We start from the raw sequence: 144,179 nt of genomic DNA, 5'->3' as shown, positions 1-144,179 counted from the left end.
TCTTTCCAGATCCTTGAGAACCTGATCTCTATTTCCAGCATCTTTGGTTTCTATTCAGATTTCTGGAATGCATTGCCCGAACAGGTGGGGGAAACAAATTCAACAGTAACTTTCAAAAGAGATTCAATAACTAGAGAAGCAAGGGATTGCTTTCCCTACAGCAGAAAAAGGCTGAAAGGAGATTTAATAGACTTGTTAAAAATTATGGAGGGTATGGATAGTTACTGTTTCCACCGGCAGAAGGATCGATAAGCAGATGACACAGATTTAAGATAATTGGCAATGAGGAGGTGAGTTTTTGTTTACTCTCGACAATCATTCCAGATGATGCCTGTGTGAGTAGTGGAAACAGATTCAGTAGTAACTTTCAAAAGGGAACTGGGTAACTTGTAAAGGAAAAATCTGCAGAGCTATGGACAAAGAGCAGGGGAGTGGGATTAATCAGATTGCTCTCCCAAAGATTGCGAACAAGCACAATGGGCCAAATTGCCTCCTTCTGTGCTGTAAGACTCTACAACTGAGAGATTTGCAGGGATCCCTTTTTGTAAGTTATACAGATCGGCCACTCCAGGGAGTTGGGAATCCCCTCCCTGTTGAAAAGAAATGCGAGCAGTAAAAGCTTTGATTCATTGCACTGCCGGGTTTAACCAACTGCCAAAATGTTTACCACCCCAACCCCCCAAACCCTGCAAATAATGAAAGGTGACAACGGGAGCTGAAGAAATTGTGCAGACTTCCACCATTTCAAGCACAGTGAGAAAGATGAACCTCTTGAGTATATCCCCAGGCATGGAATAGAAGGCATTTGGAAAAGACAGAGAACAGGGCTGCTGTTTTGAATGAGTTAGCGGTTAAAAAAAAAGAGCCCTTGATTTTCAAATGCCGACTGACCTATGGGGATTTGTCTCTTTTAGTTGCTGCACTTCTCTGTTCAACCAAACAATTCACTTCACAAAAAACACCCAGGCAAATTTCCAGTAGTTTGCCACCAGTCCATTTAATGCAGCCTTTCAGTCATGTTTTTGCTACGTGTTGTGTCTTTTCCAGCATTTTCTGATTTTATTTCCAGTGTTTGTGGAGGCTTTGTGTTTTTTTTAAAATCATTACTAAAGCTTTGATTACCCACTTATCTGCTTTTTAAATATATAAAACAAAATGTCTGTATCTAGGGATTCACTGTGTTGTTTAAAAGAATTAAGGTTCCCAAAAAAGCCTAAATACTGACTTTTAAAGGGTTTTTTTCAAATGAGTAAAGAAGTTACCTCCAACATTTTACAACACATTTTTTATTTAAAAATGCTGTGAATCCTTCATAAGAGTTCCTGGCTGATCCAGATCCCTCCAAACCCGTGGGACGAGGCAACATCAGTAACGAGTTGGAAACTTTTTTAAACCAACACACACAATGTCGCTGCTAAACGCGTGTTAAAAAGGCAGGGTTACAAATCATCGCCCTCATACCCCACTTCCAGCAGTGAGAACTTTGCCGAGGCGTTTACTCACAGCTCTTGTAGATTACAGGCACTGGCTTCTGCCCAACTGGTTAAAACCTTGATATTTCTCTTTAATCCAGATTCAGTACGGCAGCAGGAAAGGCTGTGCCTAATATTGACGCACCAGGAGTGGAGGGGAAAGTAACAAAGCTCTCCAATTTTTCATTCACTTTTTGACCAAAAGCCTCCCACCACGTGCTCAGAAAGGACAAAGGAAAGTATCATTCTTCCCGCCCCTTTAGGGCTCGTCTCTAAAGCGCTGTTCTCAATCCAAGCGTAGAACTAGGCAGAGCCCATCCAACTCTTTTAGTTAGCTTGCACTGATGATTAAAACATAATCCATAAGTAAACCATCTGTGCTCTGTTTTTTAGGCACAAACACCAGTTTCAAATGATGACCAAATTCACTTTAAAAAAAACACATCAAATTATGATTTTTTTTCCCCCCCTTATCAACAATGTACTTCAATCTGCGCCGTGTCCAGTTTTCGCTGAAAGCATCAAGTGCACCAGCGGACACGACATGCTCCCTCTCCAGGACATGCAGGCACAGGCATTACCGTGCAAGAGAAGCAGGCAGCCTGAATGCGCACTCTCTTGGGCCGCAAGCGGCCTGGACCTGCTAATGGTCAGGCTACAGGAACAGAGCTGAGCTGAGCTCCTCCGATCTGCCCGTTCCCCATCCACCAGGTGGCTAAAGATCAGCAGAGTGGGACTGAAGTGCAGCCATAAATAAAGGAACAGCCTCCTCAAATAATGGAAGAGGGGCTGCAGCCTTTCACACTATGTATGAATATGAAACACAGCCTTGCAGGGTGAGATTTTAATTCATTTAAAACCCAAAAAATTGCACTGTTAAAATCAAGCCCATACAGAGTGGCAAGAATGACACGGCCTGGGAGTTCATGAATAAAACTTTAAAACACATTGGACTGGATTGCTCCATGCAGCACTCTCCATGTCAGATTCCCAATGGAACAGAAGAGGACTCTCACGAAGAGAACCTCCCACTTGGGACCACTGCCTCTGCCAGAATGCAGGATGAAACAGCAGGGCATGCCCAGATGGAAATGAGGGTGCGGTGGTAGACAGTGCAGGAGCAGCCTGTGCAGGAAACCCCTTGCACAGAGAGGAATGGCAGGGCAATTTCATCCTCACTTTTTTTTTTCTCTTGGGGAAGAGGTAAGGAATGAGTTATAAAATATCCCAAATACCCTGTGGCTGCTCCCAGTAACCCCCTCCTCCCATCGCAATCCCACAATGATCTGCTGTTAAGGACTCAAATACATTATCCAACCTCTTATGAGTCTTTCTTACTTCAGTGCCATGGAAGTAACTCCAAAACACTAAAATTCATGCCAATTCTGCCACCTTGGAGACGTGTAGATATGGCACCATGCCACTGTTGATGTCACTTATTTTCCAATCGCAGAACAATCAATGAAGTACTTTTTGACATACGGTCACTGTTATAATGCAGGAAACATGACAGCCAATATGCACACAGCAAGCTTCCTGTAATAAACTTGGTGTACCAGACAGGTTTTTGACTTGAAACAGTTAACTTTATTTACAGAGCTCTTGAAGAAGCTACATGCTTGAACCAGGTCCGTGACTAGAAAGCTCTGCCCCTAAGATTACCCACGCTTAGGGCTGATTTGTCAGTACAATCATGTGACCCCTAAAACAGTAGGAAAGGGTTTACTGAAAATCACTAGATTCCACCCCCTTTAATTTATTTTACATTTCTTATTTACAAGAATATCTTAATCCATAACATACATATATACACAGGTCATGCGATTATAGATGAAGTCTCTGAGGTGGTTTGTCTAATTTGGTTACAGCGATGTAGCTCTACAACTTGTGCTTCTCCCACTGGATCGACATGATCAGGAACTGCAGCATCAGGGACATCCTTAGACAAAGGATTTTAGGGGACTTAGGGGAATTGATAGCATCCTTTGTAAGCAGGGCCGAGAGTCCCACATGGTATGTTGCCTGCCCGGTGCCAGGGTGAGGGACAGCTCTGACCGGCTTGAAAGGATATTGGAGAGGGAGGGGGAGGATCCAGTTGTTGTGGTCCATGTCGGGACAAATAACATAGGTAAGACTAGGAAAGAAGACCTGTTTGGGGATTATCAGGAACTCGGAACTAAATTAAAGAACAGGTCCTCAAGGGTTATAATCTCCGGATTACTACCCAAGCAACGTGCAAATTGGCATAGGGACGCGAGAATAAGCGAAGTAAACACGTGGCTAAAGGAGTGGTGCGGGAAAGAGGGGTTCCATTTCGTGGGGCACTGGCATCAGTATTGGAACAGGAGGGATCTGTACCGTTGGGACGGTCTCCACCTGAACCGATTTGGGACCAATGCTCTAGCGAAAAGGGTAAATAGGGTGGTCAGCAGGACTTTAAACTAGAAAGTGGGGGGGGGGGGGGGGGGTGGGGAAGGGTAAAACTCCAAGAAGTATGGCTAATGGGAAACAAAGCAGCAGGTTAGCGTGTGGGGGGGGTGGATTCAACTTCATGGAAAGGAGAGCCCAGGAGAGGCCATTAAAGTCTCCAGAACACAAAATAGGACAGAGTGTTTGGAAAGGGCTAGGAATCTAACTTCAAGCACATCAGATAAAGGGACGACAATGAGAAAAGGGGTGGGAAATGCAGGACTGAAGGTGTTGTATCTGAATGCACGCAGTATACGAAATAAGGTAAATAAGCTTGTGGCGCAGATTGAAATTGGCAGGTATGATGTGGTGGGCATCACGGAGACATGGCTGCAAGGGGATCAGGACTGGGAGCTAAATATCCAAGGATATACATCCTATCGAAAAGATAGGCAGGTTGGCAGAGAGGGTGGGGTTGCTTTGTTAGTAAGAAATGAAATTAAATCGATAGCAAGGAATGACGTAGGGTCAGATGATGTAGAATCTGTGTGGGTAGAGTTGAGGAACCGCAAAGGTAAAAAAACCATAATGGGAGTTATGTACAGGCCTCCGAACAGTAGTCAGGATGTGGGGCACAAGATACACCAGGAGATAGAAAAGGTGTTTAAGAAAGGCAAGGTTACAGTGATCATGGGGGATTTCAATATGCAGGTAGACTGGGAAAATCAGGTTGGTAGTGGATCCCAAGAAAAGGAATTTGTGGAATATCTACGAGATGGCTTTTTGGAGCAGCTTGTGGTGGAGCCCACTAGGGAACAGGCAATTCTAGATTTAGTGATGTGTAATGAGGCAGATTTGATAAGGGAGCTTAAGGTGAAGGAATCCTTAGGAGGAAGTGACCATAATATGATAGAATTTACCCTGCAATTTGAGAGGAAAAAGCTGGAATCAGATGTAACGGTATTACAGTTGAATAAAGGCAAATACAGAGGCATGAGAGGAGCTGGCCAGGATTGACCGGGAGGTGAGCCTAGCAGGAAAGACAGTGGAACAGCAATGGCAGGAGTTTCTGGGAGTAATTTGGGAGACACAGCAAAAATTCATCCCTAGGAAGAAGAAGCATACTAAAAGGGAGGACGAGGCAACCATGGCTGACAAGGGAAGTCGGGGACAGCATAAAAGCTAAAGAGAAAGCATACAATGCGGCGAAGAGCAGTGGGAAACCAGATGATTGGGAAGCCTACAAAGACCAACAGAGGACAACTAAAAAAGAAATAAGGAGGGAGAAGATTAAATATGAGGGTAAACTAGCCACTAATATAAAAGAAGATTGCAAGAGTTTTTTTAGATATATAAAGGGTAAGAGGGAGGCAAAAGTGGACATTGGGCCGCTGGGAAATGACGCTGGAGAAGTAGTAGTGGGGAACAAAGAAATGGCGGAGGAACTGAATAGGTACTTTGCGTCAGTCTTCACGGTGGAAGACACGAGTAACATTCCCAAAGTTCAAGAGAGTCGGGGAGCAGAGGTGAGTATGGTGGCCATTACCAAGGAGAAGGTGCCAGGAAAACTGAAAGGTCTGAAGGTGGATAAATCACCTGGACCAGATGGATTACACCCCAGAGTTCTGAAGGAGATAGCTAAAGAGATAGTGGAGGCGTTAGTGGTGATCTTTCAGGAATCACTGGAGTCAGGGAGGGTCCCAGAGGACTGGAAAATCGCTAATGTAACCACCCTGTTTAAGAAGGGAGTGAGGCAAAAGACGGGAAATTACAGGCCGATTAGCCTGACCTCGGTCTTTGGTAAGATTTTAGAGTCCATTATTAAGGATGAGATTTCAGAATACTTGGAAGTGCATGGTAAAATAGGGCAAAGTCAGCATGGTTTCATCAAGGGGAGGTCATGCCTGACAAATCTGTTAGAATTCTTTGAGGAGGTAATGAGTAGGTTAGACAAAGGAGAGCCAATGGATGTTATCTACTTGGACTTCCAGAAGGCCTTTGACAATGTGCCGTACAGGAGGCTGCTCAGTAAATTAGAGCCCATGGCGTTAGAGGCAAGGTAGTAGCGTGGATAGAAGATTGGCTGTCTGGCAGGAGGCAGAGAGTGGGGATAAGGGGGTCCTTCTCAGGATGGCGGCCAGTGGAGTTCCACAGGGGTCAGTGTTGGGACCACAACTTTTCACTTTATACATTAATAGATGAAGGAACTGAGGGCATCCTGGCTAAGTTTGCAGATGATACAAAGATAGGTGGAGGGACAGGTAGTATTGAGGAGGCGGGGAGGCTGCAGAAGGATTTGGATAGGTTAGGAGAATGGGCAAAGAAGTGGCAGATAAATACAATGTGGGGAAGTGTGAGGTCGTGCACTTTGGTAGGAAGAATAGAGGCGTAGGCTATTTTCTAAATGGGGAGAGAATTCAGAAATCTGGAGTGCAAAGGGACTTGGGAGTCCTAGTCCAGGATTCTCTTAAGGTTAACTTGCAGGTTGAGTCGGTAGTTAAGAAGGCAAATGCAATGTTGGCATTTATTTTGAGAGAACTAGAATATAAAAGCAGGGATGTGCTGCTGAGGCTTTATAAGGCTCTGGTCAGACCACATTTAGAATATTGTGAGCAATTTTGAGCCCTGTATCTCAGGAAGGACGTTCTGGCCCTGGAGAGGGTCCAGAGGAGGTTCACAAGAACGATCCCAGGAATGAAAGGTTTAACATATGAGGAACGTTTGAGGACTCTGGGTCTATACTTGATGGAGTTTAGAAGGATGAGGGGGGATCTGATTGAAATTTACAGAATACTGAAAGGCCTGGATAGAGTGGACGTGGGGAAGATGTTTCCATTAGTAGGAGAGACTAGGACCCGAGGGCACAGCCTCAGAGTAAAGGGAAGACCTTTTAGAACAGAGATGAGGAGAAACTTCTTTAGCCAGAGAGTGGTGAATCTATGGAATTCATTGCCACAGAAGGCTGTAGAGGCCAGGTCATTGAGTGTATTTAAGACCGAGATAGATAGGTTCTTGATTGGTAAGGGGATCAAAGGTTACGGGTTGAAAGCGGGAGAATGGGGTTGAGAAACTTATCAGCCATGATTGAATGGCGGAGCAGACCCGATGGGCCAAATGGCCTAATTTCTGCTCCTAATAACTTCCCCACAACTCGGGTTGCCAATTGTGATTAAATGTATTCCTGGAGGTTTCATCACTCTCTCCAATGAGAGAATTCAACCATCTCCCCTTGACACTCAATGGCATTACCATCACTAAATTCCCCACTACTGACATCCTGGGAATTATCATTGACCACAAACTGAACTGGAGTAGTCATATAAATACTATGGCTACAAGAGCAGGTCAGAAGCTGGAAATTCTGCGGACAGTATCTGATCTTCTGACTCCCCAAAGCCTGTCCACCATCTACAAGGCACAAGTCAGGAGTATGGTGGAATAATCTCCACTTGCCTGGATGAGTGCACCTCCAACAACAGTCAAGAAACTCGACACCATCCAGGACAAAGCAGCCACAGAAAGGCAGCAGCGTGTACTGGCTACAAGGTGCACTGCAGGAATTCACCAAGGCTCCTTTGACAGCAACTTCCAAACCCATGACCTCTACCACCTACAAGGACAAGGGCAGCAGATGTATGGGAACACCACCATTTGCAAGTTCCCTTCCAAGCCACACACCATCCTGTCTTAGAGTTATACCACTGTTCCTTCACTGTCACTGGAACTCCCTCCCTAACAAGCACAGTGGACTGTGGTTCAAGGAAGCAGCTCACCACCACCTTCTCAAGGACAATGCCTAGCCAGCGTTTATTCCCATGAAAGAATGAAAAAAATGATTTGCTCCCACACTCTAGCAATGAGCTCCAGCCACTCATTGGCCAACACAGCCATCCTTGTGACATCCTATCTGCCTACGCCAATTGGAAAGCAAAAAGGCTCATTACTTAATTGGATGATTGTTGACTGTCAGCCAAACAGCCTTTTTTTAAACCCCATTTTCAATATTTTTATGTCTGGTAAAGAGAAATATTCAAAGAAATTAAAAAAAAAACGAAATGCACCGATGATATTTACCTAGGGTTGCCCATAGCAGTGCCCTGGAGATTGATCGTCAATTCGTGGAGACTCCAGGCCAACTGTGGAGAGTTGGGAACCCTACCCATAACTGATGTCAGACTGACAGTCATATGGTTCCCTCTCTCCCACCCTTCCTAAATAATCGAGTGACATTTGCAATTTTCCGATCCAAATTGCAGTGGAGTTGAAATGGCAACTTCTGTCATTGCTGACACTGGAGACAGTGTTTAACCATTTTTTCTATACTTGTCTATACCTGGCCACAAGACGTAGGTGTGTGCAAGCATCTTCATCTCCGAAACACCTGGATGCGCACTGTGAAGCTCGGTCAAGAGTGGTTCTCTTCCTTGTGAAGAGAAAACTACTCTTGATCCCCACAACAAGATTCTATCTTGACAAATTAATTCGGTTTTACAGGTATAGAATGTTTTTATCTCTTCAGAGACTGGTGCATTTAACCATCCTGGCAGTACCTGATCTCAGACTTTTGATAAAATTGGATCCCAGTTTGTCCAATTCTTTATTTGCTTTGTACAGACTGGCGAAGAGTCCAGGAAATTCAACACAAGTACAACTTCTTGTGCCACTGGAGCATGTGTAATGCTATCTGCCAATGGAAAATGACTGAGTGTGTCTGCATTTGTAATATGCACACCCGGACGGTGCATAAAGGTATACTCATATGCTGACAAAATCAAGGCCCATTGTTCAATTCTGGCAGAGGCTATCGGCGGAATTGCTTTATCTTCACTAAATAAACCTATCAGTGGCTTGTGATCTGACACTACGGTGAAATGTTAACCATGAAAATATTGATGGAATTTCTTTACTCCAAACATTACAGATAAACCTTTTTCAAGTTGTGAATAACCCTTCTCGGCTGCAGAGAGGGTTCTGGAGACATAGCCAATTGGCCTTTTGGAACCATCTTCCATCCTGTGTGACAATGCTGCTCCCACTCTGTAGGGAGATGCATCACAAGTTAATATTAATTATTTTGATGGGTCATAATGTACAAGTAGACATGATGAGTGTAAAAGCTTCTTGACTTTTACGAAGGCTTCTTCCTGTTGCACCTTCCATGACTATCTATGGTTCTTCTTCAATAATTAAAGTAAAGGGGCTAATACTGTTGATAAGTTTGGCAAGAAGTGATTATAGTAACTTATCATGCCCAAAAGGGATTGTTCAGTGACACTGGTAGGAGAGGGTGCCTCCTTGATTGCCCTGACTTTCTCCTCTACTGGATGCAACCCTTGGGTATCCACTTGGTGACCCAAGTAAGTGACTTCAGTCGCCTGGAAAGTACACTTCTCTTTCTTCAACCGTATGCCAGCTTCCAAAAGTCTCCTTCAAGTTTCTTCTAGGTTGGCCAAATGTTTGGTTTCCATTGATCCTGTGATCAGGACATCATCCAGGTACACTACTGCTCGAGACGTGCTATCCAGCTCTAGCTGTTGGTATGTATGGCTCATGTCCAATTTGGTGTAAGATTTTCCCCCAGCAAGCTTAATGTATAGGTCTTCAATCCTCGGGATTGGGTATTTATCTAATTTAGCAGCCTTGTTCACAATTAATTTGTTGTCTCCGCAAATGCGAATAGTTTGATCTGGTTTCATCACAGGGACTATGGGCGCTGTCCATTCTGAAAATTGGACTGGCTGGATGATGCCCAGCTTCTCTAAGCAGCACAATTCTGCCTTCTCTTTTAGGGCATAAGGCACAGGTCTGGCCTTAAAGGATCGGGGTGTTGCCTCTGAATCTACATATATATTTGCTTTTAGACCTTTTATCTTTCCCAATTCATCACAAAATACGCTGTCGTACTTCTTTAACAGTTCAGGAATTCCTCCTGTTCTAACTTGAAAAAATTCTCATCAATTAAGCTTAACTTCTTTTAACCAATCCCAGCCCAGAAGATTAGGTCCTTCACCTGTTACAGTGATCATTGGAAGTGGGGCTGTCTGTTGTCTGTAGGATACAGGTACAGAGGTAATGTCTTTTACCTGCATTGACTCTCCAGTGTATGTCTTCAGCTGAGCTGTGGTTTGCTCCAGATTCAATGACTAGGTACCTTCACTCAGGTATTTAAATGCGTGTTCTCCTGCCTCTGTTCTCGATGTTCCTGTGTCAGCCTCCATGACTAGAGGTTTTCCATTCACTTGAAGGGTGACAGTGATTGGTTCAGTTTTTACTGCTTTGACATTGTATAAGGAATAGATATTAGTATCAGCAGCTTCTGGTTCAGTTATATTGTGCACTTCAATCATCTTGGCCTGCTGTCTGATTGGCTGTCTTGATTTTGTCCTGCATTGCTTTATAACATGCCCTTTTTAGTGACAGTAGTGGCATTCTGCCTCCTTAAATCTGCAGGTTTTTGGTGCATGGTTATCTCCACATCAGTAACAAATTAATTTCTGAATTGCTGGTGAGATGCTTCCACAATGCCTTTTCATTTTTTGAGCAATAGGGACAGTTTCCCGTTTCGCGGCTGTCCCTCTGGTTTTCTCACCATGCCCAGTGGTAGGCTCCTGCCCCAACTGAAGAACGGCGCCATGTTACACACTCTGTAAAGCCTGCAAGTTCCTCCCAGCACTCTCCATTGCCATTTCCATGGTGCGCTCCAAATCGATGTTAACTTCTGCAAGTAAACATCGCTGAATGACACCGTCGTAAATGCCACAAACTAACCTGTTCTGCAACATGTCATCTCCGAAGTCGCAGTGCTCAGTCACCTGCTTCAAATTCATGATATAAGTTGCGAATGACTCACCCGGGGCCCTTACTCTGGAGTTGAACTTAAATCTTTGCATAATCACCGATAGCTTCGGCTCAAAATGTGTCTTCATGAGATCTACCAGTTCATTAAAAGATTTAGAATTGGGTGCGTTCGGGGTTGTCAGACGATGGATGAGGTTATATGTCTTGCTACCACAGACACTTAAAAGAATTGCTTTCTGCTTCTCCTCTGCTGTTATTTCATTCACCACAAAATAAAAACCTAGGCGCTCTATGTACTGGCTCCAGCCTTCCATGGACGAGTCATAAGGGTCGATTCTGCCGAAGAGTGGTATGACTGGTCAGTATACTTTTTCTTTCTTTCCTGAAGAATTGCTGTACTCAGGTTCAGGAGGCGAGGTACAGCGTTGGAGCTGTTTATTCTCATCGCCAATTGTAGTAAACTTAGTGTACCAAACAGGTTTCTTACTTGAAACAGTTAACTTTATTTACAGAGCTCTAGAGAACTTACATGCTTGAACCAGGTACACAACTAGAAAGCTCCACCTCTAAGATTACCCACGCTTAGGGCTGATTCGTCAGTATAATCATGTGACCCCTAAAACAGTAGGAAAGGGTTTAACTTACAATCACCACACTCCCACAAACAGCAATGTGATAATGAACAGATCATCTGTTTTTGTGATGGTAATTGAGGGATAAATGTTCGTCAGTTCACTGGGGTAACTCCCCTGCTCCTCTTCAAAGTATAGTGCCATGGGATTTTTTACATCCACTCAACGAGCTGATGGAGCCTCAGTTTAATGTCTCACCTGAAAGATGATACCTCCAACAATGCAGCACTCCCTGAACACTGTGTCAGCCTTGATTTTTGCACTCCAGTCCTGGAGTGGGACTTTAACCTGGAACTTTGTGATTCAGAGGTGAGATTGCTATCAACTGAGCCACAACTGACAACAATGGCTGCAATTGTATCATGTCTGCATAGAGTAAACTTGTTAGTTCTAACTATTCTTTACCACAGAACCATAAAAGTTTACAGCGGAGAAAGGAAGCTATTTGACCCATCATGTCTGCGCTGACTCTTTGGTAGAGCAATAGAGGGCAGAATTTTTAGGTAGGTCTGTGGGCGCTCGCACGACCCGATTGGATGCGAAATCATCAGGGATGACGTCAGGCAAGTGTCCCAACCTCATCCCACGCTCGCACAATATTTCAGTCGGCGGGTGCGCGCAAAAGTCGGAAGCACGCCTGCCAACAATTAAGAGGCCAATTAGTGTAATTAAAGTTGCAATTGTCTCCGATTTTTCATTTTTTGTCCAACCTTACAGTCGGCAGATGGGCGAACTGGCTAGGCAGACTTTGCATTTTTCATGAAACTTCATCCAAGGGCGGGATGAGGTTTCCGACACTAAATTTTAAAAAATCTATGGACAACACTTTTATCTTGTATCTGTTCAGGTGACTGATTGTAACGCATAGACATTTTTTTCCTGATTTTGAAAACTTTGTTTATTGGTTTTAAAGTCTTCAGCTCCCTGAGGCAGCTCTCTGCCTTCAGGGAGCTTCCATTCAGTGCTCACCTGCGCTCACGCTTACACCAGTGCCCGCCCTCCTCCCATCCCCACCCCAGCAGCACTGAGCGCGTACTTCACCCTGGCTGGCCATTAATTGGCCATCCAACGCGAAATTACGGTCGGGAGCCGATCATTGTCGGCAAGCCGTTCCCCAGCCTATCTCGGGCCCACTGATAGCGCCCGCCTGCCAACCTAAAAATCCTGCCCATAAAGTTAAGTATTGCCATTGTGCCATGCACTATTGTCCTCTATTGCTTTGAATGCCTATTTACTCTTCCGTTAAAGGGCACAACTGTTGTGCAGTCATTGTTTCCTCCATTACAGTAGTGTCTGCAAATTAAAAGTAAATTAATTGGCTGTCAAGCACTCTGGGCCATCATAAGGTCATAACATTCATTTTTTTCTCAATGGTCTTTGCCTCAACTATTCCCTGCCGCAAAGCATTCCTAGTGCCACCAACTTCGACATTAAGGAGTTTCTCCTAAACTCTCTCAGTGGCAATTTTAAATTGATGACTGCTCACAGAAAGTAGTCTTTCCCTACCCAGCCTGCAGAAACACTCCCTAATTATTAATCAGGAAGGATCCGGGCATAAGAGGAGTGACGATCCCAGGCAGAGGAGGCACCCAGGTCAAAGTCTCCCTGTACATGGACGAGGTCAACGTCTTCTGCTGGGATCCACTGTGTGCAGACTGATCAACATCTGCTACCAGTTCGAACCGGCCTTGGGAGCCAAGGTAAATCGTGGCAAGAGCGAGGCCATGTTCTTTGAGAACTGGGCTGACCGATCCTTTGTCCCCTTCGCCGTCTGGTCAGTTGGCTTGAAAGTGCTGGGGCTATGGTTCAGAGGGACCGAGGCATGCATTAGAAACTGGAAGGAGCAAGTGGCTATGGTGAAAAGAAAACTGTGGGTAAGAACCTGGTCATCAAGTGTGAGGCACTTTCGGTGTTGCTGTAATGTTCATTGATTGTATTGAAACACTTCGTGATCTATGTGTAAAAGTTGAATATGATTGCACTTTTTGTGATGGCCATTTAGAAATGTTTTGTAATGTTCTCTCAGATATTTTATGAATAAAGTATATTTTTCCAAAAAAAACACTTCCTAATTATTAAATAACTGCCTATTAATTCTCCTCTCATCTGCTCCAGTCTCAATATTTCAATCTTTTTATATAATTATGCTTTCTCATTGCTCATGTCCTCCAAGTATCCAGCATCTCTTGAAGGCTTTCTAAGCATTCAATGTCCTTTCTACAATGGGGTGCCCAGAACTGCACATAATACTCGTTAAGTGCGATCTAATCAAACTTATCTTGATCATTACCTTCTTCCCCTGGTAGACTTTGTCTGTAAATACTGTGGCCCTTTTTTCTGGTTTTACTTGTTTGCAATCACATTTTCAAATAGTTCTGTGTTTCCCTGACTTTTCTTCCAGTACGTTTGCTGGTCTCTAAGCTACAAAAGTAAAAAAGTCGATTAGTGTTCAGCTTCTAATCACCATCCACTGACCCTTGCTGGCCAAGGAGAGCGTGGATTATGCTTGGCCATGATTCCCTCCACAGCCTATAGGCTCACGCGTGAATGCTGAGGGCTCGTGTGTGGGATGTTGATGCCCGTGGAACTGGTCCCAATTGGTAACAAAAACAGAATTACCTGGAAAAACTCAGCAGGTCTGGCCTATTCCTCACTCCTGCATGGTGGCGATCACCCAAGCCATCTTTTGCTTTATCTGGAGGTCCAAAATGGATCATGTTCACAGGGACGCGATGTACAAGCCTCTAGATAAAGCATGAAAAAATGTGCCCAACATCGCCCTCATCCTGATGGCCACCTTTGTGTGCAGCTGCATCAAACTGTGCATAGACCCTCAGTACGCAAACACCAAGTGTCACTACGTGCTGAGGTTCTACCTGTCCCCGGTGTTGTGAAAAATGGGTCTGGCCACGCTGCCACTGAATGCTCCAAGTAGTTGGACCGAGCCGTACCACCTGTCCCTCGTGGAAAAAATTATGCAGAGAAACACCTTTGACCGCAAGTCCATCAGGCAGTGGCCAGCATATAATGTCCTAGAGGTCCTGAGGGAAAAGGAGATGGTAGATCCTGTCGGATGGTTCCCCGAGCAGACTGTCAAAGTCATTTGGCAGAATGTCTCATCGCCAGAACTTTCCAACAAGCACCAAGATGTAGCTTGGCTGGTGGTGAGAAAGGCCCTCCCCATCAGATCCTTCCTACACACAACGAGTCGCACCCCCTCTGCACGTTGCCCTCGAGGTGGCTGTGGTGGGGAAGAGACCGTTGTTCACCTCCTTGTGGAATGTGCCTTTTCAAAGAAGGTCTGGAGAGAGATGGTTTCTGTTGAGGTTCATCCCTAGCAGTGCTGTGACACAGGACTCTGTGCTCTATGGGCTGTTCCCAGGGGGACACACACCGAGACAAACATCAACTGCAGCTGGAGGGCCATCAACTCGGTGAAAGATGCTCTTTGGTCTGCCTGAAACCTGTTGGTCTTCCAGTGCAAAGAGTTGTCCCTGACCGAGTGTTGCAGACTGACACATTCCAAGGTCCAGGACTACACGCTGAGGGATGCACTAAAGCTTGGGGCAGCTGCTGCAAAGGTGCAATGGGGAAAGGTCACAGCCTAAGACCTTTCTGCCATGGTGCACTGAGGGGCTGGGATTTGTATGGACCCTTCAGGCTGTACGACTCACAATTAATGTATGCAGTGAACACGAAATGTATCATAATTGTATTGAAACTCCTCAGAGTGCAACATGATGTATGTCGATAACGCCAATACCATTGCACTGTCGGACTATCTGTAATGACCATATTGAAATTGCTGTAATGTTCATTGATTGTATTGAAACACCTCGTGATCTATGTGTAAAAGTTGAATATGATTGCACTTTTTGTGATGGCCATTTAGAAATGTTTTGTAATGTTCTCTCAGATATTTTATGAATAAAGTATATTTTTCCAAAAAAAACACTTCCTAATTATTAAATAACTGCCTATTAATTCTCCTCTCATCTGCTCCAGTCTCAATATTTCAATCTTTTTATATAATTATGCTTTCTCATTGCTCATGTCCTCCAAGTATCCAGCATCTCTTGAAGGCTTTCTAAGCCTTCAATGTCCTTTCTACAATGGGGTGCCCAGAACTGCACATAATACTTGTTAAGTGCGATCTAATCAAACTTATCTTGATCATTACATTCTTCCACTGGTAGACTTTGTCTGTAAATACTGTGGCCCTTTTTTATGGTTTTACTTGTTTGCAATCACATTTTCAAGGAGTTCTGTGTTTCCCTGACTTTTCTTCCAGTACGTTTGCTGGTCTCTAAGCTACAAAAGTAAAAAAGTCGATTAGTGTTCAGCTTCTAATCACCATCCACTGACCCTTGCTGGCCAAGGAGAGCGTGGATTATGCTTGGCCATGATGCCCTCCACAGCCTATAGGCTCACGCGTGAATGCTGAGGGCTTCTGTGTGGGACGTTGATGCCCGTGGAACTGGTCCCAATTGGTAACAAAAACAGAATTACCTGGAAAAACTCAGCAGGTCTGGCAGCATCGGTGGAGAAGAAAAGAGTCGACGTTTCGAGTCCACATGACCCTTCAACAGAACTGAAGTATAGTTAGGAGAGGGGTGAAATATAAGCTGGTTTAAGGTGGGGGGCGGGGGGAGAGAAGTTGAGGGTGGGGTCTTCCGACTAGGCACTTTACAGCCTTCCGGGCTGAATATTGAATTCAACAACTTTAGATCTTAAACTCCCCCCTCCCCCCATCCCCACCCCGTTTCCTCCCCCTCCCTTTTGTTTTTTTTTCAATAATTTATATAGATTTTTCTTTTCCAACCTATTTCCATTATTTTTAAATCTACAACTAATACCTTGTCAGTCTTTCCACCCCACCCCAACTAGAGCTGTACCTTGAGTGTCCTGCCATCCATTCTTAATTAACACTTTTCTTAGATAATATCACCACCTTCAACACCTCTTTGATCCTTTTGTCTGTGACATCTTTTGATTATCTGCTCCTATCACTGCTTGCTTATCCCCACAATCACCCCACCCTCAACTTCTCTCCCCCCGCCCCCCACCTTAAACCAGCTTATATTTCACCCCTCTCCTAACTATACTTCAGTTCTGTTGAAGGGTCATGTGGACCCAAAACGTCGACTCTTTTCTTCTCCACCGATGCTGCCAGACCTGCTGAGTTTTTCCAGGTAATTCTGTTTTTGTTTTGGATTTCCAGCATCCAGTAATTTTTTGTTTTTAACCCAATTGGTGCCTGGCACTAAACTGGGAAAAGTGAATTGCTAGAAGGAGACAGTTCTGCGATCTGGCATTCCCTGGGGCAAGAGGAGCTCTCCTATGACCAGCATTGCGCTGCAAGACCACGCCTGTCAGTTTATAGCTAAGTGGAAGCTAGATAAATGCGTGAGGGAGAACGGAACATGCTAATGAGGAGAAGCGGGTGGGAGGAGACTCGTACTGAGCATACAGCATGGACCCGTTTCTGTGCTGTGAAATCCATGTAATATCTTCATTAAAACTATCGACACCAAACTGAAAACTTCCTCTTTACTCTCCAGTGCTGCTGCCCCAGTGACTTAGTCTGAAGGAACGTCAGAGACCTTTATTGATCTCAAAAAGGGTCAGTTTCCCCACTCCAGGCTGGCAAGACACTTCAGTTCAGAGCTCCGGTGTTGCATTGAGAAGCACAAGTGGTGGCTGTTATAGATGGTGACCCCTCTCCCTGACCCCAGAGCTCCTGAATCCTCAGTGTTTCTCAGGAACAAAGGGTCCCATTGTGGGGACATAAGCAACAGATCACTGCACTTATGTCTTTGCTGCGGACATGCCCCCAAATAAATTCTAATTTATGCACTGATGTGAAGTAAATCCGTTCAGGGTCAGAAGGGCACCAGTATATCATTTAACTCTGTTCTGGCTATATCGAGCTGTGTAAATCTTTTCCTAACTTTTGTGAGATTTCGGTCTTTTGTCCTACAACGGTGGAGAAGCTGCAATGCAGCCAATGCAGTGCGATTTTGCTTATTTTTTGCCCACTATCAGTTTCAGGAGCTCTCAGGTTTTGCTGGAGGTCAGACACAAGCTCACAATTTCATCTGTATGGTCAGTCCTTAGAGGCTGCTGTGTGCTTCCAGTTTTGGATCCAGCTCGTTTTGGGTACAGGCAGCCTCGGCAAGGTTCTGTTCAATTTCCTGAGGGGATCACAGAGGGATTTTTCCACAGTATTTTTTTCCCTTATTGACATGGGTAAATTCTCTGCTTCCTTTTAGCTTCTCACAAGGAGATTACATGGCTGGGTGGGGTATGGGTGGGAGGGTGTGTTCAGTCTTGATGTTCCAGCCATCCTGAGCATGCTCGGCTGACCCACTGAGCCCTTCCGGCCCATCAATTTTGGATGCTCTGGCCATGCTGTCCCATCACACACTCCCAAGTCTTAACAGGTCGCGGCTCAGATACAGGGTGACGTGCACCCAATTCTAACTCACCCAGCACTCTCAAATGAAAATGTCATGGGCTGAATTTTCGGGTGCCCCCGCCCCCCCCACCCCCCCGAGGTCAGGAATGGAGGCTGGGGTGGGGGGGGTTGCCTGGAGGGGTGCTGGTGTCCTTAATATGCTGGTTCCAACCAGCATGTCAGCTTCACAACGTCATTCCCAGTGTCGGCAATGTTAACCAGGCAGGGGGTGGGCAGAACTGGGATCCTGCTCTCCTCTCCACTAAGGCCTATTTAAAAAGCTCATCAAGAACTTGTTGGAGGGGAAGGAGGGAATTTTGAAGAGGGCACAGGATGTATTTTTGCAATTTTGCTGAAGGGAGGTGGGGACAGAGTGGAGGGCTAGGCATGGCTGCTCCAGGGCATTACCCCAGCCCCATAAGATGGTCAATGGAAAAAGAGGGTCTCGGCGCTGAGTAAGGAAGTGCCTTTGCCACTGCGCAGGCAGTGGAGAGATTAGACACTCAATACTAGGCCATTGAACTGGGTCATCATGGGTATTGCAGGGGCAGAACAGCAGGGGTCTAAGCTGCCAGGGACATTTGAGATCCAGTACCGCAGAAGCTGTGACGCTCCAAGTAGATAGTCACAGTCATCAGTGATCTCTCCACCCAAGACCACGCACCTTACAGCACTGGTCACCATCCCCCGCAGTGGCAGACTACAAATGCGATTCTGGTGCCTGGACCAGTTAGGTGATGCCCTGCAATATGCTCCTGCAGGGTCCCGGTCATGGTGGTGTGTTCTCCATAGGGTGCCCTCCAGAGAGGTGTGGCCCTTGAGGATGGAAAGGCCCTGGAAGGAGACAACTCATTGGATGAGGAGCAGAATCAGGAGACAAGAGAGGAGGAATTGGAGGCGGGGGAAAGTAATGCTAAATTGAGAGTTGGCTCTGTTGCATGTCAGAGTGTTTTCCTCCTGCCATCCTCCACAATGTGGATCACCCTCCCCTCCCTCATGACCTCCAGCTATAGACCCAGCTTGGTGTCAATGAAAAGAGGGGCAGCCGTTCCTTGGGTGCCAGGCCTCTTGCTTCCCACTGGTGCAGTGGAAGATTTTGGCACAAACTGTGGATTTCTCCCTTAGAGCAACCAGCAATGATGGCTACAATGGGGAATCTAATCCAGTTCTACACTTCATCCGGCCCACCTCCATTCCTGTACTCTCTGTTTCCCACGGAAAACCTTAGCTTAAATCAGTTTACCCCTGAAGTTGGTTTCTGACCCAAAAGCGAATCTGTTTCTTCTTCCCCACCTTCATGGCGAAGATTCAACCCTATGAACCCTATTAAGGGGAGAGCTCTGACTACATTATACTATCAAGCACCCTCAATGCAAAACGGAATAAATTGGGTGCAAAAACTCAGTCTCAAAGGAATGCTGCTTCATTCATCAATGTAATATTTGCAAATTATCACCCTTACCACCTCTTTCAGTTTAATTCTGCCTCTTCAAATTCTTTTCCTTTGGGCTGGATTTTAACTTAGCTGACCCACCAGGGGTGGGGAATGGGGGTTGGGTAAAACATGAGGAATCCAGAAGTTGGGCTCACAGCTGAATTATTATTTATATATCATTATACTATTTAAATTTATATATTATTATAATATTTAAAGCTGCATGTGCTGACACTGCCAACTGCAGAAGGTGCAATTCCTGCCCTTGTGCAGTTGCAGGCCCTGTATTAATGATTATAGCCCAGATATCTGAATATACCACATACTACAGACTATGCTAATCTCCAAATATAGTCTTTCAGCACTTCATTTACTATGTTTAATCCTCATTAATTAATATTCCACTATACCATAACATACAATGTTTCATACTTTCCATTATATTGTTACATTTTATCCTCAATCCTCAAAAAAACTATAATGAAAAATATTCATTTCATATTGTTTTTCCTCCTCAATTTCCTGTTATAAAAGTTACTTTGGGTGGAATTGTGCCCTCCGGCCATCAGCGGGATTCACAAAGGGTGGGGCCAGAAGATATGGCGGGAGTGAAAAATCGGTTTCCTGATGCCGGGAGACCCGGCCGGGATAGTCCTCGCTCAGCGTTCATGGTGGGTTGAAGGCAGGTCAGCTTTCCCACTGAAGCTCAGCAGGAAGTTTTGCATCTCGAGCATGCTCATTAAAACCCCATTTTGACAAGAGTATTGAGGGCAGTGGAGGCAAATGGAATCATGTGAGTCGGAAGCCTCTTGCACATGGCAGTCATCACCCTTGTCAAAGGGCAATGTCTCCATGTGTAGCCATGTATTAGGGAAAGGAAGACCCATCCTTGCTCCCTCCTTGGAAGGGGTGGGGTCTGCGCGACCATTAAAACTATTAGCAGCAAACTTGAAAACAGGAGGCTTGCAAACAGTGCAACATAACATATATTTGGGAGTGCAAGAACTATTCACAATGATTGAACACCCATAATACCAGTGCTCATTCAATACTTAATTTTCCTTGCTGTACCGCTACGTCTAGGTGCTTCCCTGACATCCGCAGTAGAGCCTGCTGACTGCCAGCCATGCCCTGTTGTCTGTGATGATTTCAGTGGGCGTCCTCTGGAGGGCTGAGGCCTGGAGGGCCCCGGCCTGCTTTGGGTCTCCGGCTCAGGGGCATGTGCGTCCTTCTCAGCTTGAGCAGCTGCAGCTGGTGAGCTCACAAGCAGAGGGGTTGGGAATATCTGGACACTCTTGGAGATTTCTGGGTGAACGTTCCCGGGGTGTCCAGCTGACGCTCCTCCTCCCTTTGGGTGCCCGAGGGCCCCTCCCTGACTCCTTAAGGAGAAGGGGCACCTGGAGAGAGGTCAAGGTACCCTGCCCCCATCTTGCATAGCCACAGTGAAAGTTGACCCATGGCTACAGCGATGGAATGCAGGTCTGTGCGCATCTCCGACAGAAGCTGGGTGTTCTGCTGGGCCAGAGTTTCCATGGCATCCGCCACCCTCCCAGTGGAGACCTCGATGCACTCACATGTCAGAGATACTACATCAGATTCCGTGCGTATGGATTCCTCTGCCTTGTGTGCCTCTCTGTTGAGGGACTCTGACACCTCAGTCTGATGTTCCCCTGTGTCTCGCTGATACTCCAGCATCATCTCCATGATCTCCCCCAGAGGCTCATCATCTGACTCAGACTGAGCAGATGCCTCTTCTCCAGCAGTCGTCCAAGTATCAGCGACCTTAGCTATCACTGCCTCCTCCTGCTGTGGACACATGTCCGTGTGGTGACCACCAGAGTTTGAGCCTGAGCCTAAACTAGATCTATGAGCCACTGAGGTGTGCATCTCTGGGTGGTGGAGGGTGCAGGTGAACGCTGTGACAGTTGTACAGGTGAGAAGTTGTCCTTGCCCTCTTCCGAGGCCTCCTGCAGGCTGGGGCTGACTTCAGGTGTGGGGGTTGACTTCACCCTCTTCCTGCTGGCACCTGGAATGGAGAGAGGAGAGAATGAGTGACTGCCTAGGCTGGCTCAATCTTGGCACTCATCAATCACCTTGATTTTCTGAGGTTGCCCTGATTATAAATGCTTCCTTGCTAGATGCTAGGGGGATGCTGACCTGGCCCTTGGCACTGGCACTGTCACGGTGCCCCCCTCCCAGCTCAGCAGCCTGCTGTTCAAATTGTGTGAGGAGCCTGAGCCCAGGCAACCCCCTCCTGTTTTCTCTCTCGCCCTCCTGCATAAAGACATATAGATGGATTGTGATCACATATAATGTAAGAATAGGTCGCAGGCTGGTAATTTTGTGGCTGCTAACTGACCTCTTGACTCCCCAAAACCCAACCACTATGTGCAAGTGAGGACTGAGGTGGAATAGTCTCCAGTTGCCTGTTTGAGTGCAGCTCCAAGAACACTCAGGAAGCTTGACACCATCCAGGAGAAAACAGCCCGCTTGATTGACACCTCATCCAGTACCCTCAATGTTCAGTCCCCCCAACATCAAGGCAGAGTGGCAGCAGTGTGTACCATGTACAAGGTGCACTGCAGCAAGTCACCAAGGCTCCCTGAACAGCACCCTCCAACCCCGTGAGCTCTACCAGCCAGAAGGACAAGGGTAGCAGACTCATGGGGATAGCAGCACCTGTGGGTTGCCCTGCACTCCAACCTGTGGCTGGGTTAAAATCCTGCAGTCAATAATGCAGTAGCCCAGCACCTTGTCAAGGGCATTTAGGGATGAGCAAGAGAAATGCTGGCCTTGCCAGTGATGCCCAGGTCCCATGAGACAAACACAAATGAGTGGTGAGGTGGGTTGGAAGGGTAGAAAGTTCACTTACCCTAATGGGATGGATTAGGCATGGGGGAGGCGATGGCATAATGGTATTGTCACTGGACTAGTAATCCAGAGACCCAGGGTAATGCTCTGGGGACCCGAGTTTGAATCCCACCACAGCAGATGTTGTAATTTGAATTCAATAGAAATCTGAAATTAAAACTTTAATGATGACCACAAAATCATTGTTGTAAAAACCCATCTGGAAGGAAATCTGCCGTCCTTACCTGGTCTGGCCTATGTGTGACTCCAGACCCACAGCAATATGGTTGATTCTTAATATGCCCTCGCAAGCGACTTAGCTGTATCAAACCACTACAAAGTCATAAAAAAGGAATGAAACCGGACGGACCACCGGACATTAGCCTAAGTGCCTGTTGACCCTGCAAAGTCCTCCTGACTAACATCTGGGGGCGAGTGCCAAAATTGGGAGAGCTGTCTCACAGACTAGTCAAGCAACAGCCTGACATAGCCATACTCACGAAATCATACATTACAGAAAATGTCCTACTGGCAGGACAGACCCAGCAGAGGTGGCAACACAGTGGTATACAGTCAGGAGGGAATTGCCCTGGGAGTCTTCAATGTCAACTCTGAACACCATGAAGTTTCATAGCATCAGGTCAAACATGGGCACGGAAACCTCCTGCTGATTACCACGGACTGCCCTCCCTCAGCTGATGAATCAGTGCCCTACACTACTTGGAGGAAGCACTGAGGGTGGCAAGGGCACAGAATGTATTCTGGGTGGGGGACTTCAATGTCCATCACCAAGAGTGGCTCGGTAGCACCACTACTGGCCGAGCTGGCTGTGTCCTAATGGACATAGCTGCTAGACTGGGTGTGCAGCAGGTGGTCAGGGAACCAACAAAAGGGAAAGACATACTTGACCTCATCCTCACTAACCTGTCCGCCGCAGATGCATCTGTCCGTGACAGTATCGGTAGGAGTGACGAAGTCCCGCCTTCACATTTAGGATACCCTCCATCGTGTTGTGTGGGTAATGTGGAGGTGAAAGTTATGCTGCCCAAATTCAAACTGGAGGAGAAATCTGACCTTAAATTAACCCTCACCCAGATGATGCTAATTGGGATAGAGTCAAGGCTATGGGCCAAGTGCTGGTAAATGGGATTAGGTAGGTAGGTCAGGTGTTTCTCACGTCTCGGTGCAGACTCGATGGGCCAAAGGGCCTCTTCTCCACTGTGTGATTCTGTGAGTTCAAACAGATCGCGCAAGTCAAGACTGGGCATTTATGAGGTGCTGTGGGCCATTAGCAGCAGCAGAATTGTACTTGGACACAATCTGTAACTTACTAGCCCAGCATATCCCCCACTCTACCATTACCATCAAGCCTAGGGATCAACCCTGGTTCAATGAAGAGTGCAGGAGGGCATGCCAGGAGCAGCACCAGGCACACCTAAAAATGGGTTGTCAACCTGGTGAAGCTATAACACAGGACTACTTGCGTGCCAAACAGCATAAGGAGCAAGTGATAGACAGAGCTAAGTGATTCCACAACCAACGGATCACATCTAAGCTCTGCAGTCCTGTCACATTCAGTCATGAATGGTGGTGGACAACTAAACAACTCACCAGAGAAGAAGGCTCCACAAATATCCCCATCCTCAGTGATGGGGGAGCCCAGCACATCAGTGCAAAAGAAAAGGCTGAAATATTTGCTACAATCTTCAGTTAGAAGTGCCGAGTGGATGATCTATCTAGGTCTCCTCCGGAGGTCCCCAGCATTACAGGTGCCAGTCTTCAGCCAATTCGATTCACTCCACATGATATCAAGAAACGGCTAAAGGCACTGGATACTGCAAAAGCCATGGGCCCTGGCAATATTCCGGCTATAGTACTGAAGACTTGTGCTCCAGAACTCGCCGCGTCCCTAGCCAAGCTGTTACAACACTGGCATCTACCCGGCTATGTGGAAAATTGCCCAGGTATGTCCTGTACACAAAAAGCAGGACAAATCCAGCCTGGCAATTACCGTCCCATCAGTCTACTCTCGATCATCAGTAAAGTAATGGAAGGGGTCATCAACTGTGCTATCAAGCGGCACTTGCTTAGCAATAACCTGCGCATTGATACCTAGTTTGGGTTCCACCAGGGCCACTCAGCTCCTGACCTCATTACAGCCTTGGTTCAAACACGGACAAAAGAGCTGTACGCCCAATGTGAGGTGCGAGTGACTGCACTTGACATCAAGGCCGTATTTGACTGAGTGTGGCATCAAGGAGCCCTAGTGATACTGGACTCAACAGGAATCGGGGAAAAACTCTCCACTGGTTTGAGTCATACCTAGCACAAAGGAAGATGGTTGTGGCTGTTGGAGATCAGTCATCTCAGCTCCAGGACATCACTGCAGGAGTTCCTCAGGGTAGTGTCCTAGGCCCAACCATCTTCAGCTGCTTCATCAATGACCTTCCTTCCATCATAAGGTCAGAAGTGGGGATGTTCACTGATGATTGTACAATGTTCAGCACCATTTGCGACTCCTCAGATACTGAAGCAGTCCATGTCCAAATGCAGCAAGATCTTAACAAATCCAGGCTTGGGCTGACAAGTGGCAAGTAACATTCGTGCCACACAAGTGTCAGGCAATGAGCATCCCCAACAAGTGAGAATCTAACCATCACCACTTGACATTCAATGGCATTACAATCACTGAATCCACCACTATCAATATCCTGGGGGTTACCATTGACCAGAAATTGAACTGGACTAGCCATATAAATTCTGTGGCTTCAAGACCATGTCAGAGGCTAGGAATCCTGTGATGATTAACTCACCTCTTGGCTCCCCAAAGCCTGTCCACCATCTACAAGGCACAAGTCAGGAGTGTGATGGAATACTCCCCACTTGCCTGGATGAGTGCAGCTCCAACAATACTCAAGAAGCTTGACACTGTCCAAGACAAAGCAGTCTGCTTGATTGACACCACACCCACAAACATTCACTCCCTCCACCATCGATGCACAGTGGCAGCAGTGTGTACCATCTACAGGATGCGCTGCAGGAATTCACCAAGGCTCCTTAGACAGCACCTTCCAAACTAGACCACTACCATCTAGAAGGACAAGGGCAGCAGATAGATGGGAACACCACCACCTGGAAGTTCCTCTCTGAGTCACTCACCATCCTGACTTGGGAATATATCACCGTTCCTTCACTGTTGCTGGGTCAAAATCCTGGAACTCATTCCTAACAGCACTGTGGGTGTACCTACATCACATGGACTGCAGTGGTTCAAGAAGCAGCTCACCACCACCTTCTCAAGGGCAACTCGGGATGGGCAATAAACACTGGCCCAGCCAGTGAAGCCCACATCCCGTGAATGAATGATAAAAACTTGTTGACTCTCTTCTTGCACTGCAGCACGGTCCTCTTCACCCCATAGGTACTGACCCCCTGGCTACCTCCTCCCAGGCCACAGTGGTCAGCTGGGGTGGCCTCCTGCAGTCATCCTTGGGGAAGAGGAGTGCTTTTCTTGCACTGGCTCCAGGAGATGCACGAAGGAAGCGGGAAGCCGTGGCATGCTGCCTTCTCCTGCTCATCCTTCCTCCCTCCTGTTAGTGAAAGCCTGCCCGGGTGCCTTTTAAACATGGCGCCCAGACATGATGGCGGGGCAGCTGACTTCCTGCCCGTCCCACCATGAGATTCGATGCGGAACACATGCATAACTAATGAGGCGGGGAGCACACTATTGCAGGTAAAAGCATGGCCTGCTCCATGGTGGAAACATTCCGGCTTTCTCATCCTGCCATGGAACCTATGGTGGGAGGGGATGATTCTGCCCTTCATGTGGGTTAGTAAGAAACCAATATCTGGCTATTTAATGGCGTATTTTATACAGTTTGTTGTACTGTAATCCCTAATAATTGATCAAACCTGGCATCTGATTACTGCTTGATCATCTCATTATTTACCTTCTGCCCGGGGCTGGCTGGAAACACTGAGGTAAACCTGAACTCCCCTCGGCACTCCTATGTACACAACTTCTGGGGAAAATTGCGTGGGGGAGAGTGGGTGCAATGCAAGGCAAGTTAAGGTTGCCAACTGTGGTTGGACATGTTCCTGGAGCTGTCATCACATGACCTCCTATCTCGAACCATCCCACCCTCACAACCGTGCCATTGGTCGCCCAGCTTGCGCACTCTTTGCACCACATCGCCTCCCCAGCCAATTGGAAACCAAACAGACCCTTCACTACTTGATTGGGTCATTCTTGACTGTCAGTCAAACAGCCTTTTCTTACCCTGCCCATGTCCGATGTTTTTATTACCAATAAACAAAACGATTCAAATAGGTTTTTGTCCCCAATTTTTTTCCCGAGCTGCTCGCAGCAGTGCCCTGGAGATTGGTCTTTAATTCCTGGAGACTCCAGGGCTGTCCTGGAGAGTTGGCAACTCAAACTGGCGAGTGCATATGTGCAGATGTGTACATGTGCAGCATCTGTAATACAAAGGGTTAACAGATGGGATATGCTAATATGTGACGTAGATGATGATGTACAACTGACTTCAGTCAGTCATGTATGAGACTCTCTCAAGAGAGGTTGGAAAACCATGCCTAGGAGCAACATGCTTACTCTGTAACCTGTTTAGAAGTAGTACGAATAAACAAGTATGAAGCAGATACCAGAGTATGACTGCAGCCTGTCTACTAACCAAGTACCATACAGAGAGTCCACAGATAGTAGAACCATCTCAGAACAGTATCAACCCACTTCCTGGTAGTGGATAGTTTGACCACTGTTTGCCCCTACACTGGGTTCCGCCTCTGTTAAATGCAGAAGTGGATGGGTTAGAGGCACATTTGGATCAGGATTCAAACACTTTTTAACACTTCAATGTTCCACCCGACCTCAAGCTGCCTGTTTTTGGAGTTAAAATCACTCAGTTTTTCTCTGCCGCCTTGCATTTTGCCAAGAAAAAGTTACAGGTTTAAATTTTGGTCCCCATAAATCAGATCATAAGAATAAAACCCCTTTTGTAACAATTTTAGCAAAATAAAAATGGCAAAAATAAAAAGGAATAGAATTTTGTTTTATTCAAGAGTCTGTGAAATATAATTCCAGAGTCCGTGAAATATAATTCCAAATCAAGTATAGCACAGGTTAGTAGCAGAATAATTTACCCACTATGCTACACATCGAGTACTCCCAAATCAGGTATAACACAGGATGAATACTGAGTACTTCTCCCATCAAACAGAATAAACTCAATAGATGTAAAGAAGCAAAAAATCAACTGCACCATACAAGGGCAACAGTACCCAGCAAAGATTAGATATACCCCAGCAAGCATTAAATGCGTCTGGCAAGGAGTAACTGAACCCAGACAACTAACTGTATGCAGCAAACAGGGAACACCATCAGGCCAGGAGAGGAAAAGAGCAAAAAGTGATTAAGGAAATTAGTTAGAATAAGATTCTTCATGGGCAGAATTTTCTCGTTGGTGTCCGGGGGTGGGACCTGCACGCCGATGCGTAAAATGACGCGCGGTGATGTTGGGCGAGCGTCCCGATGTCACCGTGCGCCATCGTGATATTTCGTTGGGCGGGCACACAATGATACCGATGCGCGCCCGCCATTAATTAACGGGCCACTTGAGGCCCTTGGGGCGCCAGTCGACGGCGATTTTTCGGCGCCCATGCAATCTTCGGGTCGGCGCATGGGCACATCGAGCAGGCGGGAGGGACACATTTGAATAAACCTCATCCAAGGGTGGGATAAGAGGGTTCAATGGACTCACGAGTGTGGTCTCTCAAATATTGATTTTTCAAAGTTTCTAATACTTGTCTGTGTGATCTGCAATACGTCAAAACACATACCAGCTGCTTGGACTAGACTCACAACCTTCAGGTCAGCACTCTGCAGTGAGGAATCTATTTTGGGCCTGCAGGTTTCAGGAAGCCTTCCCTTAGCTTGGGAATGGGAGCTGCACTCTCCGCTGGAGGCACCTCCCCTGAGGAGGAAGGGAGGGCTAGAAGGGGGAAGAGGCTAGGAGTGCACATTCAGCTTCTAGGGGAGCCACTTTTGGGAGGACAGGTGCAGGCACAAGGGGCGCAGGGCCAAGAGGTAGTCCAAGGAGGAAGGGGCTGCAGAAGATACCACTATCCTGCTGCTGGGGTACACAGGCAGCGAAGCAGCTACCTCAATATGTCTGAGGTGCAGTGCCGAAGAAGCTCTGTATCTCAAGGCAGACAGTCAGCTATATTTGTCAGGTGATTGGGCCTGAGATCCCCACTAACTGTGTGGGTGGACAGCCCATGCCAATGGCTCTAAAAGTCACAGCTACCCTCAACTTCTAAGCCAGGGGTTGGAGGGTGATCTTTGCGGTGTCTCCCAATCAGCTGTCCACACTTGTGTCAAGCAGGTTACAGATGCTCTGTTCAGGTGTGCATTGACCTTCATCCACTACTGTTGGGACCAGGCAAGCCAGACACAGTGAGCCAGAGGCTTCGCAGCGATTGCTGGCTTCCCCCGTGTCCAGGGTGCTATAGACTGAACACATGTGGCCATCAAGGCACCAGCAGGTGAGCCCGATGCCTTTGTCAATGGGAAGGGCTTCCACTCCATGAACGTGCAGATAGTGTGTGATCACAGGATGTTGATTCTACAAGTCTGTGCAAGGTACACAGGCAGCACCAATGAAGCCTACATCCTCAGACAATCCCAGGTGCCGGGGCTCTTCAGTGCTCCAGCCTGGCTTGATGGATGGCTGCTGGGTGACAAGGGCTATCCCCTCAGAAAGTGGCTCATGACGCCACTCCACCATCCAAGAACAGAGGCTGAGCAGCGGTACAATAGGAGCCATGCCTTCACAAGGGCTGTGGTGGAGAGAACCATCAGTCTTCTCAAGATGCGCTTCCGATATCTGGACCTCTTAGGGGGAGCACTCCAGAACCCCCCAGATCATGTGTCGCTGATAGTGCATGCTGTGCTCTCCACAATCTTGCGCTGGAAAGGGGGGACGCTGTGGACGACAAAGATTTAGACGCAGTGGCTGCAGCTGCACAGCATGAGTCTAGCAGTGAGTCCGAGGATGAGCACGCACAGGGAAATGCTGAGGGGGAAGATGCTGACCCGGGCATACTGGCTAATTTTCTCCCTCAATCAACATCACTAAAACAGATGATCTTGACATTGCTGCCTGTGGGAGTTTGCTGTGCGCAAATTGGCTGCCATGTTTCCTACAATACAACAGTGACTGTTGTTCATCCTTCGAGGCGAAGATCATCATCTGGAGTGCTTGGTAGGGTTCTGGTGTGTACATAGCTGACTGCTAAGTGATGAGTGCCGGGAAGATTCAGCTACGGATAGGACAGGTTACTGCAGGCAACTGAGTTTTGAATGAGTTGCTGGCTCAGGATTTCCTCTCCTTATGTTTTCTCTCTGCCTCTGATATGCAATTGCTTTTGAAAGAGGCTGCACCATTTTTTATTTGGTTGCTCCAGGTGCAGCAATCATGGGCGAGCTTCCCAGGACTTGGGGTCGATATCAAAACTCTTAAGTGAAGCCTTCAGTGTGTTCTTGTAGCCCTACCTTCGACCACCATGAGAGTGCATCCCAGGCTCAAGCTCTCCATTAGAGATTCACTTTGGTAAGTAAGTGTCAGGACTACATGACCAGCCCAACTCATTTGTGGTTGTCTCAATGTGGTGTGGATGCTTGGCATGCCAGCTCAGGTCCTGGTATTTTATCCTGGCATCTGAACTTCAGAAGCTTTTCAAGGCAGCTCAAGTGAAAGCGATTGAGTTTCTTGGCATGACACTGGTACACAGTCCAAGGCTCACTTGTGTAGAGCAGAATGGACAAGACAATTGCTCTACAGACTTTCAGTTTGGCAGGCAGACTTAATGCTCTTTGTTCCCAGACTGATGTTTCAAGTCTGTCGAAGAATGCACTTGCTTTGGCAATTCTTGCACGTGTTTCGTCATCGATACTGACAGATTGAGAGCATGTGCTGCCGAGATAAGTGGACTTATCATTGCTGACAGGTTCTGGTCATAGACTGAAGATAGGACTTTTCTGAAGCAGGCTGTTACATTACTTCAGTTTTCTTCATGTTGATCGTAAGGCCAAAGTTGTTGCATACATTAGAGTTGCTACACTGCATGTCCAGCTTCAGAAAAGTACCTCATTGGCCATAAGTCACTTTGGGACAGCCTGAGACCCTGAAAACTGCTAGAAAAATACAAATCCTCTCTTCCTTTGTACAAAATTAAGTCGAAGCAACCATGGGAGGCATTTCGCTCATGTTGGGAAATATTATCTAAGCTAAGTTGTTTGCCTAACCTCTCAGCAATTTTGTAGAAAACAAAATATTTTTTGACATTTTGAATCCTGTTATATTTTGTTGGATGGAATAGATGAGACTACAGCTTGATCTGGTCATCTTATACTCTCCAAAACATTCAGTGCATAGAATTTTTTGTACAATCATTGCAAATTATTTCCGTGTTACCCCCTTGTTCTGAATATCAGTTCCACTTCATACTCAGATATTCTAATCCAACAATAGCATTATCAGTTTTTTTTAAGCTTTGTTTTTCATTTTCCACTTCCCAATTTCCATACAAAGGCCTGGATTTTATCATTGTGTCAGGGGTTCCTGGTGATGGGTTGGAAAGCCATGGGTGACCTCAGTTCACCAGTTTGCGAAAACCCCAGGCTGCATTTTTCAGCAGGTCAGGCAATTAATTAGTTGCTTTGGGGGCTGTGGCCCTTTAGAGGATGTCCGCCTGCCTCCAGCAGCTGCAGGCCAATCAGAGGGCTGGCAGCTTAACAGTTTCAGCAGTTCCACCAGGAGCACTGGTCATTGCTGGGACTGCACCTGGAAGAAGAGGGCGCCAAGAAAGCGGGCGGCCCTCCTAACCAGGTAAGTGGATCTGGGGAATGGCTGGGGCCATTCAGGCGGGTCCCGGCGAGCGGTGTGGTGTTGGTGAGGGCAGGTGGCACAGATACTGCAGAGGCAGCCATTGCCATCTGCTGGCACCTCCATGGGCCAAAGAGTGCCCCAACAGAAGACCCCAACCACCCCTCACCTGCGCCCCTACACAGAGCCAGCTGGGAGGCTGCAAGGGGTAAACTGGCAGTCTTCCCACACAATGGATGGCCCACTCACCACAGGTAAAATGCTACCAGTGGGAGAGGCTTTTTAATCGGTGGCTTAAGTGGCTCAATTGATCTTGATTGAGGGCCATCCTCCTCCATCCTCACTGCTGGTGAAATTACATGGCTACAGCAAGACATCAGGTGCTCCACCCCCTCCATCTTCCTTTGCCATCTAACAGGAAACCCCAAGCCTTCTAGCCCAACCCCAGAGGGTTGGTAAATTTCAGCCCAACTCAAGTGGATCCCATACGCCACCCCCAAGTGTGTGCTGAGTTGATCTTAGCTGAGGTGGTGGCAGGGTCAGAGTGTTTGGTCACAAAAGGCACTTTATAAATGCAAGTCTTGTTTTGTCATGGGGTGGAGGAGGGGAACCCTTGGTGAAAAGTGCATGTGGACGCCAGTTAAGTCAGAATCAGGGTGGGCTGTGATGCCTTGCAGGGTCAAGGAGCCAGCTACTCACTGTCAGGACACATGCATGAATAATGACCATTTGGGAAAGATGCTGGAGAACAACTGGTGTCTGAGGAACTGTACCAGGAGAGATGGGAACCGGGCAAAATTGTCCAATAAATAAAAATGTTGCCCCAGGTCGGCGATGGTGTATTACAGGGAGCTGATGGCCTAGTGGTATTGTCAGTGGACTAGTAATCCAGAGGCCCAGAGTAATGCTTTAAGGGAGCAATCTGGGTTCAAATCCCGGCACAGCAGATGGAGGAATTTGAATTCAATAAAGATCTGGAATTAAAAGTCTAATGATGACCATGAAACCATTGTTGATTGTTGCAAAAACCCATCTGGTTCACTAATGTCCCTTTAGGGAAGAAAATCTGTCATCCTTACCTGGTCTGCCCTACAAATGACTCCAGACCCACAGCAATGTGGTTGACGCTTAAATATCCTCTGAAATGGCCTAGCAAACCACTCAGAATGCTACAAAGTCACAAAAAAGGAATGAAACTGGACAGACCACCTGGCATCGACCTAGGCACCAGAAACGACAATGGCAAACTCAGCCCTGTCAACCCTGCAAAGTCCTCTTTAATAACACCTGGGGGCTAGTACCAAAATTGGGAGAGCTGTCTCACAGATGAGTCAAGCAACAATCTGACATAGTCAAATTCATGGAATCATACCTTACAGATAATGTCCCAGACACCACCATCACCATCCTTGGCAATGTCCTGTCCCACCAGCAGGACAGACCCAGCAGATGTGGCGGCACAGTGGTATACAGTCGGGAGGCAGTTGCCCTGTGAGTCCTCAACATTGACTCCAGACCCCATGAAGTCTCAAGGCATCAGGTCAAACATGGGCAAGGAAACATCCTGCTGATTACCACGTACCGCCCTCCCTCAGCTGATGAATCAGTGCTCCTCCATGTTGAACATCACTTGTCCATCACCAAGAGTGGCTTGGTAGCACCACGACTGACCAAGCTGGCCAAGTCCAAAATGACATAGCTGCTAGACTAGATCTGCGGCAGTTAGTGAGGCAACCAACAAGAGGGAAAAACATACTTGACCTCATCCTCACCAACCTGTCTGCCGCAGATGCATCTGTCCATGACAGTATCGGCAGGAGTGCGCACCGCACAGTCCTTGTGGGGACAAAGTCCTGCCTTCACACTGAGGATACCCTCCATCGTGTTGCATGGCACTACCGCCATGCTAAATGGGATAGATTTCATACAGATCTAGCAACTCAAGACTGGGCATCCATGAGGCGCTGTGGGCCATCAGCAGCAGCAGAAGAATTGTATTCGAACACAATCTGTAACCTCATGGCCCAGCATATCCCCCACTCTACCATTACCATCAAGCCAGGGGATCAACCCTGGTTCAACGAAGAGTGCAGGAGGGCATACCAGGAGCAACACCAGGCATACCTAAAACTGAGGTGTCAACCTGGTGAAACTATAACACAGGACTACCTGTGTGCCAAACAGCATAAGCAGCAAGTGATAGACAGAGCCAAGTGATCCCACAACCAACGGATCAGATCTAAGCTCTACAGTCCTGTCACATCCAGTCATGAATGGAGGTGGACAATTAAACAACTCACTGGAGAAGGAAGCTCCACAGATATTCCCATCTTCAATGATGGAGGAGCCCAGCACATTAGTGCAAAAGATAAGGCTGAAGCATTCACAACAATCTTCAGCCAGAAGTGCTGAGTGGTTGATCCATCTTAGCCTCCTCTGGAGGTCCCCAGCATCACAGGGTGCCAGTCTTCAGCCAATTCGATTCATTCCACGTGATATCAAGAAATGGTTGAAGGCACTGGATACTGCAAAGGCTATGGGCCCTGACAATATTCTGGCAATAGCACCAAAGACATTTGCCCCAGAACTTGCCATGCCCCTAGCCAAGCTGTTCCAGTACAGCTACAACACTTGTATCTACCCGACTATGTGGGAAATTGCTCAGGTATATCCTGTACACAAAATGCAAGACAAATCTGACCCGGCCAATTACCCGACCCATCAGTCTACTCTCGATCATCAGTAAAGGAATGGAAGGGATCATCAACAGTGCTATCAAGTGGCACCTGCTCAGCAGTAACCTGCTCACTGATGCCCAGTTTGGGTTCCGCCAGGGCCACTCATTACAGCCTTGGTTCAAGCAGGACAAAAGGGCTGAATTCCCGAGGTGAGGTGCGAGTGACTGCCCTTGACATCAAGGCAGCATTTGACTCAGTGTGGCACCAAGGAGCCCTAATAGAACTGGAGTTAATGAGAACCAAGGGGAAAAGTCCCTGCTGGCCGGAGTCATACCTAGCACATAGGAAGATGGTTGTGGTTGTTGGAGGTCAGTCATCTCAGCTCCAGGACATCATTGCAGGAGTTCCTCAGGGTAGTGTCCTCAGCCCAACATTTTCAGTTGCTTCATCAATGATCTTCCTTTCATCATAAGGACATAAGCGGAGATGTCCGCTGATGATTGTACAATGATCAGCACCATTTGTGACTCCTCAGATACTGAAGCAGTCCATGTCCAAATGCAGCAAGACCTGGACAATATCCAGGCTTGGGCTGACAGTAACATTCGCACCACACAAGTGTCAGGCAATGACCATCTCCAACAAGAGAGAATCTAACCATCGCCCCTTGATGTTCAATGGCATTACCATCATTGAATCCCCCACTATCAACATCCTGGGGGTTACCATTGACCAGAAACTGAACTGGACTAGCCATATAAATACGTGGCTACAAGAGCAGGTCAGAAGCTAGGAATCATGCAACACGTAACTCACCTCCTTACTCCCCAAAGTCTGTCCAACATCTACAAGGCACAAGTCAGGAGTGTGATGGAACACTCCCCACTTGCCTGGATGAGTGCAGCTCCCACAACACTCAAGAAGCTCGATACCGTCCAGGACAAAGCAGCCCGCTTGATTGACACCACATCCACAAAGATTAACTCCCTCCACACCAACACACAGTAGCAGCAGTGTGTACAATCTACAAGATGCATTGCAGGAATTCACCAAGGCTCCTTCAACAGCACCTTCCAAACCCACGAATTCTACCATCCAGAAGGACAAGGGCAGCAGACACATTGGAACACCACCACCTGGAAGTTCCCCTCCGAGCCACTCACCATCCTGATTTGGAAATATATTGGCTGTTCCTTCACTGTCGCTGGATCAAAATCTTGGAACTCCCTCTCGAACAGCACCGTGGGCATACCTACACCACATGGACTGCAACGATACGAGAAGACAGCTCACCACCACCTTCTCAAGGGCAATCAGGGATGGGCAGTAAATAGCCAGTGATGTCTACATCCCATGAACAAATATTTTTAAAAAATGCTCAGTTGGCTTCCTAGTAGGTTCGATCCCATTGCAACATTGCACAGAATCAGGACCATAAACGGACTAAAATTCCCATGAGTTTTAATGAGGTTTGCATGGATCAATCTAAATCAAATGTATAAGTGACTTGAATTTACTAAGCCATGTGTATATATGAATTGGATCAAGTCCAAGTCATGTGAACATATGAGTTAGATCCAGTCTAGGTCACTTACACATGTAAAGATAAACACAAAATATATCCACTTGGGCTATAAACATTGTAAATTTTCAGTTCCTATCTCCCTTGCACCCCACATTACTTTTGGCTGATCCCTGATTTTACTCCAGAGCAGGTGATTGAGATTGACCGAGACTTGTGAAAATGAAAGGACTGCCAAAATCCAGCCAGTAGCCAGCTTCACTACCTGCAATTGAGATCTTGTGGGAGATGTGCAGGATCTTTTCCCCTCCAGCATCTTTCACCTCTGTGGCCCTTTAAATCTTGGAGATACAGAAGCAAAGCTGTATGACCAAGCAGTGCATTCTATTTGCCGCGCCACTGAGGACAATCCTGTCCCTTTTCAGCTCCTGGGTGGCTGGTGCTCCATAATCATACAGCTATTGCTCTGCCTGTACACCCGATAGTATTGCGCCAGGGTCTAGGACTAAGGACATAGCCTAAAATTTAGAGCAAGAACTTTCAGGAGTGACGTTAGGAAACATTTTTACACACAAAACATGGTTGAACTTGGAAGTCTCCTCCGCAAATGACTGTTGATGCTCAGATAAATTGTTAAATTTAAACCTGATGTTGATAGATTTTAGTTATCCAAAATATTAAGGGATATGGAGCAAATAAGACAGGTATGTGGAGTTAGGTCACAAATCCGCTACGAGTGGCAGAACAGGGGTTAAATAGCCAACTCTTGTTCCTAAGTTTCTAGCTGCTAGGGGTATTGCAATTTTTGGACTCTCATGACCAATGTTCCCTTTAAAATTTTTCAATGTAAGGTGTCTTTAAAGTTCTTTAAAGCTTGTTGCTTGCACGTATGTACCTTCCAGGCTGTTACATGGTCTTGCATGTTAGCAGTTTAGCAGGAACATTCCTAATAACCATCAATTTAAGAAATGATGATTGGAATTTTGTTGTTATAACTCCATTCAACTATAGACACTTAAAATATCCACATCAGTAAACCTAGTGGTATGTGTTGTAAGGTGTTGTGTGTAGCTCGATAGGTCTCATGAAGAGGTTCTGAGTCTTGTATAGTTTAACAGTGTTTATTTACTACCAGCAACTATATACACATATATAGTATAAGGTCGAAGCTAGTAACTGTCTCCATGCTTGCCTCTGCACAGGTCTCTTTCCAGCCCAAGACTGCCCCCTAGACGCGGGTCATGGGTTTCTTTACATCACAGTGTGGGCAGTACTGTACCCAGTCCCACATTAACCCTTTCTGTGCCAGGCCCTTATACTACAATATATTTTAAATGAAGAAGCTGTGCAGTTCTTGTGTTTCTCACCCCTCTCTATTTCTGTAACTTCTCCTACCTTACAGCCCTCTCAGAACACTGCGTTCCTCTAATTCTGGCCTCTTGTGCACCCTGATTTCCTTCACTCCACTGTTGGTGGCTGTGCATTGTCCAGGCCCTAAATTTTGGAATTCCGTCCCTAATCCACTCCGCTTCTCTACCTCTCCCTCCTCTTTCAAGATATTCCTTAAAACCTATTTCCTTGACCAAGCTGTTGGCCGCCTGGCTTAATATCTCCTCATGTAGCACGGTGTCAAACTTTGATTATCTCCTGTGAAGTACCTTACAATGTTACCCTGTGTTAAAGATGCTGTATAAATGCAAGTTGTTGTGGTGTTGGAGATTTCCCGAGTATAGTTGACAAATTCTGTGGAACTGATGCTTGCGTAGATTCATATTTGACCCAGATGTGTCAGTTTGACTCAGCTGGTCACCTCCTTGCCAACCACCCTGAAAGTCTCCAGCCCAGATAAGACTTTGGGCAGAATTTTTCAGTCCTCCCTACAATGCGACTGGAGCTCAAAAATCAGTTTCCTGCCAGCATAAAATGACAACGCGATTGTCTGCTCCCAGCCACCATGACAGCTTGGAATTCTCACCAGAGGCCAGCATGAAACCGATTTGCATGCCGCTGATGGGGTGCAGATGAAGGCCCGGCCAGAATCACCGTCCATGCCTGATTGTCCGTGATGCCAGTGGGAAATCATGCCGGTCCAGAACACGTCTGGCGTGTAAAAGTCGGCACTTACCTTAAGACAGGGAGGAGAGGAATGAGGAGGTGAGGTGGGTGTGCAGGCCTAGAGGGGAGCAGGGGAGGTTGGGGGTAGTATGGGAAAGAGAGGGATTCAGCAGCGGTCTTACAATGGGTGAGTTGGTGCGGAGTGGGAAAGTGGGAAGGGCTGTGTTGGGTTGTGGGCAGGGTGGGGCTTGTGCAGATGTGAAGGAGAATGGGGTGTGTGCAGGTGTGAAGGGGCATGTGCAGGTGTGAAGGGGAATGGAGTGTGTGCATGTGTGAAAGGGCATGGGGGGGTGTGCAGGTGTGAAAGGGCATGGGGGGTGTGCAGGTGTGAAAGGGCATGGGGTGTGTGCAGGTGTGAAAGGGCATGGGGTGTGTGCAGGTGTGAAAGGGCATGGGCCGTGTGCAGGTGTGAAGGGGCATGGGGGTGTGCAGGTGTGAATGGGAATGGGGGCTTGTGAAAAGGTGTGGGTGGGCATGGAGGGGCTACCGAGGGGAAGGGATTCAGAGGGAGGGGTCAGCAGAGTTATTGGAAGGTTCCTGATGGGAAAACTGAGGGTACTGGTGAAAGGAGGGGATGGTGATGGTCTAAGGGGCCAGTGGGAGCTAGTAGGGTGGGAGGGTGAGGGTGCGGCGATGTTGTGTGAAGGGGCGCTGAGGGTTGTTGGTGGGGATGCAGAAAGTGGCTCAGATTAGGGAGGATCAGACGTATAAAGGTGGGCATGTCTATCGTTATGGGGGTGGGATTTTCGGGAAGGAAGGGGACCTCTACATTTAGCGGGATAGAAGCTGATGGGGGAGGCTTGAAGGGTGATGGTGGGGAGGTCGAAAGTGATTCCGGGGGTGGGCCAGTGTTATGGGGGAGAGGGTGTGGGTGATGGGGGGAGGGGAAAAGGTGTTGGAGTGAACCTCAAATGTTACTCTGCCGCTATGGCTGGTCGCAACTATGCAGAGCTATGGGTGAAGATCTCAAGATGCTGCACGGGAGCTGGGTCATCGGAGGTGGATGAAGATGCAGGTCAGCTCACCCGGACAACTGAAGGGAAACCCTAGCATGTAGTATTTACAATGCTAGGGCTTTGGGGCAGATGAGAGTGTGAAGGGCAAAGGCTCAGTGTGCGTGGGAGCTATCTTGCACATGGCTCACAAAGGCCCTGGCAAAGACCTTTGCCTCCCTGCACATGCCTGATTCCTGAGGACATCGGGTGGCCCTCGGAAGATGATGGTGGTGGCGCGGGGCAGGGTGTGCACAACGGCTTTAGGGCTATCGCAAATAAACTACATCAGACATGATTAATGTACAAGTGAACTGTATTTACAAGAGTTTCATATGTGTAACAATCATAGTGCACCTGTGCAACAACTTGTGATTTCAGAACTTAACTTTCCTTTCCCTACCACTTTTTCTAAGTACTCCCTTGACGTCCGCAACAGGGATGGCTGCTGACCTGTTGGCCCTGTTGCCTTGGATGACCTTGGTGGTCGTCCTCTGGGGACCCGAGGCCTGGAGGGCCCAGGCTTACTTTGGCTGTCCTGCTGTGGGGCAGCTGCTCCCTCTGTGCTCACAGAGGACAAAGCTGAAAGGGTCAAATGCAAAAGGGATACGGAAGGGCCGGGCACCCAGAGGTGCCGCTCCTCCTCCCTCCTCCCAAGGGACCCTGCCTGACTCCTTGAGGGGAAGGGGCATCTGGAGAGAAGTTGAGGTGCCCCAAACCCCTTTCACATAGCCACTGCAGAAGCTCGCCCATGGTTACAGTCATAGAGTCATAGAAAACGACAGCACAGAAAAAGGCCCTTTGGCCCATCGAGTCTGCGCCAGTCAAACAAGTACCTAACTATTCTAATCCCATTTTCCAGTACTAGGCCCATAGCCGTGTATGCCATGGTATCGCAAGTGCAGGTCTGTGCGCATCTCCAGCAGAATCTGCTGGACCAGGTTCTCCATGGAATCCGACACCCTCCCCATGGGAACTATGGGGAATTCCATGCGTGCACAGGTCGACACCACTTCATCAGCCAGCAGGTGGATGGACTCTTTCTCCTCTTTGCATGCCACTGATGAGGGCCTCCAACATCGCTGCCTGATTTTCCCCCATCTCTTGTTGCCTCTCCAGCATCTCTTGGATGGCTGATTCTAGAGGCCTGTCATCGGGTTCAAACTTTGCAGAGGCCTCTTCCCAGCACTCCTCCAAGTGCCAGTGAGCTTGGCTGACCCTGCCTCCCCCTTCTGTGTGGACACGTGCCTGTGCCGTGACCCAACAGAATGTGAGACCCTTCCTAAACTAGAACTCATACCCACCAAGGTGCGTCTCTGCGCTGGTGGAGGGTGCAGGTGTCTGCTGTGACGCCTCTACAGGTGCACTTTTCTTATCAGCGATGTCCTTGCTCCTGTCCAGGTTTCTGTACTTGCTGGACAGGGCTTCCTGAGTCTTGGGTCTTGCCCTCTTCCTGATGGCACTTGTGAGAGAGGAGAGGAGACTGCATGAGCTGCCTCCAACATGGAGGCACACTTGACCCTTAGGTTTCTATGACAGGCATGGATCCTTACTGGATGGAGGCTGCAAGCCAATTTCTCCATCTCCTATGGACCTGTCCCGCTCCACCCCTGCTAGCTGGGCTGTCCACTCCTCAAAGTCAGTCAGCTCTTTGCCCTCTCTCCAGGATTATGGCTTAACTTCTCCTGCGCAAAGAGGGAGGATGGGGTTGGGAGCAATTTGGTTTCATGTATCTTTCTCATGCTTCCAGTGTTACAGATAACTCACTGGATTGAGTGGCATGTGATTGGCGCACTGCAGGTTGTCCAAAAGGGTTCTGGGCCCGCGCCCTCTAGAGCGATGACTCCATGCAGATAGAAGGATAAGACTCAGAAAGGCTTGTCATTTGCAGTGCTTGCTGGTGCCCTCAATGCCTGAGCCCCTTTCCCCCCACCTTGCCCTGCCCCCCCTCTCGGACAGCATATGAGCTGTGTGTGTGGAAGGGCAAGGGACCCACATTGCCCTCTCCACCTGCAGAGTGGGGGATTGGTGTATCAGCGAAAAGGTGGGGGGGAGAGGGATTTCTGCAGTTACCGGGCCTTAAGGGAGGGGTGCCCAATGTTAACAGCGGGCTGCTGAAGGAGGCCCCCCCACTCCTTCACGCCTGAGGCCCTGAACCTGATTGTTTTTGGGCTTCCCTCATACTCTGTAGCTGCTCCAGCCTGCCTAAAAATTGAGGCACTTCTTCTTTCCTCATTGGGCTGGGAACACATTGATTAAGAAACATTTCCTCGACCCATTTCAGGGATTCTTCTTCCTCTTTGTCATGGACATTGTTAATAACCCAATTTGTACCCGGATAATTCAAGTCCCACATTATTACTATGCAGTAGTCTTTGCACCTTTCTACAATTTGCTGCAAATTTTCTCCTTTATCTCTTTACCACTAGTTGGCGACCTACAATATACATTCAGTAGTGTGATAGCTCCTCTCCAATTAACTCTTAGATATGAAGTGTTTTGGAATGTTTTGAGGATGCAAAAGGTTCTATATGAATGCAAGTTCTTTATTTTTCCCACAGACCCCAAGCTGCAACATAGTGGGACCTGAACACTTGAGGCATTTTTAAAATCAGAAACAATTTCTATGACGGTGTGGAGTTTCGGGAGATAGCTCCCTCCACAGCTCACATTGATCTATCAAACTTTTAGAACAAGCCTTCCCCTGTGTGAGTTTACCTAACTTTTATCTTTGTGATTGCACAATGAGAATGCAATGTTAGTAAAACATGACTTGGCTTGCACACTCCTGTTGATCCATGATCCCACGCAGTTTAGTTGTTGTTTACTGACTATGCAGACTGCAAGTGGGCGGGGCTCCTTAATGGGAAAATAAAGTGGGAAACTGAGCTCTTCAGTGTGTCCTTCCTTGTACAGCTGCTTCCGCAGTGGTGAACATTTTCAGCTGGTTTCCTTCACCAGCAGTTTGTTACTCCTCCTATCAGTTTAATGCTATCTTTTCCTGCGGTGGGGGGAGCTTTGTACTGTACCACTGTAAAGTGATTTATAATGCCACAGATGGACCTGGACAATTCTCAGGACGCTTCTAGCTTTATCACTAATACAAGGATAGCTGCAACAATGCTGGCAATTGCTTTGCAAACTGTAAGCGCCATAGCAAGCTCCAGTATTTGCTCCTGGCAAGTGCCAATGTGGAATTTCCCCTTTCTTTTTTCCCCAAGAGAGGTTATTTTATTTAAAGAGTGCAAACTATATTGAAAGAACACCAGAGTATCAAAAAGTTATTTTACGCAAATTAATTTGAGTCCTTCTGGTAGGCTGCCCTACAGACCTACTTGTTCTCCAGTTAAGGGCATCCACTTGTGAACATGCATAGCACCATGTCTGTAACATTACTCACTGCTGTGAGCTGCTAATCACGTGGTTGCATATTTTACAATTAACCAGTGAGGCGTTTCAGTGTGAGGAGAGCGATCAGTCTGTATGATTTTGTGTCCCGTAATTGTGTGGACCATGTGTTGGGCCTGCAAAGTCCTTCATCCAAGAACACAAGATTGTAAAACTGACTGCCCAATGCTTTACTGGGATACTTCATGGGAGCAGCCAGATTTTTTTTTATTCTGTTATGGGATGTGGGTGTCGCTGGCAAGACAGCATTTGTTGCCCATCCCTAACAGCTCTTGAACTGAGTGGCTTGCTAGATCATTTCAGAGGGCAGTTAAGAGTCAACTACATTGCTGTGATCTGGAGTCACATGTAGGCCAGGCCAGGTAAGGATGGTAGATTTCCTTCCCTAAAGGGCATTAGCAAACCAGGTGGGTTTTTACGACAATCGATGATAGTTTCATGGTCATGGTTACTGAGACGAGCTTTATATTCCAGATTCAGATTTATTAGTTGAATTTAAATTCCACCAGATGCAATGGTGGGAATCTGAACCCATGTCCCCAGAGCATTAGCCTGGGCCTCTGGATTACTTGTCCAGTGATATCACCACTATACCATCATCTCCCCATTCCCTTTCATAAAATCTTACCGCACAGAAGATGGCCATTCGGTCCATCATGCCTGTGTTGGCTCTTTGAAAGAACTGTTAAATTTAGTCCCACTCCCCAGATTTCTCCCCATTACCCTGAAAATGAGTTTTCTTCAAATCCATGTCTAATTGCCTTTTTAAGATTCCTATGGAATCTGCTTCCACCATCTTATCAGATAGTACATTCTTTATCATAACAATCCAGGGTGTGAAGACGTTTGTCCCCATTTCTCCTATTGTTTTTTGCCAATTATTTTAAATCTATAACGTTTGGTCACTGGTCCAGAGGAAACAATTTCTCCCCAGTCATCCTATTAAAATGCCTTATAATTTTGAATATTTCTATTAGGTCTCCCTCAGTAGTCTTTACTCTAAGGAGAACAATCCCACCTTCTCCAATCTCTCCGCATAGCTGAAATCCCTCACTCCTGGTAACATTCTCATAAACCTCTTCTGTACATCTTCCAAGGTGTTGACATCCTTCCTAAAGTGTGTTGTCCAGAACTGTACATAATGCTCCTGTTGAGACTTCACCAAGGAAAAGTTCAACGTGACTTCCTCTTATTTTATTCAACGCCCTTATTTATAAAGCCAAATATCTCATACACTTTCATAGTTGCCTTATCAATTTGCCCTATCACTTCAGAGGTTTGTGAATATGCACCCCAGGTTCCTCTGCACATGCACCCACTCCTAAATAGTATCATTTAGATTATAATAAAATCAAAATACTGCAGATGCTGAAATGGAAACTGAAAGTGCTAGAAAAGCTCAGCAGGTCTGGCAGCATCTGAGGAGAGAGAAACAGAGTTAATTTTTCGAGTTGAATATGACTCTTCTTTGGAACTGAAGAGAAGTAGAAATGTGATGGGTTTTATGATGTTATAAAAAAGGGGAGGGTTAGGTCAAGCAAAAGAAAAGGTCAGGGATAGGTTAGAGGGCAAGGGAGATTAAATGACAAAGATGTCATGGAACAAAAGGCTTAGAGAGTGGAAATGGCAGTAGTAAAGGGACAAAGCATTGGTCCAGAGTTGGCGTTAATAGCTGAATAAAGGTCAGTGCTGTCTGAAAGTAAAATAGCAGAATGTATTAAAAGCAGAATAAAGGTCAGTGCTGTCTGAAAGCAAAACATGAGAACAAGATACAGGCTGGCAATGGGGGAAAAATACAAAATGGAGGACAGAGGAGCAGGAGAGCAAGGTGGTGAATTGAAATAGCAAGCGATTGGAAGGTCGGGGTCATGCTTGTGGGCTGAACATAGGTGTTCTGCCAAGCAATAAACCAGACCGCGTTTGGTCTCCCCAATATAGAAGAGACCACATTGTGAGAAGTGAAAACAGTAAACTAAGTTGTAAAAGTAAAAGTAAATCACTGCCTCACCTGGAAGGAGTGTTTAGGAACCATTTAGATTATACTGCCTCTCTGTATTGTTTCTGCCAAGGTGCATCCCATCAAACTTAGCTGCATTAAACTACATCTGCATGTGTCTTCCCAATTTACCAGTCTGTCTGTGTCCTCTTGAAATCTGCTACTATTCTCCTCACCATTCATTACGTTGTGGTTCAGCCATGGCTCGGTGTCAATGTTAGCTCTGAATCAGAAGGCTGAGGGCTCAGGTCCCACCCCAGGGACACTAACACATAGGCTAGAATCACCCCTCCCACCAGCAACAGGGTTCGTGATGGTAGGGGCGGAGGATACAGCGCAAGTGAAAAAATTGGTGCCCCGACAGCAGGAAATGACGGTGGGGACTTGCAATCCTGACTGATGGCAGGAGAATGGCAGGTCATCCGTTTTGGATCTGAGAAAGGCCAATTGGAATATTTTCTTGGTGATAGAACAAGAAGCTGTGGAGGGGCAAAAGGACTTATGTCTCCATGTGTACAAATCACTAAAAGATGATGCACGGATACAGAAAGTATTCAAAAAGCCTTTATCTCCAGGAGATTGGAATTCAAAAATGGGGAAGTTATGCTTCAGATGTACAGAGCCTTGGTTAGACCCCATCTGGTGTACTCTGTTTAGTCCTGGCCAACAAACATCAGGAAAGCTATGTTAGCCTTGAAATGAGGGTGTATAATCCACCAAAAATGAAAGCAGGGACTAAAGGGTTAAATTAAGTGAAAGGTTGCATAAAGTGGCTTATATTTCTTTCAATTTAGAAGATTGAGAGGCGACCTAATCTACATGTGTAAACTAATAAAGATTTGATAGCGTAGATTCAGTGAGGCACAAATCAGCCACGATCTAATTGAATGTTGCAGCTTGTTTGAAGGGCTGATTGACTTGTTCTTATCTTCCTGGCTGATATCCCACACTGAGATCCACCTGTAATCAGACGGGAAGGACCCAGACTCTAGTTACAGTACTTCAAAAGCAATTCCCCCTTTTCAAAGAGTCAAGGCATTAATTGATATCTGTATTATATATGAACCAAGACAGTGGGCAGAATTTTAGCTGTGGCTTGCCCTTCCCAATGGCGGAACACGAAGTGGGTGCCACTCCACTCTCTTGTTCTATGTTGGTTCCCATACAATTAAAAATATAATGCCACCGGTCTGCATGGGAGACACGTGCGATCCCACGTTGGGGGAAGCTTTTCATTGGTGAAACTTGCTGCCAGCTGACGATGCAGAAGGCTTGAGTGGGCAATAAAAGAGCCCCCTAGACAGACAGGGAGGCTCAGCATTATGGGCACAACATTCCTGCCAAACTCTATTGGCATTAACATAAGTCATGAGAGCAGAAAGGTGGCATGGATGTATTTCAAATTGAAATTTCATTGTAAATATTGAACTCCCCATTCTTATTTACTTTACTCCGTGCATTCACATACATGCATAGTAACCCTGATTTAGATTTTCTTACTTTCCCCCTCACCTGGACTCCACCTATTAACTTGTTATTCTCTATTCTAGTGCTATCTGTCTCTCCCAGTATTTTGTGCACCCTGGTATTCCTCTCTCATATTCTCTCCTGGTTCCCACGCCCCTGCCGAGTTAGTTTAAAGCCCTCCCAACAGCCCTAGAAAAGCTCCCCGCCAGGAACTCAGCCCCAGCTCTGTTCAGGTGCAAACCGTCCAGCTTGTACAGCTGCCATCTCCCCCAGAGCCAGCCCCAGTGTCCCAGGAATCTAAAGCCCTCCTTCCTGCACCATCTTTCCAGCCATGCATTCATCCGCCTTATCCTCCTATTTCTGTACTCACTGGTACGTGGTAAACCAAGGATGCCAGGTGCTTCCCACTGCACTCTTCCATGCCTTTGACCCCACCCTCTGTCCTCCCTTGGATCCCTCTTCCACTTCTCCATGCTCCTATTTGTAATACGATTTGCATACCATGAATATTCATTATGTTAAAACCTTTTGCAATTATGTCCTACCTTCCTGATAAAGTCAGCGGCACACGAGAATCTTGGGGCCCCCAGTTCCCGTTTGTTTTCCTTGTTGAAATCTGTGGCTCAGCAAGGTGAGCAGGAGAATGGCAACTTGCGTGCTCCCGACCCCACTTCACACCCCCTCCCCTCCACCATTGACTTAACCTTGCTGGTAATAAGCCTCCAGACAAGTCGCCACAAACACACCGCCGAGTTAATCCCTAAATTTGAGCATGCCATCGGGAAAGCAAAATTTCTGTTCCTGCCTAATTCAGTCACCCCACCAACCGCGTTTCCCGCTCTTGTGAGCCCCATAAACTACCCCCAGTGAATGATATTTTGACTGCAGAGAACCAGGATGTAGCACAAGCCTGAAGTTTCCAACACGGGTGCAATGTTGATATGAATGGTCAGAGGCAAGCGTGAGATGTACTCAAACTGAATGTGTTGTTTGCACCCAGTGTCTCATTAGCATAGCTCCTGGTTCCAATGCAAAGAGTTAGCGAGCGAGTTAATGGTGGAGGTGGAATATTTATCAAAAGTGAAGTTGGGACAAATAAAGGAAAGTGTCAGAAAAGGGTGACAAAATTCTGGCAGCTTTTCAATAGGCTCAAAAAGCATCTCAACCTCTTGACAGCTTTTGACAAGTCAAAAGCAGAGATGATGATGAAGTGACAGGCCAAAATGAAATGAAAGTAGTCACATGGTGCTGGTATGTAATGGTAGGGAAACAGCAGAGCAGCCCAGTGACAACCCATTGGTTAATGGTGAAGTGCAGGTACTACAAGTGATGCCGAGAGGAGGCTGACCCTCTTGCCACAGGTCAGCATTGCAGCATACATGTGAAAGGCTGGCTGTTTTGGGGTGGATTTTCAGTATGATAAGATTCTGTTCACATTGGTGAGACTGCAGTGGGACTATACACAACAAGATTACATCCAGTGGAATTGCATGCAAGATTGGTGAGACTTGACAATTATTTTGAGGGATTGACTAGGAAGGCATTAGGGAGGCACCACATGATTAAAAACAGGCCAGCACGGTAGGCATATTTAAATAAGGGTGGTAAAGAAGAACACTTGCAAGCAAAAACCCACTCAGTTTATTTAAATTCTGTTTAAAATAATAAAATTGAGGGTAGACATACTTCCAAAAGACATCGGGCCGTGGATAGTTCAGGTCAAGCTGGGTAGGGTGGGGTCAAGGGTCACTTGGAGCGCAGGATTGAGTGGCACACTAAGCTGTTACCTTGTCTGGAGCCAATGCAGCACCTAGCCAGATTGTACAGGTAAGTTTTTTTTTAAATTTCACTCAATTAAAATTGATGCATGGAACATTATAAAAGTGTCCGGTTTTTGGACAAGTCCAGTTTTTGGACAGCTGGATTTAAGACACTGTACTTGTATTTGGCACAGAGATGAGTTTTCAAATACATATCCAGGCCATCACTAAGACCGCCTACTTTCATTCTGTAACATTGCCCAACTCTACCCGGCCTTGGCACAACTGTTGCTGAAATTTTCATCCATGCCTTGTTACTTCTAGTCTTGACTATTCCAATGTTCTCCTGGCTGGCCTTCAACCGTAAACTTGAGATCGTCCCAAACTCTGCTGCCCATGTCATAACTTGTATCAAATCCCGTTGCCCATCACCCATGCGCTCACTGATCTACATTGGTTCCAAGCAAGGTTTTGATTTTAAAATTCTCATCCTTGTTTTCAAATCCCTCTGTGACCTCGCCCCTCCCTAACAGTGTAGTCTCCTCCAGTCCTACAACCCTCCGAGCCATGCCCATGAGCAGCCGCAATAACAGCAACAACATGGGTGGAGGTTTCAGCAGCAGACGCGAAGGCGTGGAGTTGGGCAATGTTACAGAAGTGGATGTTTGCAGTTTTGGTAATGGAGCAAATATGGTGTCGAAAGCACAGCTCAACGTCAAGTAGGACGCCAAGTTTTTGAGCAGTCTGGTTCAGCCTCAGTTTGTTGTCAAGGAGAGGGATAGAATTGGTGGCTAGGGAGCAGAGTTTGTAGCAGAGACTGAAGCCGATGACTTCAGTCCAGAAGCACCATCTCAGATATTTGGCAGAATGTTTGTTGTGTTTGCCAGCCAGTGTTCTACAATATAATGCTTTAATTTCTCACAATAATAAATGATCTTGTTCACATTCAACGTGGGAAATAAATGATTTCCTTTCATTACAAAACACTCTGATCTAAAATTTGGCAGTCCAACAAAATATTTATGGATTTCCTGAGTACACTTGTTTGCGTTTTGTTCCTTTTAAACCTATTTTAATATTAGAAAGAGCTTACATTCCTGTATCACCTTTCATGACCTCGGGATGTCTCAAAGCGCTTCACAGCTAATGAAGTACCTTTGAAGTGTAATCACTGGGAAAATTCCACAGCTGGTCATACACAGCTGGGGAGAGCTGTGTGTTGCCAGTGTACATGTGAAACTTGAAGCTGTGTTTTCAGATGATGTTGCTGAGGGGCAGCAAGATGAGAAATGGTGTGGTTGAGGATGGGTGGGGAGCAAGGGCAGATTGCTCAGATACTACAGAGGATACAGTGCGGGAATGGGACGAGCGGCCATGCAGGTGATTCTCTGGCTATGACTGGATGGGACCAGGTGAGTGCAGGCCCACTTTGCTGCACATTGGAGGAAAGGCATTGGAGGAGGAGGCGGGGACTGTGGTCAAGTCCATCAAAGGCTTCAGATGAGGAAGATGAGAAGATATAGTTTACCATGGTCGCAGTCATAGGATGTCGCTGACTTTGAAAAGATCCGTTAATATGGCAAGGATAGAGAGGGATGATAACAGCAGATTTGAAGGAGAGGGGAACAATACCTGTGGAGTGAGAGCCATTATCAATAACAGCTAACATGGGGGCTCCGCTAGCTAATATTCTTTACAGTAAACAGAACTCATGACTGAAACTGCAGCAACATGCCCTGTTAAAAGCATGGTGATTTCTCCAGCAAAATACAATGAGTGGAGGCTGGATACCCCAATACAAATTCTGTATGTATAATGAATCCTAGTCACTTACAGCAGTGCAGCCTCCGAATGTGTTTGATGGGGAAATTACTCAATCATCTCTACTCTGGCTTGAAATAGTGGCAGCATTGTACACAGCCAACAATGTATATGTATATGTTGCGTGTATGGACCAAGTCTGCATGCGTGTTATGAACATGTGTTTGCATGTATACAGGAGTAAGTCTTAACTGCAACTTTGGACTGGGGTTTGCATGTGGAATTGGAGGAAAAGAATGTGTTTTAATATCGAACGCTACAGTGACACACTCTTGCCTGACCTGTCAAGCTAGTTTGCTGAGGAGCTCTGAAAGAGAACAATAGAAACATCTGCCCCCTTGCTTTCTGCTCATTCACACCCTCTTCATGCGTCAAGGCATTTAGACAAGGCCATTTTCTATAGCGTATGTGCATTAGGCCTAATACGTGAGCATTTTCAAAGCTCCTTACAGAGCACCAGGCAGTCAAGTCTTATCAAAAGTAGAGGCCCCAAAAATGGCCCCTGTGCTGGGCTGCTGCTGGCTCATTGTTCTGTGTCAGTGTGAGTCCTAGTTTTGTGTCAGACACAAGAAGGCATGTGAGTGACAATTGTAATGAAAATTTATCAAATTAATAAATGGATCACAATGCACGCTTGGCATTGAGTAACTAGCTCGTGTAGACAACTCTCCAGGATTATTCCTGAATCTTCAGGAATTACAGTTTAATCTCCTGCTGGAGGAAAGTAGCAGGAATCATTTAAAAAATGGTACATTTTTCTCCATTTTAGTTTATTGTTATAAAATATTGGCGATTGGGGAATAAGTGGATTTTGGACATGTAGGATAGTTGGAGATGTTAGATCATGTGGCAGTACCTCCATGAATACGCCCAATCAGAGTAGGCAGCCCTTGGTGGCATGACAGGCTGCTGCTAAAGCTGAGAACAGCAAACTCAGCACAGCTCAGAGACTGACCCATGACCTTCTGGGTTGCAAGGTTCAGCCATACGCCGTATGGTGCATTTTCACCACTGGGGGTGCTCTCTGCTGATTTCCCTTACACCAATTCTAAGGATGGAATAAGATCATAACAAATAGAAGCAAAGGTAGTCCATTTGGCCTCTCGAGCCTGCTCTGCCAATCAGTAAGATCATGGCTGATCTGATTGTGGCCTGCTTTCCTACCTGTCGTCCTTGTAGATCAAAAATCTGTCTAACTCAGCCTTGAATATATTCAATGACCCAACCTCTACCGCTCTCTGTGGAAGAGAATTCTAAAGACTAACAATCCTCTGAGTGAACAATTCTCTCCTCATCTCAGTATTAGATGTGTCCCTGGTTTTAGATTGCCCCATGAGGGGAAACATCCTCTCAGCATCTACCCTGTCAAGCCTCCTCAGAATCTTATATTTTTCAGTAAGATCACCTCTCATTCTTCTAAATTCCAATAAGTATAGGCCCAAACTGCTCAACCTTCCGACGTAAGACAACCCCTTCATTCTGGGAATAAAGCTAGTGCCATTGTGGAAATAAGGCAGTTCTGTTGTCATGGCTGCATGAACAATCCCAGAAGGAAAAACCCTGTAAATTCAAAATAAAGACAGTAAATGTTGGAAATACACAGGTAAGTCAGAGGGACAAAGAAAACAAAGTTAATGCTCAGGCTATGAGCCCTACATTAGAGCAATTTAGATTAAAAAAGGAACTTACATTCATCTAGCACCTTTCATGGCCTCAGGATGGTCCAAAGGGCTTCGCTGTCAATGAAGCGCTTTTGAAATGTAGTCATTATTGTACTGCAGAGAAACACAGCAGTCGATATGTGCACAGCAAGCTCCCACAAGCAGAAAAGTGCTAATAATCAGATCAGTGAAGTTGATACTTGAAGGATTAAGATTGGCCAGGACACAGAAGATATCTCCCCTGCTTTTCTTTGAAATGTGCCATGGAATCATTACATCCACCCAGAGGGCAGAAGGGTGTAATGTCTTAACCAAAAGCCACACCTCCAACAGTGCAGCACTCATTCAGTACTATCACTCTAGAATCTGTGCTTAAAATTCTGGAGTAAGACTTGAACCCCCACCCTACTGCTTCAGAGGGAAGATGGCTGCCTCTGAGTCACAATTGCACATTACTAGTCCACAGCTAAACTATTTACCTGTCCTTTTCCTGTTTTTGTTGTAAGTTTGTTCAAGGTATATTTGTTTCTTGGTTCAGCAAAGTTAATACAACTGGGAATCTTTCTAGGCTGCACATCTCCTTGTCACAACACGTTGTTCTTATTACTATATAATACTTCCATTTATCTAACATATCATTCAAGGTTGAGCCAGACTGATCAGAACCTTTGAGATGCTTTTTGATCCCATATTCTCTTTGCCCCTGCTTCAGCCCATCTGCTGCTGAAGCCCTCACCTATGTGTTTGTCACCACTGGACTCAGCAGTTCCAATACTCTATTGGTGGACATCCATCATCTACCATAAACTTCAGCTCAATCAAAACCCTGCTGCTCGTATCCTTTGCTGCACTAAGCCCTGATCATTGCTGATATACATTTGGTTCCCGTTCCCTAAAACCTCAAATTTAAACTTCTTGACTTGTGTTTAATGGCCTATCTCTCTAGTCTAATATTTTACAGCCCTACAGCATCCCCTCAGGACTCTCAGGTCCTGTAATTCTGGCTTCTTGTGCATTCCCCCCTTCCCTTTGCCCCACTATTGGTGGCCATTCTTTAATCTGCTAAAGCCCCTCCTTCTGAAACTTCTTCCCTAAACACCTTCATTCTTCCTCCCACCTCTCACTGTCTAACAGTCCATTTAAAACCCACATCTTTGACCAATCTTCAGTCATCCCTCCATCTTTGCCGCATCATACCTGGACTGGCACTTTGAAAGAGCTATCCAATTAGTCCAACTCTCTTGCTTTTTCCAATAGATGTGGACTATTTTCTTTTTTCAAGTATATATCCCCCCTTTTAAGTTAAAATTGAATCTACTCCAGTCACCCTTTCTGACAGCATATTCCAGATCACAATAACTCACTAGGTAAAAATAATTCTCCTCATCAACCCCCTGCATCTTTTGAGGATTAACTTTATCTGAGACCTTGGGTTACGGAACCTCCTGGCAGTGGAAACAGCATCCCCGTCATAATTTTGGACCCCTCTGTAAATTTCCTGTCAATTTTCTCTGTTCCAAGGACAGCAATCTCAACCTCCTTAATGTTGTTATTGAAGCATCGACAGTATTTAAAGACTGTGGTACAATTAAGTGTGGTGGCCATTATTCCTGCAGCAACGCCTCCACATCCAGCCGCAAGAGGAATGATTAATTAGATTTTGTTTTTTATTAGTGATATTAGTTGATGGAGTGACGTTGACCAAGAGAACACCTTGCTGTTCTGTGAATAGCATCATGGGATCTTCGATCCCCATATGAACCACTGGAAAAAGGGCAACTGGGGTCTCAGTTCAATCTCATTGAAGGACAGCACCCCTAACAGTGTGGAACTCCCCCAGTACTGTACCAGAACACCAGATTACAAGCTCCAATCATAATATAACATGCAAACTCACAACCCTTTGAGCCAGCAGTGCGAGTACTACCAACTGAATTAGGCTCACACACAATTTGACACATTTATGGAGACTGAGCATGTTTGGGCGGTGATTAGCCTGTTATTAGCCCTGGCTCAGATATTAGCACTCTTAGCTCTAAGTCAGAAGGCTGTGAGTGCTAATCCTGCTTCAGATATACTGACCCTCCTATTTAAGAAAATAAGAAATAGGAGCAGGAATAGACCACACAGCCCATCGAACCTGCTGTGCCATCCAATACAATCATGGCTGATCTTGGGCTTCAACTTCATTTTCCTGCCTGGTCCTCATCTCCCTTAATTCCCTAAGAGACCAAAATCTGTCTATCCCAGCCTTATTTAAATGTATCCAATGATGGAGCATTCATAACCCTTTGGAGTAGAGAATGTCAAAGATTCACAAAGCTGATTTACAAGGCTGTATGTTCAGAACAGGGGCATTTGGAGTTATGCACAGGAAACCATGATGAACGGGTTTCCGGAACGTTCATTGTTTTTAACTGCAGGAGGTGTTTTAAACTTTTTTTGACAGTTTTATTGTTTGACAGCCCCCTGACTGCAGGCTGCCTATGTGGGCAGGAAAGCTTGTGGCACAAGGCTGCATTTAAGCAGGCAGCAGTAGGAAGGCAGAGAGTGAGTGGTCAGAGTTTGAGGGGTTTAGTGGTGGCTGAGAGGTTTTGTGGTCACTGGACAGGGAGAGATCCAGGCTGGGGGAAGGGGGGCGGTGGGCAGATGGGGGTGCACACCAGTGCTGCATAATTGGGAGGGACAAAATGGTATTCAGGGGAGTGAGATGATGGTCAGGTTGGGGTGAGGGGCAAGGCAACAATCACAGGGAATGAAGCAGGTAAACTTACTGTTCCTGGAGAAAACACACCTGCTGCTCCAAGCTCGCAGGCAATTCTGTAAAGACAGTTACCTTCTGAAACCGACCCTCTTGCCTCCTTTTACCTGTCGGGTTTCCCGATGCCTGGGATTACATCTATGATTACACTTTCAAACTTCATTGGCTATGAAGCACTCTGGGATATTCTAAGGTTATACAAGGTGCTAGATAAATGAAAGTTCTTTCTTATTCTAATAAGCAGCACCAAAAGGCAGTTACCGGTGTCAAATTAATTTTTCGGAGAGTCAGGTGATGCTACTGTTTTTTTTTGCTGAGATAAACATCTTTCCCCCAAAGGTGCTTGCACAACATCGTACGAGTTGAAAAAATGTTTTTCGCAATCAAAACCGCCTGCACTTAGCAGGAGAATGTGAATGACAGGACAAGGCTTGACTGGGGAAGTCAAAGAGCCTGGGAGAACTGGAATATTATCACCAACACCAGGTTTTCAAAGAGAGGCGAAAGAAACGAGAGAGAGAGAGAAAGACCAGGAAGAAAATGTATGGCAAAAGGGAAGAAGAACGCAATTCAGAATGGTTTTAAGACAATTTCTGAACGCAATGGGACATGTCATGTTCACATCGGTCTTTCTGGTTTCAACATCAGGGACAGGTAGGTGTGTGTGTGCTGGCTGAGGGATTGAATGACCATCTGGGCACAGATAGACAGCGCTGGAGGTCACTGCACTTCCAGGGCGCTCAGAGCTACCTAGAATTTTAGTTCAGAGAATTGTAAACACATGAGAGGTTTTTGTTTCTTCCCTCATGTGAAACACGTAAATCAAGGAGAAGGACACAACCCTGCTCTCCTCAAACTGGAAACAATTTTCAAACTATCGTTTCAAAGTATCCCTTCTCAAGATACTTTTTTCTCTTGAGTTTCATAAAATTCCTCTCTACCATATGTGCGCAGCCTGAGGTTAAACCCAATAGTAATATTTTTGAATCAGAGGGCGTAAACTAACCGTCTTGTGTTGATAGTTTCCTTCCTCTGTAAAGTGAGACAGGTGTTTTTGCATTCGATGACATTCTGTGGCGAATCTGTGGGTTAACGTTGGGGATTTAACCCCGTGGGGCACACCAGCCTTTTACATATCGCCAGCATGGATCCACTGTCTGCCTCACCGTGCTCACCAGTGAAAGGCAGTACACTTTTACAATTTGTGCTTCCCTCTGCGATCAGTGGGTCTAAAATGAAAAAAAAAAGTGCCTTGTATTCATATAATATCATATTTCATGGCCTTAAGACGTCCCAAACCACTTTAAAGCCAATGAAGCTTTGTTTTTATGGAAGTGTAGGCACTGTTGTAATGTAGGAAGCACTGCAGGCAGTTAGTGCACAGCAAGCTCCCACAAATAGCAAGGTGCTAATGACCAGATGATGACTGAGGGATCAATATTGGCCTAGACACCAGGGGAAAGTAGCCCTGATCTTCCTCAAATTAATGCCATGGGATTCTGTACATCCACCCGGGAGGCCAGGCAGGCCCTCGGTTTAACATTTCAGCTGGAGGATGGCAGCTCTTGTGCATCCTTGATTATAATTGCTCGTGCCTCTGACTGCCTAGGCACTAAGCTCTGGAATTTCCTTCCTAAACCTGTTTGTCCTTCCCCCCTCCCCCCCCCCCCCCCGCCCCTTGCCGACTCTTTATCTTTAAAATGTCACTTAAACCCTACCTCTTTGACAAGGCTTTCCGTTATCTATTCTAAAGACTCCTTTCATCAGTGTCAACTTTATTTGATCAATGTCCTGTGACTCAGTTTGGGATGTTTTACTATGTTAAGTGCTATAGGAATGCAAGTTACTGTTGCTGTTGTTAATGCTTGGTTTTACAATCTGGGCCTCGAGCTCTGATGCAAGGGGAATGCTGTAACAATGCTCTGTGTGGTGGTCTTTAGCTGGCTTTGGTGGTCATGCACTGGTGCAAAGGTGTAGGTATGGATTTCTTTACAGGTGACCCCAAACTGTGCAGACAGCTTGCTCTACATTTGAAAGTAGACCCTGTGAGTCCAGAATCCTTGGCCTTAGCAACTGAAGGCATGTTTGTGGTGACCATCTGGCCTGCAGGCCAAATGTTCATTTGGTCTTGCTCCTTTTCACTTGGGTTCTCTTTGGAAACTGAGTAAATAACTGTTTACACCCAACCCTCACCACCCCCCTCCACTCACCCCACCACCTCCAAGGGGTCATGTCTATGTTGCCCTTTCCACAATAGGCGTTGGTTAGGCAGCTTTGGGTATTCAGTTGGGAAGTGGCACCGCCTCCCCCTGGAGAGCAATAGAAATATTATAATGGGACAAATGCAAGAATGCCAAATTTCAAACAGTCACAACCATTTATACTACAGGAGAAAATGGTGCTGATTGGTTGGCAAGTTGACTCTGATTGGCTGAGGCGTTGCCATGTAGAAAGCAGCAGGGAGTTATAGACTCCCAGCTCTACACGGTAAAACATGTGTGAGACAGTGGAGAAGTGAGTGAACAAAGAGATAAGAAACGAAGAGGAAAAATTGATTAGATTGAGCTTAGGAAAATTCTGACCTCAATCTTTCCTCAATCCCTGTATGCCTAGAATCTTGGTAGCTCTCTTGACACAAGGGGGTGAATTTTATGCCTCTCCCACCAGCTTATTTGAAGGCGGGGAGGGGGGTGGTGGGGGAGCATGTAAATTAAAGTGGGTGGCCAGCCCGCCACCTTCCCACCCAGTCCCAACCTGTCCCCCATACTAAGGTGGGAGGGTAAGGCGTCAGGCAGCCTGTCCAATCTTAGGCCTACTGAGGCCCTTAAGTGGACAATTAACTGCCTCTTAGGGGCCTCATTCAACCTCAGCCGCGATGTTTCGTTCTGCGGAGACACAGCAAACAACGCAGAAGCTCTGTCTGCACGAATTGCTGGCAGGCAGGTGGGGGATAGCTCCTTTGAGGGGATGGGGGGTTCACCTGTGCCAACTCCCCCCACCTCCCACTCCCACTCCCCCCCCCCCGCCAAGAGCTGCTTGGACTACAGAGCTGCCACCCAATCAGATTGGCCGACCGCTGTCTAGGGCAAGACTTCTAGTCCCTGAGGGACAGATGTCCCACTCAGATCTGCTTAAGGCCACCCCTGAGATATTATCACTGTGGGACAGCCAGATTTCACATTGGCGAAATGCTAACTGACTTTTAGGTTCAGGGGGTGGGTAATCTGCTCCCCCCCCCAACCCTGCAAAATCCACCTCAAGGTGTCAAGGGCCATAGCTCAGGTAGTCTGCGCATGCTGCTTCTAGTTATGTACAGCCTTTTTGTACAGCGAGATGTAAAAGGAAAGAGGAATATGAGACAATTGCTGAAAAAAGAGCCATGTGTCGAAGCTTTTCATCTTGCACTCATCAGGACAGAAGCACAAGAATACCAATTCTAAAGGAAACAACAATTTATACTGCATGAGAAGAGAGTGCTGATTGGTTGCTGAGTTTTTTCAGCAAAGCTGTACCACCAAGCAACAATAGGAGAAAAGGTCTGTGTTCTGGCAGTCTGCCAGCTCATGTGAGTGCGCAGCATTCCAATACTGTGAACTGGTGGCACTGTGTGTACTTAATTGTTGCTTGCAATATTTTGTGGGCCACAAGGTAAACATACTAATAGAAGAACAATATGCAAGTACCTGTGTATTTAGAATTCAAGTTATCAGTTGGCAAAGTGCAGTGAATTATCCATCTGCGGTTGTAACCAAATGAACAGTGAAGTATCCAGAAGAAGTATTGTGAGTCAACACTGCAAAATGATGTCACGTGTCAGCATGTTGGCAATAATACCACCAACATCAACAACTTTAATGTAAAGAGTGTTCTGAGGCATCTCACAGATAGATGTTAATAAACATGAGCGCTGAGCCAGGAAGAGAGATATATGGGACGATGATCAAGAGCCTGGTTAAACAAAATGGATTTTGAAAAGTATTTTAAGCAGTTTCAGAAATTAAAGTTGTTTACAAAAGGAAGAGCTGGCATTCATATAGCACCTTTCACAACTTTAGGCTCTCCTGAAGCACTTTATGACTAATTTAAGTATGTTTGAAATGTTCTCACTGTTGTACTCTAGGAAATGCAGCAATCAATTTGTGTACAGTGAGATCTCATAAACAGCAGTGAGCAGATAACCTGTTTCAGTGAAGCTGGTTGATGTTTAGCAAGGAAATTGTAGAGGACAGGGTCAGGGGGCTGAATGGTGTAGCAAAGAGATGATGGGTTGCAAAAAAGCCCAAGGTCTGCGAAGTGTTCGGTGGGGGTGGGGGGTTAAGGTTGAAGTAGCTGGCACATTTAGGGTAGGATTGATGCTATGAAGTAAATTAAAGCCAAGGGCAAGGGTATTAATACAAAAGCAAAATACTGCAGATACTGGAAACCTGAAAGAAGAATAGAAAATGCTGAAAATATTCAGCAGGTCAGACAGCATCTGTGGAGAGAAACAGAGTTAATGGCTGGAATCTTCCATTCTGGAGTCTAAGTCAGGTGGTGGGCTTGGAAACCGGAGTGATTTCCGTTGGAGGGATGGGACAGCTGACCATGCGCGATCTTGCTCATTAAATATGCACCAGTGAGGAGCTCGCTGATTCTTGCAATGGGGGCAGGCAGGAAGCCACCGTCCTGTCATTACCTCATGGGGTCTAAGGTCCAGTCACCATATTTAAAGGGAACCTGGAAAGCTTGCATTTTCCCTGCCACCTCGCCTGGCCACTGTTTCACCCTTCCCTGCTAACCTTTCCTCCCTTCCTTGGTTATCCACCACGCAACTTGCACTGCCACCCCTTGGTCTGAAGCATAGGCTGGCATTTACAGATAGTCCTCAAAGTAGGCAATGCACTGGCAACTCAGCATTAGTCATAGAGGAAGTCTACCTTACCAGGTGCACACCACTTATGTGCAGTCGGAAAAGTGAACGTTCTAATTTCCCTCTGACAGGGAACTTAATTAGGATGGGGGAACTTAATTGGGAGGGGGAGCTTAAGTTTGGCAAGTTGGCCTTTTAATCAACATGCATGACATGCAGAAGGGCTTCCTGACATTGTTCATCAGGAAGCTTGATCCGCCTTTAACCACCTTCAAAGTCCCAAGAACTTAATTGTAAAGTTCATCCTACTATCAGGAAACTGAGTTTTGGCCTCACGTCAAATTAAGTTCCCCCGCTCGCCAACCTTCCCACTGCCGGCTGGAGCTGAAGATTCTGCCCAATTTTCCAGGTCGATGAACTCATCATCAGAACTGGATGACAGAAAGGTCATCACCTTGAAACATTAACTCTGTTCCTCTCTCCACAGGTGTTGCCTGACCTGCTGAGTATATCTAGCATTTATTTCTCTGTTTTTATTTCAGATCTCCAGCATCTGCAGTGTTTCACTTTTGTATTGAATTTAATCTGTTGGTGGACAGGAAGCCAATGTCAGCCTGGGGCGTTGGGCGACTGACTGGGACATAGGACAGGATTTGAATGTCTCCCTGCCTAGTGGAAACCTTGTCGGGATGGTGGGGACGGGGGGAATGCAAATGAGGCCACCTCTGATCCTGCTGGCATCTTGTGAGTGGGTGAGCAGGGCAGCTAGGGTACTTCAGTAAATATGACAACAACCACGCTATAATATTAATTGTTATGGTGTTATTGTTGGAGTTGGTAAGAAATCAATTGTTGCTGACTCTCAGAGAATGAAAATGTCATGGTGATGCAGGCCTTCAGTTTTAGGCTCGATCTGAGGAGCATCACAAGTCCAGCAGTAGCATTAAACCTTTGCAGCTTACTGTATGTCATTAGCACTGGCAGGAATTTGCAGGAACGCTGTTGCTCTCCCCAGCATTGATATGTCCTGACCTGATCAGCTCAAAAAATAAAGCATGAACGTATTCTGAAATAAAGGGAAACTCGTTTGAGGAACTATTTGAAAAGCTTCCTTCCTTAGTGGTTATGCAAAGCAACTACATTGTGTGGGAAGATGGGAAGTGTGAAATGAAGCTGGTCAGTTTTGTTTATTCAAGCTTGCTTCCTGTCTTTTATTCTATTCTTTCTTTCTGTCCCTACCTCTCACCCTCTCTAACATCCAACTCTGATACGTGAATGAAAAACAACTAGAGCCTCAACAAAGGTTGTATTGACAATGGTACCTTGCATAGAAGGAACTATTTAAAGATGGGGAATACCTGTTTTCTATTTTAAGACAGGGAACGCTCTTGTGCGTTCTGTTGCCAGCCATGTGGATAGTAGTCTTGCCTCTGCATCAGAAGGTTGTGGGTTTCAATCCAACTCCAGAGGCTTGAACACAAAACCTAGGCTGGCATTGCAGTGCTGCACTGTCAGAGGTGCTGTCTTTTGGATGAGAAGTTAGAATGAGAGCCCGTCTTCAGGTGAACTTAAATGATTCCATGGTACTATTTCAAAGAGGAGGAGGGAGTTCTCCCCAATATCCTGGTCAATATTTATCCTCCGCTGAAAATCCCCAGAATATCTGGCCATTATCACATTACGCTTGGTGGAATCTTTCTGTGTACAAATTGGCTGCTGTATTTCCAACAGTGACTATGCTTCAAAAGTACTTTATTGGCTATAAGGAACTTTGGGCATGCTAAGATGATTTTAAAAAATTCATTCATGGGATGTGGGCTTCGCTGGCTGGGCCAGCATTTATTACCCACCCCTAATTGCCCTTGAGAGTGTGGTGGTGAGCTGCCTTCTTGAACCGCTGCAGCCTATGTGGTGTAGGTACACCCACAGTGCTGTTAGGAATGGAGTTCCAGGATTTTGGCCCAGTGACAGTGAAGGAAGGCGATATATTTCCAAGTCAGGATAGTGAGTGGCTTGGAGGGCAACTTCCAGGTGGTGGGATTCCTATGTGTTTGCTGCCGTTGCCCTGCGCAATGGTAGTGGTTGTGGGTTTGGAAAATGCTGCTGAAGGAGCCTTGGTGAGTTCCTGCAGTGCATATTGTAGATGGTACACACTGCTGTCACTGTGTGTCAATGGTGGAGGGAGTGAATGTTTGTGGATGTGGTGCCAATCAAGCGGGCTGCTTTGTCCTGGTGTCAAGCTTCTTCAGTGCTGTGGGAGCTGCACTCATCCAGGCAAGTGGAGAGTATTCCATCACACTCCTGACTTGTACCTTGTAAATGGTGGAAAGGCTTTGGGGAGTCAGGAGATGAGTTATTCATCACATGATTCCTAGTCTCTGACCTGCTCTGGTAGCCGCAGTATTTATATGGCTGGTCCAGTTTAGTTTTTGGTCAATGGTAACCCCTAGGATGTTGATAGTGGGGGATTCAGCGATGGCAATGCCATTGAATGTTAAGGTTTTGATCCAACATTGGCAAAGGAAAGGAGATATATTTCCAAGTTTTGGATGGTGTGTGAATTGGAGGGGAACTTGGTGGCGATGGTGTTCCCATGTGCCTGTTGTCCTTGTACTTCTAGGTAACAGAGCTTGCAGACTTAGGGGGGGCTGTCGAGGTACTGATGAGGATGGCCATTGGCCTACTTTAGCTCATCTATCCAGAAAGATCCCAACATTCTCCCGTTATACCATACAAATATTGCTTAAGATTCCAGAGCTTTTGCCTCCGCTACTCTTCCTGGTATTCCAAATATTGATCAATTCCTTATGCATGCCCTCTGAACCGACTGTGATAATTGAACTAACCTCCTTATCTGTGTCTACTCTTTGAGCTGGATTTTCTGATCAGCATTATTTTAATACTGGTACAAATCCAACATGGGCCTTTGCATTCAAATTCAGGTGAAGGAAGCAGTTGTTGGTAAAGGGAATGATGCCAACAGAGGCAGTCCAGAACATATCATTTTTGGGACACCAGCTGAAGGCCCAACTATTAACTTCTTTCTAAATCTCCTCTACATTGGAGAGACCAAACGCAAACTGGGCGACCGCTTTGCAGAACACCTGCGGTCTGTCCGCAAGAAAGACCCAAACCTCCCTGTCGCTTGCCATTTTAACACGCCACCCTGCTCTCTTGCCCACATGTCTGTCCTTGGCTTGCTGCATTGTTCCAGTGAAGCCCAACGCAAACTGGAGGAACAGCACCTCATCTTCCGACTAGGCACTTTACAGCCTTCCGGGCTGAATATTGAATTCAACAACTTTAGATCTTAAACTCCCTCCCCCCATCCCCACCCCGTTTCCTCCCCCTCCTTTTTTTTTTGTTTTCAATAATTTATATAGATTTTTCTTTTCCCACCTATTTCCAGTATTTTTAAATCTACAACTAATACCTTGTCAATCTTTCCACCCCACCCCCACTAGAGCTGTACCTTGAGTGTCCTGCCATCCATTCTTAATTAGCACTTTTCTTAGATAATATCACCACCTTCAACACCTCTTTGATCCTTTTGTCTGTGACATCTTTTGATTATCTGCTCCTATCACTGCTTGCTTGTCCCTACAACCACCCCACCCTCAACTTCTCTCCCCCCGCCCCCCACCTTAAACCAGCTTATATTTCACCCCTCTCCTAACTATACTTCAGTTCTGTTGAAGGGTCATGTGGACCCGAAACGTCAACTCTTTTCTTCTCCACCGATGCTGCCAGACCTGCTGAATTTTTCCAGGTAATTCTGTTTTTGTTATTAACTTCTTTCTGCTGATTGCCACTTTTCCCATTTCTTTGACGACTGCACAGTAATATTTAATTACCTGTAAAGTGCTTTCGGATGTCCTGAAGTTGTGAAAGATGCTATATAAATACTATTTTTTCATTTCTTTCTTTCTTTGGCTGCTTTCATTTTCCTTCACTTACTCTCCGCTCTCCCCATTCTCCTTTGTTTCCTATCCATTCTTCCCACTCTCTTTCCATTACTGCCCATTCTCTCCATCAACCTTTGGTTAGTTCTCCACTGCCTGCTCTTTTGTTTGTTCTCCTCTCTCTCCTTTCTCCCCACCCCTCTTTATTCGCTCCCAACTCTGTCCCCATATGTGACCTAAACTGAACAGGCTCAAGTTTGGCTGGGATGCCTGGTATTTCACTTTACAATGCTCCTCTCACTCCTATGAAGCACCTTGGGAGATTTAATTATATTAAAGGCACTATATAAATCCAAGTTGTTGTGGCTGAATGATCAAAGAGGCCAAAAACACTCATTTCACAGGCTCAGATTACAAATTTGGATGAGGTATTTGGGAGCTGTGAGTACCAGTGGCATTAGTGCCCTCAGGAGAGGAGGGAAGAACAATGGTGGGGGTGGTAAGTGGGGAGGTGAAATTGGGACTTATTGGACAGTGCTCTTTGCAGAGACTTGAAAGGGAGAAACTAGTTGAGTCAATTATTAAAGTAGGAAGGAAAAATAAAGAAAATGTCTGTTTTAGGGAAGGTTGTCATTATTGGCAAGTGCACTATGAATGCTATGGAGAGTGTCAATAATTAAATGTATACAGTGAACTAACTTTATGAAAAAAATCAACCTTACTTGCACAGGGAAGTACATGTATGCAAGATCCTTGGCTTCAAGCTAGTTAACCAGCCACACCACTTATTGCCAAAGAGAAATTATGGCTCCATTATTGAGAAGCAGGAACATTCAGGAGCTGTAAACGATGAAAGAAAGACTTGCATTTATAAAGCACTTCAGGGCATCCCAAAGCACTTTAAAGCCAAAGAATGGAACTGTAGTGACTGTCATAATGTAGAAAATGCAGCAACCAATTCGTGCACAGCAAGCCCCCAACAATGAGATTAAAGACAAATGAATCTTATTTTGGTGCCATTGATTGAAGGATGAATGTTGGCCAGGGCACTGGGGAGAACTCCCCTGCTCTTCTGTGGATTGTGCCAGAGGATATTTGATACCCACCTGAGAGAGGACAGACTGGTTTTACATCTCATCCTAAAGAATGCACCTCTGACAGTGTAGCACTCCCTTAATACTGAAATGTTATCTTTGATTATGAGCCCAAGTGGCTTCAGTGGGACATGAAGCTTCCGACTCAAATTTTAAACACTTCTCCAGAGAATGCAGACAAACCATCCTGTGTTGTGCTGTGTGTCACATTGTAGCTGTTTATTGAATAGGAAGTAGATGTATGTGTAAAGGCTTTAAAAGAGTGGTTTAATCGAGATAACTATCCCTAAATCCATCGGGCTAAAACTGTGGTTCTCAAACTTTTTTGTTTGAAATCCTCCTTTTCAAATAAATCATTAATCACCGATCCTCTATTTAAATTATAATACTATATGTTACTCATAATAATAAAGTGTTGCATGTGAAGAGTGTTTTAATATTGGTTTGAAGGAACAGTGGGGTGAGTGTCAGTGGGATGGGTGTGCCTGCTTGTATTTTGGCACCCTTTGAGCTTAAGTGTGTAGTACTCAAATATTTTTGCCTCTCTAGAGCAAGCTGAGCTCACCTGGCACCCATCACCCGCCTTAGCAAATGCAGGTTTGACTGATGATCTTTGTGCCACTCTCAGTGCTCCTCCATGTACGCTCCCCTGTGTGGTGAGAAAGCCAGTCCGCTGTGTGCTGCACATGTGATGGCTGCACTCTGCTCCCACTCCCAGCTACTGGGTCTCACCAAGTCCACCTTCCAACTGCTGCTCAGTCGCCTGACCACAGCACCCTGGGCCCTTTCCCATTAGTTCATGGACCCCATGGAAAGTCCCTATGGACCCCCAAAAGTGCCATTCACAACCTTGAGATATCCCAAAGCATTTTTCTGCCAATTAAATACTTTTCAAGCGTAGTGACTGTTGTAATGCATATCTAGTTATATTCTATTTAACTATCAATTACCTATTTATCGAACTATCATCTATCTGTCTATCAACTGTCTATCAATCATTATTTTTATCTATCTATCATATACCTGTGGGATTACACAGGATATACCACACAGAAACAGGCCATTCGGCCAAATCAGTCCATGCTCGTGTTTATGCTTCACTTGCGCCTCTTCCCATCTTTCCTCATCTGAATCTACTATTGTAACCATCTATTCCCTTCTCCCTCATATTCTTGTTTAGCTTACCCTTAAATGCATCTAAACTATTTACCTCAACCACGCCCTGTGGTAGAGAGTTCCACATTCTCACCATTTTTGGGGTCAAGAACTTTCTTTTGAATTCCCTATTGGATTTCTTGCTGACTATCTTTATATTCACAGTCCCTGGTTATGCTCTTCTCCACAAGGGGAAACATTCTTTCTGTATCCATTCTATCAAAACCTTTCAGAATTTTTACATACATCTATTAAGTCACCCCCTCAGCTTTCCTTTTTCAAGAGAAAAGAGACCCAGCCTGTCAGTCCTTTCCTGAATGTATGCATTTTTATCATCTTTTAAAATCTTCTCTGCACCTTCTCTAGTGCCTCTACATCCTTTATATAATACAGCAACCAGAAGTGCACATAGTACTTGAAGTATGGCTTAACCAATGTTCGATACAGGTTTAACATAACTTTTCAATTCCAACTATCTAGAAATAAAGTCTCATGCTTGGTTTGTTTTTTTATGGCCTTGTTAAGCTGTGGCACAATTTTTAGTGATTGATGCATTTCTTCTCCAAGATGCCTTTGTTCCTCAACCCCACCAAGACTCGCACCTTCCAATTAATAAGTGACCACCTTGTTCTGTTTACCTACCGACCTACCAGCCTGACCGCCTGCCTGCCACCCGCCCGTCTGTCTGCCTGTCTGTCTGTCTGTCCGTAAGTCTGTCCTTTGGTCTCTCTATCTATCTCTTTATTTATTATTTATCTATCTATATGTATATTTCTAGCCTTCTTTCAAGCTCTATCCATTAACATGCATTAAGTGGGTTTCAAATCCACTTCTGCAAAGCTGTGGGCAAGATATTAGAAATAGAATGCACAATGTTCTCCAGAAATGGAACCAGTTGTTTTACATTCCTTAGAAATCAGATAGAGTTTAAGAAGAGTTTAAGAAGCTGCTGGGATGCATTCTTAAAATTGTCATGCAGTTTGTTTCATACTGAAGCACAATCCTAACTCCTCAACACTTTGAGAACTGATGGAGAAGCATATCCATTCCAAATAGAAAATCTTAACATGTCCAAACATGCAAAATAATGTTAAGCCAGGCATTGTGTTATGTATATTATTATTTCCAATACTAAAGGTGGAATTGTCCCAGATTTGCACTAAGTGTGGTACTGGGCGGGTAGAATGACATTTTTACCCGCCGGCCCAATGGTGGGTTTTCACGCTGTATCGTCCCAAACCCGCCACATTATTTATGCACTTCCGGGAAACACACCATTTTGATGGCAGGCAAGCTCTCATTCGTCCTCCGCCATCACCTTGCCGCTTCGTCACGCCGGGCGCCGTATTTAAAGTCCAGCCACATGCACACATCTCAGTGCTTCCAGGAAACGACTACTGCAGGGAAGATGTCCACGAAAGACTGCAGCATGTTTAGCGACGCATCACTGAAACGCCATTTGGATGCTGTGGAGGCCTGCCGCCATGTCCTCTACACCCACTCTGGCCACAGGATGGGCAGTGGCATTACCAAGCAGGCTTGGGAGGTGGTGGCAGCAGTGGTCAGCGCCAATGCCCTGCGAAAGAGGACATCCACCCAGTGCTGCAAGAGGATGAATGGTCTCATTTGTTCTGCCTGGGTAACTTACTCTTCTCATCACTCTCAACTCACACACTCTCAAACCCTTCACACATCAACAGGGATCTCACACTTCAACGGACAGCACCAGACCCAGACTGGAGGGTGGAATGGCCTGCATTAGACCCCTCACTCACTTTGAGGAGTGTGGCACCGTGCTGACTGGTGAGGATGTGGACCCTGCCTGCAGCGAAGGTGATGTCGGCAGTGAACATCCATCTGAGGATTCTGCACCACATCATCTCTCTCTCAACACAAGTGCTCTCTCTCTCCTGCTTTTGACTCTGCTGCCATGCATGACTTAACTCTACTTTGGTTCACAGGGAGCTCTGCCAAGGGACCAACCAGCCAGTCCCTCAGCTTCATCCATGTCCTCATCTGCAGTCAAGAGGACTCTTCCTCCAGTGAATAGGTGGAAATAAGCAGCCCCAAAGATCCATCACCATAGAGGGAGCAGCCGGCCCATGAGTGATTCTGGAGGGAAAAGTGTGTGTGTGGCAAGGCCTTTCGAAGCCTTGAGCCAGCACTCTCACACACACGTGGATCCTTCACGTCTCACACTCATCTCAATGAGCTGAGCATTTTGAATGTTGTCTGCTGGAAGTCGCTTTCAGTCGTCCATCTGAGCTGACCTGCATCTCCACCCACCCATTGATCATTGATCACATTCCCATGCAGCACATGACCTCCTACTACAACACTTGTTTCACTTTCGATTTGGACAGCATGGTGTTAATTCGGTTTTACTTTTGTTCCCCCATCCTTTACCCTCCCCAAGTCACCCATTTCCTTTCCCCCATCACCGTTGATTCCCCTGGCATCACATTTCACCTCTCCTCCGTGACCTATCAACCTCAACTCTTTTCCTTCGGGGATGTCCAGGTGAACGTGCACGTTCCCTTCCTTCCTGAAAAGCCCACCCCCATCCACATTCACCTCCCCAACCTCCTCCTTCCCACCCCAAGGATCTGCGTCTGCCTCTGAGTCTCCACCAACCACCCTCGCTGTCCCTTCTATCGCTACCTCCAAACCCTCACCCTCCCACCCTACCGCCTTACTCTGCCCTTGGTCATTCTCACCCTTCCTCCATGCCATTCCCACCCTCGGTTCGTTCCCCATCGTTTCCCAGTAGGAAGACATGGACCTATCTGACCTGTCCCATGCACGTTCACCTGCACATCCTCCTCCCCCGCACACCTTCTTTCCACCCCCCCCCCCCCCCCCCCCCCAAGAACTCCTGCACTCCTTCATCCCCTGGAACCCCTTTGCCCCTTTGGAACCCCTCCCCTGCCGGGACTCCTTCACCCTGTGGAACCCCTTCCCCTCCAGAACCCCTTTCCCCCAAGTCCTCCGAACCTCCTGGGCTCCCTCCCACCCCACTTAGTCCCTCCCCCTTTCTCCACTCATACCCCTTCCACCACCCTTAGTCCTTCGCTCTCCCAACTCCTTCCTTCAGCCTTACCTCTTCCTCCATCCTCACTTCTTGCTCCAGCATGACTCCTACCCCCTTTCGGACTCCTTCCTCCGCTCTTACTTCTTCCTCAACCCTTACTGCCTCCCCTCTCTGCACCTGTTCCTCCCTCCGGACACCCTCCTCTCTCTGCACCCCTTCCTCCCTCCGGACACCCTCCCCTCTCCGCACCCATTCCTCACCCTGGACATCCCTCTCCACACCCCTTCCTCCCCCTGGACATCCCTCTCCACACCCCTTCCTCCCCCTGGACACCCTCCCCTCTCCACTCCCCTTCCTCCCCCTGGACACCTTCCCCTCTCCACTCCCCTTCCCCTGGACACCCTCCCCTCTCTGCACTCTTTCCCTTGCGCCTTCTGCCCCCCTTACACCTACCTTCCCAGTTGCCGTCTTCTCCCCCGTTACCCCCTCCCAACCTCCCTCCCAACACCTTCATCCCTCCCCTCCCAACCTCACTCCATCCTGACACCTTAATTTTCCCCCCCTCCCTTCTTCCTCTCCCACCCCCTCAACCGTCATCCATTGTGAGCATCAACTGTGTCTTTCCAACTTCCATGAGCTGCTTCGCAGCAGAGCCATGTCCATGAGAATCCACCCAGCATGCCATGGACGTTCCTCCAGTGTGTCATTGGTGCTGGTCTCCAGCATCTTCTGCTCCTCGGATGTCCGCGAGGCGAGCAAAGCCCTGGCGGGTAAGACCCAACTTCCGCACGTCACACTTGTCAAGGCGTGTTCTACACTGGCATGTTTTCCCGCTGACGTGGGCGGACAATCCAGCGGGGGGGCGGACAATTCAGGTGGGCAGGCCTAACAATGATATGCTGCTGTATTACAACGAGGTTCCTGATGTTCGATGGCGGAGAATGCGGCCCGCCATTGACAGGCTGAGAGGATGATTGTGAACTGGTTTCATGCCGCCGTGCAACTGATCACGGCATATTGTCCGCTCATGCCACCGAACATGCCCGATGCTGGTGGGCATGGTAAATCCCAGCCCAAATCTTGGACTTCCTGCTGTTGTGTTTTGTGACAGTAAGCTTTCTTGAATTTTGGTGAGAAAGTCATAACTTTGTAGTCCCTATTCTCCAAGCTTCCTGTGTGCACTGGGAGTTGGGATGGGGGTGGGGGTGGGGGGAGGTGGTGGGGTTTGGAATCATACCCTTTTCTTCTGTTTGTCTGCCGTTCCTTTGTCTTCCTGGAAAAGCATTAGAAAAAGGAGGGGGAGGGTTCAATTATGCTCCAAGTCAGAACCAACGAGATAGGAAAGATTAGGGAAGAGAGCCTTCTAAGGGAATATCAGGAGTTAGGAGCTTAATTGAAAAACAGGACCTCATAGGTAGATTGGCATAGGACAAACAGATTAGGAAAGTTAGCATTTGGCTAAAGGACTGGTGTGGGAAGGATGGAAATGGTGGCATAGTGGTAATGTCACTGGGCTAGTAATCCAGAGGCTCAGGTTAGCATTGTGGGGACATGGGTTCAAATCTCATCATGGTAGCTTGTGAAATTTGAATTCAATTAATAAATCTGAATATAAAGCTCTCCATTAATAATAGTGACCATGAGGCTATCATTGGTTGTTGTTAAAAACCTGTCTGGTTCACTAATGCTATCCTTATCTGGCCTATATATGACTCCAGACTGACAGCAATGTGGTTGACCCTTTATTGGCCTAGCAGGTCAATTAGGGATGGGCAACAAATGTTGACCTTGTCAGTAACATAAGTAGAATATCAATGAAGGTAAGAGGTTGGAAAAGAAGAAATCTTGTGGCACTAGGAAAAAATTTTGTAAAACAAAGATTGGGCAAATCTTTAAACAATAGAGTTCAAGAGAACATATTCCACTAAAAGCCAGAAACAAGCATACAAATTATGTATTATCCTTGTGGATAAATGAAGAAATAAAGGGTATATTTCAGTTCCGTAGGCTGCCATTTGGTGTTTCTTCTCATCTTCCTATTTTTGTCCCAAATACTTGACAAGAGTTTTGAAACATTTCACATTTGTGTGCCTTCATCTGAAGTCTATGCTTTGGAGCATCTTTATAGCATGTCATCATGGGTCTCCCTGGTTGGAGCTGAAATAACTATGTCATCCATTTTCCTGGAATTTTCCAAAGGCTGATGAACCAAATTTTCCCAAAGAATCCTGGGAGTAGTGTGCTATTTGGATGACAGTTATTTCAGCTCCAACTATGGAGGCCCATGGTGACATTCTATAAAGATGCTCCAAAGCATGGACTTCAGACGAAGGCACACAAAAGTGAAATGTTTCAAAACTCTGCCGAGTATTTGGGACAAAGATGGGTTACATCCTACCAAGGGTAAGGCTCAAGCAATAAGAAATGCACCACGCCCTCTGAGTTTAAATTTTTATCGGGCTTAGTGAATTATTACCGTAAATTCATACCAACTTTGGCAACCTTATTGCACCCATTGAATGAATGTTTGAGGAAGGGTGTTCCATGGAATTGGACAAAGGAGTGTGATGAAGAATTCCAGTTGTGTAAAAGTAAATTAGCAGCTGGTATAATCTTTGTACATTATGATGTGTCCAAAAAGATTAGCTAGCATGTGATTCCGCTCCATGCGGAGTAGTTGCTGTGATCTCTCATGCATTGGGTAATGGTGAGGAGAGACTGACTGCATTTCTCTCAGGCACCCCCCGTGCCAGTGAGCAAGATTACGCTCAGATAGAATGTGAAGCATTGTGTCTGATTTTTTTGCGTAAGAAGATTTCATAAATACTTGTGTGGTCGTCATTTTACAATTGAAACTGATCATGAGCCACTAACGGCTATTTTAAATTCATCAAGGGATATGGGGATAGCCTGGGGAAAGTGATGGCTTGAACAGATGATCAGCCATGACCTAATTAAAATGTGGAACAGGCTCAACAGGCTGAATGGCCTACTCCATTCCTGTGTACCCACTTTAGCTGCAGCCCGAATGCAGAGATGGACTTTGATTTTTGTCTGCTGGTCATTGTGACATTGGCAATTGGAAGGTCATTGTAAACCCGGTGTGTTGTCTAGGTCACTATCCCCATCAGATTAGAGCCCAGCAGGGAAGATTTATTTTTCCTTTCTCACATAGATGAGTGGCCAGTCACACCTGATGACATTGGTAGAATAACTCGCAGGGGCCCTGGATTGGTAAAGGATATACAACTACATCACAAATGGGTGGCCAACACAGATACTGGATTTAGAAATCAGGCCATTTTTTATGCCAAAGAATGAGTTGGCTGTTGATTAAAGTTGTATTTTGTAGGGAGCCAGAGTTATAATTCCTGTAGGTAAAGATCAAAGTTGTTATGTGATCTTCATGATCAACACTTAGGGATGAGCTTGATGAAGAGTCAAACAAGGATCTATCTTTGGTGTCAGGATTAGATAAAGATGCAGAAGGCACAGTGTAGAGCATGTCAAGTTGGAGAAAAGAAGCCACCTTTGGTACCATTGGAACCATGGAAATGGCCAGCTAGAGTCTGGCAGAGACTGCACATAAATTTTGCAGAAGTTTAAGTGTGTTAAAGAGTTGATTTTCCAGGCAACTTTTCTTGGTGGACACATTTAACTTTATTTACAAGACAGCAGCAGCAGCTACACGTGTGCATCAAACTCTATAACTAAAGAAGGACTCTTTCCCCAAGGTTCCCCGCTCTGCAAACTCATTGGTTTACACAGATCATGTGATCTTACAGCACAGGATTATTCTTAATACCTATGTCCTACGTTTATCAGAACTATAATTACTACATTCCTCCCCCTTTAACTTTTCTATACGTCTTGTATTTACAAGGACATTTATTTCATGACATTACAATATTTACACAGGTTATGAAATTACAAGTTTAGTCTTTCAGGTGGTTTCCTGATCTGTGTGGAACGTCATAGCTCCATGACTGCCGATTCTTTAGCAGGAACTATTCTCTGGAACCACATTAACATCAGGTACCTCATTAGGCACATGCAGTTCAGTGTCTTCCACTGCGACAGAAACATTGGGCATGTCTATCCTTGGTTGAGCAACTTCAACAGGAACCACAGGTTCCGCAATGGTTACAGGTGGAACATCATTTTGTTGGGGTATCTCCCTTCTTCTTAAATGATCCACATGTTTATGGGTGATCCGACCCTCCACTTCCACGTGGTATGACAATGGTCCGGTCACAGAGCTTACTTTACCAGGTAACCACTTCGGTCCTCCACTGAAATTCTTTACATATGCAGTAAATTGTCACTCACGACTATGCAAATCATGAATCGCTTTTTCGTTCCCTTGACTTTTCTCCACCTTCCCCTCCAAATTGGGAAATATCAGGTTTAGTTTTGTTTGAAGATGGCATCTCATCAATAATTCTGCAGGTGTTGCTTCTGTCGTCGTGTTGGAGATTGTTCTGTAGTGAAATAGGAAACAAGCAAGTCTAGTTTCCAATGATTCATCTGTTAACTTTTTCATTCTCTCCTTAAAAGTTTGTACTGCTCTTTCCACCAGTCCGTTATATGAATGATGGCATGATGCAGTCTTCATATGGTTGATGCCATTGAGGCTGATAAATCATTGAAACTCAGCCCTCATAAACGCAGTACCATTAACTGAGATGATCACCTCTGGCAATCCATGGATAATGAAGCTTTGGACTTAGTTTTCCTATCATAGCGCCTGATGTTGGCGACTTTACCTCATAAACGTCTAACCACTTGGAATGAGCATTATAACGAGTAGAAACATGGTTCCAAGGAAAGGACCGACGTAATCTATGTGCAATTTCGTGCAGGATCTACCAGGCCACTCCCATGGGTGTAATGGGGCTGCCACCGGCAACTTTAGTAGCTGTTGACATTCCACACAGTGTTTTACCACCTTTTCAATATCGCAGTCCGTCCCTGGCCACCAACGATAACATCATGCTGTCGTCTTCATGCCTGAGATTCCTGGATGGGCACTGCGTAGCTTGACTAAGAGTAGCTCCCTTCCTTGTGAAAGAACTACTATTCGTGCACCCCATAATAATACCATCTTGACTGCTCATCTCGTGTCTTCAGTTGAAAAATTGCTTCAGTTCATCAGAGACTGGTTCCTGGGACCAACCATGTAACAATTGGTCTCACTCGAGACAGGACTGGATCACAATTTTCCCAGTTTCTTATCTGCCTGGCACAGGCTGGTGAGGAATACAGGAAATTCATCACTAATATGAATTATTTGGGGATTGGGACATAGTCATTGTTCTCTTGCAAAGGAAGGCAACTTAGGGCACTGGCATTTGCTATATGAATCCCTGGTCTATGTACAAAGGTGTATTCATGTGCCGCCAAAATTAGGGCCCATCTTTGTATTCATGCAGAAGCTATGGGAGGTATATCCTTTTCCTCGCTAAACAGATCCAAAAGTGGTTTGTGGTCTGAAATTGTCGTGAAATGTCGCCCATACATGTATTGGTGGATTTGTTTTGCATCAGAAATAATTGACAGACCTTCCTTTTCAATCTGAGAATATAATTTTTCAGCTGTGTTAAGTATCCTGGATACATAGCCTATCGACCTCTCTCTACTGTCGTCCATCCTGTGAGATAGTACCATTCCCACTCCATAGGGGGACGCATCGCAGGTTAACATCAATTCCTTTGTCGGGTCATAATGCACTAACAAATGTGAAGAGTGCAAGAGCTGTTTTACTTTCATGAAGACTTCTTCTTCGGATGACTCCCAAGCCCAATGCTGGTTTTTCTTTAGCAGTGAATGTAGAGGAGCTAGAACTGTTGATAAATTTGGTAGAGATTGGCCATAATAATTTACCATCCCTAAAAATGATTTAAGTTCAGAGATGTTCTTAGATGCAGGTGCCTCTCTGACTGCTTTAACCTTCTCTTCAACAGGGTGTAACCCTTGGGCATCTACCTGGTGGCCCAAATAAATGACTTAATTTGCCTGAAAAGTGCATTTTTCCTTCTTTAGGTGCACTCCTGTTTCTAAAAACCGTTTCAGGACTATAAGACCATAAGATGTAGGAGGAGAGGTAGGCCATTCGGCCCATTGAGTCTGCTCCACCATTCAACAAGATTGTGGCTGATCTGATAAACCTCAACGACACTTTCCTGCCTTTTCCCCATAACCTTTTATTCCCTTACTGATTAAAAATCTATCTCAACCTTGAATATACTTAAAGACCCAGCCACTACAGCCCTCTGCGGTAAAGAATTTCACAGATTCACCACCCTCTGAGAGAAGACATTCCTCCTCGTCTCTGTTTTAAATGGGCGACCCCTTACTCTGAGATTATGCCCTCTGGTCCTGGACTCTCCCACAAGGGGAAACAGCCTCTCAGCATCTACCCTGTCAAGCCCCCTAAGAATCTTATATGATTCAATAATTCTCATTCATCTAAACTCCAATGAGTACAGGCCCAACCTACTCAACCTCTCCTCATAAGAAAATCACTCCGTACCTGGGATCAACCTAGTGAACCTTCTCTGAACTGCCTCCAATGCCAGTACATCTTTCCTTAGATAAGGGGACCAAAATTGTTTGCAGTATTCTAGGTGTGGTCTAACTAGTGCCTTGTATAGTTTTAGCAATAGGGAAGACTTCCCCATTTTTATACTCCATTCTCTTTGAAATAAAGGCCAACATTCTATTTATCTTCCCTATTACCTGTTGAACTTGTATGTTAGCTTTTTGGGATTTTTGGCACAAGGACTCCCAAATCCCTCTGTGCTGCAGCTTTCTGCAGTCTTTCTCCATTTAAATTATATTCAGCTCCTCTATTCTTCCTGCCAAAGTGCATAACCTCACATTTTCCACATTATATTTCATCTGCCAAGTTTTTGCCTACTCACTTAACCTGTTTATATCCCCCTATAGATTCTTCGTGTCACCCTCACCACTTGCCTTCCCACCTATTTTTGTGTCATCCACAAACTTGGCGATAGTACATTCAATTCCCTCATCCAAGTCATTAATATATATTGTAATAACTGAGGCCCTAGCACTGATCCCTGTGGCATTCCACTAGTTACAGGTTGCCATCCTAAAAACTCCCCCTTATCCCAACTCTCTGTCTTCTATCAGTTAGTTAATCCTCTATCCATGCTAATACACTACCCCCAACACCATGGGCTTTTATCTTATTAAATAGCCTTATGTGTGGTACCTTATCGAACACCTTTTGGAAATCCAAATATATAACATCTACTGGTTCCCCTTTATCCATCCTGCTTGTTAGCCTCAAAGAATTCTAATAAATTTGTCAGGCATGATTTCCCCTTCATGAAGCCATGCTGACTCTGCTTGATTATGTTATGCTTTTCTAAATGCTCTACTATTACATCCTTTATAATAGACTCCAGCATTTTCCCAATGATGGATGTTAAGCTAACTGGCCTATAGTTACCTGTTTTTTGTTTCCCTCCCTTTTTTGAATAAGAGTGTTACATTGTAAGTATTCCAATCCTCTGGGACTTTTCCAGAATCTAAGCATTCTTCGAATTACTACCAATGCATCCACTATCCTTGCAGCTACTTCCTTTAATATCCTAGGATCCAACCCATCAGGTCCAGGGGACTTATCAGCCTTTTGTCTGATTAGTTTGCTACATGTGTGCATCTAACTCTATAATTAAAGAAAAAACTCTCTCCTTGAGAGCTCTCCATGCTGAAAACTCATTGGTTTACACAGATCATGTGATTTTACAACACAGGATTATTCTTAAAGCTAAAGTTCTACGTTTATCAGAATTATAATTATTACAAAGGGCAACAACTATTTATTGTGATAGATAGCCACTCAAAGTGGGTTGAGGGGTTTCTGATGAATAGAACAACAGCTAGCAAAATCCTAGATGTTTTACATTGTTTGCTGTTTATGGGTTCCCATAATTGTGTATGACGACGAACCTCAGTTCTGTTCATAAAATTTTGTATAATTTATGAGAATGAATGGGGTAAAGCACACCAGAGTTCCACTGTATAATCCTGCTTCAAATGGAGAATCAGAGCGCACAGTACATATTGTTAAGCATGCTCTTGTTAAACAACTGCTAGATACAAACTGGAAGAAATGTCAATTGACATTGAATCACAGACAGGCAAACTTTTTGTTTGTTTTTCATAACACACCTCACGTTACTATCGGTGGAATGCCAGCTGGATTGATTCTCAGAAGACAGCCTAGAACAAGGTTTTCATTGCTAAAGCCACATTTAGCACAGTCACTAGAAGAGAAACAATCCAGGCAGAGAGAGAGTCATGATCTGGTTAGAGTGAGAGAAAGAAGTCTGAAGTTGAACTAAAAGGTCAAGGTGAAAGATCATCATCATTAGTGGTTGAAGTGGCTTCCAGGAAGAGTCGTGAAAATATGTTGTCTTTGCACATATTTGGTCAAGATGCTTGGTAGTGGAAAGGTTAGACTTGTACATACACATCATGTTTTACCTTCAGAGGTTCATGAAGAAGATGGGAGTTGGGAATAATCAGATGAGTTTGATGAATTGGATAGTTGGTACAAGTAGAGAACAAATAGTTGCTCCAACACAAATAATGCCTGGAACTAGCTCAGATCCCAGTCAGAGTCAGACAGACATGTCTGATGAAGTGGAAAACTCAATTGAAGGTCAAGGCCAAAATCAGCCTTTGATGGAGAAAGCTTCTCCTCAGACTCAAGCCCAGATGGATCAAGGTCTATCCCGAGTTCTAAAAGTTTGGGTTGAGAAAGGAGGTACCCTCTTAGGATTAGGAAACCAGTGGTTAATGTAGATTTGTAAATAAATGAAAAACAAGACACGTATATAAGTTTAATAGAATTTGAACTTTTGTGTAACTTTTTCATTAAGGAGGGAGGAGCATAATAGCACCCTTGTGTGGCTATTTGTGTAAGTACGTAAATATATTGTCAAATAAGAATAAACTATTTTTTCAGTTTAGTACTTATTGAACTCCATGTGCTACACACTCTCTCTTTTGTGCCTTGCAGAGGTAGCAGACTAAAGATATAGAATTTAAAGGCAGTAAAGTTATGTTAAATATAGAGAGGGCCCTGACCAGGCTGCACTTAAAGTACTGTGTGCAGGTCTGGACTTTATACAATAAAAAGGACACAGAAGCACTGGAGAAGGTACAAAAAAGCCTTACAAGGATGGCAACAGAATTGAGAGATTACAGGTATTGGGAAAGATTGAAGAACCTGTGGCACTTTTCTTCAGGGAGATCTGATGGAGGTTTGTAAAATTTTGAAAGGATTAGATAGGGTAAATGTGGAGAGAATTTTTCCATTTGTGGGAGAATCCAAAACTATGGGGAGAATTTTCTCCCTGTTTGTGGGGTGGGGGGGGGGGGGGGGGGTGCTGGGCGGGAGCGGGCGCGTGTACAGCCGATTGCGGCCCATGATTGGCTGAGCGCTGCCATTTTACGTGGGTGAGCCATTTAAGACCCACCCAGCGTGACCCGCACCCAGAAGTGCTAAACGCTCCCTTGCAGGTGGGGGGAGGAGGCTAAGTCGGTGCCTCAAAAGAGCGCAGAAATCTCCCTGAGGCACAGAGCTGCCTCAAGGAGATTAGTTTGATTATCAAAAATTTTAATGAAAAAATAAAATTTAAGACATGTCCCCTCATGTGACAGTGTCACATCAGCTGGGACATGTCTATGAACTTTAATAAAAAAATTTATTTGAATTATAAATCCTGCATGAAACCTCATCCCACCCGTGGATGAGGTTTCATGATAAATGCGAAAGCCGCCTGGGCTCTTTGCCTGCCCGCCAAACTTAAGGTTGGATGAACAGCTTTGTTAAGTGTTTTAATTAGTTTTTAAATGGCTTTAATAGGCCTTTGACAGTTCGGCGGGCGTGCAGCCGATTCCGGTGCGTGCCCGCCGAACTGAAATTCGGAATGACACACGGTGACGTTGGGACGCACGTCTGATGTCACCGCACGTCATTTTACGCATCGGTGAGTGGGGCCTGCCCCCGCATGCCGACCCGAAGATTCTGGCCTATGAGTCATAAATAAAAGGTAGTCCTAATAAATCCAGTAGGAAAATGAGGAGAAAGTTCTTTGCTTAGATTGGTTAGAATTGGAACTTACTACCAGAGGAATGGTAAACTAGATAAGTATCTGAGAGAAAGGGGAATAGAAAGATATGTTGAAAGTCTGAGATGAGGCAGAGAGAATGAAAGGAGTCTCATGTAGATACAAACACCAATGCATACTGGGCAGGATGGCCTGTTTCTCTATTGTATATTCAGTGTTATTCTATATAATACCTGGTTGCAATGCATTTCCCAGACACTGCTGTTCGCAGACTTTTGTCAATCACATGGTGGATATGGTATTTGAACTCTTGGAGGCTTGCTGACACTTCCTGCATGAGTTCTCAGTTAAGGAGGCAATTTCAAACTGAAGGGGCAAGTGCACAAATTAATGTTTGAATGATGAGTGGACCATAGAATCTAAAATGGTTACAGCACAGAAGGAGGCCATTTGGCTGATCAAGCCTGTGCTGGCTCTATGCAAGAGCAATTTAGCTAGTCCCAATCTCCTGCCCTCTCCCCACAGCCTCCCTGCAAATATTTTCTCTGCACGTGGGAGGAAGATTGAGGACAGGCAATATAAACTAAAGGATACGATTCAAATGGGGTGCAGAAACAGAAAGACCTGGGGTTGTATGGGCACAAATCATTGAAGGTAGTAGGCAGGTTGAGAAAGCATAGAGGATCCTGGCCTTTATAAATCGAGGCGTAGAGTGCAAAAGCAAGGGAGTTATGACAAAACCAAAACACTGGCCTCAAGTGGAGTATTACGTTCAATTATGGACACAACATTGTAGGGGGGATGTGAAAGCATGACAGGAGTTGCAGAAAGATTTACAAGAATGGTTCCAGGCAAGACTTCAGTTACATGGATGGATTGGGGAAGCTGGTTCTGTTTTTAGAGAAGAGAAAGCAGAGAGGAGATTTGATAGAGGTATTCAAAATCATGAGGGACCAGGACATTGTAGATAGGGGGAAACTGTTTCCATTGATGGAAGGGTTGAGAACCAGAGGACACCTAGGTCGTGAGTTTGGGAGCTGCTGTCAAAGCAGCCCTGACAAGTTGCTGCAGTACACATTGTGGATGGGACCCACTGCAGCCACAGTGGTGAAAGAAGCGGTTGTCTGAGGTGCTGGATGGGATGTCAGTCAAGCAGGTTGCTTTATCCTGGATGGTGTTGAGCTCCTTGAGATTTGTGAATTAATTCAAAATATTTTTTTCCTATCTTTTCTTGCTGCTAAGTTCTGAGCTCTTGTTGAACTGGTTTTGAATGTGTCGGCCCTTATTCTCTAGCTAACCATTATTAATACTGGGAAGCTTGACAGTAAGTGTTATCAGATTCTTTTTTTTTATTCATTCACGGGATGTGGGCGTCGCTGATTAGGCCAGCATTTATTGGCCATCTCTGATTGCCCTTGAGAAGGTGGTGGTGAGCTGCTTTCTTGAATCACTGCAGTCCATGTGGTGTAGGTACACCCACAGTGCTGTTAGGGAGGGAGTGCCAGGATTTTGACCCAGCAACAGTGAAGGAACAGCGATATATTTTGAAGCCAGGATGGTGAGTGGCTTGGAGGAAAACTTCCAGGGAGTGGTGTTCCCATCTATCTGCTGCCCTTGTTCTTCTAGATGGTAGCGGACATGGGTTTGAAAGATGCTGTCTCCCCTCCCCTTAACCTCTCTGTTTATGAAATGGTTAATGAATTTAATGAGAAATGACTCAAAATGGTCTACTGTGATCAAGAAACCTAAACATTAGCATGAGTCACAGAGACGTTGGTGCATATTGGCACCATTGTCTTAATACAACATTGCTCTTTATTTAGACAAACTTAGCCACCCTCATGGATCTGCTTGTACATGCAGTGCCTAGTGTGAAAATGAACACTAATGGCCAAGAACGTTTCAGATTAAATTTCTGGTCTAATATCACAAATTAATTTGGATGGGTTAACATGAATGGGTAGGTGATGTTGATACTAAGCTGAATTCCATTGCCCAGGGCTAGGGAGGGAAGAGCATTGAGCCACAGTTGCCACACTGAAATGCTGTCCAGTGACTCCTGTCAACAACTTGTTGTTTCCAGTGATGCTTCTTGATGGTGCTGCCTCAGGTGAGGGTGGAATTGGGATTGGAAGTGATGTCTTACTGCTCTGGTCAAATAGCTCGATAATACTGATGCTGAAAGCATGATTACTTGGATGTCAGTGCCAAACTGGGTAATTACAGGCCAATTATGAATGTGCTAGAAAAAGGTTGCTTTCTTTAATTCAAGATGGAATTACAAAATATCTAGATGAAAAGAAAGGAAGAAATTGTCATTTTAAAGCCAGGGCATTACTTTTGTAGTGTAATCACTGTTGTAATGTAGGAAACATGCCAGCCAATTTGCACACATCAAGGTAACACACATAGCAATGTGATAAATAACCAAATAACATTTTGTTTCATTCATTCATGGGAAATGGGTGTTGCTGGCTAGGCTGGCATTTACTGCCCATCCCTAATTGCCCTTGAGAAGGTGGTGGTGAGCTGCCTTCTTGAACCACTGCAGTCCATGTGGTGTAGGTACACCCGCATTGCTGTTAGGGAGAGAGTTTCAGGATTTTGACCCAGTGACAGCGACACCAAGTCAGGGTGGTGAGTGACTTGGCGTGGAACTTCCAGGTGGTGGTGTTCCCATGTGTCTGCTGCACTTGTCCTTCTAGATGGTAGTGGTTGTGGGTTTGGAAGGTGTTGGCTAAGAAGGCATGGTGAGTTTCTGCAGTGCATCTTGTAGATAGTACACACTGCTGCTACTGTGTATCTGTGGTGGAGGGAGTGAATGTTTGTGGATGGGGTGCCAATGAAGCAGGCTGCTTTGTCCTAGGTGATGTAAAGCTTCTTGAGTGTTGTTGGAGCGGCACTCATCTAGGCAAGTGAAGAGTATTCCATCACACTCCTGACTTGAGATAATAGATAGTGGACAGGCTTTGGGTAGTCAAGAGGTAAGTTACTCGCCGCAGGATTCCTAGCCTCTGATTTGCTGTTGTTGTCCCAGTATTTATATGGCTAGTCTAGTTCAGTTTCTGGTCAATGGTAACCCTGAGGCTGTTGATAGTGGGGGATTCAACAGTGGGAGTGCTATAGAACGTCAAGGGGTGATGGTTCAGATTCTCTCTTGTTGGAGATGGTCATTGCCTGGCACTTGTGTGGCACAAAAGTTACTTGCCACTTGTCAGCCCAAGCCTGGATATTGCCCAGGTCTTGCTGCATTTGGATATGGACTGCTTCAGAATGCGAGGAGTCGTAAATGGTGCTGAACATTGTGCAATCGTCAGCGAACATCCCCACTTCTGACCTTATGATGGAAGGAAGGCCATTGATGAAGCAGCTGAAGGTGGTTGGGCCTAGGACACAACCCTGAGGAACTCCTGCAGTAATGCCCTGGAACTGAGGTGATTGACCTCCAACAACCACAACCATCTTACTTTGTGCTAGGTATGACTCCAGCCAGTGGAGAGCTGTGCCCCCTCATTCCCATTGACTCCAGCTTTGCTAGGGCTCTCTGATGCCACACTTGGTCAAATGCTGCCTTGATGTCAAGGGCAGTCCCTCTCACCTCACCTCTGGAGTTCAGCTCTCCTGCCCATGTTTGAACCAAGGCTGTAATGAGGTCAGGAGCTGAGTGATCCTGGCAGAACCCAGACTGAGCATCAGTAAGCAGGTTATTGCTAAGCAAGTGCCACTTGATAGCACTGTTGATGACCCCTCCTATCACTTTACTGATGATCGAGAGTATTCTGATGGGGTGGTAATTGACCAGGTTGGATTTGTCCTGTTTTTTGTGAACAGGATATACCAGGGCCACCTTCCACATAGCTTGGTAGATGCAGGTGTTGTAGCAGTACTGGAACAGTTTGGCTAGGGGTGCAGCAAGTTCTGGAACGCAAATCTTCAGTACTATTGCCGGAATATTGTCAGGGGCCATAGCCTTTGCAGTATCCAGGGCCTTCAGACATTTCTTGATATCACGTGGAGTGAATCAAACTGCCTGAAGACAGACATCCATGATGCTGGGGGTATCCAGAGGAGGCCGAGATGGATCATCCAGTCGGCACTTCTGGCTAAAGATTCTTGCAAATGCGTTAGCCTTAACTTGCTTTTGGTTGTATTGGTTGAGGCATTAAATTTTGGACAGGACCCCAGGAGAAACCTTCTTCAAACAATGTCAGAAGCTCTTCTATGTTCACCTCAGGGAACAAATGGGGCCCCAGTTTAACATCATATTTGAAAGACAGCATCATTGACAGTACTACACTCTCTCAAGCACTGTGCTAGAGTGTCAACCTAGATTAAGTGTTCAAGTCTCAGGTGCGGGGCTTGAACCCACAAACCTCTGACTGAGAATGTACTCCAGAGCCAATTAAGTATAATCGGAAGTAGGGACACAAGTTTCAGCAGGTCGATTGCGCTTGATACTCCTCTTCAGGAATTTTGAGGAGGCGATAGATGTGTGGATAAAGGACATACATTCTGTACAAAGAGCTTTGGTGAGGTACTGCACAAGAAGCTATTGGAGAAGATTAAGGGGTGTGGAATTAAGGGTAGAATGCTGCATTAAAAGCTGGTTGGAAGAAAGGAGACAGAATAGATAAGGGCAGTTTCCCAGAATAGCAGAAAGTGGGTAGCCACGTGTCACAGAATTCTATTCTGGAGCCACATCTGCTCACTCGGTGTACAAATGATTTTGATATAGAACAGAATGAGCGCTGTCCAAATTTGCAAGCAACACCTAAATAGGAAGCATTGTAAATAATTTTGAGGACCGAAGTAGACTGCGTAGGGAAATCGATAAGATGGTAGAATGGGCAAAAAAGTAACAGATGGAATTCATTAGCACCATGTGTGAGGTGACAAGATTTTAGTTGAAAAAATGTAATTATATCTTGAATGGGGAAAGCTGGGTGATGTGGGAAAACAGAGACTGTGATGTTCACATTCAGACCTTAAAATCAACACATGAACTGCATAAGATTGTAAACAAAACTAATGAAATATTGGTGTTATGGCGAGAAGGGTAGAATATAAAAATTAAGATTTAAAAGTGAATCTTTATAAAGCTTTGGCAGATGACAGTTAAAGCAGTGCTTTTCTGGGCTCCATAGGTTGAGGCAGTGGAGATAATGCAGTGCAAATTCATCAGGAAATAAAAGCACAGAGAAAAGACATGAAAAGTCAGGGCTGCTTTCATTGGAACAGAAGAGATTAAAGAGTGATTTGATGGAGGTGTTTAAAGATTACATAGAATTACACAGAATCTACAGCACAGAGAAAGGTCATTTGATCCATCTTACCTATTGCTGTGCGAATGTTTCACATGAGCCTCCTCCCTAATTATCTTTTCTCACTTGAGCCCCATGTTCCTCTTTTCACTCTCCCTCATGTATGCTTCAAGTCTCCCCTTAAATGCATCAATATTCTCCATTTCCGCCACTTCATGTGGCATCTTCTTCCCATAAATTCCCAGTATCCCTTATAAATCAATTTCTCATAATTTTTATTTGATCTGTTAGTGACTCTATAAAATTTATGGCTGCTAGTTCTGGACTCACCCACAAGTGGGGACAATCTCTCCACCTCCACTCTATCAAATGCCTTAATAATTCTATCTCGTCTCCTCTTAGTCCTTCATTTTCTGGAGAAAGGCACCCGGGCCTTCTCAATCTTTCCTGATGATTGCATCCTCTCAATTCTGGTAGCGTATTTCCAAATCTTCCTTTCAATTTCCCCAGTGCCTCAATATCTTTTTGTACTGTGGAGACAAAAATGGCATACTGTATGAGAGGAGAATTTTCCCCCGGTCGGGGGTGGGGGGGTTGTGTAGGGGTGGGCGCGGACCCAATCGGGGGCACCGATTGGGTCCGCGCCGCCATTTTATGTGGGCGGGCCAATTAAGGCCCGCCCAGCATGACACACGCCTGGAAATGCTGTGCGCTCCCAATGCGGGCAGGTGGTGGGGGAGTGGTGGGTTCCCTGAGTCGGGAATGTGCTCTTTCACGCATGTGTGCTAAAGAGTGCAGAAATCTCCCGGAGGCACAGAGGTGCCTCAGGGAGATTAGTTTAAAGTTTCTAAAGTTTAATAAAGGAGAAAAAAAATCTTTAGACCATGTCCCCTGATGTGAAACTACCACATGAGCTGGAACATGTGTATTAATTTTATTAAAATTTTTTCCAAGATTTCAAAAACATGCATGAAACCTCATCCCACCCGTGGATAAGGTTCCATGAAAAATGCAAAGGCCGCCTGGGCTCTTCGCCTGCCCGCCTACCTTAAGGTTGGACGGGCAGCTTTCTCAATGGGGTTAATTAGTTAATTAATGACCTTAACCGGCCTTTGACAGTTCGGTGGGCAGACAGCCAACTCGGCTGCGTGTCCGCCGAACTGAAAATCTAAACGACACGCGGTGACGTTGGGATGCACGCCCGACAAGACCCCGCATCCTTTTATGCCTCGGCAAACGGGCCCCACCCCGGCTCACTGAGCCGAATGTTATCTCTCTGTTTTTGTGTTCTGTTCTGCTCAAAATGAACCAACCCCAGTTCTTTGCTTACGTTCTTTTGTGGCCTTATCAAGATGTGTTACTGCTTTTTGTGATTTATGTATCTGTACTCACAGATCACATTGCTCCTCTACCCCATTTACTTTCCTACCTTCCAAGAAATAAGTAATTCTTATATTCTTCCTGTCAAACTGAACTGAATCATCTCCCACCTCACTAAATTGAATTGTGTTTGTCATTTATCTGGTCACTCAGCAAGCCTGTTCACATTTTCCCTGTGTTCTGGTGTAATCCTCCACATTACAGCTAACACCACCCCACTGCACAATTTGTTATCAATTACAAATTTCTACACAATATCTCCATTTTCTGAGTTCAAATCATTTCTGGACATAGCAAACAACAAAGGCCCCTGCTAACAGTCTGAGAAAATTCCATGAACTCCCACCCTCTCTTTTCCACTTTGTAGTCATCTTTCACTCCATTCAGCTACCTGGCCCCTGACTCTATACAGCCTGCCCTTTTCCATCAGTCGGGCCTTGTTAAAGGCCTTCTTAAAGTTCATGCAAACCACATTCTCCGCATTACCTTTCTGTACTCTGAAGCAATAGACAGAGTAGACTGTTTCCAATGATTGAGGAAGTTTAAAATGAGAGGTCTATTTATAAGATGAGATACAATAGATGAAGGGTAGGGAGAGAAGAAAGAGTCACACTTATATACTGCCTTGCATGACAACAAGACGCCCCAAAGCATTTTTAGCCAATGACGTACTTTTGAAGTGGAGTCATTGTTGTAATGTGGAAGAAGGTTCTTTTTATACATAAAATTTTGAGCCTATGGAATGCAGTACCAGTTAGAGATTGAACCAGGCACCCTCTCAGGGCTGTTGAAGGGTAATGTGCACTCGAAACGTTGACTCTTTTCTTCTCCACCGATGCTGCCAGACCTGCTGAGTTTTTCCAGGTAATTCTGTTTTTGTTTTGGATTTCCAGCATCCACAGTAGTTTTTTGTTTTTATCTCTGTGTTTAATTGACTGCCACTTCTCTTCAAGAAATGCCTTTCTTGAAGAAGTATTGCTCTATTCTCTGACAGGATTTCCGCCTGTCTCTTCTGCCTTGTTCACCTTCATTGCTTTCCATTTCTCTCCTGGTGTTTGATCCTTTTGTCTGTGACATCTTTTGATTATCTGCTCCTATCACTGCTTGCTTGTCCCTACAACCACCCCACCCTCAACTTCTCTCTTCCCCGCCCCCTACCTTAAACCAGCTTATATTTCACCCCTCTCCTAACTATACTCAGTTCTGTTGAAGGGTCATGTGGACTCGAAACATCGATTCTTTTCTTCTCCACCGATGCTGCCAGACCTGCTGAGTTTTTCCAGGTAATTCTGTTTTTGTTTTGGATTTCCAGCATCCGCAGTAGTTTTTTGTTTTTAACCCTCTCAGGGATCCCTGACACTATTTCGAAGAAAAGTAGGGGAGTTTACCCCAGTGTCCTGGTCAATATATATCCCTCAAACAACAAAAACTAGTAATTTATCCCTTCCTCAAGTTCCTGCTGGCTGGCTTTTACTCTGCCTCTCTCCTGGTTCATGTTCTCCCCCCTTCTACCCTTCTCTAGCTCAAGCTGCCACACTTTTCTCCCTTCCAATTCACGTAGATATTCTCCTCCCTCCCCTCACCACTGTTCCCAGCTCTCATTAGCTATGGACAAATTCATTGTTATGGCTTGGAACTATTACCGAAGACTATATCGAGATCCTCCTACATTGTGCAGCAGAGTACCACCTCTTGAAGCAACAGCACCTGCAGTATTAGGATTTAAGTGAGGAGTGGAGACAAGAACACGGGTGAGGCGAAGAGGCAGGAGTGACGTTGAGAGATAATGCCAAGAGCATTGGTGAGCATAGATGCACAGGAACATTGGGAACAGGAGAAAGTCAGCTCCTCACACCCAATCCACTGCCACTCAGTTGGATCATGACTGATCAGTACCTCAACTTCATTTACCTCCATATCCCATGATAGCCTTACCTAACAAAAATCTATTCATGTCAGTTCTGAAAGCTCCTAATGTCCCCCAGTATCTGTCTCCTTTTGTGGAGAGAGTTCCAGATTTCCACCACCCTTTTATGAAGAAGTGCTTCCTGATTTCACTCCTGAATGCTGTAAGCTCTAATTTTAAAATGGTGCCCCTTTAGTTTCTCTGTATCTGCCTTCGCAAATCCTTTCACATTTTAAACAATTCGATCAGTCACCCCACAACTTTGTCTCCAACGGGGGGAGGAGCAAAGTGAGACAGAGAGGGGTGGAACCAGGAGCAGAGATAAAGAACAGAGCTGGGAAATAACAGTGAAGGATGGTGAGGGACAGAACTAAGAGCCACAGTTAGAAATGGAGCCAGGGGCAGAGCTGATTTTCATGTGCAGATGTGGACACATCTGCAAAACCCTGATGGCCCATGTGAAAACATCCAGCAAGCATCTAGTTTGTTAGTCTACCATCACTCACTCATTAAATGTAAGAAGGGATACTGTTGCAGAGTTGTTGCATGTAATATTCTGCATGTATTGTTTATGTTTCAAATGGATTTGATTACTTGCCTTTTGAACCTCTAGGCCTTGAAAGATTGCCAAAACCCAAGAATGTGTTTGTAAATTCAACCAACATGAGGCATATCCTGAGGTGGAGTCCTGTGAGAGTTCCTCTGGAATACATCACTTACTCAGTACATTTTCAAGGGTATGTACAATGCATGGGATTCATTTTGACAAAGTGCTTTCAGCACTTATAGAAAGAAATAACTTGCATTAATTCCAAAATTCTTGACAGTAAATGATGTATGGTTGTAATACAAGAAATGCAGCAGCCAATCTGTGCACAGCATATTCCCACAAACAGCAAAGTGATGATGTTCAGATAACCTGTTACCTTGTTCTAGTGATATTGGTTGAGGGGTAAACATTGACTGGGAAGGATAACCTGCTCTACTTCCATGGAATCTTTTATATCCTTCTGAGGAGGCTATTGAGGCCTCAGTTTAACAACTCTTTTGAAAGACAGTGCTTCTGACAGTGTAGCACTTCCTTTGTCACAGGACTGGAGTGTAGCCTAGATTATGGGCTTGAGTTTTTGTATTGGAATTTGAATTCACAGCCTTCTGACTTTTGGTGTCTTGACCAATGTCACAAAAATAGATTAGCTAGTCATCCATCTAATTGCTGTGTGTTGGACTTTGCTGATCATTGAGCCTGCTCCAACATTCAATGGATCATAGCTGAACCTTTACATCAATTCCACCTTCTTCCCATATTCCCTGATTCCATTATTGACCAAAAATCTATCAATCTCAGTCTTGAATATACTCAATGACTGAGCATCCATAACCTTCTGGGATAGAGACTTCCAAATATTTGCAACCAACTGAGTGAAGAAATTTCTCCTCATGTCAGTCTTAAATGACACATCCCTTACCCTGAGACTGTGACCCTAGCTCTGGGCTCTCCATCCACGAGAAACTGCCTCTCAGCATCGACCCTGTCAAACTCTCTGAAAATGTTATATGTTTCAATAAGATCATCTCCCATTCTTCTAAACTCTAGAGAATATAGGCCCAATTTACTCAATCTCTCTTTATAAGACAAGCCTTTCATCCCAGGAACCCCCTCTAAGACAGGTATATTCTTCCCCTGGTAAAGAGACCAAAACTGTTCACAGTACCCCAGGTGTGGTTTCAACAAAGCCCTAATATCATTGTTGCAATAATTCCTAACTCTTACACTTTAACCCCCTTGCAATAAAGACTAACATACCATTTGCCTTCCTAATTGCTTGCAGTACCTGCATGTTAACTTTCTGGGATTTGGGTGACATTCAAATCCCTCTGAATTGCCACATACACTAATCTCTCATCTTTTGAAAAGGCAATGTGCTTTTCCATTCTTTCTACCAAAGTGGCTACTTTCATACTTCTCCATATTGTACTCCATCTACCACCTTCCTGCCTAACTAACTAACAGATCTATATCCCTTTGCAATCGGTTTACATCCTCTTCACAATTTACTTTCCCACCTGGCAAGTTTGCATGCATTACACTCATCTAAAACATTGCTCTAGACTATAAGTTGGTGAGGGCCAAATACTGATCAGTGTTTTCCCCTCCCATGTTGAAAATGATACATTTATTCTGACATTGATTGCACTTCAAAAGTACGTCACTGATTGTGGTGTGCACTGGCATCATGAAAGGTGCTATATAAATGCAAGTTTTTTCCTTTTCTCAGTGCAGATGAAAAGGTTAATTTTGGGTTTCAGACTATTATAGCCTCCTTTCTTTGCTTTGTATTTTATAATGAACTGTGATAATGACATCTGGAGTTCGAATATAGTTATCTCCATCTCTGTGAGGAGCAGCTTTTCCCCAAAATTCAAGGGTGCCCATCAGTCAATGATTTTTTGTTAATCCCATTCAATTTTTGGATGGTAGCTCAGGGGCTTTGCTCCTGTTAATCCCTGAGGTACACTCCCTGTGAGCTCCACTAGGAGCACTGGATCATTGAATAACTATGACAATTCCAGCAGGTCACCGAACAGCATACAATATACACATGGTACTCTGCCTTAAATGAATGACAGTGATTACGCAGCTGGTAAAGGCAATGTCAGTGCTAATGCTTTTGGGTACATTAAAGGATACATAATTTGACTGATGAATGTTGATTATATTTTATTGCAAGATCTGAGCATTTTGTTACATTGCCCTCTCCGCTGCCCTCCTTGTTGGGGAGGTGTAAATAAGGTTCATTCAATAATTGCTGTCTGCAGTTGAGTATGTATTTGTCTTCCTCCGTGCAATACATAAACAGAAAGATGACGATGGGGGTGGGATGGAATGTTTTTTTTTTACATTTCATTTGAGAAATGAAGGATGGAAGGGCATTGCGACACACATTTTGGGACTCCTAACGTTGATTTTGAGGAAGCTTGAGCAGTTTGAAAGATTGTTTCATGTGCACATCATATTCAGGTACACAGTGAGTCAGCATGCTATGTGATTGAAAAAGTGGTGCTGAAGGCATATTTGGGGACAATGGGAGAAGGCAACCCCAACAAAGAGGACTGGGGTAATTAAAAACAAAGGTTACATGTTTGGCTGAAAGCAGATAAAATGGGAGATGAGGATAAAGTAAATGTTTTCCTCCTCATGCTGGGGTCAGATGCTATTGAGGTAGCGTCTAACCAATGTTTCCCACGAGATCCCAGTACTATGGACTATTCTGAAATTAATGAGATCCCGGAGTCATATTCTGGCCTGCACTTAGAAATCAATTGAGAGACATGTTTGTAGAAGGTCTAAAGAACAATAAAATCCAGGCCATACTTTTGAGCAAAGGCAGTAAGCTGAGGGTCTGTGATGAGGTCACAGCCGTGGAAATGGCCAAAAGGGGTAGGTGCAAATTTCAAGGGAGTTCTTTTCCTGAGACGGCAGGGGGAGTCCACCAGATTTCAGCAGGATCCAGGCCACAGCACCCAAGTTCACACTCTCAGAGTCAGACATTTAGATGTTACCATCGCCATAGTAGCCACTAGTCATTTAAATGCCCCCATTTTGAGTCAAAGTGCTGTGCCTGTGGGAATGTCAGTCATATCCAGATGGCATGTGGGAGTAGAGGAAACAGTAATTTTCCAGGTTGCGGTAAAGGTCCAGATCACATCCATGCATATGGTATATGTAAAGCTCGTTCAGGAGTCTGGAAATCCTTGAAGTCGAATATGATAAATGTGGAAACAGAAGTTGATGTTATCGAGCAGGGTGATCAAGAGTTGTACTCAGTCAGAGAGCAAGACAAGCAGCACATGGAAGATGAGTGTAATAGGGCTGAAGATAAAATTCCAGTGCCCACAACAAAAATGAAAGTCGGAGATTCACAACATACTTTCATCGTTGATACAGCTGCAGCAGTATCTGTTATCTTGGATGGAGAGTACAAGAAATCACTAAGTCACATTCTCTAGGCAAAACAGATGTGGAACTGACTAGTTATTGCAATAACAGTATTCCAGTATTAGGTGAAGTAACTGTTGGGGTACAATATGATGATACATCCTATTACTTACCATTGATAGTAGTTGGAGGGAACAAAGCCTCCCTGTTGGGAAGAAATTAATAGGATAGATTTTTGATAAGCAAGGGGGTGAAAGGTTACCAGGGCTATGTGGGAATGTGGAGTTGAGTTTACAATCAGATCAGCCATGATCTTATTGAATGGCGGAGCAGGCTCGAAGGGCTGAGTGGCCTACTCCTGCTCCTAATCATATGTTCATATGTAAATTGGCTTCAAAAATTGTGGTTAATCTGGGCTGTGTTATTTATGGTAGAGGTCAATAATTCTATGTCTGACATTGAGGGAATGCTAAGAGAACACCGCCTATTATAATTTATCATCCCTAAAAATGATTTAAGTTCAGAGGCGTTCTTGTGTGTGGGTGCCTCTCTTATTGCTTTAACCTTCTCTTCTACTGGGTGTAACCTCTGAGAATCTACCTGGTGGCCCAAATAGATTACTTCCTTTGCTCGAAAAAGTGCATTTTTCCTTTTTCAGTCACAGTCCTGCTTGTAAAAAGCGCTTTAGGACTTCCTCTAGGTTAGCCAAATGTTCCTTTTCAGTGAATATTGGCACATCGTCTAAGTAGACTACAACCTGGGGTAGTCCCTACAGTAAGCTTTCCATTGTTCCCTGAAAGATGGCACAGGCTGAGGAAACACTGAAAGGCAGGCATGTATATTGGTACAACCCTTTGTGGGTGTTATTTGTGTTGAGTTCTCAGGAGGCGTCATCCAATTCGAATTATTGATATGCATGACTCATGTCAAGTTTTGTATACGTTGTCCCTCCTGCTAGCTTGACATACAGGTCTTCAATTTTTGGAATGGAGTTCATGTCCAGTTTGGCTGCTCTGTTGACCATTAGTTTATATTCCCCACAGATTTGGATGCTTTGGTCTGGTTTAAGGACAGGGGCTATGGGTGCTGCCCATTCTGAGAACTGGACTGCTTTTATGACACCCAACCTCTCTAGCCGGTTCAGTTCAGCGTCAACCTTCTCTCTCAGGGCATATGGCACCGGTCTTGCTTTCATGAAGCGAGGGGTTGCTTCTGGATCCACGTAAACCTTGGCCTGCAGGCCTTGGATTTTTCCCAGTTCATCCTTGAAGTTGGTGGCATGCTTTTTAAGCAGCTCTGGTGGCCCACTTGCTCTCAACTGGAAGATTTTGGACCAATTTAATTTTATTTCCTTCAACCAATCTCACCCAAGAAGGCTTGGCCCTTCACCTACTGCCACTATCATGGGTAGCTGCACCGACTGGTTTCTATAGTGAACAGTTACTCTGCTGATACCTTACATTTGGATTTTTTCTCCTGTGTATGTTTTCAACTTTGTCGATGTTTGCTCCAAATTTAATTGATGTTCACCATTGTTTAAATATCTGAAAGTTTGTTCTCCGTTTACAGTAGTTGAAGCTCCCGTGTTTACTTCCATTTTTGCTGGTTTGCCATTCACTTGTACTGTAACAAATATTGGCTCTGTCTTCCCAACTTTCATGTTAAACAATGAATAGATGTCAGAATTTGTTGTTTCATGCTCTGTAGATTCACTGGGCTTCTTCTGTTGTTTGCAAGCCTGTTTAAATCTTTCTTTGTACTGTCTCATTATACGTCCACCTCTGTAACAAAAGTGACATTCTACTTTCTTAAACTGCCAATCGCTAAATGGCTGATTGTTTGCACACTGATTAAAGTTGTTCTTCGATTTAGCTGCTAAATAATTTCTTCTTCTTTTTCGGTTAACGGGGGCTATTTTCCACTTCGGGGCACAGTCTCGCTTTTTAATGCCACTTTTGACTGACTGTTCCTGCCCGATTTGGAGTACAGCACTATTTTGTGCTCCTTGGATTGCTTGTGAATCTCTTAAAGTGCTTTCCATGGTCGGCACTATTTCTAACGCCTACTTAAAATCCAGATTCACTTCAGCCAGCAATCGTCTCTGAATAGTGTCTTTTTCCACACCACACACTAAACGATCTCTGAGCACGTCGTTCAGAGTCTCACTGAACTTGCAATGTTCTGTTAGTTGCTTCAAATTCGCCACGTAGCTGGCAATTGTTTCACCTGAGGCTCTAATTCGCGAATTGAGCCTGAACCTCTGCATCGTGACTGAGGCTTTGGATTGAAAATGTCCCTTCACGAGGTTTAGTCCTGCGAAATTCTTCGAACCTGGGGCACTGGGTGCCGTCAAACTTCGAATCAAACTGTAGGTTTTGCTCCCACAAGAACTCAAGAGGATTGCTCACCTCTTCCCCTGTGATTTAATTTGCTTGAAAGAAGAATGCAAGGCGTTCTATATACTGAGACCAATCATCTGTGGCTGGCTCAAAGGGATCGATTCTACCAAACTGTTGCGTTTTGGGTGAGTATATCTTCTGTTATTTTAAATGGACGTTGAATACTCACAGTTGCTGGGTGAGGTCCAGTACCGATTCCAATTTATCTTGATTTATCCTGATTTACCTTCATCCCCAGTTTGTTATAGTGTGGCCTTGTCGCCTATTTGCAATAGCATTGATCTGCAGACAACTTACTAAGTGGAAGCATTAGGTTTATTTACAATACAGCCAGCAGCAACCACCCATGTGTATTCAACTCCATCTCTATCTCTACACTGACTGTGGAGGTAGCTCGCGCTGCTAACACATTGGTTTACACAGATCATGTGACCTTACATCACAGGACTATTCTTAAAGGTACAGTCCAACATTTAACAAAACCATAATTACTACAGCATCACAAAGCCGAAGTCAAAATAAAGGACAATGTACAGTTGACATTTTGGGAGGCTAGTCCAGAGCTTTATGCACAGTTAGAAGCAGGAAGTAAAGAGCTGAACAGATTAGAAAGAACAAGGGCAATCAAGAGGGTGAAGAGCAGTGAATGGGCTGCACCCATTGTAGTAGTTCAAAAAGTAGAAGGGTCCTTTCAATTTGAGAAGGTTAGAAGCAAATGGTAAATAAGGTGATTGAGAATGATACTGATGGCCTACAAGTGAAGGTTTGTTTTCTAATTTAGCCAATGGAAAAGTGCTCAGGAAGATAGATTTGTCAAATGCATATTTGCAATTAGCATTAACTGCCAAGATCAAGGAACTGATTACCATTCATACACACAAAGAGTTGTACCAGTATGAAAGGTTACCATTTGAGGTGCCCATTGCTCCCACAGAGCATTATGGATCTGGTACGAAGTGGAATGAAAGGAGTGCTAATTCTTAGATGACATTCTAATTAGTAGTAAGACAGATGAAGAGCACATTGTAAAGTTGGACAAACTCCTAGGTCAGCTTCAAGATTATGGCATCAAAGCTGAAAAGCACAAGTGTTTCTTCATGGTGTCAAGTGTAACACACCTGGGTCTCCAAATAGATGGTGAAGGTATGCACACAATGTGGCAGATGGTTGAGGGGATTTTGAAAGCAAAGAGACCAGAGAACAAAGAAGAACGTAGAACATTCATAGGATTGTTGGTGTATTTTTCTAAGTTCACCCCTGACTATAGCTAAGACATTTACTCCATTGTATCAACAGCTCAAAGATGGAATAGATTGGGAATGGTCCATAGACCATTTGAAAGCATTGGAAGAAGCGAAGAAATTACTGACTTGAGATGCTGTTTTGACCCACTGTGATCCCAAGAAACAATTGGTTTTAGTGGGTGTTGCCTCTTCACAGGGGTTAGGTGTGGCGTTATCTCACATAAAGGAAACGGTGTTGAGAAGCCTGTAGCTTATGCTTCACATATTCTAACAAAATCAGGACAAAATTACTCAAGTTGAGAAAGAGGCATAGTGATCATATATGGTGTTACGAAGTTCCACAAATACTTATACAGTAGGAAGTTCACTTTGTTAGCTGACCACCTAGTCCTTATGATCACATTTGGTTCAAAGAAGGGAGTAGCATCCTTCGCGGCAGCATGGCTTCAGAGATGGGAGTTGGTTTTGATGGCCCATTAGTACGATATTAAATATCATTAAGTCAGCAGGTCAGCAGAACGTGTTCTTTCAAGATCTCCCCTGAGGACTAATTCATTTCTAGACACTGAGTTATCTGTCAATTAATTTACATACACAATTTACATGCCAGTGTCTGCCAGAGAGATTGGTGGAGAAACTCAAGGCTGAGCAGCTCAGTAAAGTGTTCAATTATGTCATGAACGGCTGGCCTAAAGAGGTGTGATGGTAAAAATTGCAGGAATATTTCACTTGTAGAAATGAACTGAGTGTAGATCAAGGCTGTCTCCTATGGAGTTTAAGAGTCATTATTCCACCAAGCTTTAGAGAGAGATTGTTAGAGGAACTTCATCAAGATACTCCCTATGAAAAGAGTAGCAAGAAGCAATTTATACAAAAGTAGGTAGAAAATTGAAGCATTGGTAAAGAGTTGTGATGTGTGTCTCAGAATGGGAAATGATCCAACCAAGGTCAAACACAAAAAAAAACTGTAGGAATGGTTGATTTATTTGAAGTGGAAGGGAAAGAGTACTTTGTTTTGGTTGACAGCTGTAGCAAGTAGATAAATGTTGATTCTATGCCCAATACCACAAGTGCCAAAATTATTGAAGTTTTTAGAAGTTGGTTTGTAATTTATGGGTTGCCAGAGGTATTGGTGTCAGATAATGGTCCACAGTTTACATTAGAAGGATTTGAAATATTTCTGAGTAAGAATGGAGTCAAAAACACTCTAATACCACCATATCATCTTGCATCAATTTTTAACAATCATTCATGGGATGTGGGTGACGCTGGCTAGGCCAACATTTATTGCCCATCCTTAATAGCCCTTGAGAAGATGGTGGTGAGCTACCTCTTGAACCGCTGCAGTCCATGTGGTGTAGGTACACCCACAGTTAGGGAGGGAGTTCCAGGATTTTGTCCCAGCGACAGTGAAGGAATGGCGATATAGTTCCAAGTCAGGATGGTGAGTGGCTTGGAGGGGAACTTCCAGGTGGTGGCATTCCCATGTGTCTGCTGCCCTTGTCCATCTAGAACATAGCAGTCATGGGTTTGGAAGGTGCTGTCTAAGGAGCCTTGGTGAGTTCTTGCGGTGCCTCTTGTAGATGGTACACACTGCTGCTACTGTGCGTCCGTGGTAGAGCGAGTGAATGTTTGTGGATGTGGTGCCAATCAAGCGAGCTGCTTTGTCCTGGTTGATGTCAAACCTCTTGAGTGTTGGACAAAGCAGCCCGCTTGATTGGCACATAGTGCTACAGAAAGAAGTAATGATTTGATGTGCTGGACAGGTTTCTTGAACAGATAGTTATGTACTTGAACCAGGTCCTTGACTGGAAAGCCATGCCCCTCAGGATTACACGCGCTTAAGGCTCATTCATCAAGAACAATCGTGTGACCCCTAATAGGCAGTAGGAAAAGGCTATACCTTTAATCACTACATTTCCTCGCTCTTTAGTTTTTTTACATTTCCTATTAACGAAGAACATTTTAATCCACAACATATACATATATACAGATCAGGTGATGAAAGATTAAGAGTCTGAGGTAATTTTCTTATTCGATTAGAGCGGCATAACTCTACCACTTGATGTTCTCCCACTGGATCAACATGATCAGGAACTGCAGCATCAGGTACATCATTAGAAAGTGGGAGTTCAGGGTTAGGCAATTCTACAGAAACATCGGGTATGTCTATTCTAGGCCAATCTGTCACTTCAGGGATTAATGGTTCGACGTTAATCACCTGCAAAATAGCTGGTTGTTGGAATGTCTCTTTATAGCTAAGGTGATCCACATGCTTTCGCACAATTCAGTCTTCTGCTTCCAACTGGAAGGACAAGGGACCAGTTTCTGAGACAATTGTACCAGGAACTCAACAAAGTCCACTTCCAAAATTTCACATGAAAACTGTGTCTCCTACACTGTGCGAGCATTGCTATGTATATCTTGATTCAATTTTTGATTAGTCTGATTCTTCTCTACCTTCCCCTCTTAGTTTGGAAACACCAGACTTAACCTTGTACGTGGGCAGCGTTTCATCAATAATTCACATGGTGTTGAACCCGTGGTTGAATGAGGCGTCGTATGATAATTGAAAAGGAAGCTGGAAAGTTGAGTTTCTAGAGTATCTTCGAATAACCTCTTCATACCAGATTTTAAAGTCTCTCTCAGCTAACCCATTTGATGAGGGATGATATGGTGCTGTTTTAATATGTTTAATTCTATTTAAACTCATGAATCTCTGAAATTCTGTACTGGTGAAGACAGTACCATTATCGAAACAATGGCTTCCGTAGGCCATGTATACTAAAACATTGGTGCAGCTTTTCAATAGTTGCATTCAATGCTGGTGATCTGACTTCATACACATCCATCTGCTTAGAATGTGCTTTTTTAAAATTCGTTCATGGGGTGTGGGCATCACTGGCCAGGTCAGTATTTATTACCCATCCCTAATTGCCCTTGTTCAGAGGGCTCTTAAGAGTCAACCACATTGCTATGGGTCTGGAGCCACATGAAAGCCAGACCAAGTAAGGACAACAGATTTACTTCCCTAAAGGGCATTAGTAAACCAGATGGGTTTTTACAATAATCGGCAATGATTTCATGGATTTTTTTATTGAATTCAAATTTCACCATCTGCCATGGTGGGATTTGAACCCGGGTCCCCAGAGCATTACCCTTGGTCTCTGGAACACCAGTATTGTGACAATACCCTATGCCACCTATGATCAATGAAACATGGTACCTAAGAATGGACCTACAAAATCAATATGTAGTTTAACCCAGGTTCGACCAGGCCACTCCCACGGATGCAGTGGAGCTGAAATGGGCGACTGCTGTTGTTGCTGACACTGGAGACAGTGCTTGACCATGCTTTCAATGTCATTGTAGCTTCGCACAAGAATCTTCATCTTCGAAATTCCTGGGTGTGCACTGTGAAGCTCTGTCAAGAGTGGTTCTCTTCCTTGCGAAGGGACGATGACTCTTGATCCCCACATCAAGATTCTATCTTGACTACTTAATTCTTGGGCATAGAATGGCCTTATCTCTTCAGACACTGGTGAATTTGACCATCCTCGCAAAGGACTGTTCTCTGACTTTCGACAAAATTGGATCTCTATTTGTCCAGTTCCTAATTTGCTTCGTACACACAGGTAAAGAGCCCAAGAAATTCAATGCAAGCACAATTTCACGTGGCACTGAAGCATGTACAGTGCTATCTGGTAACGGGAGATGCCTGAGTGCGTCCTTATCTGCAATACGCAAGCCAGGACAGTACATAATGGTATACTCATACTCCGATCATATCAAAGCCCAACATTGAATTCTTGCTGAGGCTATTGGCGGAATGGCCTTATCCTCACTGAATAAACCCATTAATGGCTTATGGTCCAACACTATGGTGAAATGTCATCCATGCAGATACTGATGGAATTTCTTCACTCAAAATATCACTGATAAACCTTCCTTTTCTAGTTGTGAAGAACCCTTCTCGGCTGCAGAGAAGGTTCTGGAGACATAGTCTATTGGCCTTTCGGATTTGTTTTCTTCTTCTGTTTGCCATAGAGTTTTGACTGTCCTTCATTTTGATTTCACAGTCAGCCAAATTTCTCGCTGGTGAAATCTTAGCTTGGTTCATGTGGTAATCTGATGTGTAATATACCTTTAGGAAGAATACATAATGGAAGATCACATAATCATTGCGCGCTTAAAATCGATGTTGACTTATGAGAGTAAACAGGGCTTAATGGTGCTGTCTTGAACACCACAAACTTACCGGTCCTGCAACATCATTGAGCGTGTGTCGCAGTGCTCAGTCAAATGCTTCAATTTCGGTTGTGATGGACTCGCCCAGCGCCCTTACTGTGGAGCTGAACTTAAACCTCTGCATTATTACTGATGGCTTCAGCTGAAAATGTGTCTCCACGAGGTCTGCCAATTCATTAAAGGATTTAGAATTGGGCATGTTTGGAGCCATCAGACTGCAGGTGAGGTTATATGTCTTGCTACCACAGACACTCAAAAGAATTGCATCCTGCTTCTCCTCCATGGTAATTTCGTTCGCCACGAAGTAAAAACCAAGGTGCTCCACATACTGGCTCCAGTCTTCCATAGACGCATCATAGGGATCGATTTTGCCAACGAGTGGCATCACTGGTGAGTATGCTTTCCTTTTTTTCTTAAGAACCGATGGTACTCACATTCACAAGGCGAGGTGCAGTGTTGGAGCTATTTTACCCTCGTGCCAAATGTAATGACTTGACGTATCAGACAGGTTTCTACTGGAACAGTTAACTTTATTACAGGGAGCTCTTTCAGAAGCTACATGCTTGAACCAGGTCCTTGACTAGAAAGCCACACCTCCCAGGATTATCCATGCTCAGGGCCTATTCGTCAAGAACAATCACGTGACCCCTAATGGGCAGAAGGAAAAGACTATACCTTCAATCACTACAAGATTGTGAAGAGGTCTTTGCAGAAGTATTTGCTAGGTGACAAACTAGGCAATAATTTCCATATTTCCCTATGACTCAGGCTAGACAATTTTCTGTTCTCTTACAGAATAACCCCACAGTCCACAACAGGTTGCTCACATTATGAGTTAGTGTCTAAACATGCTTCTTGGACAAGGTTTAGTTTAGTTGAGCCTGACATCAATAACAAAGTAAGAGAAAAGCAACACAAAGTGAAGATGAGCCATGATACACAAAGTGTGGAACTTAGAGTTCAGTGCTGGTCTGAAGGTTTTGGTGAAAAATCACTGAGATGATAAAGAGAAGTACGTGATTGGAGTTGTTGTAAAGTGACTAGGTGCATTCACATATCTAGTGCAGATTGGAGGGAGAATTTGTCAGTGTCACATAGATCATTTGATTGAACGATGAAATCTGACAAAGGGAGAGCATGAGAAACCTCTGAGTTTAAATTCCTCCCACATCCCAAAGTGAAAGTCAGAAAGCAAGTGAAGGTCACAAAGAAACTGGAACATATGAACAAGTAGCAGAACAAGGGGCCATTCAGCCCCTCGAGCCCGCTCTGCCATTTAATAAGATCATGGCTGATCTGATAGTAGCCTGAAATCTGCATCCCACCTACTCCCAAAATCCTATCACCCCCTTGCTTACAAAGAATCTATCCACCTCCGTCTCAAAAATATTCAAAGACTTTGCTTCCACAGCCTTTTCAGGAGGAGAGTTCCAAAGACTCACGACCCTCTAAGTGAAAAGATTTCACCTCATCTCTGTTTTAAATGGGTGACCCCTTATTTTTAAACAGTGACCCCCTGGTTCTAGATTCTCCCACAAGAGGAAGCATCCTCTCCACATCCACCCTGTCAAGACCCCTCAGGATCTTATATGTTTCAATCAAGTTGCTTCTTACACTACTAAACTCCAGCAGATGCAAGCCTAGTCTGTCCAACCTTGCCTCATAAGACAACCCACCAGTACACCAAAGTGAGCTAGTGTCTTTGATTAAGGCAAATCGATCAATGCCAGAGTCCCAATCACTAAGTGGAGTTGGTAATCAAAGTCAAAGCTCAGACTTGACACAATCAGAGCAGTTGAGAGAGCAGAGCCAAGCTAATGGCAAAGGAAGGAAACACCCAGAAAGAAAGAGAAAGAAACCAGATAGGTTAATTGAAAACATAAAGGAAGAAGAAAAAAAATGTTCTTTTCATTATTTCTTGCCAAATGATGATTTTTTAAACATGTAAATGACTCTGGAAATATCAGTCATATATGTTTTCCTTGTGATTAAAGTAAAAACAAATATGCCACCCCACCTGTTAAATTTTCAGCTATTGTTGACATTGGCTTTGTCATATTGTAATCTGGGAACCTACATACATGTACAATTTTGCATTTCAATATCTAAGTTGTTTTTGAACTGAGGTGTGAGTGTAGTATATTGCAAGATCTGAGCATTGTGTTAGGAATTAGAGATAGTTTAAGTAAGTTCTACTTGTATTTGTAGGTGTTAGGAATGAGTTTAGCTTTAAAGCTTAAGTTTGATTTGTATTTGTGTGTTAAGAAAAGGTCAAATTGAGTTTTAGTTTCACTTTAAAAGGTGCCTGCATTTCTAATGAGAGTTTTATGACTGTTTCAGCTAAGTAGAGAAACTAAGCTGTTGCTTAGAAACAGGGGTCCAGAGAGGCAGGGCCCTCCCACAGACACACAGGAGAAACTGGAAACAGCAGTTTGCTTTGGAAGCTGTTTGAGTTCAGTTGGTTTTGAAGATGGCTTCCAGGGGAGACTGGAGCAAAGGGGACAGATAGCCAGTCCCAAGCTAAGGAAAAGACCCCCAAAATCCAGTGAGTGGAACAGGAGAAAGTCCCAAGCAGACTTTATGGCCAAAGGAAGGACAGGAACTGGGAAAAGGACCAGTTCTGTGGAAGTGAAAATAAGGAGCAGAAAGGAAGGCTCAAAACTTCAAGCTTAAAGGAAGCAGATTTAAAGTGAGAGGTCAGAAGGTCTAAAGAGACAGCCGAAGATCCTTAACTCTTTGCTATGGGCATGTGAAGCAGTGGGTGTATTGTTGACAGCTGAGTCAGTGAGAGAGGGAATGCGTGGAAGACAGCTTGAACCCAGGGGAGAGGAACATTGGAAGGAGAGTTTGAAACCCTGGAGGTGAACCCTTGCGGAAGGTATCTGAGAGAAAGCATCGGTTTGGGAGAAGATTCCAAAGTGAGTTCTTGGAGAGTGGAGATTGGAAACCCTCATGTGAAAGACGGAGTGCAGTGAGACCAGTTGGTGCACAGTGTGACAAATGTCTGGGGTGGGGCATGGGGGAGCTGAGGAGAGATCCATAGCATCTGGTTGAGGTGGCATCGACACTTGGTTTCAGGGTGTGGTGTGTCTGACCGTAGGTGGCCTTACTTATGGTGTACTTACTGTGGACATTAGAGTATAAGATAGCTTTTGTATCCTTATAAATGTGTATGTATCTGTAGAGATATAGTTTTGGGTGAAGGAGTATCGTAATATAGTTCATCTTTTCTTGTTTAATAAATGTTTTAAGCTTTTGTTGAGAGCTCATTGGCTGTCTCCAGTGACTCTGTTCAGTAGCCCCTCTCCACATTTCTAAACAAACAAATAAAAGTTAGGATCTATCAAGCTGGGTTCCACCCTGGGATCAGGCTTGTCCAGGGGTAACCTCAGCTGGGATCAAAACAATTGTGTTAAATCGCCCTCTCTGGTGCCCTCTCTGTTGGAGAGGTGTAAAAAAGTTAGTTCAATAATGTTTGCCTGCAGTTAAGCATGTGTGAGTCTTACTCAGTGCCATACACAACCCTGACTGTATGGCAGCTATGGCTTGGTTAGTACTATCCTCCCTTCTGTACAACAAGTTTCTGGATTCAAATCTCATTCCAGGGCTTGAGCATAAAAATTAAAGCTGACACTCTGAGTGCACTCTGGAGGTGCTGCCTTTTGGATGAGGTATTAAACTGAGGCCCCAGCTGCCTGCTCAGGTGGAGGTAAAAAATCTCATGGTACCATTTTGAAAAAGACAGTGGAGTTATCCCTGGTGCCCTGGCCACACACACACAAAAAAATCTGCTTATTATCACACTGCTGTTTGTGGCAATTTACTGTGCGCAAATTGGCTGCCATGTTTCCTATATTGCAACAGTGACTATACTTCAAAGTACTTCATTAGCTGTAAAGTGCTTTGAGACATCTGGTGGTCATGAAAGATGCTATATAAATGAAAGCCTTTCTTTCTTCTTTCTGTTGTCCGTAGAGCAGCTTGCTGGCTTTTGTTTTATTCAAAGGCTCAGTTTTAAACCTCGGTGTTCACTGAATTATGCAATGCACTAACACCATACTTTCACCCCTGGGACCTGGGTCCAGCATTGAATGGTGGAGTAGTTGTGAAATTGTTTCTTCATTTCCCAAGTTGGATCCTAATAGGTGTGGGTTCACAACACAGAAACAGGGTGACATTCATTAAGTGCAGTTTAACATAAATAACTAACAGAAGGAGCCAGTGGCAATGGAAGACTTATCCCCAGCAGATGGAAGCACTGGGCAACTTCTGTGGTTAATTCAGCCTTGGTGACTGGCAGCAGAGCAGGGCAGCTCATATCACACAGGGTTCAAATGGACCTAGAATAGGAGGGGAGGGCAACTCGTAATGGGAAGGGAGCAAAGTGAGGCAGAATGGCAGTGAACAAACAATCCTCGATTTCACCAGGCCAGAGAAAAAGAGAATCATAAAGTTTTGGGGTTGGAGTGGGGAGTGGTAGCGAGGGAGAGAAACAGAAGAAGACAAAGAAAAAAAGAAAGATCTTGCATTTATATAGCGCCACTACAAGACCTTGGGACCTCTGAAAGCATTTCACAGCTATGAAGTGTCATACTGGATAAAAGACTGTGGGCAAAGGTAGAGAAGGAGCAAAATAAACAGAGAAAGACGGGAGTTGATAAAAGGAAAAAACAATTTAGAAAACGGAGAGTCTGAAAATAAATGCCAGCCACGAGAAGCAAAGAGGAAAGCATAATATTTACACAATATTTACCAGTGTGAGAAATCATAACATTAAAAAAAAGGGTGGAAACAATGATATTGTTGCAATTCTTGTAACTAAGGAAAAGCTGAAGCGAAATGCAGAGGAAGAAGGAAGTGCCAATGAACAACAGCCCAGTCGTAAGATGAGCAAAGTGTTTCTGCATCTGAGAGAGATGCAGCTGCATAGAGTCCACTGTTATTGGGCTTGCAGTGCCCACTCCTGGCTGAAATGGTACTTCATCTACTGAAGCTTCTAGCTTATAGCAATACTGCCCTCTAGGTTCCGGAAAACTTTTATTTAATTTGGAAGGAGTAATTCCACTTGATTTGTAAGGCTTATTTACTTGAAAAGAAGATGAGAGTTTGAGGTGGCCTAATTGGAACTTAAGACAATGCAGTTGCCTGTCAAAGTTGATTGTGAGTCAGTCTTGAAGAAACACAAGTTAAATTCACCAGGAAAGGAATAATAAAGCACTTGTTTAAACAACTGTCTCAACTTTGACTCAGTGGGCAGCACCTCATTTTTGCAACATAAGGTTTTGGGATCAGGCCTGTTGGATCCTAGTCACCAGTTCTTTGGGTTCTGTTTGCACGCTTGTTGTAAGGGTCGGCCGATTTGGTATAGTGGAGTAGCAGACACTTCATAGGTAGAAACTCTGTGTTTATTTACAAAGGTACTCAACAGCAACTAAGCATGTGCTTACACAAACTCTATCTGTACACTACTGCTGCTACTAGCTACTGACTATAGACTACTAACTACAGAGATAGCCCCAGCTACTTTGCTATTGGATACTAAGATCATGTGATCTTCCATTATAACATTCTTCCTAAAGGTATATTACACATCAGATTGCCACAAGGCCCCACTCTAGAGAGACCTCAGCACATATCCCATGGCTGACATTCCAGTGCTGTGCTGACAGAGTGTTGCAGTGTTGAAGGTGGTGTCTTTCAGATGAGACATTAAACTGAGGCACTGTCTGCCCTCTTGTGTGGATGTAAAAGTTCCCATGGCATTACTCTGAAGAGCATGGGAGCACTCCCCAGTCTCCTGACCAGTATGTCTTAAACCAATTTGCTGGTCATTATCACATTGCTGTTTATGGGAGCTTGCTGTGCACAGATTGGCTGCCACATTATAGCAATGACCACACTTCAAAATAACTTTACTGACTGTAAAGTGATGTTCTGAGGTTGCAAAAATGCAACTTCCTTCTTCCACTAAATTGTGATCGAGCTGTGCGTTAAGTTGCCAGGGAACCCAGCTGAAAAGAGACATTATGAATGGGGTCAAAAGAAAATCAAATGAATGTCCACAGAGGAGGATGGATTGAGGGAAAAGATTGAGGGAGCTGGTGAGTAGATGAGTTGGTCGAATTGATCTCCAAAAAGGATTGTGTTTGCTTGTCCTTGAGGCAGTTTCAAGTTCCTAAAAATCTTGCAGTCTGCTGTGGAATGAGAATTCCTGTGCTTGAGAAAAGTAACAAAGACAGCAACAAGTGGCTGGTGGAAAATCTCACAGGCAGTCTGCACAATGTTTGCAGAGTTCAGTTAAAGCCTGGCTGAGGTTATACAGTTCATTCTTTCCCACAGCCTGAACCCAATGTCTCACTGGGCCCCAGCGAGCTCCAGGAATTCCTTGACATGGGCAATGTGATAATGATCATCATGACTTCAGAGCTGTGTTGATTGAGTGTCATCACTCTCCTTCATAGCACAATGCATATTTGACTCATATAATATGGCGGGAGACCAATTAGTCCAATTAGTTTCAATGCCCGGCCCTTTCCTCATTAGCCCTACATTGTGAGGAGGGTTTTTCTCTGTCAGAATAGAGTTCCGGGGATATCAGGGGCCCACTATTCCATCAGCCAATAGGACATTCTTCATGTTTGAATCTTGACAGTGTATGCTGGTGGGCTATGAGGGGAACCAGCCCCAATACTGCCGTGACTGGAGGTTCACAAACACCGAGCCTTGCAGCAGCATTTACATGCATAACAATTGGGAACAAGAGCCTCAAGGGTCAGGCCCAACTTTAGTTGGAACAACACAGACATGGAGGGCGAAACTGCCCACAGACATGGTGGGGGGGGGGGGGGGGGGGTGGGGGGGTGGGTGGGGTGGGGGAGGGCAAAAGCTGCAGCTTTGTATGGCTCGCTTGCACGTTTAACTCTACTACAAGAGCTACTGTGTGGCGGAAAGGCAGGGGGCAGTTGGTACTGGACCCTCCCAGATTGAATATGAAGTTTATCATACTCCTCTGCCCTTCTGTTTCAGTGAGTTTGAAAGACATCACAAGAAGACTTGGGTGGCAATCTCGGAATGTTCTGGCATCACTGAAACATGGTGTGACATCACAACAGACATATCATCAGATGTGGACTACGATCTGAAGGTTCGTTCACAGCTTGGGAACATCACTTCAGACTGGGCGAACCTCAGTAAACTCTTCAACCGTAAGGAGAGTAAGTATCCTCTGCAGCAGGGTCTGACTGTACCACTTGGACAGCAACATGAAGAGCATTTACATGCAAATTTGGGTAGCTTCAGTCTGCATCTTTTTGTTTCTGTAGCTGTGTGTATAACATGTGGCATCAATGCCAACAACCTAAAGCAGAATACCATTGTTTGCCTATTGCATTTTGTGGCCTGGAAATTCATTTGAACCTGGCAATATACTGGGGCCCGACAATACAGATGACATTAAGGAAGGAATGTAGACCAGGACTCCTCTTTCTTCTTTCAGTAGTACCATTGGACATTTACACCCACCTAGGGAGATGGCCCTCAGTTTAATGCCTCATCTCTGATAGTGCAGCACTCCCTCAGTACTGCATTGCAATGCCAGCCTAAATGCGTGCTCAAGTCCTTGATTAGGGCTTGAACCCACAACCTTCTGATGTAGAGCTGAGAATGTACTAGTGAGCCAAACTGACCCCCAGTAACAAACCCACCTCTGCCCGCCACTACAAATTGCCCAAATGTTTTTATTCTTCAGCAATTTATCAAGGGCTGATTTTACACACAGATGCTACTGCCAATGCATCTTATCCAGCAGTCAGTCTTATCAAAGACCAGAGTAACTATTGCAGCCATCTTTGGATTGGGCTAGGAATTAGGTTGACAGTTTTGGTTTTAAGATTAAGGTTTGGGTCAGAGTAAGAATGTTAGGATTAGGCTTTAGGGTTAGGGGTTAGGATTTTGGATAAAGGGACATTATTTTGATGATTTTGATGCATAGCAACTAGAGCAATGTTTCCCTCTCTACCTCCTCTAAGCTTGAATGGTACTCCAATATTTCTTCTGTTGTTACTCAGCTTCTAAGATGCTCATTCGCATCCCTCAACAATGATTGCCTCTCCATATGCTGACGTCCATCTTATAATTAAATATGGCTTTTATATTTGATGAGGTTTGACAAACACCTTTCTCACACTCCTAGGCAGGACACAGAAAATAGCTTGTACTCTGTCCCTTTCAACAATTCTTCACTATATCAATGCTACCATATCCCACTTCAGAGACCTGAGCATAGAATATATGTAATACTCCCATGCAGTACTGACAGAATGCTGCACTGTCGGAGGTGCTGTCTTCCCACTAAGACATTAAAGCGCTGTCTGCCTTCTCAGGCGCATGTTATTTGAAGAAAACCAAGGAAGCTCTCCCTGGTGTCCTGGCCCCTCAAGCAGCATCATTAAAACAGATGCACTGATTATTAACATTGCTATTACGCAGAGCTTGCTGTGTGCAAATCAGGTGTCACATTTCCCACACTACACCAGTGACTGCACTTCAAAAAGATTTCATTGGCTGTATAACATTTGTGAAGATCTTGAGGATGTGGAATGAGATACAAAAATTCAAGTTCTTTCTTTGTTTAGGAAACGAAATCAATTTGCATGAATTTACCTTATTTTCTTTCATCCTCTTTTCAATGTTGCTGGTTTCCTGGATGCCAGGCATGTCTGTTTACTTTAGGCTCCAAGTAAACAAATCCTTCATTAGGATGGTACATTAATGATTCACTCAAGCATCCTTGGCCAATGTTACTCCATAATCACCTATTGGAGGAGTATGGAATATCTGGGTCACAATTACACTGACTCTCCCCTTCCTCTCTGGAAGGCAAAGGGAGAATGGGCTGGTGTGCTTGAATATTGAGAGTGAACAGCATAAGAGAGTGGTGGTACTACTGAGTTCTTACTCTATCAAAGCTTGAAGTATGAAGAATGGCAAATAGGGCTGGCGCTGAAGGATGTGGGACAGTCCCCCAGCACATGTCAGTGCCTGTGGAACTGTCCCCCAATACGTGTCAGTGCCTGTGCAACTGTCCCCCAACACGTGTCAGTGCCTGTGGAACTGTCCCCCAACACGTGTCAGTGCCTGTGGAACTGTCCCCCAACACGTGTCAGTGCCTGTGGAACTGTCCCCCAACACGTGTCAGTGCCTGTGGAACTGTCCCCCAACACGTGTCAGTGCCTGTGGAACTGTCCCCCAACACGTGTCAGTGCCTGTGGAACTGTCCCCCAACACGTGTCAGTGCCTGTGGAACTGTCCCCCAACACGTGTCAGTGCCTGTGGAACTGTCCCCCAACACGTGTCAGTGCCTGTGGAACTGTCCCCCAACACGTGTCAGTGCCTGTGGAACTGTCCCCCAACACGTGTCAGTGCCCGTGGAACAGTCCCCCAGCACGTGTCAGTGCCTGTGGATCTGTCCCCCAACACGTGTCAGTGCCTGTGGAACTGTCCCCCAACACGTGTCAGTGCCTGTGGATCTGTCCCCCAACACGTGTCAGTGCCTGTGGATCTGTCCCCCAACACGTGTCAGTGCCTGTGGAACTGTCCCCCAACACGTGTCAGTGCCTGTGGATCTGTCCCCCAACACGTGTCAGTGCCTGTGGAACTGTCCCCCAACATGTGTCAGTGCCTGTGGGAACTGCCCCCCAACACGTGTCAGTGCCTGTGGAACTGTCCCCCAACACGTGTCAGTGCCTGTGGAACTGTCCCCCAACACGTGTCAGTGCCTGTGGGAACTGCCCCCCAGCACGTGTCAGTGACTGTGGAACTGCCCCCCAGCACGTGTCAGTGCCTGTGGAACTGTCCCCAGGAAGAGTTAGTATCTGTGTACAGTTCCCCAGCGTGTGTCAGTGTCGGTAGAACTGTACGCAACATGTGCCAGTGGCTGTGCAGCTGTCCCCAGCATGTGTTAGTGGCTGTGCAGCTGTATCCAACACATGTCAGTAACTCTAGTAGAGTCCCCCAGCATGTCTCAGTGGCTGTGGAACTGTCCCATAGCTCGTGGCGGTGGCTGCAGAACTGTACTCAACACATGTCAATATCTGTGGTACAGTCCCCCATCATGTCTCAGTCTCTGTGGAACTGTCCCTCAGCACGTGTCAGTGTTTGTAGAACTGTCCCTCAGAACATGTCACTGTCTGTGGAACTGTCCCTCAGCACATGTCAGTGTCTGTGGAACTGTCCCTCAGAACGTGTCAGTGTCTGTGGAACTGTCCCTCAGAACGTGTCAGTGTCTGTGGAACTGTCCCTCAGAACGTGTCAGTGTCTGTGGAACTGCCCCTCAGAACGTGTCACTGTCTGTGGAACTGTCCTTAGAACGTGTCAGTGTCTGTGCAACTGCCCCTCAGAACGTGTCAGTGGAACTGACCCCAGCACGTGTCAGCGTCTGTGGAACTGTCCCTCAGAACATGTCAGTGTCAGTGGAACTGTCCCCAAAGAGAGTCAGCATCTGTGGTACAGTCCCCCAGCATGTGTCAGTGTCTGTGGAACTGTCCCCCAGCACATGTCATTATCTGTGTTACTGTCTCCCAGCACATGTCATTATCTGTGTTGCTGTCCTCCAGCACGTATCAGTGTCTGTGTAACTACATCTCAGCAATTATTCAGCGTATGTGGAATTATAATGAAATGGCACATTTGGAATTCTCTAATTTGTCAGGTTTCTAACCAAGAATCAGAAAGGATATAATGAATTTTTATTTTGTTAATTGTTTTTGTTTTTTGTTTTGTTTTAATGGTGGCTCATTCGATAGCTTTCTCACCTCTGTGTCACAAGGTCCTGAATTCCGGCCCTGCTCCAGGGCCTGTGTGCAAAAAATCAAGCCTGACATTTCAGCTCAGTACCAAAGAGTACTGCAGTTTTGGAAGTGCGGTCTTTCAGATGAGACATTAAAGTGAAGCTCCATTCTGCCCGCTTGGATAGGTGTAAAAGATTTTGAAGAAGAGCAGGGGTGTTATCCCCGGTGTCCTGGCCAATATTTATCCCTCGAGCAACATCACAAAAACACAGATTGTCTGGTCATTATCACAGTGCTATTGATGGGAGCTTGCTGTGCGCAAAGTGGCTGCTGCGTTTCCTACATTACAACAGTGACGGCACTTCCAAAAGCACAGGTAAAGTGGTTTTAGATATCCTGTGGTTGTGAAAAGCACTATATAAATGCAAATCTTCCTTTCTAAAGCCAATCTCACGACACCGAGGCTGACTGTTAAAGTGAACGGTGCATTGCGATCCTTGGATGTCAGTGAAGTAAGGAAGAGCATCAATGCTCAGATTTATTACTGGGAGAAAGATGCAGACCAGCAGGTAGGCAACTTACTGTGATCAGGTACTGTGTGAAACATAGAGCCAAATCTTGCAGGGGTCATGCAGAGTGTAGCGCACACCATTAGTTAGACTTTCACCTGCTCCTTTCGGTTTGAAAATCTTTCATGCTGTAAGTTGCTCTAAGTATGAGTTGATAACAGGACAGTGAGAGCAATGGGGCATCTTGGGTTAGTGAACAATGGGACTGACAGTGTATCTCCTTAGCCAATGAGACTTAAAGAAACAAGAGGAAGGGCTCGGTGCTGGGGCCCTTGCTGTTTGTGTTGTACATAAATGATTTGGACTTAAACGTAGGGGATTGATCAAGAAGTTCATGGATGACACGAAAGTTGGTAGGGTGGTAAATAATGAGGAGGATAACCATAAACTGCAGGAGGATATCAATAGATGATCAGGTGGGCAGAGCAGTGGCAAGTGGAATTCAACTCGGGAAAAGTGTGAGGTAATGCACTTGGGGATTACACTATGAATGGTAGGACCCTGGAAAGTACTGAAGATCAGAGGGACCTTGGTGTGCATATCCACAGGTCCCTGAAGGCAGCAGGGCAGGTAGATAAGATAGTTAAGAAGGCATATGAGATACTTGCCTTTATTAGCCGAGGCATAGGATACAAGAGCAGGGAGGTTATGTTGGAACTGTTTAAAACACTGGTTAGGCCACAACTGGAGCACTGCATGCAGTTCTGGTCACTACATTATAGGAAGGATGTGATTGCACTGGAGAGGGTGCAGAGGAGATTTACCAGGATGCTGCCTGGGCTGGAGGGTCTGAGCTATGAGGAAAGATTGGATAGGCTGGGGTTGTTTTCCTTGGAGCAGCGAAGGTTGAGAGGGGACCCGATAGAGATGTTTAAGATTATGAGGGGCATAGATAGGGCAGTTAGGAAGGCGCCTTTTCCATTAGTAGAGGGGTCAATAACCAGGGGGCACAGATTTAAGGTAAGAGGTAAAAGGCTAAGAGGGGAGTTGAGGAGAATTGTTTTTACCCAGAGGGTGGTGGGAGTCTGGAACTCACTGCCTGAAACTCTCGTAACATTCAAGAAGTATTTAGATATTCACTTGCGTTTCCATAGCCTCCAGGGGTATGGGCCAAGTGCTGGAAAATGGGATTAGTGTAGTCAGACCTTTGTTGACTGGCAAGGACATGATGGGCCGAATGGCCTCCTTCTGTGCTGTAAATGTCTATGAGTTATGAGTCTATGAGGAATGATGGAAAGGAAATAGGGTAAATTAAAATGAAATCAGGTACAGAAAGTGAAATATAGAGAGGGAAAGAGAGACTGGATTATGAGAAAGGAAAAACATGACCGAAGGGAAAATAAAGGAAAAAATGTAAACATTTTAAATTTGATACTTTCAAAATCTGTAACAACAATTTAATGTCCTAGCCCTGAACTGATGGTATCACCCCTCTTCTCAAAACCAACCCTTTACCATGCCCCCCACCCTGCCCTTGCAAACTACTGTCTTACCTCCAGCCTCCCTTTTCTCTTCAAAATCCTTGAACTTGCCTCCCAAATTGCTTCCCATCTTTCTTGGAACTCTGTGTTCCATCCCTCTAATTAGGTTTCTGCTCCCTCCCAGTACCGAAATGACTCTTATCAAAATCACAGGCCAGGATTTTCTGGTCCTACCAACGGCAGGTATCGTCATGGGTGGGATGAGAAAATTGGCCACTCTCCAAATTTTCCCGCCCTGCCCATGATGATCCTTCCTGCTGGCAGGGCGAGAAAATCCAGTCCACAAATGCTATCACTGTGACAAAGGCAAACTATCCCTCCTCATCCTTCTTGACCTGCCTGTAATCTTTGACACAATTGACCAAACTGCCCTCCTCCAATGCTGCTCCTCTGTCATCCAGCTGGGCGAGACCACACTCGTCTGGCACTATTCTTATCTATCTAATAACCAGAAAATCACATGCAATGGTTTCTCTTCTGCTCTGTTACCTCTGGCATCCTCCAAGGATCTATTCTTGGCCCCCTCCTATTTCTTACCTACTTGATGCCCCTTGGCAATATCATCTGAAAACGCAACATTAGTTTACATGTATACGCTGACCACACCCATTACTCCTGGCTCCTCCCCTCACTACTCCTGCCTCCACCTCTCATCGTTGTTGCTGGCTTCACTTCTCACCACTGCTCCTGACTCTACCCCTTACTGTCCTGGCATTGCCTCTCATCTCACTGATCATGGTTCCAACTGCTGGCATGGCCCCTCAATACTGCTCCTGGCTTCGCCCCTCATCACTGTTCCTGGCTCTGCCCCTTATCACGCTGCTTGTTCCCCTACCCTCACTGGCCTTACTGCCGCCAAGGGACATGTTGCTAAAGTGGGTAAATGGATATAAAGTACAGACCCATGATCTAATGGAATGGTCAAACAAGCTCAGAGGGTTCAATGACCTACGCCAGTCCTTACAGTGCGCTCCATGCCGATTAGTTTTTTCACTGAAGAACACTCTTTCCCAATTTTTGTTTTTGATTCTAGATTATGAATACTTCCATGTACCAGAACCCTTTCAATATCATCCTTCAGAGGAGGGTCACGTACTGTTTCCAAGCACAACTCTATATTTCAGAATACAAGAAGTTCAGTTCCCGCAGTGACCCCATATGTGAGTCAGTCAATGACGGTGAGTGAATTTCCAGTGACCGAGAAATAACCATGGCAGCTTTCAATTTTTCTCTTGTTATGTCAAAGATTTCTGGGAAAACTAAACATGGTGTTGATTTTACAGAGTATACAACGCAATAACAGGCTATTCAGCCCAATCAGTCTGGGCCTGAGTTTATGCTCCACATAAGCCTCCTCCCATCCTTTCTCATCTAACTCTATCAGCATAACCCTCCATTCCCTCTCCCACGTATGCTAATGTAACATCCTCTTAAATGCATCTATTCTACTCGCCTCAGCTAATCCCTGTGCTAACAAGTTCCACATTCCCATCGCTCTCCAGGTAAAGATGCTCCTTCTGAATTCGATATTTAGTTTTTTGGTTGCTATCTTACGTTGAAGGTCTCTAGTTTTGCTCTTCCTCACAAGTCGAGCTGATCCACCTATGTCTGCTCTCTCAAAATCTTTCAAAATTTTAATGAGCTCTATTAGGTCATCCCTCAGTCTTCTCTTCCAGTCTCTTCATTACTTTTCCTAAAAATATCCTTCATTTATAAAATTTAAAGAAGTACATTACATGAGTGTTCAAAGCTGACATTACATAAGGTGCAAACCCAATCAATTTCTTCCGATACTGTATGTTACTCACAATATTTACAATTACAGTTCATATTTACAAGATTCATTACATGTCAAACATGCAGCCTGAGGGGTTTAACTCAGCTTCCAGCCCTCGATGTACTATGCCGAAAGGCCTTAGATTGTGGCTTTTCCCCATTAAGCCTTTTAGACCTAGCCTGTTTATCCTTTCCTGATAGGTATAAGCTCGCAGTTCAGGTATCATCTTTGAAAATCTTATTTGCAGCCTCTCCAATAACTCTATGTCCTTTTTATAATATAGTGACCTAAACTTTATACAGTTTTCCAAGTGTGGCCTAATCAAGGCTTCACACAAATTTAGCATAACGCCAGTACTTTTCCATTCTATTCCTCTAGAAATAAACAAACGTGAATGCTTGGTTTGCTTTTGTTATGGCCCCATTGACCTGTGTTACAACATTAAATGATTTGTGTATTTGAACTTCCACATCCCTTTGCTCCTCTACCCCATTTAGATTCTTATTTTTCAATAACATGTGACATCTTGGTTCTTTATTTTTACCAAAATGTAACACTTCACACTAATCTATGCTGAAATTTATTTGCCAATTGTACACCCATTCTGTAAGTTTATTAACACCTTCTTATAATTTGTTGCAGTCTTCCTTAGTGTTGTCTATCCCTCCCAATTTGGCATTGTCTGCAACTTTAGAAATTGTGTATTTGATTGCAAAGCCTGGATCTTTGGTACAGTATAAATTGTGAACAACAATGGTCCAGCACTGGCCCTTGTGGGACTCAATTTTCCATCTTCTGCCACTCTGATTATCTATCATTTACCCCTACTTTCTGCTTTCTGCCATGCAGTCAGCTAGCTATCTAATCTGTTACTTGTCCCCTGACTCTGCATGATCTGACATTATTCACTTGGCTGCTATATGGTACCTTATTGAAGGAAATTAAGATATTAATTACCCTTGTCTAATGTCTATGTTGATTCCTCATAGGATTCAAAGAGGTTGGATAAACAATACTTGCCATTTTTTAATTCTATGTTGAATATTCATTATTATATTTTCTACATTGTAGAGATTCCAGTATCTTTCCTAGTACTGATGTCAAGTTGGCTGGTCTATAATTGCCTGGACATGCTTTATCACCCCTCTTAAAGATAGGCATTATGTTAGTTACCTGCCATCCCCCTGGCATTATACTGTTTCCTAACTAATTAGTAAATATGTTTAATAGTGCCTCTGCTATCTCTTCCCAAAATTCATTTAAAGTTCATGGAAGTAATCCAGTCAGACCAGGGGTTTTATCCTCTTTCAGTTTGATTAGTTTATTTAATATTTCTCCTCTTTTTATTTTAAATGCAATATCATTTCTAATATCATCTCCCGATGTCATGTCCATTTCTCTGGTAAATAATGAAGGAAAATAATTATTTCATGTTTCTGTCATTACAATATTACCGCCTTGATTTTATCCTGACCGTCCTTTAGTGAACTGATTCCCAACCCAACCTTCCGATTTTTAATTATGTGCTTATAGAATATTTTAATATTTTGGTTTATGTTCCTTGATTTAATTCCATAGTTCCTTTTTGCCTTCCTAATTGTTCTTTTGGCTTGTCTCTTAGGGCGGGATTTTCTGGTCATGCCTGCTGCCGGGATCATCCAGTCCCGCCCAAAGCCAATGGACTTTCGGCTAGGCCGCCGAATCTCCCGCTGCAAATTCCACCACGATGGGGCCGGAAAATCCCGGCCTTAATCTCTTCATATTCTCCCTTGTCATGCACTCCTCTGCTGCCCATGTTATGAGTGTATCAACCTTTCTTTACCCTCAACTTTTCTCCTTCATCATTCATCCATGGTGTCACATTAAGCTTTTTTGAACTTGCTTATAAATGAAATATGTATTTTCGTGGGCTCTGTTGAACACCATTTTAAACATTTCACATTGCGGTTCTATGTCTTTGCTAACTAATATTGCTGTTCATTTTTTTCCCAAGTTCTGTTCTCAGCATCTCAGAATCAGCTTTTCTCCACCCTAGTTTTCCTCATGCTTATGTTTTCCTCAATTATTATCCTAAACCCTATTATATTATGGGCATTACTGCCCAGATGCTCTCCTACCTTTACTTCTTGTACCTGCTCTGGTTCATTCCCCATTACAGACCCAATGGTGGATCTTCCCTTTTTGGGTTTCTGAAATACTGGGTTAGAAAGGAGTCCTGTACACACTGTAGGAACCCCATTCCCTTATCCCTTTACCTATCACTTCTGGCCAATTGATATCAGTTGAAACCCCCCTAATTATTATTCTAAGGAATACTGTGAGCAGCTCTGGACATCAGACCTTAGAAAGGATGCATTGACCTTGGAGGTCATGCAGCGTAGATTTACCAGAATGACACCTGAGCTGCAAGGCATAAGTTATGAAGAGAAATTACACAAACTAGGGTTGTCTTCCTGGAATTTATAAGGCTTAAAGGGTGATTTGTTGAAGTTATAAAGATATTAAGAGGAACAGATAGCGTAGATTGTAGGCTGCAAGTTGGGAAGTCTAGGATTAAGAGACATAATCAAAAAATAGAGCGAGGCCTTTCAGGAGTGAAATTAGGAAACACCTCTTTACTCAAAGAGTGGTGGAATTTGGAATTCCCTTTCACAAACAGCAATCGATTCTAAAACAATTGTTAATTTGAGACTGATAGATTTTTGTTAACCAGAGACGTAAAAGGATGTGGGGCAAAGGCACATATGTCGAGTTAGGTTCCAGATCAGCCATGGTCTCATTGAATGGCAGAACAGGCTTTAGGGCCCAAATGATCTGCTCCTGTTCCTTTGTCCCTATGTTTCTAATTTGCTTATTTCCCTAATTTCATCTTCCAACTCTCTTCCATTATGAGATGGTCTGTCGAGTCCCCCGATTAGTGTGATTGATCCTTTGTTATCTTTTATCTCTAACTACATGTTTTCTTTTTCTATCTTGCTGATGGCTGTGTTAATTTTTTCTACTGCCTTGATGTTATCTCTAATAAATACAGCTATCCCAATTACTCCTTTCCCCTCTCTATCTTTTCTGTTTTACCCTGCAGTGTTTAATTCCCAGTCCTGAGTTTTCTGTAGCCATGTCTCAGTAATCCCTACAATATTAGGTTCCTCACAACATATTCCTGCCTCCCATTCCTGTTTTACTACAAACAACATGTGCATTGCTGTACCAACAGTTTAACTCATTTTTAACAGCAGTTCCTCATTTTATTTTTAACCTGCTCACTGATGCTCAGTTTGGGTTTCACGAAACTCACTCAGCTCCTGACCTCATTACAGCCTTGGTCCAAACATGGACAAAAGAGCTGAACTCAAGAGGTGAGGTGAGAGTGACTGCCCTTGAGATCAAGGCTGCATTTGACTCAGTATGGCATCAAGGAGCCTTGTAAAATGAAAGTCAATGGGAATTAGGGGGAAGACTCTCCGCTGGGTGAGGTCATACCTAGCACGAAGGAAGATGGTTGTGATTGTAATGGCCAGTCATCTCAGCCCCAGGACATCACTGCAGGAGTTCCTCAGGGCACTGCCCTAGACCCAATCATCTTCAGCTGCTTCATCAATGATCTTCCCTCCGTTACAAGGTCAGAAGTGGGATGTTCACTAATGATTGCACAGAGTTCAGGACCATTCACAAATTCTCAGATAGTGAAGCAGTCCATATGCAATAGAACCTAGGACAATGTTCAGGCTTGGACTGACAAGTGACAAATAACATTCGTGCCACACAAGTGCCAAGTAACGACCATCTCCAACAAGAGAATGTCTAACCATCTCCCAAAATAATCGCTGAATCCCCTACCATCATAACCTGAGAGTTACCACTGACTAAAAACGTAACTGGACCAGCCGCATTATTACAGTGGCTACAAGAGCAGGTCAGATGTTGGGTAATTTGTGGTGAAAACTTATCTCCTGACTCTCCAATACCTTTTCACCGTTTATAAGGCACAAAGCAGGAGTGCATTGGAAAATCCTCCACTTGCCTGAGTCAGTGCAGCTCTAGCAACACTCAAGAAGCTCCACACCATTCAGGGCAAATCTGCATGCTGCATAGGAGACCTATTCAGCAGCTGAAACATTCACATCTACCACCGTGGCTGCAGTGTGTACTGTCTACAAGAAGGACTGCAACACTCATGATGCTTCTTCAGCAATAACTTCCAATTCCAAAGCTTCTAGTAGCCAGAAGAACAAGAGCGTCAGGAGCAAGTGAGCATTGCCGCATGCAAGTTCCCCTCCAAGTCACACACCATCCTGACTTGGAACTATATCGGCATCCCTTCACTGTCACTGGGTCAAAATCCTGGAATTTACTATCTAACAGCACGGTGGGTGTACCTATGCCTCAGGACTGCACTAAGAAGTTAAAGAAGGCAGCTCACCACCACCTTTACAAAGGCAATTAGGAATGGGCAACAAATGCTGGCCTGTTCAGGGACGCACACGTCCCATGAGCGAGTAAAAGAAAACGGCTCATCCCTCTTACGGGTTCTGTGGCCAACTGAGTTTAAAATTCAGTAGCTCATAGAATTAGTTAGCTTGTCACTGACCAGAGATCAAATCTGTAATTTTACAAATTGGGATAATTGCTCGGCAATCCAACCCATTGCCCAATGGACCACGGCCAATCTGTACCTCAATTCTATTATTCGTCCTTTGCTTCATTACCCTTGATTCCCTTCCCTAAAAGTTGACTAATCAATGTTGTTCTGAACTTGTGTCTTAACTCCAGAGACCACATCCAATGGGATCTTCGTGATGGTGACTACAGTGTTGGCTCTTGGAGTGTCCATTCTAGCCGTGTCCCTGTTTCTCACATGGAAGCTCTGCTGTAAAGTTCAATCTGCATGGCTTCCCAAAGTTTCAGCTCCCCGTGTTCCTGTAAGTACCTGCCACATGCATGCTCTCGTGCACAACTCCCATCTTCTGTGCACTTTTAACTCTGCAGCCTTATTGTAAATGTTTAATGACTTTCTCTACAAATGGTCAGAATATGCTTGAGATTCTGGTACTCGATGTGTTTGTAGGACTGGGGCCTTGAATGTGTTAAAACATCCCAAGATGGTTCAAGGGAGCGTAATCACACAGAAACAACAATACTGAGATAAAGAAGGAAATATTAAGGCAGATGACCAAAACCTGATCAGAGACCTGGATTTTGAAGAAAATCTTAGAGGAGGAGATAGAAGTGGAGGAGTTTAGGGCTTAGGAGTTTAGGGAGTTCCAGAGCTTAGGGGCTAGATGACTAAAGGCAAGGCTGCCAGTGGTGGAGCAAAGAAAGTCATGGATGAACAGTAGGCCAGAGTTGGAGGAACACATAGACCTTGGAGGTGTGTCAGACAGAAAAAAACAGTGGGGTGGGGAGTAAGGCCATGGAAGAGTTAGGCGATAATGATTAAAATTAAAATAAATGTCAAATTTTAAAACCCTCCCATCATGAATGAATGTACTACAAGTAATCAAATCCTAAAATCATGGGTTTGGCAGGATGCAAGGTGGAAGCACAACTTGGACAACCTGAATTTAGAGAGGGGGCCCATCTCTGCTTTGTTTCCATTCCGTTAGTGTTTGTAAGTGGGTAGATTTTTGCTTGAAGTGGGATGGAGCCTTTTTGAGCCAGGTCCCCTTAATGTGGATGTCACCGAAAGAGGCAGGACAGCCAGGTGGACATCAGAAACCCCGTATCTTTTGCCTCCGTGATACTGCATACAGGTATACTGGCATGCAAGAACCTTATCTGGGCAGATGTGACACTCACAATGCCTCCAGGTGCTGGTTTCCCAATGTTTTGCTGTCCCTCAGGAAAGTGAGAGCTTTTCAATATTTAAACTCTGACAAATTTCAGGTCACTCGTGCTTGGCATGGAGAATCCCCTTTACAAGGCAACAATTTAATTAGATTTTCCTGTGTCTAGTGGCATGTGAGGAAACCCATTTCATCCATTGATGCCCGATGGTGGTACTCCACAGCTGATATTTATATTTGTCAATCTGTAACAGACTTGACTTGTTGCTGGTTTGTTTCTGTAACATAAAGCACCTTTATGTGGACAGGTTATCAAGCCTGACTCAACATGCCCCCTATCTGGAGGACCGCTGGACTGGCACTTAGTCTGGGCCTAAGCTTATACCTTGCCTGGCCCAACCAGGAATTATATTTCCGCCTGCATAGCTCTCAGGGTCATTGGAGCCTGCAAGCCTTCATATCAAGGTACAGTCCTTAGGGAAGGTACTGTAGAGAAATAAGACTCTATCACCACCCCCCACCAAACACAGCCCCGACCACCTCCCCAAACACTTGGGTGAGCAATTCATTAAATGCTTAAAGTGATGCGGGTGTCCATCTCTTCCCATATGCACATGCCCCTGGGATTTGCAATGGGGTCAGAATTGCAACAGAGTGGCAGTGAAGAGTCTCACCCAGAGCAGAGCTCTGGGAATTGCAAATCTTCAGTGTTTTGGCCCACTTATGAAGAACAGTTTAGCCGGTAGTATTGATGGATATGGAGTGATTTAAGATAAGGAAAGAGGTAAAGAGGCAAGAACACTGTAATAAGATGGGTGTTTGTGCTGCATTGTTCTTACAGAACTTTGATAACCTACGAGCAGACGTCATGAAGGAAGAAAACCGCAGCAAAGAGTTTTGTGATGCTGTGCAGGTTCTACCTCAACTTGAGCCATTACTCAGTCAATGTCAAGCATTGACAAGAGAGGATAAGTCAAACTACAAAACCAATACAGACAGTTGGGCTATCAACTCCGTGGTATCAGAGAATGTTTCCCAGTCGCAATGTCCAATGGAAATTCAATACTGGAGAGGATACCAATCCCAACAGAACTCAGAATTTCCTAAATTAGCAAGCAATGGCAGATACAACACAGGTATTTGAAGAATTTAATATAAGATGGCAAGCAAGTCTTTAAATCCACAGGGATGTACTGCTCGTGGAGTTGGTTTGAAATCCAGGCTGCCACAGATTTTGATCCTTGACCTGCAAGGATTTCAATGGGGGCGAGGCACTGAAGTGTTTGGTGGGCTTTATTGACACAATCCCTGTTCACTGTCCACAGTCCAAAGGAGCCATCTCTGAACTGAGTACTAGGTGGTGTTTCTTGACCAACTAATGAACTGACTTTGTCGCAGCATAAAGTGGTGGATATTCCTTACCCTGTTGACTCTCCCAACACAATATTGGGAACTTTAAGGACTTAAGAGAAAGAGATTTGAAGACATGGGTTTGCTGTTGTTCGCCAGGTCCTGTGTACTTTCTTGTATCTCTTTCAACCAATAGTTCATTCCTCACATGGTGGCCTAATGCGCAACTGCTGGCAAGCTCTTCAATCATAAAATAACAGCTGAGTTGATTTTGCTTAGTAGGTCAATGAATAGCAATTAGGAGCTGATATTTACTGATCTGCCCTGTCCTCCCCACCCCCAGCCCCAGTCCAGTTGTACTGAGCCCAATGTGGTCTCTTTACACAAAATTCAACACAGTCTTGGAAGTCAAACCTGGTGTGAATGGCTTGGTAGTGCTGCACATGATGCATTCAACCAGTGATCCATTGGTGAACATGTCTACAGCTTTCCAATTGGCATTCACAAGAACATGAACTCCTTGAGCCTCTATGGTTATTCAATTAAATCATGGTTGATCTGTATCTAACTCCAGCCACCCACCTTGGTTCCAAACCCATAAGCACTAACAAAAATATACCAACCTCAATTATCTCAGTTTTAAAATTTTCAATTGGTCCCCAATTGAGGAAAGAATTCCAGGGGTGGAATTTTATGCCAGTGGGATTTTACGGTCCTGGCGAAGTTAATAGAGTTTTGAACGGCTTGCGACATTTTATGGCCACGCCCCCGCCACGACGGGGTCATAAAATTCCGCCATGATTTCCCCCACCCTTTTTTGGGAAAAAGCTCTTCCTGATATCATTACAGAACAGCTTAGCTCTAACTTTAAGCTGGATTTTTCCACCAGAGTGAATAGTCCTCCCTGTCTACCTGATCAAATCCTTTAATCATCTTAAACACCTCAGTTAGATCACATTGTAACCATCTATAAGCCGCATCTGTGCAACCAGTCCTCATACTTTAATCCTTTTATCCCCAGTTCACATTCCTGGTGTAATTGGAATTTCAATGATTCCATGACACCGAGAAACCAAAATTGTAAATATTGAAACATGCTCTGGGAGGCTTCTTAGTCAAACAAAACGTACTTTATTTACATGGGAGCTTCCGTGGCTGCTTGTATCCAGCCAGTCCCTCATTTTTTCCTAGGAAATCCAGCCATTTTTTCCGGGAAACTCCTCCCTAGAATTTATTCCCCGCTCTAGCCACACATTGGTTGAACAAATCATGTGACCCCTACTCAGTTGAACTGATCTTAAAATGACAGTTATCACAGTAAATATATCATATGTGTTACATGATTCATGAGTTATTTAAAAGTCGCATTATTCCAGAACTCTTGCAGCCTTCTGTTTGATAGACAGTGAAGTCATTTTAGTTGTTATATTTCCCAGTTGGACGGATGTCTGGGTCCAAGCCAACTTGGAGTGGGGGCGTGGGGGGAGGCTCCTCTGTCAAAAGGTTGAGCAGTTTCAATCCAGTTCTTAATTCAGTATTAAGTGGCAATAAAAGGCCACATGCAGCTAGAGTCAGAAACAGAAGTATATCAGAGAGCATATCAATTGCTCTTCACCTCTTGTGCTGTACGGTGACCTCTGGCCCAGTCAATGTTCCTTCCATAGCATCTTCATATTCTTTGTCAACATGATGTCCTGTGGAGCCATAATCCACAACCAGAGAGGAACTTCCAAGTAACTGCTAATGATATCCATCCTTGAACCAATGTGATGTTTCTGATTTTTTGTCTGACACCAAGTTCTGCATGAACCAGAACATCCTTCAGCTTAACACTGGTAGCACCAAGACCTTCAACAGAAACTGTATACCACATTCCGTCTTTTTCCAACTATTTGCACAATCTGAACCAAACTTCACTGCCCTGTTTGACCTGAGGTGACCTTAAATCCAATATATTATCGAGCACCATAAGCAATAGTGTGTCCACCCCCAATATATCACCCACCTTCCTCCTTATTTGACCCCCATGCTCTTACTTGTGTCTTTGGCCTCCAGGCCTCACTTTTCCAATATTTTGTCTTTCAGTGATCCAATTTATACGAACTCCAACCTATCTAAAATCATTCTGCTACCTTCACCAATCCCTCGCGTGCTCACCAACCTCTACTGCCTCCTGAATACATTGATTTCAAAACCTTTGTCCTTTGTGGCTTTGCTCCACCGCTTTATTAAAATGTAGGTCAGAAACCCAGGTCTTCTGACTTCCCCTGACTCACAGCACCTTCCCTTCACTTCACTATCATACCTCTGCATTCCGCAATTCTTTCCCAAAACTCCATTGACTCGCTACCCCTCTTTCCACCTTCGAAACCTTTCTAATAACTCACCTCCAAGACCATGCCTTCAAATGCACCTCCCCACCCTCTCCCCATCAATCCTTTTGATGTCCACTTGCCCTGTTGTGAAGTGTCTTGGTACATTTGTTTTGGGATGTGAACAGGGCTGAAGAATGACTATTTATTACCCATTCCTAGTTGCTCTTTGGGCATTAAGAGTCAAACACTTATTGTGGGACTGGATCTACATGCAAGCTAGACAAGTACGAGGAGTAGGTTCTTTTCCCTGAAGGACAGTGGTGAACCAATTGGGTGTTGGCAACAATCCTGGTTCTTTCATTGTCATTCTTTTTGGTATCATCTTCCACTCTAACAGAGATCAGCATCACAGCCTGTCAAGATACAATTTTAATGCATAAGCTTGGAATTACTAGTTCTGTACCTCAACCATTAGACTAATATAACTTACTTTGCTTTCTTACTGTATAGAAATGTAAGTCGTAGCAGTATAGTTGTATGCCATTGCATTAGATGGGAATTTCTGAGGGTCAGAGGCACATTGTTGGCACAGAATGAAGCTCCCCCTTATCCTGCACGTGATGCAGGGCTGGTGATGGTTACATTGGATGTCCAGGCTGAGCCACTTCCTCACGCCTTGATTCACAAAATTCCCAATGTTTTTTTTCAAAGATTTTGCTTTACTGATGAGAACAAAAGGGCTTGCATTTATGTAAATCTTTTCATTTCCTCAGGACCTCATGTTCAATGGGTTATTTTTTGATGTGCATTCACTGTTGGTGTGTAATACTTACTCCTGCTCCTAATTCGTATGTACGTATGCATGTACATTCCCAGCTATGACCTAAGTCTCACCTTTACATTACTTATGATCCAACGAACAAGCTCCATCACCTACTGGTTAGTAATTTAAAGATCTAAGTATAGGTGCTGGCCATTTCTCCTTCTATTTCCACGTTTGGATAAAGTTCCACAAGGATCAGAAGTCCTCTGGTGCCTTGCTTAAGTAACCATTCTTCAGGTGGGGGCCTCCACAGAATATCCAGAGGCAACGAACCCACTGCCTACCTCACTATGTCAGGAACTGCTTCCTCTTTATCTTATCACTACCTCAAAGTTCCTGCAGCAAACACGATATTTATTATTATCTCTTTCTCCTACAGCCAGAGTAAAGGAATTAGAGTAAGGGTGGGATTTCCTATTCTTGTTTGGTCCCGTTCCCTCAGAGATCTGTGGGTAGATGCTGCAACCAGAAATCTCTTTATGTTGACTCAATTTTCTTGAAGAGAATACTAATTCTAAATGTTGTTCTCACTTTTTATGCGACTAATATCACAGCATAAAACGAGTTTGAGTTGCGAAAATAAAACTTGAGATATATTTCATTCTGGTATTTGTAATAAAAGTGATTTTTCTCTTAATCCAAAACACGTTTCTGAGCATATTATTATAAAATATAGTATTTAGTATATAATGCAGAGATGTGTGAGGTGATGCATTTGGCAGAAAGGAATAGGAAGAGACAAAATAGACTTTTTATTCTGAAGAAGAATCATAATTGAATCGAAAGGTTAACTCTGTTTGTCTCTGCATAAATGCTGCCAAACCTGCTGAGTATTTCCAGCATTTTCTGCTTTTATTATAGACTTAATGACACAATTCTAAAGAGTGTACAGGGACAGAGGGACCTTTGGGTTCATGTATATAGATCCTTGTAGGTGGCAGGATATATTGAGGGAATAATTAGCAAAGCATATGGGACTTGGTCTTCATAATTAGAGGTATTGAGTACAAAAGCAGGGAGGTTGTACTGAGTCTTTATAAAGCTCTGGTTAGGCCACAACTAGAGAATTAGGTCCAGTTCTGGCCGTCATATTTAGAAAGGGTGTTAGGGTCCTTGAGAGGGTGCAGGGGAGATTTACCAGAATTTATTTTTTTAACTCTTTCATGGGACATGAGCATTGCAGGCAAGGCCAGCATTTATTGCCCATCCCTAATTGTCTTTGAGAAGGTGGTGGTGAGCTGCCTTCTTGAACCACGGCAGTCCATGTGGTGCAGGTACACCCACAGTGCTGTTAGGGAGGGAGTTCCAGGATTTTGACCCAGCGCCAGTGAAGGAACGGTGATATAGCTCCGAGACAGGATGGAGAGTGGCTTGGAGGGGAACTCACAGTTGGCAGTGTTACCATGCATCTTCTGCCCTTTTCTTTCTGGGTGGTAGAGGTCATGGATTTCCCAGAAGGAAAAATCAGTAAAAACTGGGAAATAAGAATACTGGTCCAAAATGGTCTTGTATGTCTTAAAATGGAGTACCAGTAAAAACTGGGAAATAAGAATACTGGTCAGAACTGTCTTTTCCTTCCGGGTTGGAAGATGCTGTCGAAGGGGCTTTAGTGAGTTTTTGCAGTACATCTTGTAGATGGTACACGCTGCTGCCACTATACATTGGTGGTTGAGGGAATGAATGTTTTAGGTGGATGAGATGCCAATCCTGGATTGAGTCAAGTTTCCTTGTTGCAACTGCACTCATCCAGGCAAGTGGAAAGTATTCCATCACATTCCTGACTTATACCTTGTGGATATTCAAAAGGCTTGAGGAGTCAGGAGATGGGTTCTTGCCACAGAATACCCAACATCTGATCTGCTCTTGTAGCCACTATGATTATGTGGCTGGTCCAGTTAAGTTTTTGGTCAATGGTAACTCCCAGGATGTTGATGGTGGGGGATTCAGTGATGGTAATGCTATTGAATGTCAAGGTTAGGTGGTTAGACACTTCCTTTTGTTGGGGATGGTCATTGCCACCAAATGTTACTTGTCACTTATCAGCTCAGACCTGAATGATGTCCAGGTCCTGTAGCATGCAGACACAGACTGTGTCATTATCTAATGAGTCGTGAATGGAACTGAACACTGTGCAATCATTGGCGAACATCTGACCTTATGATGGAGGGAAGGTCACTGATGAAGCAGCTGAAGATGGTTGGGCCTAGGACACTACCCTGAGAAACTCCTGCAGTGATGTCCTGGGGCTGAGGTGATTGGCCTCCAACAACCATCTTCCTTTGTGCTAGGCATGACTCCAACCAGTGGAGAGTTTCCCCCCTGATTCCCATTGACTCCAGTTTTGCTGGGGCACCTTGATGCCTCACTTGGGAAAATGAGCCCTTGATGTCAAGGGCAGTCACTCACACCTCCCCCTCTTGCATTCAGCTCTTTTGTCCACATTTGGACCAAGGCTGTAGTGAGGTCAGGAGCCATGGTGGCCCTGGAGGAACCCAAACTGAGCATCAGTGAGCAGATTATTGCTGAGTAAGTGCAGCTTGATAGCACTTTCGATGGCAGCTTCCAACACCTAACTGATAATCGAGGGTGGATTGATGAGGCGGTAATTGGCCGGGTTGGATTTGTCCTGCTTTTTGTGGACAGGACATACCTGGGCAATTTTCCACATTGCCGAGTAGATGCCAGTGTTGTAGCTGTACTGGAACAGCTTGGCTAGGGGTGTGGCAAGTTCTGGAGCACAAGTCTTCAGTAATATTGTTGGAATATTGTCAGGGCTCATAGCCTTTGCAGTATTCAGTGCCTTCAGCTGTTTCTTGATATCACATGGAGTAAATCGAATTGGCTGAAAATTGGTGCATGCACACACACACACACACAAACACAGAGACACACACACACAAACACAGAGACACACACACACAAACACACACATGCACACAGACAGACACACACGCAAACACGCACACGCTCATACATACACACAGGCACATACACACACTGACAGACACATGGACAGATACATAGACACGCACACATACAGGCAGACGCAGACAGACAGACAGACACACACACACACACACACACAGACAAGCCCACACGAACACACACACGCATGCACACATACACACTGACAGACAGACACACACATACACAAGCCAGGATTTTCTGTGCCTACTGGCGTCGGGCGTGTTTGGTGGCGTCAGCGGACAATATGGTGAGAAGGCCAAAAATCAGTTTCATAATGTCGTGAAACCAGTTTGCGATTGTCTGCTCAGCTGGTCGATGGTGGGCCACATTCCCCGCCATCAGACATCGGAAACCTCATTGTAATATATCAGCATATCATTGGAAGGCCAGTGTGCTGGGATCATCCACCCCCCACTGGATCGTCCGCCCACATCGGTGGGAAAACACGCTGGTGCAGAACACATCTTGACAAATGTGACGTGTAGAAGCCGGGACTTAGTGCCAGGGCCTTGCTCACATTGCGAACCTCTGAGGAGCAGAAGATGCTGGAGCCCAACACCGACGCGATCCTGGAAGAATGTCCATGGCATGCTGGGTGGATTCTCATGGATCTGCTGAGAAGCAGCTCACGGAAGTTGGAAAGTCACCGTTGATGCTCACAGTGGATGATGGTCAAGGTGGTGAGAGGGGAAGGTCTAAGATGGACTGGGAGAGGAAGAGGTGCCGGGGGTGAGGTTGGCAGCGGGGGGAGGAAGAGGTAACAAGTAGAAAATGGCAACCGGGGAGGCAGGTGTAAGGGGGTTGGGAAGACAAATGTGATGGGTAGGAAATCTGCCATCCTTACCTGGTCTGGCCTACATGTGACTCCAGACCCACAGCAATGTGGTTGACTCTTAACTGCCCTCTGAAATGGCCTGGCAAACCACTCAGTACAAGGGCAATTAGGAATGGGCAACAAAACTGTCTTTGCCAGTGACATCCCATCAAAGAATAATAGAAAAAACAGCCTGTTTGCGATCTTAAAATTCAAGCAAAATACTGTGGATGCTCAAGATCTAAAATATCAATAGAACGTGCTGGAAAAAGCTCAGTGGATCTGGCAGCATCTGTAGAAAAAGAGGAGTTAACATTTCGAGTCCAGTATGGCTCTTCTTCAGGACTGAAGAGGTACCTCTCAGGCCTTCTGAGTTTTTACAGCACTAGCTTACAACCTTTCTTGGTCCATTAGCTAGTGAAACTCTCACCTCCTGCTTTGCCATCTCCAGACTTGATTAGTTCAGTACTCCAGGCTGGCTTCTTATCCTCCACCCATATAAACCAATTCATCGAAAATTCTGCTATCCATAACCCATTTTGCACCAAGTCCCGCTCACCCATCACTTCTGCCTTGAATGACATAGATTGGCTTCTGGTTCCACTAATTTAAAATTATCATCCCCGTACTTAAGCCCCTTCATGGCCTCACTATTCTCCACCTTTGTAGCTTCTCCTAGCCCGACAAACTCCTTCCCCACAACTCTCCAATCCTCTGACCATGGCTTCTTGTGCTGCCTTATCCCCTTTAACCCACCAGTGGTGGTTAGAACTTTAGCTTTTATTTCATGGATGTGGGAGCCACTGGCAAGGACAGCATTTGTTCTGCATCCCTAATTGCCCTTCAACTGGTGATTTGCCAGGCTATTTCAGAGGGCAGTTAAGAGTAAACCACATTGCTGTGGGTCTGGAGTCACGTGTAGGCCAGGCCAGGTAAGGATGGCAGATTTCCTTCCCGAATGGACCTTAATGAACCAGATGGGTTTTTATGACAATCAATAATGGATTATGGTCACTGTGACTAGCTTTTAAGTCCAGAGTGGTTAATTGAATTTAAATTCCACCAGCTGCCATGATGGGATTTGAACCCTTGTCCCCAGAGCATTGGCCTGGGCCTCTGGATTACTGGTCCAATGATATTAACACCAACACGCCATCGTCTGCTCCACAGTTTTGGCCCTAAGCTCCGAAATTCTCTCCCTAAGCCTCCCTGTCTTTCCATTTGCCTCTTCTCCCCTAAAATGGCCTTTAAAGCCCATCTCTTCCACCAAGCTTTTGCTCACTACAACCATCTCCTATTTTCAGCATGGCAACCTATTCTCCTGATTAGGCTTCTTCAAAGACATTGGGATGAGTCTCTGCATAAAAGGGACTCTATAAACACAAGCTGTTTGTATATGTTATTAGGAACGGTATCAGCTGACATCCATCCGTTTAAATGTACTATGTCGACAGTGACTATGGATTTTAAAATAGTAATTATGCCCAGATCTAGGATTCTGTGTCCTGTCATGTTTTCAATAGGTTTGTCCCATAGATCTGACAGCCTGTGATTCCATCCTCCCTGAAATGGCCACCGTGTGGTGCTGTGAAACAGATTTGTTGACCTGCATCAGAATATTTTGATCCAATACTGCTCTAAAATTCTAATTTTCCAAAATAAAGGCTTTGAACTATAAAACTTTGAACTAAAAATTACATATTTTTCAATAGCATGACTTAATCCAGCCATTGGATTGTCTTTTGATTCTTTCAATGCCTCATTAATATTTTTCATTTTACCTGAAGTTTTGACACTGCCTCCAAAGCCTGGGGTTCAGTTGGGTGTTTTTACCTCACAACAGGTAATGAGCACTTGCAATGACATTGGTTGTATTGTCAGTACGTGCGGCATTTGCAGCGCGTGATCATTGCACCAAGAGGAGTGGGACGGTAGATAGGTATATCCCTTCATCCTGTTTGAAAATCTCTTTGCTTCTTCCAAAAGCTTCTGAAATAAGCTGAAGATTGGATTCTCAAAGTTACCAGTGCAGCAAAGCGGTGAATTTAGATAAATATATTACAATAGTTCATTTTTATAAATAGTGCACAGCTCAAAAACAAACAGAAGCACCATGTGATCAGCTGCATCTATTGACAGTGGGGATGATAACTTATTGTGGAATTCTGTTCATATCAGGGGGTTGATTATAGAGAATAGAATTAGAAAATCATCATCGTACATCTTTAGTATTTTCTGAAGCGATTTTTGTTTATGTGTTAAAGATTCATTCTCGTCACCTCTGCCCACTTCCTTGAATTTCTCACCACACACATCCTCTTACCCCTTTTCGACACCACTTCCTTCTGTTAAACGTTTCTTCCAATTTAATATTGCAAAGCACAGAGCCATTGTCAGCTGTCCCTGCCACCAATTCCTTCTCCCTCTCTGGCGACTGTCTCAGGTTGAACTCAGGTCCTGAGGGCGGAATCGACCCAGATTTGCGCTAGGTGCGGTAGTCGGCCGGTAAAACGATGTTTCACCCATCAGGCCGTGATGGGGGTTTTTCACGCTGTATCGTCCCAAACCCGCCGCATTAATTATGCATTGCCGAGAAACACGGCGTTTCCATGGTGGGCTCTCATTTGCCCACCATGCCATCACCTCACCGCTTCATCACGCCAGGCGCTATGTTTAAAGCCCAGCTGCCTGCACACCTCTCAGTGTTTGCAGCCCAGGACTGCTGCACGGAACACAGCATGGCCCCAAAAGGCAAAAAGACTGCAGCCCCCATGTTTAGTGACCCGTCTCTTGAGCATCTTTTGGACGCCATGGAGGCCGGCCATGATGTCCTCCACCCCACTCTGGCTGCAGGAGGGGCAGCGGCAGCACCAATCTAGCAGGGGAGGCGATGGCAGCGGTGATCAGCACCAATGCCCTGAAAAAGAGGACAGTTACCCAGTGCCGCAAGGGGATGAATGGTCTCATCTGTTCCTCGAGGGTAAGTCACTCTTCTCATCGCTCTCAACTCACACACTCACAAACCCATCACACACCCACAGGGATCTCACACCTCAAGAGACAACACCGCTAACTCTCACACACACCCTCACATCTCCATCAGGCTCATATCCTCTCGAGCTCACATCCTCATCCCATCCATGATTCCGCTCACCACACAAACATTCCACGCAGTGCCATGTGTCCTGCTCACACTCTCTCCGTTTGCATTCTTGGAGGAGAAGCTGGCTCACAACAGCAGGAAAAGGTCCCAGACCCAGGTGGAGTGGCTCACATTAGGCCTCTCACTCACTTTGAGGAGTGTGACATCGCACTGATTGGTGAGGACGTGGACCTTGCCTGCGGTGACGGTGAGGTTGGCGGTGAACACTCACATGAGGATCCTGCACCACATCATCCCTCTCTCAATGCAGCTGTGAGTGCTCTCTCTCCTGCTTTTGACGCTGCTGCCATGCACTAAATATCTCTCCTTTGATTCACAGGGAGCTCTGCCAAACGACCGACACCCTCAGCCAGACAGTCCCTCAGCTCCATCCGGGTCCTCACCTCCAGCCAAGAAAACACCTCCTCTATCGAAGAGCTGGAAATAAGCAGCCTGGAAGACCCATCACAGCTCTTACCCACACCCTCTACCAGCGCAGAGACACACACCTCGGTGCGAACTAGGTCTAGAGCAGGCTCGGGTTCACAATCTGATGGTCACCGCATGGACATGCGCCCGCAACTGGTTCAGCCAATCTCCCCTGCACTCAGGGGATAGCTGAGCAAGAGGCAAGTGTGAGGTCCGTGTCAGATGACGAGCCTCTGGATTCAGCCTTCCAACTCATCATGGAGAGTCAGCAGAAGGCGGTGGGGGGGCATCATGCAGAGCTGTTGGAAGCCCTCAATAGAGTGGCACGTGAGTCAGAGGAGTGCATCCGCCTGCCCTTATGGAGGTCTGATGGGGGGAATGGCAGACATCATGGAGACCCTGGTCCAGCAGAACTCAGGGATACACGCAGGCCTGCACTCCATCACGTGAGCCATGGGTGTGCTCCTGCAGTGGCAATACGAGAGGGAAACGGGACCTCCACATCCCTCCAGGTACTCTCTCCCCTGAACAAGTCAGGCCGGGATCCTTGGGCACCTGAGGGAGGAGGAGCAGCAGCTGGACAGCCCTGGGTCATCCACTCAGGAATCTCAGAGGCTATTCTCTCCCTCCGAGTCCCCTTTGCCTGTGAGCCCCTCAACCTCGTCCTCTGTCACCACAGAGGGAGCAGCTGGTTAATGAGTGATTCTGGAGGGGAAAGTGTGTGCGTGGCAGGGCTTTTTGGAGCCTGGTGTAAGCATTCTCACACGCACGTGGATCCTTCACGTTTCACACTTACCTCAGTGTCCTGAGCATTTTCAATGCTGCCGGCTGGGGTTCACTTTCAGTTGTCCATCTGAGCTGACCCTGTATCTCCGCCCACCCACTGACCTCACTCCCATGCAGCACCTAATGCCGCCCACCATGACTATCGTTTCACTTTTGACTTGGGCAGCATGGTCTGGATTCGGGTTTTCGTCAGCTCCCCCGTCTTTTCCCCTCCCCCAGTCACTCATTTCCTTTCCGCCATCACAGTTGACCCCCCAGCATCACCTTCCACCTCCCCTCTGTGACCTGCCAGCCACAACCCTTTTCCTTTTGGGGATGTCCAGGTGAACGTGCACGTTCCCTTCCTTCCCAAAAATCCCACCTCCACCCACATTCACCTCCCCGACCTCCTCCTTCCAACACCCGCGTCTGCCTCCGAGTCCCCATCAACCACCCTCGCTGATCCTTCTACCGCTACCATTGAACCCTCACCCTTCCACCCTACCGCCTCGCTCTGCCCATGGTCATTCTCACCATTCCGTCATACCACAGCCACCCTCAATTTGCTCCCCAGGAGGCAATCATGGAGCTATCAGACCCCTCCCTTGCACATTCAGCTGGACATCCCCCAACTCTGGCATCCTCCCCCCATCCCCCCCGAACCAGACCCCCTTCCCCTCTCCAAACCCCTTCTCCCCACCACATCTCTTCCCCCTTGGAATCCTTTCCCTCCTCCGGAACCCTTCCCTCCTCTGGATCTCTTGCCCCCAGGAGCCGCTTCCAGACAGCTTCCCCCATGGATCCCATTCCCCCCGGAACCCCTTCCTCTTGCCTTAGTCCTCCCACCTCCCCTGGACTCTCCTTCCACTTAGTCCTTCCCCCTTCCTGACTCCTTCAGACACCCTTACTTCCTCCTCTACCCTTACTCCCTCTCCTCTCCACACTCCTTCCTCCCCCTGGACTCCCTCCTCTCTCCTCACCCCTTTCTCCCCCTGACTCCCTCACCTATCCACACTCCTTCCTCCCCCTGGAATCTCTCCCCTCTCCACGTTCCTTCCTGCACCCTTACTACCCACCCCCTTCCCCACAATCCCTCCCCCCTCCGAACTCCTTCCCTTACACCTTCAATACCCCCTTACAACTACCTCCCCAGTTGCCAGCTTCTCCCAATCACTCCATCCTTCCCCCCCACTTCTTGCCCCCCAACCTCATCCCCCTGACATCTTCATTCCCCCTCCCAACCTCACCCAACGCTTTCATTCTCCCCTCCCAACCTCACTCCTTGACACCTCTTCCTCTCCCAATTGATCCTAGACCTTCCTCTCCCACCCCCTCGACCATCATCCATTGTGAGTATCAAAGCTGACTTTCTAACGTCGGTGAGCTGCTTTGCAGCAGAGCCATGTCCGTGGAAATCCACCTAGCATGCCATGGGTGTCCCTCCAGTGTGCCGTTAGTGTTGGGCTCCAGCATCTTCTGCTCCTCGGATGTTAGCAATGTGAGCAAGGCCCTGGCGGTAAGACTCGACTTCTGCACATCACAGTTGTTAAGGCGTGTTTTGCACCGACGTGTTTTCCCGCCGACGTGGGCGGGTGATCCAGCGGGGTGGGGGTAAGTCCAGCGGGCTAGCCTCATACTGATATTACAATGATGTTCCCAATGTCCATGGCGGGAAATGCAGTCTGCCATTGTTGGGCTGAGCGGATGATCGCAAACTGGTTTCACGACGTCGTGAAACCGATTTTTGGCCGCCTCACTATATTTTCCGCTCATGCCACCGAACACACACGATGCCAGCGGGCACAGACGATTCCACCCTCAGTCCTGATGTTCTATTTGATCCCATGCTGAGCTTCCAACCCATATGCTGCCCACCACAAAGACCAGACTTGGTACTATTGCCCGTTTCTGCTCTGCCTCAACTGAGCTGCTGCTGAACCTTCATCCCCGCCTTTGTTCCCAGCAACCATGGCTATTCCAATGCTCTTCTGGAGAAGCTCCCATCCTCCAAAACCTTTAGCTGATTCAAACTTCAGCTGGCTGAATGCTGTGCTGCACCAATTACCTTTCACCCTATGCTGGCTGACATACATAGGCTTCCAATCCCACAATTTCCTTGTTCTTCAGTCCCTTCATGGCCTTGTTCCTTCCTATCTCTGTAACCTTACAAAAGCTCTGCATTCCTCCAACTCTGCCTTCTTTTGCTTCCCCTATTCTCGTCATTGGCAGCCATGACTCCCCACTCTAAACTTCTCTTACTCTCCAGCTCCCTTGTCCTTTAGAGCTATCCTTAAAGCCAATCTCTTTGACCAAGCTTCTGGTCATTCCACCTAATACCTCCTTCCATCATTCAGCGTTGATTTTCTAATAATGCTTCTGCGAAGATACGCCCTCAAGGATATCCCCTAGTCTAGATGATCTACCCTTTCACGGTTACAAGCCAGTGTAGGCAATTTACCCTGTCAAAATTACTACCCAAGTCACTTGCCTTGTAAAGATTCCTACCCAATACAAAGAATCTTCCCTGGGAATGTTACCATCCAATTCAGGGCAATCATGGTTACTACCCACTATAGATGATCTGTAGCATTATTACCATCTAATGTACCCCACCTTGAAAATTAATCCCCGTGGGATTTTGATGCCCCTTCGTAAAGCTATTTGGGAAAGATCCAGGAAATTGATACCATAAAGGGATTTAGAAAGTGAATTGGAAATTTAAAAAGCAAACAAAATCGGAAATTGAAAAAGGGAAAAAGAATTCTGGAAGTGTTAACTCAGGAGGCGAATGTTGTAGGGTGTTGGTTAAAATTTGGCAGATCATTGAATCTTATAACTATTTGTGAAGTTACAGTAAAGGGCACAAGCTAGAATCTGTCTCCATGCTTGCTGGTACACATGACTCTGTAAAACACTCGGCCTACCCTGGGTGCAGGTCATGTGCTCTCTTACATCACTGTGTGGGCGGTACTGTACTCAGTCCCACATTAACCCTATATATGTCAGACCCTTATACTACATCTCCCCCCAAGTCATTATCCAATGTATTTTAAGTGATTATAGTTTACCTTATGTCTTACATTGTTATTACTATCATATATTTACATTATCATTACTACATTATCGCTACATCATCTCCTCCTTCAAGTCCTTCAGTTCAAAGGTTCAAATGGTCTGGAGACGTTATAACCCTTCCATATCTTGTTCGCACTACTGTCAGAGGAGTGGAAGGCTCTGTTGGTGCTAATTCTTCCTGTAAGTTTAGATGTTGTTCTGGCATCTGGGCATGTTTTCATCCTTTTCTTCCATTCTTTCATGTTGAACTGCAATTGGTCAGTTCAGCTGTGGCTGCTACTCTCACTCGTTTCTTGTGGAGTGGACGAACATTGTGCTCATCTTCTTGCTATTTCTTCCACTTCTTCCATCATTGTGTGGATCATCGCGACATGTGTGGAAGGTTACATTTCAAAAACGGAACCCTCGTTCCCACTTGTTTCACAATTTGGCCCACGTTTTTGAGTACTTTCTTCTATTCCAGTTGTTTTTCAAGCTTATGAATATTTTCATTTTCAGCTCAGCAACTATTCTGGCAAGTTGAGTTGTCTTTGTTTGAGTTATCTATGGAACTCTTATTTAAGTTTGACAACTTCACCTGGGCATTCAGTTCTGTTCGGAATCTTTCTTCAATGGTCACTGACTGCTCCTTAGACTCTTTCAATTCATTCATCAGATCAACAATCTGTTTTATAGAATTCACCTTTTCTGCTTTGAAAGTTTGGATTTGCTTTTCCATACTGCATAGCTCGTCCTTCATGTTGGTCAGATTGGACCAAAGTTCAAGAAGTTCATCGGTTTTGGTTGTTAATTCTGCTTTAAAGCAACTGTCCTGATGCACCAGCAATTCCTTCTCCTGTTCCAGGCATTTTGCATGATGCTTACCAGAGACTCCTGATATTTGAAGTTCATCAAGGGCAGAATTTTATGAGTCAGCGAGTGGGGGGGCGGGGTCCGTTCACTGACGCGTAAAACGACGTGCGGAGACATCGGGGGGAACTCCCGACATCACCATTTAAATTTTCAGGAAGGCGGGAGCGCAGCAAAATCAGCTGCATGCCCACCGACCTGTCAATGGCCAATTGAGGCCATTGACAGGGTCAATTAATTAATTAAAGGACCTGCCCGTCCAACTTTAAGGTTGGTGGGCAGGCCGGGAGCCCCGGCGGCAACTAGAAAAAACATGAAACCTCATCCACCGGCGGGATGAGGTTTTACGTAGGGTTTTAAAAATTTAAATAAAAGTTTTGTGAAAATTATGGACATGTCCTAACTCATGTGACATTGTCACATGAGGGGACATGTAAGGGAAATTTTATTTTTCTATTTTTGTCTTTTTCACATTTAGAGCCGATCTCCCTGAAGTTGCACTTAGCCTCAGGGAGATGAGTGCGCTTTTTCATGCGCATACGCAAAAGAGCGCACTCTCGATTTTGGGAATCCCCCCCGCGCCACCTGCACAGGGAATGCATAGCGCTTCTGTGCGGACATCATGCTGGGAGGCCTTAATTGGCCCGCCCACATAAAATGGTGGCACACCACCGATTTGGGGCGCTGATCGGAAGTGTGCCCGCACGCACCCGCCCATCAACCTCCCCCCACCGACGGGGGCAAAATTCAGCCCCAAGTTTCAATTGAAGATCTATTTTTGTTGAATGTGCTTCTACAAGTTCATCATTTAAGCATTTCAAGTCCCCTTTCAAGTGTTCTGCTTTCTGTGAGCAACCAGCATTTTCATCAGTTCTCGTTTTTCCTTTACAAATCTGTCTTTCACACTTGAAAGTTGATTTTCTACACTGATCAGTTTTTCTTTCGCAGACCATAAGCCCTCTGCACTATACTTCAACTCACATTCTATAATTAAACTTACTCCAATTGTTTCTGAGAGTCTTCACGCTCTTCTGTGAAAAGTTCTACTTGCTCTTACCATTGTAGATTCTTCATTTTCAGCCTTTCATATATATCTTGGGAAATGTAATGTTTTCCCAAGTTTTCTTCCAAATGTCCAAACATTTTCTTTAGGTCTGTAGTCTCTTTCTTCTACTTCTTGGCTTCCTCCTGGAATATAGATCATTCCTGAGTATTCTCTGCCAGCTGGTTCTTCAGTTCTTTCAAGACTGCAACCTCTTTGAGTGCATTTTCTACCTGCTTAGTGCCTGGCTGTATTTCTAGTTAAGTTTTCCAAATTCCAATTCGATTTGCCAACCGTGGAATTCAGAGTTGTTATTTCCTCCTGGTACCTTTGTGATGCATCAGAAATTTGTTTGTTCAGATCTCAAACAGTTTGGTTCATTGAAGACTTTAGTTTTCAAAGGTATACACTCAGCTTGAATTTTGTGTTTCAAATCTTCCAATTCAGCTTTGCTGCGGACATTTTCCAACCTTATTTCATTTTCCTTTTGCACTTTGGATTTTGCATTTTCGACTTTATCAGATAACTTTCCTTCATTCACAGTCATTCACAGTGCTCAGTCCGTGCTGCCACCTGCTGTTCAGGTAATGTGTCAGGGATTCCAAAAAGATAAATCTTTGAAACTTCTAAAAAGTTCTTTGCCTTTCTGGTCCCCTCTTGTGGTTTGCTTGGTAATGTATTTTTACCTTTGATAGCATTACTGGGGGGTTTTCTATCGCTCTTTTTAAGCTCTGTCACTCCACAGCTTGAAGACTAAAATGTTAAAGGCTTTCAATAATTTATCAAAACTGGTTGAGGATTCATCAATGCACTGCATTGGGATTACTTCTTCTGGAAGTTCACCAGCTCAGCATTTAAAGCTATTAATCTGAACTTTTGCCGACTTTCTACCTAGACCTGATGTAATCTGCTAATTTAAAATCCGCTTCTCTAAGGTACCCAATTTTCTATTAGGTTTGGCCCTTGGATAAATCCAAACTGTTCTGGATGAATGGAGTTCTGATCCATGGTTGAAAATTTAAAAGTGTAAGTTCTGCTTTAAGAGCTTGTCGAATTTCAAGACGGCATCACCATCCCCTTGGAGTCAAAGGGGTTTCCTGTGCTTGCCAGTTTTAGCAGGCTTTGCTACAATGGCGATCACACTCAGCTAGAAAAAAGCCTTTCAACAGAGGCTACCTGAATCAAGAGCCTGTAGAGTTCACTTGCTTAAGTGTTTAAGAAAAAAGTCGTGAATTCATTAAATTCTGGCTTTTGCTTGCCTTTCTATGGGCTTAAAAAGTCATGATTCTCCTAGAGTAGTCACTTAATTATTTATAAACTTTTTTGGAACGAGCTTGGATGCTTATGTGCTTGGGCAGCGAATAGGGAATGGATTTTAATGATGGGTTTTTTTCAACTGCACTTCTGAATCTGAATTATTTAAAATATTTCTCAGACTTGTAGCCTGGAATTTTAATAGATTTAGCTCACCCTGCTGACTCTCTGCTCTGGGATTTGAAGCTGGACTTTCTGTTGCAGTAGGGAATTTTAAGTTTCTGTCAGCAGCTTCCAAGCCTTTCTTTGGAGATTGTTCCTTTTTGATTTTAACTCTGCAACTCTGCTTCTGGAGCTTCTTTTCAGGTCAGGTTGCTTTGCTGAAATTTTTCTCAGTCGTCCAGCAATTTAGTTTTTCTCTGCATTTTCTGTGGGGTCGTGGGTTTTTCCACAAGCTAACACTATATTGTATGGTCTTAGCTATGGTTCGGCAGGTCTGAAGAATGTTTTGCAATCATACATAGGTTAATTTATAAGCCTTTATTGATTTTTAGAACCACTTACAATTATTCAGTAAAGTGTACAATCTAGGAGCTGTCTCCATGCTTACTGGTACACACAGCTCTGTCCAACACTAGACTGACTCTGAGTGTGAGTCATGTGCTCTCTTAGAGCACAGGGTGGGCAGTATTCAGTTCCACATTAACCCGATATGTATGTGACCCTTATACTGATTTCATTAGCGAGGACACTATTGTTTTGGTAACAAGTAAATGTGAAAAATTAACTACCCCAAAGAGTAGTCCGGTCAGTTTGATTGAGATACTGGACAAATCAATGGAAACTAAGACTATTAAAAACTCCTCCGTCTTTATGATATATATCCCAGGAACTGAAAGACGAAATTTGTGGAGTGCTGGCTGTAATTGTGAAACCCTCACTTGCAACCTGACAAAATTTGTTCCATGGGACATCACTGAAGGAGTTCCTCAGGGTTGTGTCCTCGGCCCAACCATCTTCAGCTGCTTCATCAATGACCTTCCTTGCATGATAAGGTCAGAAGTGGGGATGTTCGCTGATGATTGTAAAATGTTCAGCACCATTCGTGACTTCTCAGATGCTGAAGCAGTCCATGTCCAAATGCAGCAAGACCTGGACAATATCCAGGCTTGGGCTGACAAGTGACAAGTAACATTCGCGCCACACAAGTACCAGATGACCACCTGCAACGAGAGTGAAATTCATCATCTCCCCTACATTCAATGGCTGAATCCCCCATCATCAAAATCCTGGGGGTTACCAGTGACCAGAGCCTGAACTGGACTAGCCATATAAATACTGTGGCTACAAGGGCCGGTCAGGGGCTGTAAATTCTAGGGCAAGTGACTCCCCAAAAACTGTACACCACTTAAAAGGCACAAGTCAGGAGTGTGATAGAATATCTTCCACCTTCCTGGATGAGTGTGGCACCAACAACATTCAAGATGCTCAATGCCATCCAGGACAAAGCAGTCCACTTGATTGGCAGCCCATTCAGCACCTAAACATTCAATTCCACCACCACTGATGCACAGTAGCAGCAGTGTGTACCAGCTACAAGAGGCACTACAGAAACTCGCCAATCCTCCTTAGACAGCACCTTCCAAACTCACGACCTCTACCATCTAGAAGGACAAAGGCAGCAGATGCATGGGAATGCCACCACCTAGAAGTTCCCCTCAAAGTCACTCACCATCCTGACTTGGAAATATATTGCCGTTCCTTCACTGTCACTGGGTCAAAATCCTGGAACTCCCTCCCTAACAGCACTGTGGGTGTACCTACACCACATGTACTGCAGTGGTTCAAGAAGGCAGCTCACCACCACCTTCTCAAGGGCAATTAGAGATGGGCAATAAATGCTGGTTTGGCCAGCGATGTCCACATCCATGAATAAAAAAAGACTGGCTTGGCTAAAGACTTAGCAAGATGAAAATCTTTATGTTCAATAGAGAATTTCATCAGCTACATCCATCCTTGAAACTTCAGTCTGGACTTGACCAGCTTTGATAACTAACAGGAAATTTTCTTGAAACTGCTACCACTCCACTGCTGTGAACGTTTACTCCCCCTTCTCCCTGTTCCAGCCGAGTTACATCAGTGGAACAGGGAATTCCTGGTTGTAGCATCAACTTCCATAAGCTTGAGCTCATCCTAAGTTCTGCTGCTCATAACCTGAGTCTCACCAAGCCCCATTCACCCATCACCTCTGTGCTTGCTGACCAATCATTGCCTATACTTGTAACATCCTCCAGCACTGCATCACTCTGAGATCTCTGTGACTCTCTGAATCAGTCCTCTTGGGCTTCTCTGATGTCCTTGGCTCTGCCTTTGGAATGCATTCAGCTACTTAGACCTCTGCAATTCCTTCCCTAAACCACTCCACCTCTCTATCCTCCCATAAGATGTTCCTTAAAACCTACCTCTTTGACCAAGCTTTTGGTCACCTGATCTCCTTATGTGGCTTAGGGAGGAATCATCCCATATTTGCATTAAGGGGTAGCAGGCTGGAAAAAGGACGCTTAACCCACTGGTTGCAATGGCGGCTCTTCACGCCATATTACCCCAATCCCGCCTCATGAATCATGCATTACCGGGAAACATACCAGGTCGTTGGCAAGACATCCTTTCATTTGCCCGCCCTGCTATCACATCAGTCCATCAGTAAACTAGGCGCCATATTTAAAGGCCGCCCCTGCAAAGAGCTAGCACTCTTCAAGGGATAGGAAGCTGCTGCGAACTGATGACTGCCAAAGGGAGGAAACATGCTGCCCCAAGATTTAGCAACGCCTCCCTCGAGTACCTACTGGATGCAGTGGAGGCCCACCGTGATGTCCTCTACCCCCACTCTGGACGATGGCCAGCAAGCAAGGTCACCAATCCTGCATGGGAGGCAGTGGCCGACACCCTTTCAAAGAGGACAGTCACCCTGTGCCGCAAGAGGGTGAATGATCTCCTCTGTTCTGCTAGGGTAAGTCCCTCTTCTCATTACTCTCAACTCACACACTCACAAACCTATCACACATCCACAGGGATCTTACTCATTGCCAGTACGAGGGACAGCACCATTCACTCTCTCACACACATCTTCATTGTCCTCATCCCATCCATGGCACCACTCACCATCCACACATGCCAGGCATAATTATCACCTGGCCTGGCAGACGTCCAGCTTACACTCTCTGCATCTGTATTTGTGCAAAGGCAAGCTAGGGAACATCAGGAAGGGGTGTCCACTGCATTCCTCAGATTGCAAGGCACGATGGAGGAGTCCATTTGCCTTCAGTCTGAGGTGATAGCGCCAGCATTGCAATGCACCAAGGCCAACACTGTTAGGATGACGGCTGTCATGGAGACCTTCATCCAGGATATCAGTCCTGCACTGCTGCGCAGGCTGAACATAGTTGGCCTCCAACAGTGTCAATGCGAGAGGGGTGCAGGGTAGTTCAATCTCACTCCAGCTACCTCTTCCGTTCAAGGAGTCAGCCAGGGCCTCTCAGGCACCCATGGGGAGGAGGATCAGCAGGTGCACTCTCCGGGCCCATTGATCCAGGTGACTCCGGGAGTGTCCGGCCCACCTGAATTGTCTCTTCCTATGACTCAGCAGCTCCAGCTCCACAGGCCAAGGTGGGTGCCACTGCCACACAGCAGGACCCTGAAAGTGGGCCGGGGCCCTCCAGGTCTCAGCCCTCCAGAGGACAGCTGTCAAGGTGATCGCAAACAGACTGTAGCAGTCAGCAGCCCGCCCTCACCCCCGTTGTGGATGTTGGGGAGCACCATGATATAGCGGCAGGTAAGGAAGGTTAGGAAGATGTAACTCTTTCGAGTTATCAACAGATCGCATGTAACTCTTTCGAGTACATTCACAGTTCTTGGTTTCCGGGAGTGGGACATGAACCCACAACCTTCTGATTCAAAGGCAAGGGTGCTATGAACTGAGCCACAGCTGACACCTCTAAGAAGATGTAGTTGCACAGCCTGGGCATGGGTGTTTATCACTACTAGATAATGTTCACTTTGTTAATAAACTCCCCAGAATGTCTCCCTGCCTGTGGTTCCTTGTTCTGATGAGCAGTGTTCGTGTTACTCAGATGTGAAACCTTGGTCCCTGCACAAGATAAAGGCAGGTGTTTCAGTCCAGAGTCTCTTCCCTGTGCTTTGTGCAAACTTCCCAGCACACTGATGGTGCGGCTTCACTGTCACTGGACACATCAGTCATGCCTGTACCTCGATGGGGCTTATCATTGTGTCAGAATGTTCTGGGCCGGTGGCACATAGTTCCGTCATTCTCTCTGTGTGCTCTCAGCACCTTTGAGGTGCGATTGGCCTCTCCCATCTCATCAGCATCTGTGTCCGGTGACGGTGTGGTCCTGATGGGCTCAGCTTACGAAGGATGCCATAGGATCAGGCGGACTTAAAGTTTCCCCTTTGCATCTCCATGATATGACCCTGTTCACAGAGCACAAGCAAGGTGCCATCAGCCCGACAGGAGTCAGACATTCACATAAGCTATGGAGTGTCCCCACTGCATGTTGTCATCATCCTCCTGGAATGTAGGGACTAGGGCATCCACTGCGTCTCCACGACAGAAGCCTTATCACAGAGGTTATGTGCGCTGCCATCAGCCAGACAGGAGGCAAACGTTTACAGATGCAATGTGAGGATCTATGGTGTCTCCTCACTACATGTCGTCATCATCCTCCACGAATCTAGCAGCTGTGAGGGCCTCCCAAGCATGCCTGCCTCGTCGGGCCAGTGCAATGGCCTCATCACCATCATCTTTGCCTTCGAGGACCTCCTCACTTCATCCCTGTCAATGTCCTCCTCAGCGGAGGAGACATGCAGCTCCTCCATCTCCTCCTCAGGCAGCTCCTCTCCTGTTGCAGCACCAGCTGTGAGGGGCGCAGCAGGTGACAACAATACGTGACACTCTCTGTGGACTGTATTGCAGGGCTCTACCAGACTGGCCCAGGCACCGGTACCTCATTTTCAACATCCTGATGGTTTGCTCTACCAAAGTGCGAGTTGCAGCATGAGCCTCGTTGTACCTTTGCTCTGCTGCACTCTAAGGTTGCCGCACAGATTTCATCGGCCATTTCCTCTATGGGTAGCCCTTGTTCCCATGGAGCCAACCCTGCAGCTTCTGGAAGGCATCAGGGATCTGAAAACTACTGAGAATTTAGGAGTTGTGCACACTCCCTGGGAACCGTGCGCAGACCTTTAGGATACATTTGTGGTGGTCACCCACGAGCTGAACATTCAGCAAATGGAAGCCCTTGTGGTTGATGTAGTTGACTGCTTGTTGCTGAGAGCAATCAATGGCACCCTGCACCTGTGTGAAACCTGAAATCTGGGCAAATCCCAGCGCTCTTGCATCCTGGCTTTCCTGCGCAGTCATCAGCGACACTGGTTCTTGGTTATCTGCAGGAATGACAAGCTCTGTCTATAGACCCTGGATCTAGCTAGGCGCCGACCAGCAACAGCTTGTGGTGACTCTTCAGCAGTGTGGGAACCCCAGCGGGATCACCCTTCCTAAGCGTGCCGCTCCTCCCTCTGTCCAGCCAGGCCCTCCATCGCTCTATTCTCGTTTGCCTCCACTATCTGTAAGACATGAGGTATACAGCTAGGTCACCAAGCTCTATGCTCCTGATGTACTCCTGCAGGATGAAAGAGGGATTCGCATGGGTTAACATGGGTGTACTGAGAACCTCTCTTGGTTAAGTCTGAAGGCCCCTTAACGCATTCCAGAGAGTGCTGGCCACCACTTGAATGGCCAGAGTTTAGTGCGCTGCATGGCTGCCTGAAACCCCTCCACCTCCATCCCACTGCACCAGATCAATTGGCGGCAGCTTTGCCCACTGGACTGCATGCTGTACTCTCAGCTCAGACACAGGCATTCTCCTTACCTGTGCTGCAAGGCTGCGCTGTTAGTTTGGACCATGGGGGAGACTGGTCCAAACCGGGATGATGATATTGCAAGGGGCTATGAGCACCTCCACCAGTCACTACTCCATGGCCAACTTTAGCAAGGAGATTGTCCAACTTGCCTAGTCATCCAATTGCTCTGCAGTCCACTGAAATGCTCGTTAATTTGCAGTCTGTGCCTTAGGGGTGAAAAGCTCTGGAGCACTTGGTGACACTTTCATGCCTCTGCGTTGCTTGAGTGGGCAGATAAGCTAGAGGCCTGACTCCAAGCACGTCAATGTGGCTGCATCTGAACTGTCTCAGCTGCGGAGGAATGGTCACTTTATACAAGGTTTCCCTAATGTGTGGCCAATTCCCCCCCTGCCCCCACCCTGCACATGCTTGTGCCCCACCATCAATCACAATCCAGCCCTTGTCCTCCCACAACTTGCCTCAACCGCAGTGCAGCCCTTGCCTCCCCCCAACCACAGTGCAGTCATTGCCCATCCCAACTTGCCCCAACCACAGGGAAGCCCTTGCGCCACCCCCCTTCCAACTCAACCCAACCGCAGTGCAGTCATTGCCCATCCCAACTTGCCCCAACCACAGGGAAGCCCTTGCGCCACCCCCCCTTCCAACTCAACCCAACCGCAGGGCAGCCCTTGCCCTGGCACCGCACCGTCAGCCAGCAAGGAAAAAGCGACTTGCTTCTGCCCTCGCATGAATGCGCGGCACATCAACCTTGAAGTCCAGCGGGCGGCCCTCACAAGCGCTGAACAACGTTACTGTGCACTCACCTTCGAGTTCCCCTGAAAGTGCAGCTCACCAGTTGCACGCCTTATAAATGCTGTAAAATGTTGTAAACCATGCCCCGGATGAGCCAGTGCTGGGGGATGATTCCAGCAAGCAGGGCTTATCATGAAATGCAGATTTATGAAAATCAAGTTCCCGACACCCGGTGGAGGGATACGCAGGCCGCCATTGACGGGCGGAGTGGATGATTGCAAACTGGTTTCACAACAGCATGAAACTGATTTTTGGCCTTCCCACCATATTGTCCACTCACACCCGCCATGATGCCCAACGCCACCCTTGGTGTCAAATTTTGCCTGATAATGTTCCTATGGAGCACCTAAGAACATTTTACTCTGTTAAGAGCGCTATCTTAATGCAAGCAGTAATTGTTGTTTAAGGCCATATCAATGTAGATTATGGTTGCTGTTGTTGCTGTCCTGGGAGCCACTAATCTGTATTTCATCTAATGAAAAGTCATCGACCTGAAACGCTCACTTAGTTTCTCTCCGCAGATGCTGCCTGACTTCCTGATTATTCTAGCATTTTCTGCTTTTAATTACAGAC

General features: G+C 45.4%; 1 protein-coding gene across 1 annotated transcript; it reads left to right on the top strand.

The window, feature by feature from the left end:
* The first annotated feature begins 53,498 nt into the window (after positions 1 to 53,498).
* Positions 53,499 to 119,383, top strand: crfb16 (cytokine receptor family member B16). The gene is given in 8 exon segments (XM_078564485.1): positions 53,499 to 53,791; positions 86,438 to 86,561; positions 104,682 to 104,869; positions 108,887 to 109,011; positions 111,526 to 111,670; positions 117,040 to 117,188; positions 118,894 to 119,031; positions 119,033 to 119,383. Coding segments are annotated over 8 exon segments (1,239 nt in total). The 5' UTR covers positions 53,499 to 53,553; the 3' UTR covers positions 119,165 to 119,383.
* The last annotated feature ends 24,796 nt before the right edge of the window (positions 119,384 to 144,179 follow it).

This window comes from Cetorhinus maximus, chromosome 19, assembly GCF_964194155.1.
Source record: "Cetorhinus maximus chromosome 19, sCetMax3.hap1.1, whole genome shotgun sequence".
Taxonomy (NCBI): Eukaryota; Metazoa; Chordata; class Chondrichthyes; order Lamniformes; family Cetorhinidae; genus Cetorhinus; species Cetorhinus maximus.
The sequence above is the reverse complement of the archived record's forward strand: the minus strand, read 5'-3'. Positions and strand labels throughout refer to the sequence as shown.